The sequence below is a fragment of the Carcharhinus amblyrhynchos genome, chromosome 5 (assembly GCF_965287045.1).
Source record: "Carcharhinus amblyrhynchos chromosome 5, sCarAmb.v2.hapA, whole genome shotgun sequence".
Taxonomy (NCBI): Eukaryota; Metazoa; Chordata; class Chondrichthyes; order Carcharhiniformes; family Carcharhinidae; genus Carcharhinus; species Carcharhinus amblyrhynchos.
In genome coordinates, this window is record NC_137328.1 from 34,144,902 (window position 1) to 34,289,080 (window position 144,179).

The 144,179-nt window shown below is 42.5% G+C and overlaps 1 protein-coding gene across 4 annotated transcripts; it reads left to right on the plus strand.

Moving 5' to 3' along the window:
* Window positions 1-32,084: 32,084 nt before the first annotated feature.
* LOC145342956 (sodium-dependent phosphate transporter 2-like) lies at window positions 32,085-112,134 on the plus strand. 4 transcript variants are annotated; one of them, XM_080188607.1, is made up of 11 exons: window positions 32,085-32,202; window positions 76,438-77,024; window positions 81,049-81,189; window positions 84,739-84,824; window positions 84,936-85,032; window positions 90,429-90,548; window positions 90,635-90,856; window positions 93,048-93,636; window positions 101,641-101,826; window positions 104,190-104,274; window positions 109,175-112,134. In XM_080188607.1, exons 2-11 carry the CDS (start codon window positions 76,736-76,738, stop codon window positions 109,337-109,339), a joined length of 1,980 nt encoding a protein of 659 aa, XP_080044733.1. In that variant the 5' UTR covers window positions 32,085-32,202; window positions 76,438-76,735; the 3' UTR covers window positions 109,340-112,134. The 4 variants fall into 4 exon arrangements, with proteins under 4 accessions (XP_080044733.1, XP_080044731.1, XP_080044734.1 ...); XM_080188605.1 differs by lacking the exon at window positions 32,085-32,202 and adding an exon at window positions 68,826-68,962; XM_080188608.1 differs by lacking the exon at window positions 32,085-32,202 and adding an exon at window positions 68,826-68,962 and having other exon boundaries at window positions 90,635-90,838.
* The last annotated feature ends 32,045 nt before the right edge of the window (window positions 112,135-144,179 follow it).

Sequence of the window (144,179 nt, forward strand, 5' to 3'; positions counted from 1 at the left end):
TCAATATTGATGAATTACATAAAGGAATCAAATGTAATCTACCCAGCTTTGTTCATGATAAACTGTTATGAGGCACAGAGACCTTGATTTTCACCCCCAGGTCAGGAGTGTAGAAGCAAGACAATTCCTGGCTCCCGGAGAAAGTGGTCCAGAAGGATGGATCTTCATTCCAGAGTGACAGGGTTCTCTGGGAGTTGGATCAGGCAACCCAAAATGGGTGCAGAGGCAGCTGGGTAGTGCAGGCAAGCTGGGCAGAAGGCCTGCCTTGATGCACCAGCACTGTATCAAGGCTTTAAAAAAAAATAGTCCCCACCACTCCATATACATATTCACCATGCCCCGTTCATGCCAACCCATGCCACCTCATGCACCCTTGCCTCCCTGGGACGCAGCCAGGTTCTAAAGTTGGGGGGAGCAAGCACATAAAAAAGGTGCCACGATGCATATCAAATAATTTTTAATTCATTATACATTTTTATTTTGTATTTAAAATCAAAACATAATAAAAACACGTGTATTATTTAATTATTTTACATTTAAACATAAAATGAAAACAAAACGAAGCAATATGAAAAAGGTATGAAACAACTACAACAGCCTATTTTGTCTAGGCTTTATTCTAGCAGTTATCTATTACTTTATTATAATCTACCTCAGTAGCCAACTGTCTTCCAATGAAGACCAAAGCTAACCCAGACAATCTATTCTTGCCCATTGTGGAACGAAGGTAAGACTTTATGTGTTTGAGCCGGCTAAAGGATGGTTCCACAACAGTGCTAGTTATTGATGAGGTCAGAAAAATGTGACACAATGTGGACAGGTTAGGATAAATTGACGATCATGAATTTTAGTACATTGTTGATGGTCAGTTTCTTGACACTTGAATTTGCCTTACTGCTAGTGCTCATTATCTCTTTGTACACGTCTTTGAATGAAAGAAACTCTTGTATGATTTCAGTTTGACTGTTGATGACGTCTGAGTACGTGTCTGCTAAAAATTCTAATTTGTTCACATTATCTGCATTGTCAAAATGTTTTGGGTCAAAACCACTAAATTTGGAAGCCACATTTTTAAAATGCTCAAATCTTTTACTTGTGCTATTTATAACAGAGCCTAAGGACACTAAGTAGGATTCAACTATGAATTTCTTTCAGGCATCAAATGTTCCTTTATCCTCTGCAATTTCTTCACGGAATCTTTTTCTTTTACCTTCTCCGTGCTGCTTGTGTTCCGTATTAATATCACATTATCGAGCCAACTCCGTGGCTTCATTCTCAATCTGTTTGAATTGAGATTCATACTTCGAATTAAGTGAATCAAATGAGAAGCCGTTACCAGATCTAGACTACTTTTCTGTAAATATGGATAAATTGAAAGCCTTGTCTAGCACTTTACTCCAGAATATAAGAAAAACTAAGAATTGGTAAGTACTGAGCATTTCCAGTATACCCTTTGCCTCAGCAAGGTTTAAATTCTTCAAGTGAAAATCACCAAATCTCACCCAATATCGGCTGGTGATGTCCGTCAGCGAGGGATGCTTGGGCTCGACTGCCCGATCATCGTGGTGGCTGCATATTTATGTCCTTCGCGGCCTCTACAATTATCCTCGTGATTGTTTGCCCTCTCAGGAGATTGCATGCCTTCCTCGCTGCCTGAAGTCCCCGCGTCCATATCGCATCCCGTGATTGCAGTACACAAATCGAGGACTTCAGACCTCGGGAAGAGATCTGAGGGGCCCGTGAGGAACAGCCCGTTGAAAAGGTGCCACTTTTGAAGAATGTGCTCAATAGTAGCGATGCTCCCCCTGCTTCCCCTCTAGCTACGCCACTGCTGCCTCCCACCCCATGGCCCCAAATAGCCTCCAGGCCAACTGATACCCCCACTCAACACTCTTGTCCCCTAATACCCTCCATGTGAACTTATGCCTTCCTGTCCACTCACTGTGGTTCCTCGCACCCTCCATGCTAACCTATATCCGCCACCAACCATCCTGTGCTCTTACACCTCCCATGTCAGTAACCCAGTATCCTTGATGGACAGATCCCAGGGCCCATGCTGAAACAAAATAAAGTTTCAAATGTATTTTGCACTCTTTACAAAAAACAATATCATTCATAAAAATTAATTTATTACATTTACATTCTTTCTATACATTATCTCTTATGACAGCAAACAGTTTGTTTGATTATATAATCCCTGATTTGATTTATTATTGTCACATGTATTAACATTCAGTGAAAAGTATTGTTTCTTGAGCACTATACAGACAAAACATACCGTTCATAGAGAAGGAAACAAGAGAGTGCAGAATGTAGTGTTAGAGTCATAGCTAGTGTGTAGACAAAGATCAGCTTAATTCAAGGTAGGTCCATTGAAAAGTCTGATGGCAGCAGGGAAGAAGCTGTTCTTGAGTCGGTTGATATGTGACCTCAAACTTTTGTATCTTTTTCCCAACGGAAGAAGGTGGAAGGGAGTATGTCTGGGGTGCATATGTCCTTGTCTCCCCAAATGGAGACTAATTCTGTCCCTCATAATTTTTTCCAATAGTCTCCCTACCACTGAAGTTAGACTCACTGGCCTGTAATTTCCTGGTTTTCCTACTTCCCTTTTTGAACAATGGCACCACATTAGCTGAACTCCAGTCATGTTCTTGAGTCTGTTGGCCCGTGACCTCAGACTTTTGTATTTTTTTCCTGACGGAAGAAGGTGGAAGAGAGAATGTCCGGGGTCCGTGGGATTCTTAATTATGCTGGCTGCTTTGTTGAGGCAGTGGGAAGTGTAGGCAGAATCAATAGATGGGAGGCTGGTTTGCATGATGGATTGGGCTACAATTCATGGCCTTTTGTAGTTCCTTATGGTCTTGGTCAGAGCAGGAGCCATACCAAGCTGTGATACAACCAGAAAGAATGCTTTTTATGGTACATCTGTTAAAGTTGCTGAGAGTCATAGATGACATAAGAACATAAGAACATAAGAAATAGGAGCAGGAGTAGGCCATCTAGCCCCTCAAGCCTGCCCCGCCATTCAATAAGATCATGGCTGATCTGTCGCTGCTCAGTTCCACTTTCCCGCCCTCTCCCCATAACCCTTAATCCCCTCTCTTATCAAAAACCCATCAACCCGCGACATGTCAAATTTCCTTAGGCTTCTGAGAAAGTAGAGGCATTGGTGGGTTTTCTTAACTATAGTGTCAGCACTGGGGGACCAGATCAGGTTGTTAGTAATCTGGACACCTAAAGACTTGAAGCTCTTGATCCTTTCTACTTCATCCCTGTTGATGTAGCTAGGGGCATGTTCTCCTTTAAACTTCCTGAAGTCAATGACAATCTCCTTTGTTTTGTTGACATTGTGGGAGAGATTATTGTTGCTGCACCAGACCATCAGATTCTCTATCTCATTCCTGTATTCTGTCTCATCATTGTTTAAGATCCGACTCAGTCCGGTGGTGTCATCAGCAAACTTGAAAATCAAATTAGAGGGGAATTTGGCCACGCAGTCATAGGTGTATCAGGACTATAGCAGGGAGCTGAAAACATGGGTGTTGAGGATGATCGTGGAGGAGGTGTTGTTGCTTATCCTTACTGATTGTGATCTGTGGGTTAGGAAGTTCAGAATCCAGTCACAGAGGGAGGTGCTGAGGCCCAGGACATAGAGTTTGGAGATGAATTTCATGGGAATAATAGTGTTGAAGGCTGAGCTATAGTCAATAAATAGGAGTCTGACATAGGTGTCCATGTTATCTAGGTGTCCCAGGGTTGAGTGCAGGGACAGGGAGATGGCATCCGCTGTGGACCTGTTGCGGTGATAGGCAAACTGTAGTGGATCCTGCAACAATGGAGAGCTCTCTATCATCATGTAAATCCAGGCTAAAGAGTCTGAAAAGAGATAACATAGGTTACGGATTGGATTGCTGCCCTCACAGTGCCGGGATCCAGGTTCAATTCTGGCCTTGGGTAATTGTCTGTGTGGTTTGCACGTTGTCCCCATATCTGTATAGGTTTCCACCAGGTGCTCCAGTTTCCTCCCACACTCCAATGATGTGCCGGTTGGGTTGATTGGCCATGCTAAATTGCCCCTTAATATCAGGGAGATTAGCCGGGTAAATATGTGGGGTCACACGAATAGGGCTTGGGTGGGATTCTTATCGATGCAGACTCGATAGGCTGAATGGTGGGAAATCTTTGGATTCTATGAAGGTGACAGATGCAATATAATGTGGAGAAATATAATGTTATTCACTTTGTTTGGAAGAACAGAACAACAGAATATTTTTTTAAATGATCAGAGTATGAAATATTTGTTTTAAGAGGATTTTAAGTGTCTCTGTATCTCTCTATCAGTAAGAGTCAGTCCATTTGGTCATTCAGCTAAATTATGTGCGAAGATAAATTTCACCAATGACTGCTCCCAGTGAGAAATCTCACCCAGCTAAGATCAGGGAGGCAGTGGCGTAGTGGTATTATTACTGGACTAATTTTCCAGAGACCCAGAGTAAGATCTGGAGACCTGGGTTCAAATTCTACCACGGCAGATAGCGAAATTTGAATTCAATTCTAAAAAATCTGGAATTAAAAGTCTAATGGTGACTTGTTGAATGTTGTAAAAAATCCATCTGGTTCTCTAACGCCCTTTGGGGAAGGAAATCTGCTGTCCTTAGTTGGTCTGCCTGATATGTGACTCCAGACTCAGCAATGTGGTTTGACACTCAAATGCCTTCTGAAATGGAGGATAGTTAGAGATGGGCAATAAATGCAGGCCCAGTCAGTGATGTTCACATTCTGTAAAAATAATTTTTAAAAAATTCACGTTTGTGATTTAGTTCAGTTGAAAGAAACCACAGAAGGGACTGCAAAGTCCTGAAATCTGCCTCTGGAAGGCAAAGTTCTTGCAGTGTGAATGTACATTTGTAATATTACATTACAGCAATATCTTCTCAGCAACCAGAAGTGGAAAGATTATGAACTTCGGAACTTATGAAAAATCTGAACATGTGATCCCTCTACACATGCATTTTGACTTGACAGGCCTATCTTTTCTGGAAAATGTATCTTATATTATTGCTCCATTTTCCAGTGTTAGCTTCCTGCAAGACTCCATTATGAAAGAAACTAGGTATGGTGGGTCACAGAATGAAATATGTTATGCCACCCTTGCTCATAACTGTGTTTAGCTTGAACTTAATCCAACATTCTGCAGATCACAGTGTAATCGCCTCCATTACTTTAGATTGGGGTTCCATTTCTGTTAGATAATTAATAGAACATTGATAACAGAGTTATTTTCCTGCCCACTTGCACTTCTGGAAGTAGGGATTAAACTGTAGTAAAAGCATGATTGATTCAGCCTGTATTGATGTGTGCATATTGCACTATTTACAACACATGAGATTATGTAGTGCTCCTGAATAGCTCTGTTTAAATAACGGTACCAGCTGATTATTTGGCCATTATGATTATTTCAAACAGAGGCGGTTGCCAAAAATCCATCAGCTTATCAGCAATTTTTCTAAATATTCTGGTAAGATTTAAAGGAACAGTGCTTTAAATTAAGGTCCATTAATTTTAAAGTGAATAAATGAAAGTGACATTAATGTCTTTCAGTTGTTTCTTGCTGTTCTAAATGTTTGCACTGTTGGCTAAAGTTGCCATCTTTTTCTGAAGCCCCACCTCCTATGACATCATGTAGTGCCAATATAGTGACATCACAAATCAGAATGATTCCCACAATTCCTTGTCTTAAGACATGATTGGATGGAAGTTTGCTGTGTCACAATCTGCTACCATGTAACCTCTAACCAATGGTTCTAAAACACAAACACAGTCAGCAAGAAAAGACTAAGCAGAGCAGGTATGGCTACAAGTGCCCTATTTACTTCTGTGTCAGCTAGACTATACTCCATTCTTAAAGCACAAGGAAGAACAGCTAGTGTTGTTCATTATATAATGAAAGTATAAAAGTGTTGCAAAGATCTTGCCCCATTTCCTCCACTTGACCTTATGAGATTTTTCCTCTATACCCAACTTTCCTCCATCTTTATTCACAAATGGAATGGGAAGCAAAGTGCAGAAGTGATAACATCAGCTTTCTCAAAGAATCCTCACGACACGCAGTGAATGTATTTAATGCAGAGATCAACCAACAGCCTCCCCCACCCCCACCCCACTCACCCCCAACCTTCTCCAAAACCATGAAGCTAAACTTTTATTCAGTTGAATGTTTGATACACACAGGAAACAATTGCAGTATTTAAGTTATTAAAAAATTGTACAATTTGTTTGCTTAATTCACAGTGAATAATGACTTACACTTATGTAGTGCTGGCATTTCATTGAAATATTAATCAGACAAAAATGGCAAATGAGGCAAAAAATATATTAGTTGGGTGCAATACAATTTAATTGTACTTTTTTGGCTAGAAAAACATCTATAAACCTGGTGTTCTATTATTTGAAATGTAGTGACCAGAGAATAAGAAAGATCTAGGTTTCATCAATCTAACTTGGGTGAAATTACCCAAAAATGCTGCAAGCAAAACTTTATTAATTGCATACAGTGAACATAAAAGTGACTTTCAAAAAGATACACATTTGTTGCAATGGTATCCTGTTGTGTGTTTGGGCAGTTTATCACGTAAACTTTTAGCCCTCTATCGTAATGATTACGAACTCTATCCCAATCAACCTTGGTAAGGGGTCTGAATACCCTTATGGGCCTGAGATCAGGGGTATTATTGTCACTGTATATTTACCTCTGGATTCTTCTTTATTGGTCAGTCTGTTTTTTTTTGAATATCGTAAAAAGTCTGATAACACCAGGTTTTAGTCCAACCGATTTATTTGATAGTAAACTCACTAGCTTTCGAGGGGATTCCCTCTTCTTCAGGTGAATGGAGAGTTCTGGCCTCAGACAGAGCATATAAAGCACAGACAGTATGGGTTCATGTCGCACTATCTGTAACCCCCGTGACTTGGTTACAGATAGTGCGACATGAACCCATACTGTCTGTGCTTTATATGCTCTGTCTGAGGCCAGAACTCTCCATTCACCTGAAGAAGAGGGAATCCCCTCGAAAGCTAGTGAGTTTACTATCAAATAAATCGGTTGGACTAAAACCTGGTGTTGTCAGACTTTTTACTGTGTTTACCCCAGTCCAACGCCGGCACATCCACATCATGACTTTTTTGAATATCAACAGCTGTCCCATGATGTCAGTCATAGTGACCTATTTAATAGCAACTGGGGTAATAGTGCTGTGTAAGGTATGACTGACTACAGGCAGATGGGGGAATGGGGGTCTCTTCAGCAGGAACCTGATAGTATAGATTGGTCACTGTGCACTCCACTCATTACAGTTTGGCAACCTGAAAATCCTGACTCTGTTTCCTGTTAGTTAGTCAATCCTCTGTCTATGCTAACCGCACCACCACCCCCCCGCAACCAACATCCTGAGCTCTCGCCTTGTGTAGTATCTTATTGAATGCCTTTTAGAAATCCAAATACACTGTATCTACTGGTTCCCTTTTATCCACCCTGTTGGGCTACATCCTCACAGAATTCCAATACATTTGTCAAACACAATTTTCCATTAATTTATTAGGTTTTGTTTTAAAAGTCCTGTTCCACCTTCCTTAATAATGGATTATAGTGTTGTCCCAAATGATAGGTGTTAGACTAATGATCCGTAGTTTCAGAGGATGATTGGCCAATCTTGAAATTTCTAATTCCCTGAAGACATTTCTTGAAGAAGTTGCAATTACCACATGAAAATGGCAAGTGGGCCTGGGAAAATGCTCTTTTGGACAGTTGGGGCAGACTCAATGGGCTCCACTGTAGGGATTCTATTGTTTTATTGTTCTTACCTGGATTATCAGCTGAACATGTCAAATATGCCCTTTCCAGGGAGCTCTGGCTCTGCTTGCCCAATCTTTCCCTCCTTGACTGTACTTCCATTGTCTCCTCTTTAAAATCAGGCCATTATGCTCTTAGTTTCCCTGTCAGCCTTTGATTTCAATTTACCTGGGGCAGAGCTGTTCTGGCCCTTCACCAATTAAATATTTTAATCCAGATTTCTCTTTGTCCTTTTCCATCACCAACGTGAACTTTATGAAATTGTGGTCACCATCTCTTAAATTTTCCCTTACTGTCACTTCACCTCAGAACCAGATCCAGCAGTGCTTCTTTCCTTGTCAGTCTGGAAACATGTTGATCAAGAAAATTCTCCTGAACACCTTTCAGGAACTCCTCCCTCTCAACCTTTTACGCTATTAATATCCAGTTAATATGAAGAGAATTAAAGTCCTTCATTCTCACCATACTATAATTTTTGTACCTCTCTGCAATTTCCCTATAAATTTGTTCCTCTATATTTTTCCCAACTAATTGATGGTCAATTGGATACACCTTGATTTTTTAAAAATTCTAACCAAATAGATTTTGGTGTTGATTCCTCCAGAACACCCTTTCTTTGTCACTATAATATTGAGGGATAGCATAGTGTTACCAGATTCAATCCTCCTACTGTATTCACATATGTAATCATGATGGTGATCTAGATGATTAGTTTAATGATCATATTTGCTAATTGCATGTTTGTGTTTTACTGTTTTACTGTATTACGGACAGAACTTTTGCCCTTTGCAGCATCATGATATATGACAAATTTCATTTGCTTATTAGTAAGAACAATATTTTATTCACTCCAGTCAATGCCTGTTGAGTATTGATCTGCATCAGAAACTCTGGAGTATATGGAGATATACAAACCCTCTTTTACACAGTGACAAAGGGTTTCTAGTTGCATTTTTTAAAAAACATTGTTTTTTTCACATAGTTACAAGTTCCATAATCTAACAGCTGTAGGAGGGCAGAATGATCTTCTATTTTCATGACTTGCCATTAAGACAGCCAACACCCGCAATAAGAATTCGTATTCATAAGGTGCATTGAATATATTAGAACATCCCATAGCAATTCATCGGAATGTTATGAAATAAGACAAGGCACTGAACCACATTAGATGATTTTATGGCAGATATCCAAGAACTTGGTCAGATAGGTCAGTTTTAAAGCATCTTAAATGTGAAAGGCGATGTAGAGAGGTCTAGGGGGAAATTAAAGAGCTTGGGGCCCAGGGAACTAAAGGTACAGCCATCAGTGGTGGAGAAATTAAAATAGCAAATAAATGTACAAAATTTACAAGGAGAAGAGATAGAATGGACAGGATAAAATATTTCTCATGGCAGAGAATTCCAGAACCAGGGGACCTAGATTCAAGAGAAATGGCAAAAGGTATAGAGGGGACATGAAGAAGAACTTTTTTATGCAGGATTCTGGAATTTGCTGCCTGAGTTGGGTTGAAAGCAGAGACTCTAAACTCTTTTAAGAGTACCTGGATCTGCAACTTAAGCGCTGTAAGATACAGAGCTAGGGGTCAGGTGCAGAAAGGTGGAATTAGAAAGGGCATCTTGATTTCTTCAGGTTGGCATGAACAAGATGGGCTGAATGGCCTCCTCCATGCTGTAACATTTTTCTATCCTACATTCAAGAGGTCAGAATTAGAGGAGTGTGGATATCTCTGAGGGCTGTGGAGATGGAGGAGATTATCGAGATGGAATTGCAAGTAGGAGTGAGCAGGACTGTGAAGAGATTTGAAAATAAAGGTGAGGATTTTAGAGGCTTTGCTTAATTAGGAACCAATGTAGCTCAGCGAGCACATGGGGTCAAGGCTGTCTAGGGCTTGCCACGAATAAGGATATGAGCAGCAGAGTTTTGGATAACATCAAGTTGACAGAGGATAGAATGTGGACAGCCAGTGAAGAGTGCATTGGAATAGTCAAGTCTAGAGGTAACAGGCATGGATGTAAGCTGCAGCAGCAGAACTGAAAAATGTTGCATGGGTGAAGCTGGGCAGTTTTGAGACTGGTGTGGATTATGTGGTTAGAAGCTCATCGTGGGATCAGTTTTGGCAGCAAGGTTATTACCAGTACAATACTGGTTGGATAAGTATTTTAATAATTTATATAATGATCTAATCCAGAAAGGAAAAAGGAGTTAGTAAACATAGAACTATTAGGGACAGCAGTAGATAATTTAATTGCTTCAGCTCACTCTGCCATCCAACCAGATTATGGCTGATCACTGCCTCAGCTCCATTTATCCACCATTGCCCAACACCCCTAATATTTTTATCCAACAAAAATACATTCCTCTCTGTCTTGAAAGTACCATTTTCTCCATTAGTCACAGCCTTTTAAGCACAAGTCCCAGATTCTTGTTATTATTTGTGTGGAAAAAGTACTTCCTGTTTTCACTCCTAAGTGGCCCAGCTTTCACTTGCAGATTTGCTGTCTTCAGTTTCCCTTGCCTGATGAAATAGGTGGGCTGTAACTTCCTTGGAGTGGCAATCAGTTTTGGTTTGCTACTTGGTAACCCTTATGTGCGCCAAATTTCCTCCATCTCTCAGACTCCGACCTTCCTGACTCAGGCTGGGTGAGATCCAGGCATCACAGCTGCTCAAGGTCCAGTGGTGAAGTCTGAGGGTCAGAGCAAAGAAGGAGATGCCCCGTTTTTTACTGCACTAGCTGCCATAGAGCCAGCAAGAGTAAAGGGCAGATTGGTAATAACAGGCCAGGGAGACAGTTAATGGGTAGGATTTAGGGGGTGTGAGGATCAGGTGGCTGGGGTAGGGAAGTCAGAAATTTTGTGGGGGCAGGGTGGAGCGGAGGTCAGATTGAGTTGGGTGGGGATCCAGCCTGGTCAATGGGTTAGGGCAGTTGGGTATTATCCAGTGGAGTTGGTGAGGCGGGTGGGGGGAGAATCTGAGGGAGATCAGACAGCTACGGGAAGGGATCCAGCCATGTTGGAGGATCGGGCGGGTTGGATGTTGGCATCCAGCTGGGTCTGCTTGGGGATGAGTCAGGAGCAGAGGTTTTGTGGGAAGTTGGGTAGTTGGGGATGGTGGATGAGGGAAGCTCCCAAGGGAGTCAAGGTTGTGGGCAAAATCTTATGGGGATCAGTCTGGGTATTTAAAATAGTTATGCAGAACTTAAAAGAGGTTTTATTTCTTCTAACTTTTTCTGAGTAACTATTAATGTGGAATAATCCAAAGTTAGTGATTTTAAACTGCTTTTTGGATGGTTCACAGTACAGTACAATTGTCCAGGGAAAGTCAGAACGTCAGGACAATTGCCATGCAAATGTTTACCTGCAAAGTTCCAATTTCCCCAGTGAATCTCTGGGCTATCCCACAATCCGCTGAGAAGCCCAGCAGTTATGACCTGGTATTTCTGTATATACCGTATCAAAGTTTTAAAAAATCATTAAATACTTCACTCAGGCCGTCCTTCAAACAACTGTGCTCAAGTTAACATATGCAAAGTCTATAATTCACAATTCTAGTGAATCTGTACTGTATCCCTTTCAAGGGAAATATATCCTTCTTGAAGTGTGGTGTTCCGAATTGACTACTGTAGCCAGATGGGATCTCATCAAGGCTTTATATAACTTGCACCAACTTTGAAATAAAAGCCAATGTTCAATAGCCTGGCTGATTAATTTTTGTAACTATCTACTGACCTTTAAATTATTTGTGCACTAGGACCACATTTCCTACATTACAACAATGACCACACTTTGAAAAATTTCTTACTGTCTGTAGAGTATTTTGGGGTGCCTGCAGTTGTTGTATAAATTCAAATTCTCCCCTTGTTTAGAAAATATTCAAAGGATCCAAAATCGATGACTTTAGGTGCAAACAGGAATTAAATAAGTTTTAGTTACGTTAGTTGGGAGATAAACATTGGCCAGCACCCTACAGGATGTCCACTGCCCTTCTTTAAATTGGATCATCTTCTATCCATTAGCTGGGCAGAAAGGAATATTTAATTTCTCATTTGAAATTACAGTGCCTCTGACAGTGCAGCACTTCCGCAGTATTGCGCTGAAGTACCAGCCCAAAGTATATCTTAAATCCTGGAATAAGGCTTGAACTCATGACCCATGATTTAGAGATGGGAATACTTATCATTGATCCAGTACTGATTCCAATGCTAAGTGGTCACACTGCTGGTAGAACTGTGAGTGGCACAGTGAAGAAAAATGACAACTGTGAGCACACATTTTACTCTGCCATAGAGATGGTTTAACAGTTCTAAATTTATCCACAATTTAGGAAGTTTGGCTGAAATAAATTAGAATAGGCACATTTTGGCCAATTTTCTTTTGTAGGAAATTTAATTTGAGTTGTTAATCTATTGGATTTGATTTATTATTGTCACATGTTAACATAGTGAAAAGTATTGTTTCTTGCATGCTATACAGACAAAACATACCGTTCATAGAGAAAGAAACAAGTGCAGAATGTAGTGTTAAAGTCATAACTAGGGTGTAGAAAAAGATCAATTTAGTACGAGATAGATCCATTCTAGAATCTGATGGCTGCAGAGAAGTTGCTCCTGGGTCAGTTGGTATCTTTTTCCCGGTGGAAGAAGGTGGAAGAGAGAATGTCCAGGGTGAGTGGGGTATTTAATTATGCTGGCTGCTTTTCTAAGGCAGAGGCAAGTGTAGACAATGTCAATGGGTGGGAGGCTGGTTTGAGTGATGAGTGGTGCTTCGATCATGACCCTTTGTAGTTTCTTGTGATCTTGGACAGAGGAGGAGCATACCAAGCTATGATACAACCAAAAAGAATGCTTTCTATGGTGCATTTGTAAAAGTTGATAAGAGTCATAACAGACATGCCAAAATTGCTTAGCCTCTGAGAATGTAGAGGCATTGGGTGGGCTTTCTTAACTATAGTATCGGCATGGAGGGACCAAAAAGGTTGTTGGTGATCTGGACATCAAAAAACTTGAAGCTCTTAACCGTTTCCACTTTGTCCCAATTGATGTTGACAGGGGCACGTTCTTCACAACACTACCTGAAGCAGATTACTATCTCCTTCATTTTGTTGACAGCGAGGGAGAAATTATTGTCGCTGCACCAGTTTCTCTATTTCTTTCCTGTACTCTGCTCATCATTGTTTGAGATCTGACCCACTATGGTGCTGACATCAACAAACATGAAAATCGGGTTGAAGGGAAATTTGGCCACACAGTTATTGGTGTATAAGGAGTATGTTAAGGGGCTGAGGACACAGCCTTGTGGGCACGGTGTTGAGGATGATCGTGGAGAAGGTGTTGTTGCCTGTCCTTACTGATTGCGATTCTGTCCCTCAATATTATAAATTATGGAATATACAGATTTTTTTGAAGCTTAGTAAAGAAAGAACTTACATTTAAATAGCACCTCCAGTTCACAGAATGCTCAAATTAATACTTGGAAGTATAACAACAGTAGTTATACATGTAAATTCAGCAGCTAATTTGTACACAGCAATGTCCCACAACAGCAATGTAATAAATGACCCAATAATTGTATTTGGTGGTGTTAGCTGAAGGACATCCTAGTCTTTTTCAAATAAATCCATGGTATCTTTAATATTCACCTGAATTGGTAAATGAGTCCCTAGTATAAGCAAAATAAGCTCGTTTCAAGTTACATTACAGCTTGTTGGATCAGAAAACACCACTACTTTGCAAATGGTTTTGCACATTGAAAGGAACAGGACTACAATCATTAACAGTAAATTGTTGTGAAAATTTCCCTAGATTGTTCATTGGAAATCTTGTGTTCACACTGACGGAGGTGAGTGTGAACTCACTAAAAAAATTCTGATTGCTATCCAGCTGTTGTTGCCTGTGTATTCTATGTTGCAATGATCAAACTAGATGTATAGACAGATGTTAAGGGGTAAAATGTATTTGAAGTTGCACTAAATCACAATGTCAGGAACAAAGTTTTGATTTAACATTTAATTAATCAAACATGTACAGTGTGTAGTTAGCATACATTGTCCAATTCACTTGCGTTAATGCAGAATTATAATTTGGGGCAGTACGATAGCACAGTGGTTAACGTCGCTGCCTCTCAGCATCAGGGACCCGGGTTCAATTCCAGCCTCGGGTCACTGTCTGTGTGAAGTTTGCACATTCTCCCCGTATCTGCATGGTTTTCTCTCACACTTCAAAGGTGTGCGGGTTAGGTTGGTTGACCATGGTAAAATGCCCTTTAATGTCAGGGGGATTAACAGTGAAAATACATGGGGTTATGGGGATAGGCCTGGGTGGAATTGTGGTCGGTACAGACTGGATGGGCCACATGGCTTCCTTCTGCACTGGAGGGATTCAATGATTCTTCATAATCGGTCTGGAAAGTCAAAATTACTTTTATGATTAGAGTAGATGAATACAACATGTTTGAATGATATTTTTCTAAGGCAGTTATTTTAAACTGCTTAACATTTCTTTTAGAAAGGGAGCAGAGAGAGGAATGTTATGCAAACACTTTAAGACTTTGTTTATCCTGCTATTTTTGGAGACAGAAATTTCCAGCCTTAAATGTGATCATACAAGGAAAAACATGTTCTGTCAAAATGCTGATCACGTGATGAGTTATTCTTGTCTCTGAATCAGAAGGTTATAGTTTCTGGGGCTGGAGTTCTAATCCAGACTGTTACTTCACTGCAGTATTAAGAGAGTACTGCACTGACAGAGATGTCATCTTTAAAATGAGATGTTAAACTGAAGCTTGTTTTGCTTGCTCGGGTGGACTTGACAGATCTTGAGTGTCTATTTGAATAGGAACATGGTGGTGCAGCAGGAATGTGGGGAGGGGGAATGGTCTTCCATTTTCCTGATCAATATTTATTCATTCACAAACATTGGCAGAAACAGATTACCTGGTCATTTACCTCATTTGAAGTTGTTTGCTGCATTTGCTTACATAGCAGTAACTCAAAGTAATTGCATTGGTTTGCAAAGGATGCATGTTCTCTTCAGCCCAACCAATCCATGCTGACATTTATGGTCCACTCAAGCCTCCCTCATCTTTTGACTGCTAAATCTATTATCATAATTCTCTATTCACTTCTCCTTCATATGATTATCAAGCTTCTCCTTTAATGCACCATATTATTTGAATCAATTAGTCCCTTTAAAAATGTGGATTATTGCATAATGTGTGGATGTCATTCAACCAGACCAACTGCTTTATTCTCTTTGAGCTTGGTTATTTTATTTAATATGTCCTCTTTCTTATTTTAAATGCTTTTCCCTCATCATCCTATATCATCTCTACCCATCCTATCTCCCTGGTAAATACCAAAGTGAAATAATTATTTAATACTTCTGCCATTTTTAGCATTGTTACTCTGCGTATTCCTCTTGCCATCCTAGCCTTCCTATTTTTAATTGTGCCTCTGAAATATTCTATTATTTTGTGTTCCTTCATAATTTAATTTCCTCAAAGTAAAATACTGTGGATACTTGAAATATGAAATTTTAAAATAGTGCTGAAAATATTCCAGGTCTGCCAGAATCTATGGAGAGAAAAATAAGTTAACATTTTGAGTTTGAATATGATTTATTTTTTCTCTTCTGTAGAAGAATCATATTTGACTCAGAAAGCTAACTCAATTTAATTTCACAGTTACTCTTTGCCTTTTTTAACATCTGTCTTAAGCTCCACGTTCTCTCTCTTGTTATGAACTTCTATGCTGTCCATGTACTTAATATATGTCTCTTTTTTAACTCTTAGTTGTTTCCTTATGTCTTTATTCATCCATGGAGTCTCACCAATGTTTAGTTTGTTTTTTCATCTTAGTGAAATATATTTTTATTATATTCTGACCACTTTTCAATGTTTCCCATTGTTGATCTACATTGTTTACTAACATTATTGCAAGCTCTGTTCTCAGCTCCTCGATTCATTTTTTTTCCAATCTACTACCTTAGTTTTCATCATACTAATGCCCTTCTCAATTGTCATCTTGAAGCATATTCTGTTCTGGTCACCATTGCCTAGATGTTGCCCTACTTCTCTTTGGTTCATTTTCCAGTACTATATCCAATTGCAAATCTTCTATTGGGATTTTTACATTTTTGGGTTAGAAAGGAATCCTGTACAGGTTGTATGAATTCCATTCCCTTATCCCCTTTACCTATCTCCTCTGTCCAACTGCTATCAGGGTAGTTGAAATCCCCCATGATGATTATTCTGTTCTTACTCAGTTTTCTAATTTGTCTGCATTTTTCTTCTTCCATCTCTCTCCCACTATTTTGGGTCTGATAACTATACCCATTAGTATGATGGATCCTTTATAATCCCTAATCTCTGTCCATTTGGATTCTTTTTTTTCTGGCTGATAGCTGCATCCTTTTGTTTTTATTGAAGCTAATGGGGTCAAGAGATTTAAGAGGAAGGCGGGATCAAGATATTGAATTTCATAATTAGCCATATTCAAAATGAATGGTGGAGCAGGCTTGAAGGGCTGAATGGCCTAGTGCTTCTATTTTCTGAGTTTCCATGTTTTTTTCTACTGCTATTGCTATACTGAATAAGTACAGTTACTCCACCTCCCCCTTTGGTCTCTCTATCTTTTCTAAGTACTTTATATCCTGCAATGTTTAATTTCCAGTACTGAGTTTTCCGCATTAATTGCTTGTGAAACACTTTGTGACTTTAAGGTACCCGACAAGATGCTGTATAGCTCTCTGAACCTCTTTGTGATGTCCCTGGTCTTCTCAATGAGATATTCCTTAACCAGGCTTTCTACTATCCTTCACCTCCGTTTTCTCCTTTAATCCAGACACCCTACCCTTATTCTTTAGCTGGTTCCCCACACTAAGGTTTGGATGGTAATTTTTTTTAAAAGCACTTATGATGTTATCTATTTGTAATGTGGCAAATGCTTTCAGATTGATAGGCTTTTAATGTGGTACTCAGAGCTGGATGTGGTTGGGGACTATGAGGGAATGGGTGGATGATGTTTAACAACAGGATGGCTTGATGAGATATTGTGGTATCTTACAATCCCTACTGATCTCAAAGATGCTAGTTCACTTTCTCCTGGTTCTGTTTACTCTTCTGTCCACTCTTGTGCTAACAATATTCTCTGTCTTCTTTGTGATCCTAACCAGTACCATCCTGTAGCTTCAATCCTGCTAGATTCTGGATACCACCTATTGTTGTAATCTTGGCCAGAGGCTACAGCCTAGTACGTAAATCTATACCCAACCTCTGCTGCATTCTTGCTTTCTTTCTCCTTCCACTTGATGTTATAGTTTCAACCTTGCCTGACCTTTAAATTGCATCCATGTCACTTCTGCTTGCTGTCTGTTTAACTTTTAAGACATCATCATCTCCTAGCCACAACGGACTTTCCTTGTTAGTTCCCAACACTGAAATGGAAAGTAGGGGGCATAGCCTCCAAATAAGGGGGAGCAGATTTAGGATTGAGTTGAGGAGGAACTTCTTCACACAAAGGACTGTGAATCTGTGGAATTCCCTGTCCAGTGAAGCAGTTGAGGCTACATTATTGAACATTTTTAAGGCAAGGATAGATACATTTTTGAGCAGTAAAAGAAACATCAAAGCAACATAAGATGAATACAGAAAATACTGGAAACAGACTATCTGGCTGATGAATAATGCCAAGGGAGGTCTACTAAAATACTTGGAACAATCCATACCTTTACAAATTTTTTTTTAACCCTGCCAAACTTCTCTTTGCAGCTCTGAGTCACACCACTTCCATGGATGTTAGCTATTCTCTGCTGCATCACCCAAGCAATTATGCTCTGTACATTTGCCCAAACATGCTGATCCTGATTTTAATCTGATAACTTGGTCAGGAATGGGCTAGGTTGGGTTTGGATGCCTGTCTTGCATCCCAGCTTCAATGGAATGTAAAATTGGATGAGGTGCAATATGGATACCGAAGACACATCTACCCTATCCGTCAGGTTAAAATCAGGACCAAGAGTGTTGACAATAATAGTGGTTTCAGCAGATCTGTGAATGCCATACACTTGTATATGTGTACATGCACTTGCATTTGTGCTCACACACATACACTCTTCCCAGTCAGTCATGCCAAATTGTCCCTTTGTGTTCCAAAGATGTGCAGGTTTGAGTGGATTGGCCATGTTAAACTGCTCCTCAGTGTCAGGGGATTAGCAGGGTAAATACATGGGGTTACACGGAAAGGGCCTGGGTGGGATTACTGTTGGTGCAGGCTCAATGGGCCGAATGGCCTATTTCTGCATTGAGGGATTCTATGATTCTGTGATCAGGAACATTGACAATACCACTCCCTTACTTCTACCAAATTATGATGGAGGTTAATTGTGGAACCCCTTTCCTGGGCTGTTCATCTCATCACACAATAGGGATCAAGTCTTTCTCAGTCTTCGTGGCTCAGACTCGCATCAAATAATGCATTTAAATATATAGATCAGTGCATCATTCTCATTTTGTCCCTCTCCAAATGCCTTGTTATTAGCACTAGGAACTCATTGCTTTCCACAACCCTCTCTTTTTTAAAAAAAAGTTCTATTAATTTTATTTGACACAAGTTATCAAATCATGCCTCGATATGAATGTCATGTGGTTCAAAGCTTTGTGATACTTGCAGGTAAATGCAGCAAGGTGTCATACTTACTTATATTTCTATGATCAGGGTGTAAGTGGTGTAATGCTGCCAAGATCTTCTTTTGGTTGGGAGTGCTATGGGTGGCTGAGTGCAAAGTAACTCATCCAAAGGGAGTGGGGTGCTATCTTACACATGCTAATCAAAGTCCAATGACATCATCAGGTCTCTATGTTGTGATTTTAAGTTTGGTCTGAGTGTGGAAACCAGTTTGTCGGTCAATGAACTGAAGAGGCCTCCACATAAATTTTTCACTTCTCCTTCTGACTCCACAAGGAAAAATTAGGCCTCTTCCCACCTCCTTCACTTCACCAAATCCCCTATGCCACACTTGAGTGCCGGTGAATAGTCAAGGACTGTCTGATTTTTTTTTTGAAGACCTGCAGCCACTTCCCAATCACTTGCCACCATAAAGTGGGGCATGGCAGTCAAGTTCAATGCCATCTTTGTCTGAAATGCACATTCTGCTATTTCTGACAACGAATTACCAATTCACATAGCACATTTTAAAGGAAACAAACATCACAAGTAGGTGTAAGTAGTAGAGAAGGATATAGTGCGGGTGGTCACTGAAAACTTAGGTGGAGATGAGTTTTGATGAGAAATTTTAAAGAAAGAAGGCAGAAGGGCTTGGGAAATGCAATTAGAAGCTAGATAGGATCCAGGTAGCTGCCAGCTTTTCTGTCTATGGGGTCACCAGATGATGGCCAAAACTCACGCAGCAGCTGTGAATGAGACAACTTTAACGGTAATGATTAGTCCAGTGTCAGATCATATACTGCGTTTCCCCTGAAAGCTGAAGGTGGTATCAGCTTTGTTATGTGGCTAATGCTTTACAGAAGTTCATGGAGAAAAATATATTATTTGAAGACATTTGTGGAATAGGACAGCAAGAGAAAGAGACCATGCTGAATGGGGGTGGGGAGGGAGGTGTGGAAACAGGGTGATGAAGAAAACAAAATCCTATAGGAACAGTGACATGAAAGATCCTATTTAGGAGTGAGAGTGGGTGTGCTGAAAAGAATGAATAATAAATGAGAGAGAGACATTTGGTACTCAAAGGTGTCACTGGAAATTGACCACTAAAACGCATGCCTTACAAATTTTCAAACACTAAATATCTGTTGAGAGAATGATATGTTATAGCCAGGCACAGGCAGAAGAGATACCTTGGAAGAGGTGATGAGAGATCTCAACAATTCTCTTCTCTTATTTGCACAAGGTACCAACTTTGACCCTACCGATCACTAAATACCTGAGGAAGGTTCAGATTGCCCAGCAGGATCATGGGTGGTTGAAATAATGAGAATTAAAACAAATAGTAATGACAAAGTCTCAATGACGTTGTTATCTGACCTCAAAGGAAAGGTTACACCTAGGGCCAAAACAATAGCTTACAAGAAACAGTGACGCACAATTTACTCAGTTTTAATTCTGGTGTACTTCTCAAAATAGCACATAGTTTAAAAAATGTCCAATTCTACTGAATGACCAAACTGTTGCTGTAGGACACTAGTGTATTTGGAGTTTTTGGTCAGCCTGATGAGTTATCACAAAGACCGCAAGGTACCATTACATTTGGATCACATAGTGTTTGTCATGCCCACAAAACTGAGTGACCAATCCAAGGCTAAATAAACAAAAACATCAGTTCTCCATGATTGTAGCTCAGTAATGAAATGCAATTAGAAGCTAGATTTTTTTTTTGCGTTTGGGCTATTTTGGAAAGGACTGCAGAATTAAATAAAGATAGCCATGGGATTATGTGGCTTCCCATTTTAAACTTAAATCAGATCTTAGCAAAGTGCCCAAAAACATCAGCAAACAGCAGCACATAACATCAGGCAGGGAAGATGCTAACCACCATCGTCACAAATGTATTTTAAAGCTGTAATCTGTCTCTGGAAAGTTGGTAAGCAAAAGTAGAATTAAGATTCACACTTTCCCTAACTCACTGCTAACTGCTTATCACACAATGGATCAGGGACCATAAACCATGCTCCAAAAAGCAGTGGGGTAAATTCTTCGCTTTGTGTCCCAGCTCAATTGTCTCATTTTAAAACCCACATTGTGCATCAGGGTATGTACTAAATTCAATATGTGGATGAAAAATTATATTTGAACACTAACTGATGCATAGAGCTGATTACCCTTCACTTCTTTCCTTGGTTACACATATCCTAGTCTCCTTATGCTGAACATTTGCTTCTATTGGTTTCCAAGGGTGGGTGAAGGCATGGCATCTGCAGCAAGAAAGAAGAAACTTTCATTTGTACAGTATCTTTGCATCCTTAAGACATCTCAAATTGCTTTCCCATCAATTCAATACTTTTGAAAATGTAGTCACTGTAGTAATGTAGGCAAACATGGCAGCTAAGTCATTGACTGAAATCTCCCACAAACAATAATGAAATAAATGACCAGTTAATCTGTGTTGGCAATGTTCATTAATGATAAATATTGATAAGCACACCAGGCAAATACTGTTATGGGATCTTTCATATTCAACAGTGATCAATACATAACACACCCTTGATATTACACTGAAGTGTCAACTTACACCTTGCCTGCTCAAATTTCTCAAATGGAGCTTGAAATTACCCTTAGCCACAGGCAACACTTGACTGAAGTGAAATAGTGACAATGTATGAATGATGCACGATACCATCCACTTCATTTTCCTACCTCCCTGCTTGGCAAATGGAGGAGCACAGACAGCACTTGGGCTGGCTGGTGTGCTCAGCTTTCTCAGAGAGATATAGAGCTGTAACTTCCTCGGTGTGGCAATCTGGGTTTCAGATTGCCACTTCATACCCACTTAATCTGCATCAAATTTCTTCCATGCCTGTCTCGCTTGACGTTCCTGATTCAGGTTGGGTGAGATCCAGATAATGCAGCTGACCAGGGAGTCCAGTGTCAAAGTCCAACAGAGATAGAGCAAAGGAGGACATGCCTCTTTACTGCAGTGATTGCCGAAAAACAGATAAGGTCAAAGGTTCATTTGAAGCTTGAATCAGATGCTTAGCAAAGTGCCCAAAAACATCAGCAAACAGCAGCACATAACATCAGGACAGGGAGAAAGTAAGTGAATAGGATTTGGGGGGATTTGGTGGTGTTGTCAGACATTGGGAGTTGTGGGGAGTTCCAGCTGGGTCAGGGAAGAAGGTGCGGGGGTCAGATTGGGCTGGGTTTGGGGCCCAGTCAGGATGAGAGTTGTGCACCCAGGTTCAGGGGGAATCCTGTGGGAGTCAGGGATTGGAGAATATCATGGGGTTTGGGGGGCAGGGTGGTTGCTGTCTAATTTGGGTGGTGGGGGTGGGAGTGCCCTTGAGGGATGGGGTGTAGGGGGGATTCCCTTGAAGGAATCTGGGTTATGCAGAACTTAGAAGAGGTTTTACTACTTACTTTTTCTGAGTATCTCGTAGTGTTACCCTGGTGGAACCATCTGAAGTTAGTGATCTAAGCCAGCATGGTTCAATTCCCCAGGGCAAATTAGTGCTACTGGAATGCTTACCTGGGAAGTTTTGAGAGGGATTCTCCAGTGCATCTTTGGGGTACGCCCTCCCCCATTTCCGACATTGGGGAACCCAGGCGTTTTGGCCCATCGAAGAGGTAAAAACTATTTTTGATCTGATGTAGCAACTCAGGGATGGGGGTGAAACTGGGATAGTAGAGTATGTTTGTTTGGACCCCTTACAGATGCAAAAATAATGTCTATGGCACATGTGCATACCTGTGCCAGATGCTATATTGGTAAAGGTGTCAATGCACTCACTTGTCCCCGCAGGAAATATACAGAGCAGGCATATCACAATGTCAGTCGGTATGTAATGCTGAAGTGACAACAATGCTACCATTTTGGAGTTCCATGCTCCAATCCACACAGCTGAACGTGATGTTAAGCAGCATGAAGGGGCAATGCTCTTTAAAGAGATTGTCAACTTGCGGGCCAGTTGCTGATTTTCACTTCTTCAATGGGAAACTGCTATATGACCATAAGTAACACATCATGCAGATAAATGCCCAGTATCCTGAGATCAAACAAGTTACACCCATTTCACTATGGTCTTCTTATTTAATTCAGCCACTGTAGCAAACCAAAGGGTGGCTACTGGGCAATAAGGGCTGTCCACTGATGACACGGCTTATAAATCAGATTCACGTGTGCAGCATGCATACACAGTGCAAGCCAAGTTACCACAAGGAATCTGACTGAGTAGACCATTAGTTTCCTGAAGCAACAATTTCATTGCTGAAGGAGTCAAGCAGTGTTTGGCTCAGCAGGCCTCAGGATTTGTGGTGGTGTGCTGCTTGCTGTATAAAGTTGCCTTCATAGGGAAACAACTCTTGCCAACCTTTATCAGTTGACAAGCCGAGGAACAGGAAGGGAGGTTACAAACTAAGCAACTCCTTTCAGTCTTAATTGTACTTGAAGTAATTCAAGTGTGGTGCCAGTAACTTCAACACCAATTCCCCACTGATGAACTGCCTTCACTGATCATCATTGTGTTCTCTTGGCCATAATGCAAAATTAAAAGCCAACACAGCTCTTGACCATAATGCAAAAGGCCAATGCAATATACACAATTCAACTCAAATTCACAAATGAAATATGCCATATTGCATATAAAAATAAACTAATCATCCCTGTTCATTCCCTTAGAGCCTTTCTTCCATTTGCCTTTACCTGTTCTAATGTTCCTACTGGCACTACCCCAACTGCAACATGGCTGGTAGAAAGCTGCTGACTTTCAGTGACGTGAACATGGTGTTAAGCGGCATGAAGCGGGCAATGGTCTTTAAAGGGAGCATGTTTGTACCTTCTTTGCACAGATGACAGCAATGTGGCCTGGCTGGCTAGCAGGTAACAGCAAGGGCAGTGGCCAAGTGGCATGGATGGGAGCAAAAATGAATTATCTCGAGAGAGGATAAGTACGTCTCTGCTCAGTGGAGTCACTGTCACTCCCCAGGAGCAGTGCTTTGAGGATTCTAGTAAATTGCTGCAAGTCAGGGTGACGGATGACTAAGACACCTTGGAAGCCCCTCTGAACATTGTATCCAGTCATGATTGCAGTAGTCTGAATTTCTTCTAAAGCACCCCAATCTCGAGTGACTATTGCTTGTGCTGTAATGGAAGCTCAAACATTGACTATTGACCATAGTTGGTTCCATAAGTGTAACAGAGTTTGAAAGGCTAGGTTCGATACTCTTCTGAAAACCCTGTATAAGTTGGTGATGGAGGCCTCCCAATGTACCAAACATTTCGGTGTATATATATTCAATTAACCTTTTCTTCACTCTGTTCCATCAAAGTCCTCAGCTGAATCTTCTGCTAATCTTCTGCAGCCCTCTGCTGAGTTGACACCTAGACTTTTCTTACCTCATAACTTTGCTGCTGTAAGAATGTCCAACATCTTGATACATGCAGATTCTGCCTTGATTCATAGCATCTGAGGTAGTCAGGATCACAGCTGTAGCTGCCATTGTGAAGTTGAGTACCATTTATGTTTTCCTTATCTCTGTCTTCCTGATCTTCACTGCCTGGGAAGGTTACAGTTCTTGAATAGCTGAAGTGTAAAATGAACAAGGGTTGGATTGTGGTGCAGGTCGAGGAAAAAGTAGATACCACATGCTTACATCATCTGCAGCTAGTAAGTCAGAAGTGAGTTATGAATGAAGGGATTAGGTATGAAGATACCTGACCTCTTCAATTGATTCAGCCTTTTTTGGCATTTGTGGCCTCAGCAAGATACTTCCTGTAATGGTAGGCGCCATCTCTTCCACAGGATGCCTTAGTGTGCCTTTCTCCCTGCAGTTAATTCCCATTGCCTTTGGTTATGCACAACCTTCTCCCTGAAGAGAGAGGGATGTGACTCAGAGTGCTATGTAATTTGTTTTGGATATATGTCCACTAAGCATGAGTCGCAAAAACCCAGCTTGCAGGTGCAGCAGGTGGTCAGGAAGGCGAATGGGATGCTGGCCTTCATAGCGAGGGGGATTGAATATAAAAGTAGGGAGGTCTTGCTGCAGCTGTATAGGGCATTGGTGAGGCCGCAGCTGGAGTACTGTGTGCAGTTTTGGGCGCCGCACCTGCGCAAGGATATTTTGGCCCTGGAGGGAGTGCAGAGGAGGTTTACTAGGCTGATACCGGAGTTGAGGGGATTGAGCTATGAGGAGAGGCTGAATAAACTAGGCTTGTACTCGTTAGAGTTTAGAAGAATGAGGGGAGATCTCATTGAGACGTATAAGATGATGAATGGGATGGATAGGATAGAGGTGGAGAGACTCTTCCCGCTCAAAAAAGACAGTAGGACTAGGGGGCACAGCCTCAAGATAAAGGGGAGGCGGTTTAGAACGGAGTTGAGGAGGAACTTCTTCACTCAAAGGGTGGTGAATCTCTGGAAGTCTCTGCCCGTTGAAGTGGTGGAGGCTGCCTCGCTAAATATTTTTAAGAAGCGGGTTGATGGGTTCTTGATAAGAGAGGGGATTAAGGGTTATGGGGAGAGGGTGGGAAAGTGGAACTGAGCCACAACAGATCAGCCATGATCTTATTGAATGGCGGGGCAGGCTCGAAGGGCTAGATGGCCTACTCCTGCTCCTATTTCTTATGTTCTTATGTTCTTATCTTCTTATGAATATCTGGCAATGCGGGTGTATGGCTTGCAAAAGTGATGTAAAGGTGAAGCACATGAATGTTACCCCAACTTGGCTGCTGGCTGGAAACCTCACAATACAAATAAATGATCCTGAACCTGGAAACATTGATACATTTGGCTCAGCACGTGGGTGAGTGGGGGCACTTTTGGGTGTTGTCTGGTTACCTGCTCAGGCAAGGGGATGGGGATAACAAAGTGATCCTAGGTATTTTCTACAATAGGCTTTTAGGTTGAAGATGTCTAGTTAGGAGCTCCTTCATTTGTGCTATCAGAATTATGGAATTATTGCTGGTTTGTGCAGTTTTGATATTTTTGCTGTTAATTGCAAATAAATTAGCAAGAAATTCAATGTTGGCTGCTGTTGGCAGACAAATATTGACAAGAAAAGTCTGATAGTGGGGTGACAGAGACAAGGGTCTAAATGAAGAGGACTGTAGACAACGTTTAATCGAGTCTTTTTAATGATGAGAATCAGATACTTTTCTAGTTACACAATCCAGCATAATAATGGGATAGATGAAGTAAAAATGTATTTAAATAGAGATTATGGGGAGAATCTCTTTAGAGGATTGAAGATTATAAATCTTAAGTATAGATGCAGATGGTCAAACGTTCGATGCAGTATGATATTTCCTGTGTTGTTGGAACCACAAACTCCATATGTGAATGCAAATGGTTGAATATTGCAGACTACAACGTTTGAATGACATGAAACATTGAACCTGTTTTGTTAAAACGAAGGAGTTTGAGATTGATAGAAACATTGTATCTGCGTGGGTCTACTCTGCGTGCTCCAGTTTCTTGCCAGAGTGCAAATATGTGCTAGGTTGCCCCTTAGTGTCCTGGAATGTGTCAGTTAGATAGATTGGTCATATGTGGGTAAATATGTGGGTTTAAAGGGATAGGGTTGGGGAAAGGGCCTGGGTAAGGTACTCTGTCAGAAAGCGTCGGTGCGGACTTGATGGGCCAAATGGCTTGTTTCTGCACTGTAGGGATGCTATGATTCTATGAAGGATTGGGACATGCTGCCGTCGGTGGTGGTAGAGGTGAACTCGCTGCGGTCTTTTAAAAGACTTCTGGATGAGTACATGGGATTTAATGGAATTGGGAGTTACAGATAGTTCTATGGCCTGGTAGGTACGGATATGATCGGCGCAACTGAGGGCCGAAGGGCCTGTTTGTGCTGTAGCGTTCTATGTTCTATATACTGGTTAGAGACAGACTATTTCTAGTCATTGAAGGGCCTAGCATAAGGACACATAGATTTAAGATCAATAGATCTGGGAGAGAGATCAGAAGAAACTTTTTTAAGGCAGTTGAATCCACTACCAGAGTTAGTGATTGAAGAGGAGGCCAGGTCAAGATATGACAATTGGTTATATGTTGTCAAAGAGAAATTTCACAGCTTTATCTTCCTAGAACTGTTAACCTTTTTGAAGAGTTTATTTAAATTGAACAGAATCCTTGACCAGAGAAAGTGTTGACGCTAGTTTGTGGAAGGGACATGGTTTCAGTGTTTTTTTACTGGGTTCGTAAATCATGTTTGTGACTGAAATTTGCACTTCGGTATATCTGGGGGAATGGTCAATAAATATAAGATATTAGGAGACACCATAGTGTATTTTGGAGCACTTGTAGCCAAAGCTTCAGATGTAGATCCTTCACGATGGACTTAGTTCAGGCTCTAAACTAATAGTAACTGGTTTGTTCTCTCAACAGACCCCGACTGACTGGTCAGTGTTTCTGTTCTTCTCTCATCTATGTTCCTATATGGCATGGTATTTATGGTAAATTTGGAGTGCATGATTTTTGCTTTGGTACTGATCCTGGTAGCTGGATGGAATATATTTGGCACTGATAATGGAATGGTTGGAGCTTGGCTGATTGTGGCACAGTTAGAAGTGGTTTATGGTGCAGGTGGCAAATGAATGGTTGGAGCTGATACTTGGGGTATAGTAACATGCATTTTTAATAACACATTCCCAGTGGCTGTTGGAGTTGGTGTTTGTGTTCTGGATGATCCTAGTGCTGAATATATGATTTGGCTGATGCTAGTGCAGCACGTAATGCTATAACCTAGAAAGACAACAGGGCCAGTTGCTGGAATGTGGGATTAAAATGAATGGTTCAGTTCTGTTTTTTTTGGCCAACACAGAAAATGATGTCCTGAATCATCTCTGTAGTGTAAATTTGTGGTGAGGATTGTGTTTAGAGTACAACAATATTTGTATTTCTACATTGAATTGTCCAAGGATACTGTTTGAGAGTTGATGTTTGTGGTTACAGATAGAGTGAGCGTGGATATTGATGTTTCGGCTGGTGCGATTACTGTATATGTTATATGTGTGCATGTTATATATGTGCATGTTATTGATGTTTTTCTTTTAATCCACAGGTGCTTCGATCCGCCTTGTTGTCCAACAAGGGGCATACACGCGGTGAGTCATACGAGGGCTGCTCTTGGATGTTTCGAGAGTAGCCTAGTGCTTCATGTCGTTAGTATGTGCTTAAACGGGACCAGATGCTGGGCAACACGACAGCTCAGTGACTATCACTGTTTGCTGTGCAGATACATGGATTTGGGCCAGTGTCTGTGGGAGTTTGCGCATTCTCCCCGTGCTTATGTGGGTTTTCTCCGGGTGCTCCGGTTTCCTCCCACACCCCAAAGATGTGCTCTTAGGCTGATTGGTGTAACAAATTGTCCCTAAATTAGTCTCCCCTCAATCTGGTTTCCAATGTGGAGTGCCATAAGCATAGACAAGAGTCATGGGTGGAGAGGGGACTCAATGTTGAAATGGCGGCACGGGCTCGTTGGGCCAAAGGGCCTGTTTCCCGTGCTGTGTTATTCTTTGTATTAATAGGTCAGCTGGAGTCAATGTTTATTACCTGTTGGCTTGAATAGTAGTAATTCAGCCGATGATGCATTTATTACAACGGTCAGTTGATGTGTGTGGTTTATACTCTGGCTGTTACACCAGCATTGCCTCAAACAGCAGTTTGATATAGCTGGTTTGCTCAGTATGTCTGACAGGAGTCTGGTTTTCGTTTCTCTCAGTAATAAGCAGTGTGTGTGCGTAAGTGAGTGAGAGCCAGTGTCTGTGTGCGTGTGTGAGAGAGAGATTCGGGGACAGGAATCTGTGTCCACCCGCGCTCACTCCAAAACCGGAAAATCCCACCTGAGGTCAACGGACCTTTGCATAGTCTACCCCCGCCTGATACGATTCCTTTGGTTGGCAGGATGGGAAAATTTCCCCCTGCCCCAGTATTCCTGTGAGTGTGACGGGGGGAATGTGGGGATGCGTGTCCCTGTGTGTGAGGGTGTGTGTGACACTGTGGGGGTGGGGGGTGTGTGTGACACTGTTGTGGGGGGGAAAGTGTCTGTGTGTGTGTGTGTGTGTCGGGGGGGGGGGGGAGGAAGTGTCCCTGTGTGTGTGTGTCTGTGTCTGTGTGGGGGGGCAGGGGCAGTGTCCCTGTGTGTGTGGGGCAGGGGGGGTAGTGTACCTGTGTTTGGGGGGGGGTGGGAGTGCCCCGTGTGTGTGTGTGTGTGTGGTTGGGGCAGTGTCCCCGTGTGTGTGTGTGTGTGGGGTGGGGGGGGGGGACTGTCCCCATGTGTGTGTGGGGGGTGGGAGTGTCCCTGTGTGTGTGTGTGTGTGGGGGGGGGGGGGGTGGGGGGTGGGAGTGTGTGTGTGTGCGTGTGTGTGTGAGAGGTTTGGCGGGGGGGAGTGTCTGTGTGTGTGTGGTGGGGGGGGAGTGTCCCTGTGTGTGTGTGTGTTGGGGGGGGGAGTGTCCCTGTGTGTGTGTGTTGGGGGGGGGAGTGTCCCTGTGTGTGTGTGTGTTGGGGGGGGGAGTGTCCCTGTGTGTGTGTGTGGTGGGGGGGGAGTGTCCCTGTGTGTGTGTGTGTATTGGGGGGGAGTGTCCCTGTGTGTGTGTTGGGGGGGGGAGTGTCCCTGTGTGTGTGTTGGGGGGGGGAGTGTCCCTGTGTGTGTGTGTGTTGGGGGGGGAGTGTCCCTGTGTGTGTGTGTTGGGGGGGGGAGTGTCCCTGTGTGTGTGTTGGGGGGGGAGTGTCCCTGTGTGTGTAGTAGGGGGGGAGTGTCCCTGTGTGTGTGTTGGGGGGGGAGTGTCCCTGTGTGTGTGTTGGGGGGGGAGTGTCCCTGTGTGTGTAGTAGGGGGGGAGTGTCCCTGTGTGTGTGTGTTGGGGGGGGGAGTGTCCCTGTGTGTGTGTGTTGGGGGGGGAGTGTCCCTGTGTGTGTGTGTTGGGGGGGGGAGTGTCCCTGTGTGTGTGTGTTGGGGGGGGAGTGTCCCTGTGTGTGTGTGTTGGGGGGGGAGTGTCCCTGTGTGTGTGTGTTGGGGGGGGGAGTGTCCCTGTGTGTGTGTGTTGGGGGGGGGAGTGTCCCTGTGTGTGTGTGTTGGGGGGGGGAGTGTCCCTGTGTGTGTGTGTTGTGGGGGGGAGTGTCCCTGTGTGTGTGTGTTGGGGGGGGGAGTGTCCCTGTGTGTGTGTGTTGGGGGGGGGAGTGTCCCTGTGTGTGTGTGTTGGGGGGGGGAGTGTCCCTGTGTGTGTGTGTTGGGGGGGGGAGTGTCCCTGTGTGTGTGTTGGGGGGGGGAGTGTCCCTGTGTGTGTGTGTTGGGGGGGGGAGTGTCCCTGTGTGTGTGTGTTGGGGGGGGGAGTGTCCCTGTGTGTGTGTGTTGGGGGGGGGAGTGTCCCTGTGTGTGTGTGTTGGGGGGGGGGGTGGGGAGTGTCCGTGTGTGTGTGTGGGGGGGGGTGGCGTGGGGAGTGTCCGTGTGTGTGTGTGTGTGGGGGGGGGGGGGGGGGTGGCGTCCCTGTGTGTGTGTGTGTGAGTGTGGGGGTGGCGTCCCTGTGTGTGTGTGTGGGGGGGGTGGCGTCCCTGTGTGTGTGTGTGGGGGTGGTGTCCCTGTGTGTATGTGTGCGTGGGGGTGGTGTCCGTGTGTGTGTGTGTGTGTGTGTGTGTGTGTGGGGGGGGTGATGTTCCTGTGTGTGTGTGAGTGTGGGGGGGGTGGATGTGTGTGGAGAGGGGGCCTGTGTGCATGTGGAGGGGGATTTGTTCCTGTTTGTGAGGGGTGGGAGATGTGTGGTTGTGTGTGGGGGGGGAGCGGTTATGTGTCCCTGTGTGAGTGGGTGTGTTTGTGTGTCCGTGTGTGTGTATGGGCGGGGTTGTATGTCCCTTTGCGTATGGGGTGGGGGTTTGTGTGTCCCTGTGTGTGTGTGTGTGTGGTGTTGTTGTGTCCCTGTGTGTTGGGGGGAGTGGGGGTTTGTGTGTGTGTGTGTGTGTGTTGGGGGGTTGTGTGTCCCTGTGTGTGTTGGGGGGTTGTGTGTCCCTGTGTGTGTGCGTTAGGGGGTTGTGTGTCCCTGTGTGTGTGCGTTAGGGGGTTGTGTGTCCCTGTGTGTGTGTCTTGGGGGGTTGTGTGTCCCTATGAGTGTGTGTGTTGGGGGGGGTTGTGTGTCCCTGTGTGTGTGTGTGTGTGTGTGTGTGTGTGTGTGGGGGGGGTTGTGTGTCCCTGTGTGTGTTGGGGGGTTGTGTGTCCCTGTGTGTGTCCCTGTGTGGGGGGGGTTGTGTGTCCCTGTGTGTGTGGGGTTGTGTGTCCCTGTGTGTGTGTGTGTGTGTTGGGGGGTTGTGTGTCCCTGTGTGTGGGGGGTTGTGTGTCCCTGTGTTGGGGGGTTGTGTGTCCCTGTGTTGGGGGGTTGTGTGTCCCTGTGTGTGTGGGGGTTGTGTGTCCCTGTGTGTGCGTGTGTGTGGGGGGGGGGGGTTGTGTGTCCCTGTGTGTGTGTGTTGGGGGGTTGTGTGTCCCTGTGTGTGTGGGGGGTTGTGTGTCCCTGTGTGTGTCCCTGTGTGTTGGGGGGTTGTGTGTCCCTGTGTGTGTCCCTGTGTGTGGGGGGTTGTGTGTCCCTGTGTGTTGGGGGGTTGTGTGTCCCTGTGTTGGGGGGTTGTGTGTCCCTGTGTGTGGGGGGTTGTGTGTCCCTGTGTGTGTGTGTGGGGGGGGGTTGTGTGTCCCTGTGTGTGTCCCTGTGTGTGGGGGGTTGTGTGTCCCTGTGTGTGTGTGGGGGGGGGGGGTTGTGTGTCCCTGTGTGTGGGGGTTGTGTGTCCCTGTGTGTGTGTGGGGGGGGGGTTGTGTGTCCCTGTGTGTGTCCCTGTGTGTGGGGGTTGTGTGTCCCTGTGTGTGGGGGGTTGTGTGTCCCTGTGTGTGTGTGGGGGGGGGTTGTGTGTCCCTGTGTGTGTTGGGGGGTTGTGTGTCCCTGTGTGTGTGTGTGTGTGTTGGGGGGTTGTGTGTCCCTGTGTGTGGGGGGTTGTGTGTCCCTGTGTGTGGGGGTTGTGTGTCCCTGTGTGTGTGTGGGGGTTGTGTGTCCCTGTGTGTGGGGGGTTGTGTGTCCCTGTGTGTGGGGGGTTGTGTGTCCCTGTGTGTGGGGGGTTGTGTGTCCCTGTGTGTTGGGGGGTTGTGTGTCCCTGTGTGTGTGTGGGGGGGGTTGTGTGTCCCTGTGTGTCTGTGGGGGGGGTTGTGTGTCCCTGTGTGTCTGTGGGGGGGTTGTGTGTCCCTGTGTGTGTGGGGGGGGTTGTGTGTCCCTGTGTGTTGGGGGGTTGTGTGTCCCTGTGTGTGTGTCCCTGTGTGTGGGGGGGTTGTGTGTCCCTGTGTGTGTGGGGGGTTGTGTGTCCCTGTGTGTGTGTCCCTGTGTGTGGGGGGTTGTGTGTCCCTGTGTGTGTGGGGGGGGTGGCCCCGGGCCCGGGCTCCCTCCCAGGGGGCGGGCTGTGCCGGTGTCGCTCTCCGCCCCGCCCCCCCTCTCTCTCTGTCTATAAGAGGCGGGGGAGCCGCTCTTTCCGCCCGCACTCGGGTTAACATGGCGGTTTAGACTGAGTCCAGAGCCGGCATCCTGACCGCGGACCCGCCGATACCAGCAGCAGCCCCCACCCCCTGGCCGGCCGGCCTCTCGGTGCCCCGGCTCCGGGACAGGAGACTCTGAGCGGGAGGCCCGGCGCCTCCACCTGCCTGAGAACCGAGCGACCATCCCGGTGAGTGAGCGAGCGAGGCCCCGGCAACTTTCCCCCAACTTGGTCTTCTCTTTCTGGCGGGTTCAGATCTCCTCATGGCGGCGGCCACTCTGGGCCGGCCCGGGGTGAAACCCGGCTCCTGGGGAGAGGCGGCCGGGGGTCCCGCATCCTCCCCGGGTGGGAGCGGGGAGCGGGCTGTCCGCCTCCTGCCGGAGCCACACGCGGACAGAGAGATTCACCTGCCCCATGTGCTCAGAGCCCGCGCTGCCGAACACACAAGCGGCAGCATTGGCACTGATTAACCTGGTGTTATGAGACTTATTGTGTTTACCCCAGTCCAACGCCGGCATCTCACATCATGATTGATTCACCGCCCAGTGTGTGTGCCTCTGTGTGTGTGTATGCGCGCCCCTGTGTGTGTGTGCCCCTGTGTCTGCTTCTGTGTGTGTGTGTGTCCCTGTATCTGTGTCTGCCTCTGCCCCTGTGTGTGCCCGCGCGTGCCCCTGTGTATGTGTGCGCCCCTATGTCTGCCTCTGTGTGTCTGCCTGTGTCAGTTTTACAGCAAAGCAAGAGTCTCTATCTGTCTGCACCAGCCATCGAGCACCTTTCTATTCTACACCATTTTGCAGCACTTGATCCAAAGGTGTTTCAAATGCTCGTCTAAATGCTTCTTAAATGTTCCTACTTCAACTACCCTTTCAGGCAGTGAGTTCCAGATTCATCCTGAGTGAAAAGGTTTTTTCTCAAATCCCCTCTAAATCTCCAGTTCCTGACCTTTAATCTATGCCTCCAGTTAGTGACCCATTCACTAAGGGGAGAAGTTGCTTCCTATCCACTTTGTTTATGTCCCTCATAATTTTATATACCTCAATCAGGTTCTTCCACCCACCAGCCTTCTCTGATCTAATGAAAACAACCCTCTGTGTGTATGTGAGAACGCAAGCGTTCTCTTGTGGCTGTGGAATCCTGTGTGTTTAGATTATGCTATTTTCTTGGAACTAGTCTGGTACCTGTTCGCTGGCCACCTGTAATGATTTACATAGTGGTATTTACATCCCTGCCCTACCCATGGGGATAAAGGCACCATCAATGAGAACGTGGCACGAGTTTGTCTATTCTGCACTTAAAGCAAAATACTACAGATGTTTGAGATCTAAAATTATATAAAATATACTGGAAATAGTCTGGTTTGGCAGCCTCTATGAAGAGGTAAACAAATGTTTCAAGTTGAATATGACCTTCTACTATTCAGTTCTGAAGAAGTCATATTTGACTTTACAGCTTGTTCTTTCTACAAATGCTGCCAGAGCTGAGTGCTTCCATCACTTTCTGTTTTAATTTGTAGTCTGCAGTTGTCTGGATTTCTCTTGACTGTACATGGAGGTGTTTGATATACAACTGTGCTGTTAAAATTCCATCCGGTTGATCTGTAAAGATCAGATTAGTTGTCTGACTGGTGCTGTGATTAAGTGCTTCTTTGAATACATCCCACTGCATGCTTATCAATTTTGTGCTGCCTATTTTGTTGTGGTCATTTCATCTAAGTTTGCTACGCCCAGCTTAAAAACCTCAATTTGTGGTTCTCCCATCTCATTCTGATTTCACATGCAGTCAATTTCTGATCACTATTTGCTGATGTTCTCTTACCATTAGATCAACAAATTCTGGTTTGCTACTCTACCAAATCCAGTTTGTCTTGTTCCTTCATCAACTGTAAAATATATTGTTCCAGAGAACTATATTAGGGTGGCACAATGGTTAGCACTACTGCCTCACAGTGCCAGGGGTCTGGGTTCGATTTTGGCGTTGGGTGACTGTGTGTGGAATTTGCACATTCTTCCCGTGTCTGTGTGGGTTTCCTCCAGATGCTCTGGTTTCCTCCCACACTGCAAAGATGTGCATGTTAGGTGGATTGGCCATACTAAATTGCTCCTTAGTATATATGGCTTAGGGGGATTAGTGGAGTAAATAAAGTCAGGGGTTTACAGCATGGAAACAGGCCCTTTGGCCCAACTTGTCCATGCTGTCCAGTTCTTGCCACTAAGCTAGTCCCAATTGCCTGCCTTTAGCCCATGTCCCTCTATACCCATCTTACCTGTGTAACTGTCTAAATGCTTTTTAAAAGACAAAATTGTACCGCCTCTACTACTACCTTTGGCAGCTTGTTCCAGACACTTGCCACCCTCTGGGGAAAAAAATGTCCCTCTAGACCCTTTTGTATCTCTTCCCCACCCCCCTCACCATAAAACTATGCCCTCTAGTTTTAGACACCCCCACCTTGGGGAAAAAATGTTGACTATCTAGCTGATCTATGCCCCTCATCATTTTATAGACCTCTATAACATTACCTCTAAGCCTCCTACACACCAGAGAAACAAAATCCCAATCTATCCAGCTTCTCATAACTCAAACTGTCAAGTCCTGAAAGCATCCTAATGCCTTTTCTGCACTCTTTCTCATTTAATTCCTTCCCATAATAGGGTGACCAGAACTGCACACAATATTCCAAGCGTGGCCATACCAATGTCTTGTACAACTTGAACAAGACATTCCAACTCCTGTATTCAAAGTTCTGACCAATGAAACCAAGCATGCCAAATGCCTTCTTCACCACTCTGTCCACCTGTGACTCCACTTTCAAGAAGCTATGAACCTTGCCCCTAGATCTCCTTGTACCACAACTCTCCCCTACCATTAACTGAATAAGTCCTGCCCTGGTTCAATCTACCAAAGTGCACCACTTCGCATTTATCTAAATTAAACTCCATCTGTCATTCATCGGCCCATTGGCCCAATTGATCAAGATCCCCTTGCAATCTTAGATAATCTTCACTGTCCACTTTGCCACCAATCTTGGTATTGTCTGCAAATTTACTAACCGTACCTCCTAAATTCTCATCCAAATCATAAATATAAATGACAAAATACATGGAGTTACGGAGATGGGGCCTGGGTGAGTTGCTCTGTCAGAGGATTGATGCAGACACAATGGGTTGAATGGCCTCCTGCACTGTAGGGATTCTGTATTGAAATGCATTAACCTTACCATTTGTGCTATGAATTCTGACTTCTTCCATTGTAACCATTTTGTCCTTGTCACACAAGCTTTTTTGTCATCTGTGCTGGTATCTCCATGTGTGGCTTGGTGCCAGATTTTTTGTTTGGTAACATTTCTCTGAAGGACCATGGGATGTTTTGCTATGTTTAAATAAATGAAATGTGAATGTTGTTGTAGTTAGTACATGGTTCATTGCTCTGTTTTTACACCTCACCATTATGTCACATCTCATCAAATCAGTGGATAATTGCAACTGGAGTCTTGCACTTAATCCTGTTTCTTAACTCTAACCAAGTGTTTCCATGATCTGATCACCCATGCTGAAATCCTGTCTTTTTACTCTGATAAGAAAATAGACAGTTATCAATATTGATGCAGCTCCTTTTCCAATTTCCTGTCTTTTAAAAATCATGTGACATGGAATATTTAGCTCCCTGTTTCATCTCCTAGCTGCATCAGGCTGTAATTGTTCGTCTTTGTTTTGTGGTGCTTTTGTACATAAAGATAGGTAACTGACCTTGTATGTTCTGTAGGTCATTACTACCCAGGAGGTTTTTGCTTCTTTCTTCTGATGAACTGTTTTTCTGCTCACCTTCTGATTCCAGCACTTCTTTGTCCTAAGCCCTGGCACATAGGAAGCAACAAACAACAGGGGACTTGGGATCAAATCTGATCAATCCCCCACAATCATTTGCAAAATACTGCAGGTTCTGCAAATCTGAAATAACAAAGGGGAATGCTGGAAATACTGAGGTCTGGCAGCTTCTAGTGGAAAGGAAAAGAACAGTTAAGATCAATGTCCTTCCATCAGAACTGAGAAAAGTTGAGAGATGTGAAGGATTTTATGGGCGGGGGGAGCAAAAGGAATGTTTGTGATGGGGTCAGAAGATGGGAGCAATGTCCACATCATTGGACTCTAAATATTTGTGACACAAATCCAGTGTTGAATATTCCTTGTCAGCCCTCACTTGTTCCTTCCTACTCTCATCTGTGGTGGTCACCTAGTCTCCCTCACCAACTTCTGCAAAAACTGAGGAGTAAGCACTCTGGAAGGCCTGCTTCAATATTCTCCCATCTGAATGTTGTGAAGTGATGTCCAATTGACTCTTGCTGTGTAACTTCCTGTTGGTGTACAGTGACCACAATTTGTATTCGCCCTGCATGCCACTTCAGTCTAGGTAGGGTCACATCATTCGTAGCCCACATCACTCCAGAGACTAATCTTGGCAATTTATATCTTTATACAAAAAGATATTTAAGCTATGAAATTATTTCTATTTAGTCAGATTTATTATTTTCACTAATTTAAAATTCTGTATCCTAACCTCAAGATCTATTGTATGGAAGTTAATTTTCTGAAATAAATACCTGGCCTTTTCCTTTCTCTAGACTTCTCAGTAATAAATTGTTTTGTGAATGGAAGGAGTGGATAGAAAAGAATCCATTAACAAATTGGAGCTTGTATCATGAAAAAGAGAGGGTGGGGATGTGCTGACTCACCTAACATTCCCAAACAGTAAATGCAGACAATAGGGGAAAGCTTCCGAATTCTCTGCTTACATATCATTGTCATGCTGGCACAATCCCAGTATACAATTGCTGTGGTTTTTAGAATCTTAGCCTTGTGTTCTCATGGCTTGTTACATCCTAACTTTTTCTGGGGCACATTTTATGGATCTGTTTTTTTTTCTGCCTATCAGTTTTGTATGTTTTCTTTAACCTGTTCCAGCCCTACAACTCCTGATCTCTTGCACATCCCCCACTTTCTTGATGCTCCCTGCCATTAATGACCAGGCTTAGACAGCTGAAGGCACAAAGCTACAGTACTGTCTCCCAAACCTCACTATCTTTCTCTCATCCCTTCTAACATGCACGTTTTGATTTGGTTTTGGTCATCTGACCTAATGTTGTCTCCTTGCTAATATGCAGTTGAAGCCATTACAATGTTAAAGGTCCTATATCAATACAAATTGTTGGGATCTGCATTTGGGTACACTACTGATGTGATCCACTTTGTAAGGTAGCAATATAAATGTTGAAAGGTTGCTGACCTGAAATGTGAACTGTTTCTCCATTCATAGATGTTACCTAATATGCTGCATATTTCCAGTGTTTTTTGTTAGTTGTTCAGATTTACAGCATTTTCATTTTCTATTTTAAAATGTACACTATCTGGGATTTTTTTTTTGCAGCTTTTTAAAATGAGTTCTGTTTGTTATCTGTGAAGTTGGAGCAGCAAGAATTCTTTGAGGAGGAGGTGTTTTCTGGCACCGAATCCTAAACTCGTGCTGACTCTGACAATGGCATTGCTGTGTATTTTGAAGTATCTTGTTGCACTATTGCAGAGCTTACATAGAATGTGTTTTTGAGCTGGTAGTGGAAATGTGTTACTGCCAGCTTCACTTTTTGGTAGTTGAAAGTTAGTGATTTAGGAATGAAATTGTAGCTTGCATTACTCAGGATGCTATCACTTCTTTATGTTTTGACGCTTTGTGCCTATTATATGTAAAGACTGAATTTTGGGATATTGACTTGAACGATATCAAATTTGTACCTATTATAGAATGGGAAGTGTACTTAATAGATATAGTACCAACTAATTGAACCTACTTAGTCAAATATTTGATCCCTTAATTGTCAGTATAATGTATACATTAGATTCTTTCAGACTTTTCGTGGGGGGCTGGAGGGAAGAGAGAAAGAGAAGAACCTGAAACTATTTTTCTACATGCATTAGGAAAGGGCTCAACAAAACATGGAGTTCAGCTCAGTATCCATGGGGGTGATAGACTAAGCCGATTGTGGAACTGACATGCCTTTGCAGACAGCTTTGAGATCTATGCATGCAAAGACAGTATAGTGACGCATGCAGGTGTGTTATGTTTATTTCTGGATGGTGGCATTGCTGGAATATTGCCCATCGCTGGACATTCTGGACTGGTAGTGGTTTGATGTAACTTAATGACTTATTGGTTACTTCAAGGGATAGATGAATTAACCATGCCTGAATCACATTTATACCAGACATGTAAAGGATGGTAGGTTTCCTCCCCCCAAAAGGTTGGTGAACAAGATGTAATTTTATTCAGATAAAATCCAATTCTTAAATTGCCATTGTAGATTTGAAATTGGATTTTCTGCTGTATTATTTTAAAGCCTCTGGATTACTGGTCCAGTTATAAAACTGTCATTTTAAGCAAACTTTTCTGGGATGTGCAAAAGTTTTTTTTCAGATGGGGTGTGTAGAAGGTTTATCACTGCACTGCATCCAGTCTTGTGCCTCAATGGCTTGCTTTACTGTGATGTTAACATAGGCAGGACCTTTTTTTGTAACCTGCGTAGTCAGAACCTCTAAATTGCCAGCTTTAATTTTATTCACAATGCTGCAGTTCCAAAGAAATGCTTCTGAGGTGCTTACAAAATCTACCAGCTGGAAGCATGAATTGTATAACAATACTGTCTTGTAAATTTATGTGTAGCACAGAGCTACACAAATGATTTTTATGAACATGCAGTTGTATTGCATTTTGAAGGAAAGACATGGTTGGAGAGCCCATGACTGTGGCAGAATGGCCCCCAGCGTAGTGGTTAGAAGGGAAATAGTGGCTAAAAATACTTGAAACATTTGCTGCTTGTTTCTGCCCCTTGTATCCCAATGGCTCAACTGGGCAGTGGCTTTTTGTTGAATACAAATCATTGGAGGAAAAATGGACTTTGCAAGAAATTGATTTATAAAGGAGAGGGAGGTGAGAAGGGCCGACAGATCATCAGAAGTCGGTATCCAGCCCCTTGAGTCTATTCTGCCATTCTGTCAACTCAGACTGATCTGCATCTCTCAGAAGTTTTGACTGGCCCAGCCATAGTCTGGGGAAAAGGGCTGTGAATTTTCACTATTTGTGTGGGAATGGTGTTTCCTGGGTTTTTTTTCTGGATTTTCCTTACCAGAGCGAAATCAGATCAAACTGATTAAATTTAATTTTGTTGTTGATTGTTCCACTTATATATTGTAGCAGAACTTGATTAATCTGGTTGGTGGGAATTTTGAGGATACTTGGCAATGTTGCAATAGAACTAGATCCCCAAATGGAAGATTAAGCACAGCAGTTAGAGCTGAAGATTGGAAAAGCTGAGTTGGGAGATTTGCCTCAAAGAAGCACAGGCAACTGAGGGGAGCCTGGAAGGTGAGATCATGAGGGAATTACATAATTGGCTTAGGCGGCTTATTCATTAAAGGCTACTCTAATCTTCACTGATGATGGAAGTTCTAGTGCCACATAATGCTGCTGTTCAGTGTGATATGTTTGTGGTGTTTTTGCAATGAGTGACTGCCACTGCTGCTAGTATAGGGAGCAGTGCAAGTGTTGGGGCAATTGGGTTTAATTTTAGCTAATGTCACGGACTTACTTTTTTAAGTGGGATTTGGGATGTCTTTGCAGTGTCACATGAAGACAGAATTGTGCGCACACCTTGCCGTTGTAAAGTGAAGTTCTGTTTATGTTAGCCTGGAGTGAAACCTATTTGAACTCCTGAGTGCAGGTTTGATCAAGAGTTTCTTCTATGCAGCCCTTGGACGATTACAAGTCCAGATGCACAAGTACATTAACTGGATTACTATGGAGGAGTCATGTGGTGTATCCTATCACCTAGGGATTACCTGAAAAACTTTAAAGAATTATTTGGTTGAATTATTTTGCAAGATGCTTAAGGTAGCTTGAGAGAATTTCTGTTGGCTGGAGAGTGTGACAATTAGATCTGCACCTTTCAGAAGAGAGACACTTCTAAGTTTGGAACTCTATTTTGCAAATGGCAATTCATGCTATATCAATTGTTAAATTTAAAACTGAGATTGATAGATTATTGTTAGCCAAAGGTGAATTAAGGGAGATGAGATAAGCTAGGTATGGCAAGTTCTCTGTGATCTTCTTGAATAGTGAAACAAGTGGTTAAATGATCTATTGTTCCTTTGCTTCGACCTAATGGCAAGGTACAGACATTGAATCAGAATAAGACATCATCTTTGCAAATCATTTCTTGCCAAATGAAATTAATGGAAAGATGCCCTTATTGTGCTCTGGCATATCTCTCAACTTAAATTCATCACCATCTTTTGGTAAGTCCAATCCCTCACGCTAGACCCAAAAGAAATGAGATCATTGGATGAGCAAAACCCTGCTAGTCTTCAGTAGAAACTGCATGTTCCGTGAGGCCTCATTTTACCCCATCAAGCAATTAAACTTCCTTCTGATAACCACCTTCTGCAATAAATGTTTACTTAAAAGTTGTGGTTGCGTTCCTGAAATGTGCAGTTTGAAGTGGATACATGGAACAAAACATCGCATTTTCCCATTAGTCAGTGCGAAACTGTAATGGGGTTCTGTAGGAATTTGCAACAAAATCGCCATTAAAACATTATACCTAATGTTGAAATAGTTCATGTTGTTAAGTTCCTATTTTGGTAAAAATACTACATGAAAGAAAAATGCTGTCTTGTCCCTTGCAGCATACCACGTGTCCTACTCCCTGACCGCCTCGGTCACTACTGACCTCCCTCTGGCCCCTTTCCCTTCCCAAACCCTCGTTGTGAAGTTCTTGAGATGAGCAGCTTCTATTTGTGAGAGGTAAAATGGTGAGAGATGTTTGGCAGGGAGCGAAGAGATGGTGACTGGGAGGATCAGTGGGGGAGTGTCAGCAGCAACCTGGAAGGTGGGTGGTAAGATGAGGGTCAGCAAATGAGGGCAATTGGGGCATGCAAAACTCTTGAATGCAAATATGGGCCCCATTAACTGACTGACATTAAAGCAGGACTTTCTGTACTCCTATCCCACTGTTCTCATAAATCCATGCTTGACTGTACTGCACATCACTTGGGAAACTTTAATGTCCAGCAGCAAGAGAGGCTTAGCCTGAGGAGTTACCATTAATGAGTTAGTTGGACACCGTCTGAACAACTCATCAGTCAGATCCACTGATGATGTAATGAACAGGAAGAACTATTTGACATTGTCCTCCCAACACCCTTCTTCCAAATAGAGAAACCAAACATTCCAGATTTTCTGGGATTTGTCCTGCATCAGGCCTTCCAAGGACACAGTTTATCCCAGATCTCTACTTTAACTTTGTCAGGCCCCAAATATCGTTTGCTCATCACTGCGTTGGAACTGGCACACTACTGTTCGTGTGTGTGTCATGTCCTGCATATTCTTCTGTTGATACTGTGCACATGTTGGGCTCTGCTGCCATGTCAAAGTATCCTTTGAATATATTTTCATGAATTGGGCACTCTGGTTAACAACATTGGGACCACTCACAGCTTAATCCTTATGAAAATGATCTCCATAGTGAGGAAATTCTGTAGTGTGGAAGTACCATCTTGCAAGGTGGTGAGGACCAAACTGAGATCTTTTAACCTAAAACTGGGCATCTGCATTTTGCTACCTGGACGGTTAGGCTGATTTGGGAAGTGTTTGCATGTACTGCATGTGGTGGAAGTCCCTGGTGACGTCCTGGCTGTACTGCTGAAAATCTATGTGCAAGAGCTAGTTGCTTCTCTAACCAAGATACTCCAGTATGGCAAAGCTGTTGGCATCTACCCAACAGTGTGTGGAATGGCTGACTCGGTTAAGTTTCTTTTGGCATTAGGTATTCTGAGCCAATGACTGCTTTCAGCCTGCTCACACTTGGAATGTCATCAAGTGATGATTACTCAAAATACTTGACCTGGATTCTGCCATCTCCCATTCTCCTCCCCTTAAATCTGACGTGAGTGCAAGAGCTGACATCAGAGAAAAGGGAGAGAGAGTTTCCTTTGTCATCATGATAAACTGTGTGTGACTCCAAGCAGCACCAACAAACCTGAGGTCAGTTTAATGGCGAGGAAACCGTGGTCACTGAAGTATTAGTATACTGACTGGAAGACAGAATTTGGTTGTTGGGTACCATACCCCTGGATAGTGTTTCTGTAGGAGCTTCCCAGGTTGTCATCTAGCACCTTTGGCCAAACTATCTTCAGCTACTTCATCAGTTGCCTTCTCCTGTCGTTAAGGCCAGAACTGGGGCTGTTCTGTATTCAGCTGCATTCAAAACATCTTCAGCAATTGAGCAGCTTCTTCTGGGCTACAGCTATCCATGCCTGTGCTGACATGGAATAAAGTTTTTCCAGACACTGTTTCCAAATGAAGGCCCAACATCCTTTCATCTTCAGTCGTCCCAGCAACAGTTGATGCAAAATGGGGATACTCCGGGATCAGTGGGATACAATGTTCACCTGGAGGGTGCAGCTGTAACAACAGTCAAGATACAAAGAACAACACAGCACAGGAAACAGGCCCTTCGGCCCTACAAGCCCGCTCTGCCCATTTTACCATCCAGAGAAAAACTATTTTTCTTAATTGAACTTTCCCATCGCTGAATTCCTTATCCAGCACGTTGGTTGCCAGCCTGTCTACAGGATGCATTGCAGCAATTCAGTTGACAACTCCCAGCCTAGTGAGCCTCTACTAGTAACAGAGCGAAGGCAGGAATGTCTGAAGAGCAGTTTCATCTTCAAGTTCTCTCTTGGGTATGAACATGTATTGTTATTTCTCCTCCATTGGAAGTCAATTTCCTGGAATTCCCTGTACAGTTATATTGCCTATGTAGGAGCTGAAGGTCCAGCATCACAGGGAAATGGCATGAATTTGCCTGCCTCCGTGTGCCATGTCTACGTTCACTGTCATAGACTGTGCACCCTTTCTGGTTTACTCAAAATCCTTTTATTGATGTTTTGTTTGCTCTTCAGTCCCACACTCCTGATCTACGGCCACTTGGGGCGGAGGGGAGCAGAGAAGGCAGAGGATCTCCTGGGCCTGGCAAAATTTGCCATCAACAGGTCCAGGCAGCGGGCGACTAAGGGGTTGGGGGGGGTCATTGTCTGCCCCCTCTACCATGGCTACGTTTGTGGCCGGGTGTCCCTGGAGAGAGAGCATGCAGTGTCTGGGGACACTGTTGATGCCTTCCATGTCTGCAGGGCACCGCTGGGCATGGAGTGATTATCAACCCCTTTAATCACATTTTGGTTTGGTATTTTAAGTTTCCTTTCAACTTTGCCTTTTGTTTTGAGCAGTTCCCTTGTTGGGAGCTGCCCCTTTTTAATTTGTTCCTCAGTTAATTTGATTTAGTCTAATTGGATAAAAAATTAATTGCTAGATCGGCAAACGTTTTGTGTAGATTATACCCTGAGAGGTGAGAAGTGGACTAATCAGGTTGCATATTCACAACTATCCATTTGCTTTCATGGTTACTTTTCATGAGATTGCTCCATGTTACTATATTACTTGATTCTTCTATCCATTACTGTTTCAAATCTTTCATTTGGTTACCTATTCTTCTGCCATGGGAGAAACTGTTTCTCCTTCAGAAAATACTTTTCAAGTCTCTCTTAACTTGCCCTGAACTAATGAGAACAGCCTCAATTTCACTAGTCTTTTTATAAAACTGAAGCTTCTTGGCTCTAATGCCATTCCATTCTAGTAAACCTATCCGTGCCCTCTGTAAGACCTTCACATCCTTCCTAAAAGTGTGGTGTGAGGTATTGGCCAACTGGGGCCTAACAACTGCTTTATATAGGTTCACCCTGACTTGCTTTCGTACTCTGCCTCTATTTATAAAACCAGGATTTGTGCATTCTTTTTTAATGACTTCCCATCTTGTCCCATCTTCAAAGATTTTTGTAGGTACACCCCATGATGTCTCTATTCTTGAACCCCCTTTGAAATGATGTCTTTAACTTGTATGTTTATTGATCTTGTACACAAATGAATCGTTTCATAATTGTCTATTCATTTCACAAGTTTACATCCTACTGAATTGCTATCCTTGTCCTGTTGTGTCATTTGCAACTTTTAACTTATGCCCTGTATACCCAAGTCCAGGTTATGTGTGTCAAAGAGCAGCATTTTCCCATTTAACCAAGGTTTTGTGTATGTCAGTTGTTGGAGTTGACCATATAGAGTTAGTACTTGGTGTTACTACCTGAATGGATTGTGATCTAGATTTGAGCTTTACCAAGCAAAAATGAGGAGTGGATTCTAGTTTCACATGGGAAAGGGTGGACCCAGATTTGCTTCTGAGTGAGTCCCACCAGGCAAGAAGCACCACGTTACCCAAGTTTGTTTGGTCTTTGCGTTTGTTTCTTCTGCTCCCATCCATTCCCCAAAAGTCTACGACTTGGCACTTTCGACAGCTTAGTACTACATTGCCATGGTCTAATGGCTGATTATTCTCATTCCGCAGGTCAATGTGCAGGAAGGCTTTACTAAGTAAAAGTATCCTTCTTCTATATCTGACCTGGACTGAGGCTCCTTTTGTACATTAATGGTTAGTTAGATATATCTAAAACATAGATAGTTTTCACTTCCCTTTTTAAGGATAGGGAATGTTAGGTAGCATGAATCCTTCAGGCCAGACTTCTGCACCAACAGGTAAGCAACTATGCACGTAAATTCTGACTTGAACATGTTGCAGCAGAATCTGCTCTGTAAATGTTTTGCGTGCTTGGGACCATGTCTGGATCTTGACCCTGCTTGGTTCAGTGCTGTGTCAGCAGAGGAGATCTGGGAGGCAGTCAATTAACTCTGCTCATCATCCAATTAAGGTTGGCAGGTGGAATAGGGAGTCAGGAGTCTCTGGTTGGTTGACAGCCTCTCTGGGTCAGGAGGTTGCTATCATTGTGGGTGACAGATTGCAAGGGTACCTGAAACTGTAGGTGCTCTGAAGACTACAGTTAACCAAGGCTACTGTTCCAGGCCATTATTATGGGGAATAAATACCCATCCGTATGATGGCCTATGCGTGACCTTCTGGTACCCTTGGCTCCAGTGGGTGAGGCTTAGATGAGGCATCCCCCACTCCCTCTGCAACTGGTGCAATGTAACTGCGTGGTATATCATCTACAACATATACCACAACTAGAGTAACGTGCCAAGGTTTCTTTTGACAACGCGTTACATATCTGCAAAGTCTGTTTAGAAGAGTATCAGCACAAGCGAACATTCCCTTGCAAGTTTCTCTTGGAAAGACATATTTTTCCATCACCAGGTTACATTCCTGGAACTCCCTCCCTAACAACACTATGGGTGTACCTCCACCACATGGAATGTAGCAGCTCTAGAAGGTGCTTATTGCCACTTTGATGGAAATTAGGGATATCGTGCCAGTGCCTCCCAAAAGAGAGAAGTTTAAAAAAAACTATAAAATGAAACTGGCAACTCTATAAAACTTAAACAACTGTTCCATGCACCAGGTGATTTAATTTGAGGGCTAAAGTCAAATTGCACCTTGCTGCCTTGACGATGAAGATGCATTTTGGCTGTATAGTTGGAATCAGAGGGTTCAGAATTTTCTTGTCTAAATTAAACTCCCTCAAGAGGGAGTAATGCGAACTGCAATTGCCAGCAAGAGTCGCTGTCTTCTGAAGTTTACCAAACTATCCAAATTGCCTTTATATGAACAGTGAAGTAGTCCAATAATCCCCGGTCAGGAAATGCTTTCTCAACCTAGTGGAGATTAAACCAGATGGTTCCTGCTATCTGAAGTGACCATATCGATCAGCTTGCTAGGTGATTGTAGTTATCAGGTGGTTCATATTCACATTCTGGATTTTATATAGTCTTTGACTTGATATCTCTATTAATTGGCAAGGTGAATAAATGTCATCTTTATTGTAAATACATGACTTATCCGTCAGCATATGAACATTTGTGGATCATGACTGTTCATTAGGGGTGTCCTGACATAGATTTACACTCTAGCTGTTAACCTCTTGTTTCTGTACAGATGCTTATTGTCTTGTATATTTCCAGCAATTTCTGATTTTCATGCATTTTCCACAAAGATCCCACTTCTACCTCAGTGCAATCAACTTCGTTCCAGCCTTCCTCACCACCTCTGCTGCTGGAACCATTGCATTGCTTTTGATGCCCTCCCCATTGTGTTCCAGAACTGCCTTCCTAGCCAGGCTTTCATCATCTCTCATCTTCTACCCAATATGAATTTGAACTGGCTGAGATCCTTCTACTAGTATCCCAATTCTGTGACCCATCACTCTTTTTCACACTGATGAACATTGGCTATTGGTCCATAAGTACCTAATTTTAATTTTTTTAATCTTTATGGTCTAATCAATCCCTTCATTGTCACCGCCCTTGTTTATCTCGATAACCTCCAGGTCTACAACCCTCCAAGAATTCTTTCCAATTTTGACCTCTCTTTTTTAACATCCTCTATTTCCTTTGCTCCACATTGATGGCTACATCTTCAGCTATCTCAGTCCTGAGCTCTGGAATTTTCTCGCTAAAGCTTGCTGATTCTTTATCTTCTTTGATCAGTGTTAAAATTCAGTACTTGCCAAATGTTTTGGTATACTTCTTGTGGTACTGCTTATTTTAACACTCAGTTGAATGATTTTAAGCTAGCAGAAAACTCGAGCACGTAAATCCCTGCACAAAATGTTCCTCTGGCACTGAATTTGCAAAGCCACATACCAGCTTTGGGCTATGTTGCACTAATATTGGCAGCCAATACCCACGGTAGACTTATACCCCATTTACCTCAAAGTGGGTAAAAATTGAATGAAGTTTACAAATTAAGTGGCTTGATAAACCAGGTAAGAGACGGTGCTTTTTGTTGTGTGTAATTAGAGTAGATTCAAATTGTCATTTATTGAGCAACCTGTTTGTATTTGCATAGTGTATCTACATTTCCTATTTCTCATCTATATGCTACCTACTCCCTTTTCACAGTTTACGTGTGTATCCATGATGTCCAGCTCCGCCTCCCCACTGCTGCTTATCTGACAGCCAATACCAGATGAACAGAAATATCTTCTAATTAAATAATGAGAGGATTCAAGATTTATCTTTGATCCCTGCAACAAATTCTGCTCCATGGGTATCAACTCCATTCCCCTCTCACTGTCTGAGGTGGATCTGGATGGATCACAATGTTGATGTGACCCTGAGATGAATTTCCAACTGCATAATTGGTGCCACTGCTAAGCCCATTTATTTTCAAGTAACATTGACCAAGTCCGCTGTTACCTCTGACCTGTTATTGAAACCCTCGTCCATGCCTGTGTTGCATCGGTTTGATGCGGATGTATGAGAACACTTAGTTGCAAGTTCCCCTCCAAACTGCACACCATCCTGACTTGGAAATGTATTGCCATTTCCTTCACTGTCGCTGGGTCAAAACCCTGGAACTCCCTCTCTAACAACGTGGGTGTACTTGCAACACATGGACTGCAACTAAGGTCTTTAGGATAGGTGGTTTATTGTTTGGTCAAAATTAAAGATTTGGTGAGGGAATTTGCAGAAGTGCCAGTGCTCCACCACAGGATGGTGCTATTAGCTACTCTTTTTCAGGTTTCCTGTATTGCAGCATTGACCTGGACTGGTTTAAAGCTTTTTTTCCAAGCCTTCATTTGTCACAAGAGCACTTTGTGGGCTGCAGCTGTCAAACTGAGGAAGATATTTTAGTTTCAGCTTTCTATCTTTGACGCTATACCAGCGCCACACTTGCTTGTCCAGTCAACCGACATATATTAATGAACATATGCCTGGTATGATGGCCAGTTAGGGTAGAGCATGGGTGATTCACATGAGTCTGTTTGTATCGCCACGGTTTACCTTTGGGGAGTGGTGGTGCTGAAGAGGAGAAAGGTATAAAATCTTAAGTCGGCTGTTCAGCATTTTCTACTTTGTTCCACTGTTTAGTTGTTTCCTGGCAAACTGTTTCCATGTGTGTGCGCTCTGTCAGGTACAGGCAAGTAACAGGGTTTTATAAGTTTTAGAGATGTTTATTGTTCAATAGCCACATATATGCAACTACACACTGGACAAGAGCTATTTTTCCCCGGGTGAAGATTTGAAATGGTGTAGGCCTGTAAACTCCTGTAATCCTTTATATCCACTGAACAAAAAAAAATTCTGGTCGTTTAGAAGGATAGATTCACTCTTGTTTTATGTTCTCAATAGCAAATCCAATCGAGGTGTTATAGTGGAGATCTGGTAAGGTTTCTCAGTTAGAGAGCTTAAGGCCAACTCAAATACAGGAAGGATGTGGAAGCTATTGAGAGGGTGCAGAGGAGAATTACAAGGATGTTGCCTGGATTGGGAGGCATACCTTATGAAGATAGGTTGAGGGAGCTAGGTCTCTTCTCCCTGGAGAGACGAAGGTTGAGAGGCGACCTGATAGAGGTTTATAAAATGTTGAGAGGAATAGATAGGGTGGATTTTCGGAGGCTATTTCCCAGGGCTGAAATGGTCGCTATGAGAGGACACAGGTTTAAGGAGCTGGGAAGCAAGTACAGAGGAGATGTTAGGGGTAAGTTTTTCACTCAGAGGGTGGTGAGTGAGTGGAATCGGCTGCCGTTGATGGTGCTAGACGTGAACTCGCTGGGGTCTTTTAAAAGACCTCTGGATGAGTATATGGGATCTAATGGCATTGGAAGTTACAGATAGTTCTATGGCTTGGTAGGTATAGATGTGATTGGCGCAACTTGTGGGCTGAAGGGCCTGTTTGTGCTGAAATATTCTATGTTCAAATCTTTGCCAACATGTTGTTTAAGAGCACAAGTCCTTAGGCTGGGTATTCCCACTTTGTTGGCAAAGATATTTCAGCCTTTCTGATCAGAATGTGCCTTATTAAAACCCTAGTCCGTCATGTGACTAGAGCGTCTCTTACCATTGTCCCATAAATAGTTTTTGATGGTTGGGCTGTTAGGCAATGGAAGTATAGATGTTACTCATCTACTAACTGTCTTGATAAAATACGAGCTGTTGTTTCGCATAGTTTTTGGATTTCAAGTTTGGAGTTAGAGGCTGCATTAGTACTGTTGAACCCAGTCTTTTTAATTATTTAGAAAAATGCAGCCATTTTTACAGAAAGGATCATTTGCACCTTAATGACTTTCCCCAAGACTTGTCCAGATGTGAATGTTAGCTTTTGCATTCCAGCGGTTCCATGTGTTGACAAAAAAAAGGTACTTGACCTCTTGACTCCATACAGGAGTATGTACAGGAAAGTGTCCATTTTGCTTTGTATATAAATTTGTATTGTGTGAGTGTGCCACAGCATACTGTATTCTGGAGTGATTATTGTTCTGTTAACTGGATTGTTGGTTTGTATAATGACAGTTCTCTGTTATAGTACATAACTCCTCTGCATCACTGATTCATTAGAAAGGAAATGTAATCTTTTTGTCTTTTTTCTTGGTGCAAATATTCAATTCTAACCATGGGGGTCACCTTTTGTGACTTTTCTTCATTCCCTTAACAAGTTTGGAACACATTATCAAGCAGAGCTTGTACTCTATTGGCAATAACTTTGACATTCCTTTGAATGATCTGATTCAGCAATATGCTTTGAACTTTACAACTGGAATGTACCTGACCAATCATAATAGTGATTGTTTCTCTGTTAATAAAATCCAATTTTAATTAGAAATCTAACATATTGGATAATCCTGGAGTGCTATCCTGAAAGGTGCCATCTTTTGGCTCATCAGGTAGATGTCCAAAATCTCATGGCACTATTTGGAATTGTAAGGGTGTGAGTTCTCCCTGTCCCTCAACTAACATCACAAAAGTGGATACCTCAATGCTGCTACTTAACTGCAAGTTTGTTGCTGTGTTTCTTGTAATGCAAAAGTGATTTATGTTTTAAAAATAGCTTCTTGAAACTTTAGCGTATCCTGACTATTGTTGACTTTTTGCTCCGGTTCACCAACTGGACAAGACTCTGCCTTTTTCTTTCCTTCACCCTTGAACCTGAACTCTTCTGTGGAATTGCCTTGAACATGACGTTTATGAGTTGTGAAATCTGCCCACCAATGATCTAAACTACCCAGCTAGTTTAACGTGTAACTTGACCCGGGAACTAAAACTATAATTGTCTTCATAATTTACAGCACAAATGATTGCCAATCTTTTATTAGGATAACATTCATAGAATGTCCTCCTGTGCTTCAGTCCATCGAGCTTGTGCCAGCCGTCTTCAAAAGCAGTTTAACTAGCTCCTTTTGCATATCCTACTCTTGTAGCCCCACATTTATTTTTTACCTTTTTGTTGCTTCTCCAGTTTCCTTTTTGAACACCTTGATTGCCTGATGAGCAAGCACGGGCAGATTCTATATATTCCAAATCCCAATACTAATCCCCTTAAATGTGTGACCTCTGGTTCTCAACCCATCTGCCAATGGGAAGAGTTTCTATCCACTTTCTCTACGAAATCCTCATGGTTTGGAACACCTATAAAATGGTCTGTTGACTTCCTCTTAAAGTGAATGCTCCTAGCTTCTACAGTATATCCATGTCAGGGGTGGCCAGCCTGTGAGCCATGCACAGCTTTAAAGTGCAGTTCCCCACTTTCACAGAAAATTAACTGGATCATTGTGAAGAATAAGGCAGTGTACTGGCTGTCGGTGTGGAGCTGTCATGTCCACTGGTCTAGATCCAATTCTGTGATTTGGCAATGCAGAGGCCATATCCTTAGTAGCTACTGCTCCCACTTGCAGTCTGCAGAGTATCATCTTGCACTGGCTTGTCAGTCAGGTGCTGCCTTGGCTGCAGGAGTCAATGCTGCCAGACTAGGGTGAGAACGTGAAGGGATGAGGTGGTGGAGGCTGAGAATCTGACCCTGACAGCATTTGAATTCTCCAACATCTGGGAAAGATGAAGAAATCCATGGGGGAAGGGTAGAGGGCGAGGAGGGAATGAGTGTGTGTGCCTGAATGATGTGGAAAGGATTGGGTGGGGGGGAAGGAGATGAGTAAGAAGGGCATGTGTGGGAGGGAAGGCATGAAGAATGAATGGGCGGGGAGGGTGTGAGTGGAAAGGGAGGGCATTGAGGGTGTGCAAAATGTGCGTAAAGGTAACTTTAGTTGTACCTCAGTTACGTCCTCTCTCTCTGCATCGGCCTATTTAATCAGCCCCACCTCCCCCAGACTCTTTATATTGCAATAGAAGACTTTTAGCTGCCAATCTCTTGTACTTTGTTTACCTTTCTTATTTCCTATTTCATTTTTCTTTTGACCATATCGTTTTCAACCTCCTATTGTATTATGTAGGTATACTTTTATGTTTCGTCTTACCCTCTATTACCTTCATCGTCCAAAGGTTCTAGCTTTGTTTATCCTACCTGTGACTGTTCTGAATATGTTCAGACTGCACCCTAACCATCTCTTTAAAAATAGCCGTATTGTTTCTTTATAGTTTGGGGTGCCAATCTTTGATTTCAATTACCTGTATCCAGTTTGTTGTTCTCCACTGGAACAGGCTTCCTACCAATTAAATATTTTTACTCAACTTGTCTTTTTGCTCCTTGTCTTTTTTCACAATTTAATTTAAATCTTAATGATGATCACTATTCCCTACTGGTATTTAAGCACTTTGGTCCCCAGATCCAGCAATGCCTCCTTCTGCATTGGGCAGGAAACATACTAATCAAGAAAGTTGAGTCCATTCAGAGATTCTTTGCTCACTGTCACGGTGAAGCCTTCCATTGTTTGCTGGAGGAGACGAGTGAAGGAGCAGAGAGACAGATAAGAAATTACCTGTTTAAAACCTGTTTAAATAAGTTTAAAGCACTTTCGTAGTAAGAACTTACCTTGTAGAACTGTTTAAATCATTTAAAAGCATTTTTGCGGGCTTTTTGTATTTACCGCTTTAAGAATTCTAAGGGAGTGGATTGCAGGGAGTTGTGGGGGAGCAGGCTTTAAAACAGCGCCAGGTTTAAAAGGAGGCCTGGTGTAGACAGCGGGCAGCGGAGTGAGTGGGAAGCAGAGTGAGCTATTAGGGCTTAGGATCAAAAGGGCTGGGGAGAAAAAGGGCCAGATAAGTTCGTGTGGAAATTTTCAATATTACTACAGTGAATAATGGAGGGGCATGTGATGTGTTGTTTCTGCATGATGTGGGAACTGGTGGACCCCAGGGTCCTTCCCAGTGACCATGTCTGCAGTAAGTGCAGGTTGCTGGAGGAGCTCCAGCTCAAGGTAGATGAGCTGGCCTCTGAGCTACAGACACTGAGGCTTATCAGGGGGAGAGAGGGTGCCATTGTCAATGGAGTGCAAGTGACATCCACCCCCCCCTAGACTGGCTAACTCTAACGGTCAGGAACAAGAGGGGGCTGCTGAGCGGAGGAAGGGGGGTGGGGAGTGGAGGAAGGGGGGTGGGGAGCGGATGCCTCAGCCTCTCAATCTGCATAACAGGTTTGAGGTTCTTGCTTCCAGTGTGGATGAGAACGAGGGAGGTGAGGTTGGTGAGCAAACTGCACACAGTACAGTGATGCAGCAGGACATAGGCAAAGAGAAGGTGAAAAGGAACGTAGTAGTAATTGGGGATAGTGGGGTTAAGGGTATTGACACTGTCTTTTGTCACAATGACAAAGTGCACAGAAGGGTGTGTTGTCTGCCTGGTGCTCGGGTCCGGGATGTCACATCTGGGCTGCAGAGGAACCTGGAGTGGGAGGGTGAGAATCTGGTCGTTGTGGTACATGTGGGTGCCAACGACGTAGGCAAAATGCGAACTGAGGATCTGGGGAGGGAGTATGAAAAGCTGGGAATGGAATTAAAAAGTAGAACCGACAAGGTGGTTATCTCTGGGCTACTGCCTGAACCGAGTGCAGACGGGCGTAAGGCTGATAAGATTAAGGAAGTGAATGGGTGGCTCAGGAATTGATGTGGGAGGAATGGGTTTGAATTTATGGGGCATTGGCACCAGTATTGGGGTAGGTGGGACCTGTTCGGGCGGGATGGGGTTGGTCTGAACCGTGCTGGGACCAGAGTCCTGGCGAATCGTGTAAATAGGACTGTAGACAGGGCTGGGGGGGGGGGGGGGGGGGGCGGTGAGGGTAGGTGACATTACGGGGTCTAAAGTTAAGGAGAGGGTACAGGTAAGGGAAGAGGCCGAGGATGTCCCAATAATTAAGGGAGTAGGGGGCGTAAGTATGGTTGGTGGCGTTCTGGCAAATAGGGTACAGGTGAAGGCTGGGATGAAGGCACTTTATCTGAGTGCACGAAGCATTCGGAATAAAGTGGATGAGCTGGTGGTGCAGATCAGCACAAATGGATATGTTCTGGTGGCCATTACAGAGACGTGGCTGCAAGGTGACAGGGACTGGGAGATGAATGTACAGGGCTATCAAGTGTTTAGGAAGGATAGGCGAGAGGAGAAAGTGGGGGGGCGTTGCTCTGCTGATTAAGGATAGCATCAGGGTGGTAGCAAGGGATGATATAGGAACCAAAGAGCAGAAAGTGGAATCGTTGTGGGTGGAGATTAGGAACAGCAAAGGGAGGAAGACGCTGGTGGGTGTCGTCTATAGGCCCCCGAATAATGATCTGGAGGTGGGGCGGGCTGTTAACGCGCAAATAAGTGCGGCGTGCAGGAATGGAATGGCCATAATTATAGGAGATTTCAATCTACATGTTGATTGGTCGACCCATGTTGGACGCGGTGGGCTCGAGGAGGTGTTCTTGGAATGCTGCCAGGATAGTTTCCTTGAACAGTGTGTGTTGGAGCCGACGAGGGAGCGAGCTATCTTGGATCTGGTGTTATGTAATGAGGCGGGTAGAATTAGGGACCTTGTGGTGAAGGATCCTCTTGGGGAGAGTGATCATTGTATGGTGGAGTTTCTGGTGCAGATGGAGGAGGAGAAAGTGGGTTCCCGGACGCGCGTCCTTTGTTTGAACAGAGGGGAGTACGGTAGGATGAAAGAAGAATTGGCGAATGTTGACTGGGGGAGCGCGTTGGAAGGTAGGTCTGCTGAGGAGCAGTGGAGGATCTTTAAGGAGATCTTTCTTGGTGCTCAGCAGAAATTTATTCCGATGGTCAAAAAGGACCGTAGGAGGAGAGGTAATAAGCCGTGGATAACGAAGGAGGTGAAGGAAAGTGTTAAATTAAAAGCGGAGGCGTTTAGAGTAGCTAAGAGTAGTGGGCGAGAAGAGGATTGGGAGAGGTTTAAATGTCAACAAAGATTGACAAAGAAATTGATAAAGAAGGGCAGGAGAAACTATGAAGCTGGGCTAGCGCTTAATATAAAAAAGGATAGCAAGAGTTTTTATAAATATATAAAAAGGAAGAGGCTGGCTAGGGTGAACGTTGGACCCTTAGAGGATGAGAGGGGGGACTTAGTGGTAGGGGATGGGGAAATGGCTGAGGTCTCGAATAACTTTTTTGTTTCGGTCTTCACGGAGGAGGACGTGAATAATTTGCTGGGTGTGAGCGATGGAAAGGTGGTAGGACTGGAGGGTCTCAATGACATTATTGTTACTAGAGAGACGGTGCTCGACAGACTGGAGGGACTGATTGTGGACAAGTCACCAGGACCGGATGGAATGCGTCCGAGGGTTCTGAAAGAAATGGCGGAGGTGATAGTGGATGCCTTGGTGGTTATTTTCCAGACGTCGCTGGATTCCGGGGAAGTGCCGGAAGATTGGAAAGTGGCTAATGTTACGCCGTTGTTTAAGAAGGGTGCCAGGCAAAAGGCGGGGAATTATAGGCCAGTTAGTTTAACGTTTGTTGTGGGTAAAATGTTAGAATCCGTCATCAAGGAGGAAATAGCGAGGCATCTTGAGGGGAATTGCTTGATAGAGCAGACGCAGCACGGTTTCGTTAAGGGGAAGTCGTGTCTGACAAATTTATTGGAGTTCTATGAGGATGTGTGTAGGGCGGTGGATAGAGGAGAGCCGGTGGATGTGGTCTTTCTTGATTTTCAGAAGGTGTTTGACAAGGTACCTCACAAGAGGTTATTGCAGAAGGTAAGGGGGCATGGAGTTGGGGGTAGGGTGTTAGCGTGGATAGAGGATTGGTTGTCAAATAGGAGGCAGAGAGTGGGGGTCAATGGGTGCTATTCGGATTGGCGGTTGGTGACTAGTGGAGTGCCCCAGGGGTCGGTGCTGGGGCCTCAGCTATTTACCATTTATATTAGATGATCTGGAGGAGGGAACCGAGTGTATGGTGTCGAAATTTGCTGATGACACCGAGATTGGTGGAACGGCAAATTGTGCGGAGGGCGTGGAGAGTCTGCAGAAGGATCTAGATAGGCTGGGTGAATGGGCCAGGAACTGGCAAATGGAATTTAATGTTGGCAAGTGCGAGGTGGTCCACTTTGGTAGGAATAATGGTAGGAAGGACTATTACTTACGGGGCGAAAAACTGCAGCAGGCGACGGTGCAGAGGGACCTCGGGGTCCTTGTGCATGTGTCGCAAAAACCCAGCCTGCAGGTGCAGAGGTGGTCAGGAAGGCTAATGGGATGCTGGCCTTCATAGCGAGGGGGATTGAATATAAAAGTAGGGAGGTCTTGCTGCGGCTATATAGGGCATTGGTGAGGCCGCAGCTGGAGTACTGTGTGCAGTTTTGGGCGCTGTACTTGCGCAAGGATATTTTGGCCTTGGAGGGAGTGCAGAGGAGGTTTACTAGGCTGATACCGGAGTTGAAGCGGTTGAGCTATGAGGAGAGGCTGAATAAACTAGGCTTGTACTCGTTAGAGTTTAGAAGAATGAGGGGAGATCTCATTGAGACGTATAAGATGATGAATGGGATGGATAGGATAGAGGTGGAGAGACTCTTCCTGCTCAAATGACAGTAGGACTAGGGGGCACAGCCTCAAGATAAAGGGGGTGCGGTTTAGAACGGAGTTGAGGAGGAACTTCTTCACTCAAAGGGTGGTGAATCTCTGGAATTCTCTGCCCGTTGAGGTGGTGGAGGCTGCCTCGCTAAATATTTTTAAGACGCGGGTTGATGGATTTTTGATAAGCGAGGGGATTAAGGGTTATGGGGAGAGGGCGGGAATGTGGAACTGAGCCATGACAGATCAGCCATGATCTTATTGAATGGCGGGGCAGGCTCGAAGGGCTAGATGGCCTACTCCTGCTCCTATTTCTTATGTTCTTATGTCCTTTTATGCTAATACTGTCCCAGTGCACATTCAGATAATTAGGGTGTTAACACTTTTTTATGTCCAAGAATATGTGATACCCAATCTTGTCTTTTTGAGTTTGGTCGCTTATCAGACATTAGGGGAAAATATGGAAATAGGACTCTTTAAACCTTTAGGAATTCCAGGGTTTTCAGACAGATGGGATTATTTTAACCTTTTTTGGGCCATGACTGCCAGTTACTTTTTGAACCCATTGGGAGCTGTGAGATTACCTTTGAGCTAGAGTACAAAAGATGAAATCTGCTGGAGTAACTTCGTCGAGGTAGGAAGAAACAACCAAAGATGTGAAATCTGCTGTTTCCTTATCCATATATTTAAAAGTTTATTTATTAGTCACAAGTAAGGCTTACATTAACACTGCAACAAAGTTTACTGTGAAATTCTTTTGGTCGCCACAGTCTGGCACCTGTTCAGGCCAATGCACCTAACCAGCCTGTTTTTCAGATTGTGGACGAAACCCATGCAGACACAGGGAGAATGTGCAAACTCCACACACAGTGACCCAAGGCTGGAATCGATATGTACTCATCAAGCATGTTTACTTCCATTGGGCATCATGCAGCATTCAGTGCCAGCGCTCTATATTTTACAAATCAGGATCCTCTGGAGAGGGACTTGGAATCCTTGCCTCTGTCTCATAGGGTGTGCCGCTGAGCTAAAAGTTCACTCCTTTTTATGGATAGTTATTTTAAATTCTGATATCAATGGTTGGGATAGAAGTAGGAACACATGTAAAGGACTGTTCCAAAATAAGTTGTTTTAGTGTACTAAGGGAATAGCTTGGAAACTCATGTCCCTCAGCAGCTGTAGGTATCGGATGCACCCATTTTATTTTGCCAATCACACACAGTGCAGTGATTTGAGAAAAGACGTGGGACCAGAAGGGACAAAGTTTAGTAGTGTGTCATTGAATAAGATCAAATCAGGGCAGTTGTAAAATATTATGACTGAATGGATGACTCGCTCTTAAAATAGATGAATTACTGGTGCAAATAGGGAAATAGATTGGATGTAATGGTAATTAGAGATAAGGTCGAATGGCTGTCAAGATTGGGAACTAAATATTCCAAGGTACCTGATGTTTGGAAAAGGCAAATAAAATGAAAATGATTGGGGTGGGTAGGCCATAGAATAAAGGGTGGCATTAGCACGGTAGTGAGGAAATAGCAAATAGTTGAATCAGTATAGGTGAAAGTGAGAAATAATAAGGGTTGTAAAATGCTGGTGGGTATTGTTTATCGTGTCTCTTCTCTATTGTAATTAAAGCAGGATTAATTAGTTATAGAATCCCTACAGTGCAGAAGGAAGCCGGTCAACCCATAAAGCTTGTGCTGACCACAATCCCACCCAGATCCTATCCCCTAACCCCATGAAGTTACCCTCCTAGTCCCCCTGACACTAAAGGATAATTTAGCATGGCCAATTAAACACGCACATCTTTGGACTGTGGGAGGAAACCCAAGCAGACACTGGGAGAATTTGCAGACTCCACACAGTCACTTAAGGCCAAGGACCCAGGTTTAGTTCTGGCCTTGGGTCCTGTCTGTATAGAGTCTGCACAGTCTTCCTGTGTCTGCATGGATTTCTTGTAAGGCATTCTTTTGGGGAAAGAGTGATTGATATCTGAACCTAGAGTCTTGAACTTAAAGCCAATTAAATAGACATGACCAAGATAAATTGGGTTAAAAGATATGGCTTTACAAAGCGTAGCTTTACAAATCTGTCATGATCTAGTTAAATGGTGGAGCAGGCTTGAGGGGGTATATGCCTTCTGCATGCTCTACTTTTGCTCAGTTTTTTTCTTGTGATTAGTCAACAACTCTCATCATCTTGTGTCATTTGACTCCATGATGGTAGCATGCCAAACAAGATGACCTTTTTCCTCATCTTGCGATTCCTATATTCCCATAGTAGAGAAAGATATACTTGCTGTGCTGGGCTGGACAGTCAAATTATCTTATTTACAAATATAAAAATTTATGGAACACATTCTTGCATCCTCTTGTCTCTGGCCCTTCCCAGGCTATGACAGTTTTTCTCTTTGTCTAAATTTAGACAAGGGTAATGGGTTCCTCCAAAAACAGCAGTCAGTAACAATGCAGCTATGATACTAATCATCTAGCAACCTTTTCATCTATGAACCAACCAATCAATGTAAGACATTCATCTACCTGTGGTGTGGTGAATCAGCCCATGGAAACAAGAATAGTTGGGATTGTCCTTGGGAATTCTGAACATTCATTTTAGACGTAGTCTTGTGGTTTTAGATTAAATTTTCTGATCACCATCTGCTGTTTTTGCCTAAGCTGATGAACCTGTACCCCTCTATGTTGAACATCTCTTGGAAGTTATGAGGGACGCAGAATATGCTCAGCCCCGGATGGGTGAGGTGTCGTGAGGTAGAGTGCCTCTTGGACACTAGCTCTAAGCTGGAAGGCCTGTAGGATATAGCTGTTGGTTGAACCTCAAAATAACTAATTGATCTTGTCCTCAATCTACCTATTGCAAAACAGTTATTATGGCATAAGTAGAAGTGGCCAGTACAAAATCCTTGTCACTTTTTGCCCAGTCAAGAATTGTGATGGCTAACCAGGTAATGATGACGACTCTCAACTTTTGTATTTAAGTGCTGGATTCCTCCATTGTGAGTATTGGTAAGTGCTGTTAGCTATAAATGTGGAATAGATGATGCTACTCTTGCCACCTTCTAAGATCCCCAATGTCCTGCCAGTGTGTTTTATGTCTGTGATATTAAAAGATTTGCACAATACCCTTGATACAACCAAAAACTTCATTTCATGATGACTGTAGTACTAAAACACTTTGGCCACAACATAGCAAATTGTCCAGGTGTGCTATCCGTTTTAAAGAAAAAGAATAAAATTAGTAAGCCAGTTACTGCCATTTTCAGCCTACACCCGATAATCAGTGAAGTGATGAAAGGAGTTATGATGGAATCAAATATTTATTCCCCTATAATCTGCCTTCTGTGCAATTTTGGATCTGCTAATATTATTTGACTCTAAACCTCATCATCTCCTTGATGGATAAAGAGCGTTGGGGATTAGTAACTGCCCTCCTCATCAAGGCAGCATTCAACCAAATACCTCAACTGATCAAAACGGAACATTCCTCTCCATATTTAGTGCAAGGGAAGGTAGTTGTCACAGTCGCGGGACATCACTCAGAGAAGCTCCCCTAAGAAGCATCCTTGACTGGCCATTTTCAGCTGCTTTGTCAGTGACCTTCGTACCATCTGCAGATAGAATGGAACTGTTTTGCTGCTGATTTCAGCGTCAGCTCCATGATAATGAAGCAGCTCATGGGAGTCTATAGTAAGCCTGGATAACTACTGTTTGTGCTGGCAGCTAACATTCATGCCACCAAGTGCAGATTTTCCAGTCCCATTCATTGGCTTGGCCTCTGCCCGTCAGTCCTCTCAAAATGAGATTGAGAGCAGCAGTAACTTCATTGAACCATAATTCGGATTAATCATATTGACAGTGACTACGAAAGCAGAGAAATGGCTGAATACTCTGACAAGTGGCTCATCTCCTGATTCCTCATAAAGGACATTCACAAGTTCCAAGTCTCAAATATGACATTCACCATCTCTTGGTGGCCTAACTGCAACAACACTCAGCTTGACACCATCCAGAGTTATATTGTTATCTTGGCATTCCTGTCAGCATGTTCAAATCCACCATTGACACACTACCTGTTGGATTTACTGGAGCAAATGATCAAGCTTACTCAAATTATACCTCAATCCCCAGTGACGTCTCCCACCAAACAGGATGGCAATGTCATGGAAACACCACCAGCTCCAGATTTCCCTATATGCCTTGCACCATTCTGAATTAGGCATTAAAGCATCACCCCTTTTATATTTGCTGGATTGATATCCTGGAATTAGATGTCCAGATATCCTGTTTGGCAGCATCTTCATCATAAGGAAAGGGAGGTGGGGTCACTCCTGAGCAACAAGTGATTGGGCCTGTCCTTGCTACTGATGTCTTTGGCCAAGAACAAAAGAATATTTGCAATAGCAAGTATGTGAGATTGTACTGCAAGGCAGCAAAGTTGAGAGATCTGGAAAGCTTTGCTCCATAACGGCAGAACAACTGAAGCCAATTGAGGAAGGAAAAATTGATATCCTGTTTCTGATCACTTCCCTAAGCGGGAATTGACTTTCCTTGGTGCAGGGCAAAAAACCACAATGGATACCTCTCATCATGAAATTCGTGTGTTTATGCACCCAGAACATGTTGGAGGATGTTCGCTATCCTGGCAGTAGTTGCAATGTTTTCATTCTGCGTCTGTTCCAGGTTTCCCATCTCCATGTTACAGGGCCCATCACTGCAGCCCTTTATCAGCTCTGAAATTAAAAAAAAAAGCATTATGTAACAATCATTCTGTGCCAACTATCTAATATTCCATCCATGATTCCTGCAAGTAGACTTGTGCAGTCCCTTTAGTGTTTGGCTTGTGGATGCCTTTGTCAGGCTGATGTTGCTTACAGTGCTTGCAGAAGAGTTGATGAAAAACTGCTGAGTGTCTGTGACTGCTGATGGACTTGCAGCATACCTTTGAACAGCTCTGGCCTTGAAGACCCATCAAGAGACTGCAACAATGGCAGCAGTCTGGACTGGCTGATGGATAACAGCATGGAGGAGCAGTAGTGATAGAATGTCAGCATCTGTGCACAAACCTGCTGTCCACTCAATGAGCCACTGTCGCTGGGACTTGCCAGCCATCCTGGTAATGTGCTGGAACATAGATTGCTGGACTGAGGGATCAGCCATGAATGGGTCCAAAAAAGATTTGAGAATATGTCAGCGAACAAGAATCCAACATGGAAATCAAAAGAATCGTCTTTACTCAAAGAGTGCAACTTACTAGCACACAGACTGGCTGAAGCAATCAGAATAGATGTAGTCAGAGAGGGCAGATAAGCATAAGAGGTAGAAGGGATTGGAGGGTTATACTAATAAATTTGGGTGATGGAAGGAGACTTGAGTGGAGCACAGAAAATGACATGTTGGCTCAAATAACCTGTTTGTTTTATCCTATGTAAAACTGCAGCTAATATGGCAACAGTCTGAGCTTACAGATAACCAAACAGCTATGACCTCAGTCTGAGCATAGATTGTAACATTTGGACATTCCATGGCCTCTGCACTATACTGGAAGCTGAGGAATCAGAAGCCATGTCACTTTTGGGCCCGTGAGTATCCCTATGCAGTTGGCCGCCACCACTCCCACACTAGAAATGATGGACTCCAAGTTCTTGTGTATAAAGTTGGTGGCAAAAGACGTTATAACAAGCTTACCAATACATCCTAATCTTCCCTGTCTGCCTGGTCATTTAGCATTTTCCTGTATAAGAACGTAAGAAATAGGAGCAGGAGTAGGCCATCTAGCCCCTCGAGCCTGCCCCTCCATTCAATAAGATCATGGCTGATCTGTCGTGGCTCAGTTCCACATTCCCGCCCTCTCCCCATAACCCTTAATCCCCTTGCCTGTCAAAAACCTATCAACCCGCGTCTTAAAAATATTTAGCGAGGCAGCCTCCACCACTTCAACGGGCAGAGAATTCCAGAGATTCACCACCCTTTGAGTGAAGAAGTTCCTCCTCAACTCCGCTCTAAACCGCACCCCCCCCCTTTATCTTGAGGCTGTGCCCTCTAGTCCTACTGGCCTTTCTAAGCGGGAAGAGCCTCTCCACCTCTATCCTATCCATCCCATTCATCATCTTATATGTCTCAATGAGATCTTCCCTCATTCTTCTAAACTCTAACGAGTATAAGCCTAGTTTGTTCAGCCTCTCCTCATAGCTCAACCCCCTCAACTCTGGAATCAGCCTAGTGAACCTCCTCTGCACTCCCTCCAAGGCCAAAATATCCTTGCGTAAGTGCGGCGACCAAAACTGCACACAGTACTCCAGCTGCGGCCTCACCAGTGCCCTATACAGCTGCAGCAAGACCTCCCTACTTTTATATTCAATCCCCCTCGCTATGAAGGCCAGCATCCCATTCGCCTTCCTGACCACCTCTGCACCTGCAGGCTGGGTTTTTGCGACATATGCACAAGGACCCCGAGGTCCCTCTGCACCCTCGCATGCTGCAGTTTTTCGCCATGTAAGTATTAGTCCTTCCTACCATTATTCCTACCAAAGTGGACAACCTCACATTTGCCAACATTAAATTCCATTTGCCAGTTCCTGGCCCATTCACCCAGCCTATCTAGATCCTTCTGCAGACTCTCCACACCCTCCGCACAATTTGCCGTTCCACCAATCTCGGTGTCATCAGCAAATTTCGACACCATACACTCGGTTCCCTCCTCCAGATCATCTAATATAAATGGTAAATAGCTGAGGCCCCAGCACCGACCCCTGGGGCACTCTACTAGTCACCAACCGCCAATCCGAATAGCACCCATTGACCCCCACTCTCTGCCTCCTATTTGACAACCAATCCTCTATCCACGCTAACACCCTACCCCCAACTCCATGCCCCCTTACCTTCTGCAATAACCTCTTGTGAGGTACCTTGTCAAACACCTTCTGAAAATCAAGAAAGACCACATCTACCGGCTCTCCTCTATCCACCGCTCTAGACACATCCTCATAGAACTCCAATAAATTCGTCAGACACGACTTCCCCTTAACGAAACCATGCTGCGTCTGCTCTACCAAACAATTCTCCTCAAGATGCCTGGCTATTTTCTCCTTGATCACGGATTCTAACATTTTTCCTACAACAGACGTTAAACTAACCGGCCTGTAATTCCCCGCCTTTTGCCTGCCACCCTTCTTAAACAACAGTGTAACATTAGCCGTTTTCCAATCTTCCGGCACTTCCCCGGAATCCAGCGACGTTTGGAAAATAATCACCAAGGCATCCGCAATCACCTCTGTCATTTCTTTCAGAACCCTTGGATGCATTCCATCCGGTCCTGGGGACTTGTCCACAATCAGTCCCTCCAGTCTGTCGAGCACCGCCTCTCTAGTAACAATAATGTCATTCAGGCCCTCCACTCCTACCATCTTTCCATCGCTAACACCCTGTATGCTGCCTTACTGGACCCTTCATCTGAGTCCCCTACTGAGTTGGCACAGACACAATATTTGACAGCAGCCTAATTGTGCCAATAACTCGTCATCGTAGATCCTATCTGTAAGGTGTGTGCAATACTAGTGTGAACAGTGGCTGCAAATGACTACTGTTGTGAGACCTGCTCCTCTTGGACTTCAACCTCTGGCACCACTAGCTGGTCAGGTCACAGTTCTTAGTATCTGAAAACATATATGCACAAGGGGAGGGTTGGGATGAGTAAAGGGAATGGGGAAAAGGCAACAGAAACATGGGTGAATCATCTGCAGGATCAATGCCGTACCTAGATTGCAAAGTAAGGATGAAGTGAGTTTAAGAAGATGCATCAACCCAAGAACCTACCATCATCCTGGATTTTTCGATGGCACTGCTGCTGTGGCCTCAATGACGTCAGTTCCATTTGTCCAACTTCATTGGGGTCAGTGCATAAAGCAGAGCCTGCCTGCAGTTGGTTTGCTGCTGCTCTTGTTCATGTGGGCTTACTAAAGAGAGGGAAGTGTCAGTGAGTATGATGCAGTGTTTTTGGATGATGTGCCTGTAGCAGCTGATATTTTGTGGAAATGGGGATGTCAGGCTTGCACAATGATAATTGTCAGTGGGGTGGAGCATATGAATGTTAATCATTAGCCCTTATTGCTGGAAATTGCAGAGTGAGTGATGAGCAGCATGAGCTTGATGACATGGCAGTTGGTTGACATTCAATACGCATTACTAAGTGAGATCATTGCAATTCTTCTGGATGTTCCCAGGTCCTCCACCAGATTCTTAGCATTGACCCCAATGGCTATGTATATTAGTGCTGTATTAGTACCCATGGGAGGTAGACAGAGCTTGTTACCAATAGAATGGACATTGTTGAGGCTGTGGTCAGCAGCAGGGCTTAAATGATAGAAAGTGACAATATCCTCGTCCTTTTTGCATCTCATTTCCTCTCGTCCCACAATCTCTGATATAGCAGCTGTAGCTTGTGTAAGTTTGCACCTTTTTCACCTCCAGTGTAGCATGGTTTTGTACCTGCCTGCGTTTTATGTCCATAAGAGCTGCAGCCTGACTAGGCAATAGCAGAAGATAAAGAGAACCTGAAAACCACTTGATCTCAGATACAGACACTGTAATTTAGAGGGTGGTTTGGAGATGGAATATGCAATGGTGGATATCAGGCATGAGTAATCTGCAGCCAGGACAAGGTCCAACATTCGGTGTATTTTTAAAAACTGGACTATCATCAACTGGGAAGTTCTGTGGATTTGGTTGAAGGTCAAAGGTTCGAGCCACACTTCAGAGATTTGAGTGAACAATCCAGACTGACGCTCTTGAGCAATACTGAAGAAGCATTGCTCTATTGAAGATGGCATCTGCAAATGAGACACTAAACTACAGTTCTGTCTCCTGCCAGGTGGTTGGAGAAGATTTTGTGGCGCTATTTAAAGAGCTGGGTAATTCTGTCTGCTGACCTGAGCAAAAGCATGTTTTCTAATCATGTTGCTCAATATGATTGCGACCTTGCTGTGTGCAAATCGATGGCTACATTTCCTGCATTACTACAAGAATCCTTCATTGGCTGTGAAGGTCTCTGGACCATCATGAAAGGCGCTATATAAATGCAAGTGCTTCCCTATCAAAGGCTGTGCACATGTTATGGAATAAGCTATCACTAAGTCTTTATGAATTTCTATGCACCAGCTAAATCTTGGCACCAGGCAATTTTTTTCAATAGTATGTCAATTTATTCCACAACAAAGATTGAGTTATGTTGATTGGCCATGCTAAAAATTGCCCTTAGTGTCCTTAGAAGGATTAGTGGGTAAATATGTAGGAATATGGCCTTGTGTTGTGGTAGGTGCAGACTCGATGGGCCGAATGGCCTCTTTCTGTGCTGTAGGGTTTCTATGATTCTATGAATTATGAAATGCCTGAACTGCGCGAAGGAATATTTTTAACGTGCAGCACACACCACTTGACCTGTCCCAGAAAACCTCTTGCCACTGCCCCTTTGTAAGAATAGAGTAGATTTCAGTCAGCAAACTGGTTCGCAGGATTACGTTTTGGGATGCTTGATATGATGTGATTTCCTTTTAGCTTTTAATTTTTTAAGCTACAGGTTCATGCTCTGCTTTTTTAAACTAATCTAGTCTTGATGAATAAACACTGGTGTTTCACTTTGGAGTAATCCTGTCTGAGGCTTTTAGGGATGACAATTAATAAGCACAAACTCTTTCTCCCTCTGTTCCTGTTTCTTAGAATTTATATTACATCTTTACACCTTTCATCTGTAAGTACTTGGCTATATATTTCTTTTGAAGTGCATAGGGGATGTAGCAAAAGCTTGCAAACAGCAATGAGAAAAATTCCTAATCTAGTTGAATTTGAAGGAGGAATGTTTCCCAAGATAATGGAGATACTCCCTAGTTGCTGCTGGTTACCCTGGGGTTTTTTTTAAACCCATCCTGAATGGACAAGGATGAAAATTAAATTTCACCCTAAAAGATGGCAACTCTAACAATGTAACAGACTGCAATCTTCTAACTCAGACAAATAAAATAGGAGACAGGTAGGCCATTTTGCACCAGGAGCCTGCTTTACCATTTGATTTATGCTAATCTTTACTTCCGATGCACCTTCCCATAGAATCCCTATAATCCAGAAGGAGGCCATTCAGCCCATAAAGTCTGAACTGACTCTGACAGAGCAATCCACTCGAGCCCTATTTTGTAACCCTGGATATATTTTCCCTTCTAACCTCCCTAACCTATAAATCTTGGTACACCAAGGATGGCCAATCCACATAACCTGCACATCTAATACCGGACGTACCTGGAGGAAACCCATGCAGACACAACGTGCAAACTCCAAACAGTCACCCAAGGTTGGAATTGAACCCAGGTCCTTGGTGCTATGAGGTAGAAGTGCTAACCACTGTGCCACCCCGTGGACTTGCAATAATACAATGGGATCTTTTGCATCCATCTGAGATGTCTGAAGGGGCACAGTGGTTAGCGCTGGTGCTTCTCAGCACCAGGAGCCTGGGTTCAATTCCAGCCTTGGGTAACTGTGTGGAGTTTGCATATTCTCCCCTTGTTTGGTTTCCTCCCATGATCCAAAGATCTCTGCGTTAGGTGGTTTGGCCATGGTAAATTACACCTTGGTGTCACAGAAATTAGCAGGATAAATATGGGGGAGTTACAGGGATAGGGCCTGGCTGGGATTACTGTCAGTACAGACTTGATGGGCCAAAAGGTCTCTCCCTGCACTGAGCAAAATGACCAGAAAACATGGTTTTGGTCAAGTCAGTAGACAGAACTCCCCAGCTCTTTTTGAATAGTGCCATAAAATCTTCTCCAACCACCTGACAGGAGACCAGAGCTGCAGGTTGGGTGGATTGGTCATGATAAATTGCCTGTTAGTGTCCCAGGATGTCTAGGTCAAGTGGATTAGCCTCTGTAAACATTTAGGTGAGGGAGGGGGAAGGGGAGTGTGGTGGATACTCTTAGAGTTGGTGTAGATTCCATGGGCTGAATGGACTTCTGTATTGTGGGGAACTCTATGGGGAATGTTTGAAATTTATTTTCCTCCTGCCTTCTTGTAGGGAATCGTAAATCTTCTGAGATGCGGTCAGTCATTCAGCCAATTGTGCTGGTACCTGTTCTTTGAAAGAGCTTTCTAATTATCCCCACTTCCCCTGGTCTAACCTCACAGCTCTCCAGATTTTCTTGTTTCAACTAGATATCCAATTCCTTATTAAAAGTTACTACTGAATCTGATTGCACCACCTTTTTGAGCAATGCATTCCAGATCATTGTAGCATGTTGTTTTTCCTTAAAAAAAACTCCTAACATTTTCTCCTTTTGTTAGTCAATTGCTTTCAATAATCCTCCTGCTTTTTATGATTTGTGTGTTAAACAGTAATGTAATATAGTTAAAAATGTGTACTTCACTTCAGATGTAATAGAGAAAAAAATAAATGCTATATTTGTCTATTGGTTTATATAGAAATTTGAACCATGCCACTTGCTGATGTTGCAAAGGGAAATGCTATTAATTCAGAAGTTTGTTCACTGTTAGACTCCTATTTATTGACTATAGCTCAGCTTTTGACATCATTATTCCTGTGAAACTCATCTCCAAATTCTGTGGCCTGGGCCTCGGCTTCTCACTCTGTGACTGGATCCTAGACTTCCTAGCCCACAGACAGCAATCAGCAAGAATAGGCAACAACACCACCTCCAGGATCATCTTCAATACCGGTGTCCCATAAGGCTGTGTCCTCAGTCCCTACTATACTCCTTATGCACCCATGGCTGCGTGGTCAACTTCTTCTGTCGGGAAAAAGATACAAAAGTCTGAGGTCACATGCCAACTGACTCGAGAACAGCGTCTGTCCTGTTGCCATCAGACTTTTGAATTGACCTACCTTGCACTAAGTTGATCTTTCTCTACACTCAGCAATGTGTAACACTTTCCTTTCTTTCTCTATGAAATGCTTTGTCTGTACAGCACACAAGAAACAATACTTTTCACTGTATACTAATGTGACAAATCAAATCATTTCTTGTTTAAACTGGCTGATGACCCAAGGACATCAGACTTGCGGTGTTAAGACCTGGCTGCAGAGCAAATTCCTGCAGTACTAAGGTGTGACGTGAAAAGCCACAGCACTTGAGGGTAAATAATTGTATAAGATTTTTCTGGAGTAGTGAATGTGTAACAGCTGTTGCAGGTCATTGCACAGCCATTCCAGCAAATTCTTCGGGTCTTTGACAGTTAAAAAAGGTACCAGAATTAATGTTCTCAAAGCTTTCTCTGTGACCATTTTGTTCGCCGGGGGCGGGGGGGGGGGGGTGCGCGCCTTACGAGTTACTTCCAGGAATAAGCTAGCCTTCAATGTAATGTTCCAGATATGGACACACCAGTTCCCCCAGTCCAATTTTTGTCTTTTTTCTATATGGCTATTTCTCTGTTCAGTTTGTCCTCCAGTCTGTACCTCGGTCCTCCTATGCTCACTCTCCCTCTCTGTGTGTCCCCCACCCCCCGCAACATTTTTGTGCAGCGTGCTTGTGGAGACGGGATCTATACCTGAGATGGAATAGATCAGTGGGATGCCGATAATTGCTGCCTGGACTCTATAATTTACAAGTTTTACAATGGCATTGCTGGAGTCCCTAGAAATCATTCTAATTTGGGTAAATGGGTTGTTTGAAATCTGAAGGGGTGAAAATGGTTTTATTTTCCGGATTTAAAAGTTGCAAAATCTTGGGTATACAAAACATGACTCACTTGCTCCTTGTGTCTAATCCGCAAATCTGGACCAGTGCCCTCCCTGCCTAGGCGAGTGGCATTTGCATGTGCAACCCATGCGTGTTGGGGAAATGCCAAGGACCTCCCACTATCTATCTCTCTCTCTCTCTCTCTCTCCCTCCCTCCCGTTTTACTGTCATGTGCCCCGGCACCAGGTGACACTCCCCAGTCTTCAGATTATAAAAAGTGCAGAGCTGTACTTTTGGTCTTTACCAGCAGCCGTGCCGAGAGGTACAGGAATTCTGTGCCTGTGTAGGAGTGTTGTGAGTGCGGTGAACTCCGGGCTGCTGTAACTTTGAGTTGGACCCAACAGACTGCGTTAGCCCCGAGAGCCAGAAGGTAAGGAGAGTTACACTGGATTAGTCTCAGACTCCTTCCCTGGAGGTATGTTTACTTCTCCCAGTGCAAAACTTTTAAAGTAAATATAAAAGCTCAACTCGCTTTGAAATACGATCTTTTAAAGTTTTCTCCATCGAGGTTTCTTGTCAACTCATTGATATTTTTCAATCGATTGTAGTTTGCGTTGTTTAGAAATTCAGCCGTGAACCCAAATAAAATTATGGTCAATCTAATATTTTTGCTTATTTTTAAATTGTTTTTTGCGAGGTGTTGTATGACACATTTTAAATTTTAAAAAATCACCGCTTTACTGCTTTGGGGATTCAAAACGAACATGCAGAATTTTGAACAGGAGAGAACAGGCTTAGTGTGGAAATGCACAGCTCAGCCTGGCCCCCAGTTCAGGGCATTGAACTGACTCGCGTTAACACTAATGGAGGGACATCCCGCAGGAAGGTGGAGAGGGGATCTGCTTGTGCATGGACCCAGTGACTGCTGGAGTACTCCTTGCACCATCAATCTATTTAGGGATTAAAGGCTGCAGGTATGAACTGTCACAATTTATAGATTTGTTTGTGCGGCTCAATGCAAGAAGTCATTTCTTTTGCACATAAGTGTTTGGATGTGACAATATTGATCAAATGCAAAAGAATATGGGAGGAAGTCACAAATTCATCACAAGTTTTTCAGCACTCCCCAGCTTGTTTATTTCAAACTGAATGTTGGCTAAATCTGAAAGTAGCTGGTGTTTTGGCTCTGTGTGCTATGTTGGTTTTAATGTGATTTATGAATTCTTGGCTCCTGGGCACTTCTACTGAATTCCTTCAATCTGATGGCACTTAAACATGCAGTAAAACACCAGAAAGAAATAGACCTGTAGAAAACTGTTATTGAATCATAACACCACATGCTCCCCTTGAATGAAACCAATCCAGCAGCTGTAGCCTGTTTATGGTGAGTTTAAGCCAGAGCTTGTGTCGTGTGGTGGCACCCATGTATTCACCCACCTCTGGCATAGGGTGCTAAATAAATGATCAAAATATGACAGTGGAATTTACATGGCTTGGGCTATGGAATTAATACCCTTCTGTTAGTATTAAGCTGTACCATTCCTGCAAAAAGAACAAACACCTAGAATTTGCAAAGATTGTTTCCTGTATCTGTAATCTTTCTCTGCCTTGTACTCGAAGCTGGAGCAAGTGTCTGAAACATCTACCTTTGCTTTTATCTCCATTAAGAAAACCCCTGGTTATAAGTTTTATTTACCTTGTATGATTACTATTGTTTGAGGATATTTGAAACATGCGGACCACCACTGTGTTTGTAACTGTGGCTCATTGGTAGTTCTTTTATGTACCCAACAAGTAAACAAACTCAAATTAACTTAGGGACAAATTAAGAGGGGCAGCTCCCCCCAGAAGGAAGGGGGGACGGCATGAACAGAAATCAAAATCCAAAGGAAACTTAAAACATTAAATCAAAATGTGATTATCAGGGTCTATAACACGCCCCAACCCCTGTGGTGCCCAGCGGGCACGGAAGGCGTCAACTGCGCCCATGGACACAGCATGCTGCCTCTCCAGGGACACCTGGCTGCGAACGTAGCCGCAGTAGAGGGGCAGGCAGTCGGGGTGGATGATCCTGTCGATCGCCCGTTGTCTGGACCTATTGACGGCGCATCTCGCCAGGCCCAAGAGCAGCTTCATGAGGTTGGCATCCCGACCCCCCCCCCTCTCCGCACCAGGTCTGTGGCTCATTGGTAACACTTATGCTTCTGAGCTAAGAGCTTTTTAAAGAGGATGTTGGTGTCACTTGGTTGACCAGCATTTTCTGCATATTTGGACTTGGGAAGATGCTGGTGATTTGCCACCTTGAGCTTTTACAGTTCGTGTGGTGCAGGCACTTGCTTTCATATTGAGAAGTTCCAAGATTTTGATCCAGTGACCATGCTGGAATGGTGATTATTTCCAATTTGGAATGACACGTGACTTGGAACTTGCAGGAGTTAATAACACCCTGCTGCCTTTGTAGGTTATAGGCTTGGGAAGGAATTAATGAATTACTGCAGTGCATCCTGTAATACCATATTGGAAGGAATGAATGTTTCGGGTAGTGGATTGGGTGCCAGTCAAGAAGATCTCCTTCTCCAGACACTTCAACATATTCATGCTGATACTGTCAAGATAGTAATGAAGGAGTGCTGCTTCATCTTTCAAACAAGCTCCTAGTCTGCAGCTCAATCTTCCCTCATGTCGATGTAAAAGACCCCATGGCAATAAATGCCGTAGGAGAACGGCAGAGTTCTCCCAACTTCCCATTTCAGGGAGTCACTAAAAATTAGATCATCTGAATGTTATCTAATGGCTGTTTGAGATTTTCAGGTATGCAGTTGGCTGCCACATTTTCCTGTGTTGTGTTTAGTGACTTCAGTTTAAAGTACTTGATTAGCTGTAAGCATTTGAGATGCCTGAAGTCATGAAAGATACCATGAAAATGAAAATTTATCAAGAGTTCTTTCTTTTTGGCAACTGTATTGTGTCAGCTCATATTAAATAGCTGTTGTGTATTGAGATTAAAACACTCTTAAAACCGGTGACCAATTTGTGCAGGGTAATCCAGGACCACCTTTCCCTCTTGCTCTCTTTAACCCTGAGTGAAGCTGGATGTAGGGTAACAAAGTTAGCTGATGACATGAAGATGAGTGGAAAAGTGAAATGCGTGGAGGATGTGGGAAGTCTGCAGAGAGATTTGGAGAGGCTGAGTGAGTGGGCGAGGATCTGGCAAATGGAGTATAACATTGGCAAATGTGAGGTTATCCACTTTGGAAGAAATAGTATTAGGATGGAATATTATTTAAATGGTGGAATCTTGCAGCATGCTACAGTACAGAGGGATCTCGGCGTCCTTGTGCACGAATCGCAAAATCTCAGTCTGCAGGTGATCAAGAAGGCGAATGGAATGTTGGCCTTTATCGCGAGGGGGATAGAATATAAAGACAGGGAGGTCTTGCTGCAACTGTACAAGGCACTGGTGAGGCCGCAACTGGAGTACTGTGTGCAGTTTTGGTCCCCTTATTTGTGAAAGGATATATTGGCCTTGGAGGGAATACAGAGAACGTTCACCAGGTTGATACTGGAGATGAGGGGGTTAGCTTATGAGGAGGGATTGAGTAGATTAGGCCTGTACTTGTTGGAGTTTAGAAAGCTGAGGGGGGATCTTACAAGATAATGAAGGAGCTAGATAGGGTAGAGGTAGAGAGATTCTTTCCACTTAGAAAGGAAACCAGAACTAGAGGGCACAGCCTCAAAATAAGGGGGGGGGGTGCAGTTTAGAACAGAGTTGAGGAGGAACTTCTTTTCTCAGAGGGTGGTGAATCTCTGGAATTCTCTGCCCATTGAAGTGGTGGAGGCTACCTTGTTGAATATGTTTAAGTCACAGGTAGATAGATTTCTGATCATTAAGGGTTATGGGTAGCAGGCAGGTAAGTGGAACTGATCCACTTCAGATCAGCCATGATCTTATTGAATGGTGGGGCAGGCCCAAAGGGCTAGATGGCCTACTCCTGCTCCTATTTTTTTTTAATATTCTTATGTAACCCATCTGTGTCCCAAACAGTTGAATAGAGCTAGATTATTCATGGAAACAGGTAATTAGACTAGTAGATCAATCTCTCTTGTCATTCCTTCAGAGACGATGTTACCAAATGATCTTGGCATCTCTATGTACGGTAACTTTTGTCTTTCTGTTTTCTTCATAAATGCTCCTTTTTTATAACTTTTTAATATATGTCTCTCCCTGGCTCAATTTGTGTGCGCATACACATACCTCTCTTTCTTTCAGAACTTTGCATCATCCTTATCTGAAGTGCTTGGACAATTGTGAATGATCAGTTGAAAGTAGCATATAATCTGTGACTTGGGGTTCTTCCCAATTTTAAAGTGATTACAAATCACTTTTCCTGAAAATTAGTGTTGTTTACAGCGAATGCTGCAGCAGATGTGCATTAGAAAATCAACAACTTCTAAAACCAATTGTTCAGTCTTTAGTAAAATCATTTGCAATCCCTAGCTCATTTTACTGACTGCTCTGCTGGATTCTTTTGTTTCTGAGCCTTTGCTCCTTCATTTTTGGTAGCTTTTATTGACATTTATTTGCTAACCATGGGCTCATGTGAAAGGTGCTGATGAAATGGCCATCAGCTCTATAGTTATCTACTATGTTGTCCACAGCTGGGTTTCATAACAACAATGTATAGTTAATGCCAGTGCTCCACAGGAGCAAAAATTAGACAGCAAATCCACTTCAGCATACTACAGGACAGACTGGTCAGAGGTATCTTAGAGGGATGAGACAGGTTGAGAAGCTCAAAGGAGGGAATTGGAGAGCTTTATCTTGAGGCATTGGGACATTTAAATTGGGAAAACTCTGGAGGCTGGAATTGGAGGAGCACTGAGGGGTGGACAGAGGGCTTAGATCATGAAAGGACTTAGAAAAATAGGATAAAAATCTTTAAAACTGAGACGTTGCTACACTTGCAGCCAAACTGCAAGTGTTGGGTGGGCGAATGGGCCAGGAAATGGCAAATGGAATTTAATGTTGGCAAGTGTGAGGTGGTCCACTTTGGTAGGAAGAATGGTAGGAAGGACTATTATTTATGTGGCGAAAAACTGCAGCAGGCGATGGTGCAGAGGGACCTCGGGGTCCTTGTGCATGAGTCGCAAAAACCCAGCTTGCAGGTGCAGCAGGTGGTCAGGAAGGCAAATGGGATGCTGGCCTTCATAGCGAAGGGGATTGAATATAAAAGTAGGGAGGTCTTGCTGCAGCTGTATAGGGCATTGGTGAGGCCGCAGCTGGAGTACTGTGTGCAGTTTTGGGCGCCGCACCTGCGCAAGGATATTTTGGCCCTGGAGGGAGTGCAGAGGAGGTTTACTAGGCTGATACCGGAGTTGAAGCGGTTGAGCTATGAGGAGAGGCTGAATAAACTAGGCTTGTACTCGTTGGAGTTCAGAAGAATGAGGGAAGATCTCATTGAGACGTATAAGATGATGAATGGGATGGATAGGATAGAAGTGGAGAGACTCTTCCCGCTCAAAAAAGACAGTAGGACTAGGGGGCACAGCCTCAAGATAAAGGGGGGGCGTTTTAGAACGGAGTTGAGGAGGAACTTCTTCACTCAAAGGGTGGTGAATCTCTGGAATTCTCTACCCGTTGAAGTGGTGGAGGCTGCCTCGCTAAATATTTTCAAGAAGCGGGTTGATGGGTTTTTGATAAGAGAGGGGATTAAGGGTTATGGGGAGAGGGCCGGAAAGTGGAACTGAGCCATGACAGATCAGCCATGATCTTATTGAATGGCGGGGCAGGCTCGAAGGGCCAGATGGCCTACTCCTGCTCCTGTTTCTTATGTTCTTATACGTAGGTCAATGAATACAGTGATTTTGGTTGATCAGGACTTGATGCAAGTTAGGATATGGGCTATATAGTTTTGGATGAGTTCGGTTTTATGGAAGATGTGTGGTGTCATGTGCCTGGTTGTTTAGATCTGTGTTATAGTGCGCATGGGTTCCTTTTAGTTCAGAAGTGCCAATTAGATAGGGACTTCTGCTGTTAGCTAGTGCCTTCCCTTCCTTTCCATTATTCTCTTCAGATGTTGGCAACACAAAACCTGTATACAAATGCTTCCTTTTTGCCCCGCTTTGATCTTTTTGCAAGCTGTTTGAGCAAAGTCTGTAGACTTCTGCTTTGCCATTCAAGGAACAGCAGCTCAGCTCTGCCGTATAGTGTCAGTCAAATGGCCAAATGGCTGACACTACAGGGCAGTTTCATGGTAAGTGCTCCTCAGTAGCTTCTGGAACAATTCCTCGTAGTAACTGCACACTAAGGCACACAGCAAGACACACCAGCATGGGGGAGCATACCCTGCTATTCTTTCAAGGGCTTTTTTCTTTATCCTGCTGCACAGCAGAAATATGCAAGGCATGGAAGTTGCAGGAAGTACCACTTGTGTCATGTCAAATCCAAAAATGGATGTTTTAAAGTTTATTAGTGTTACAAGTAGGCTTATATTAACACTGCAATGAAGTTATTGTGAAAATCCCCTAGTTACCACATTCTGGCACCTGCTCAGGTACAATGAGGGAGAGTTTTAAAGTGGCCAATGCACCTAACGAACTGAAATGAATGTGAGTCAGAGTAACAGTTTTGCGATGTGAAAAATATCCAGAACAAATTAATATCCAAGCGCAAAGACAGAATACATCTGAGGTTTGGCAATCTGAAAATATCTGAAGTTGTTTCTGTCTTGAGCACTGATGTGGAAATATGGTTGTTTGTCATCCTGAATTTTGAACCTCTGTCAAAAGTTGAGAGATTAAATGACTACTGTTCTCCGCATTCACAACACCTGTATTCTAAGCTAGGTTAAAAGTGCAGTTTAATTTTGTTATCAAACTTTCGGTAGAATATTAAAAAGCTTGCTTATTAATTTGGAGCTTTTTTTGGAAGTACCTATTCCTGATAAAACTATTGCAAAAGTGGTCTACTGAAAGGTTAAAAATTAGTAGCAAGTGAGAATCAAGTGATGAAATGTTTAGAATTATTAATTTTTAAGCAAATGATGGAAGAATAGATTGCAAATATTGCCTTTTTTGTGGATCATTTATTTATTAAAGCCTGAATTACTGAAATCTGCAAATGGTTTTCTGGAATGTTATTTGCTCTTCGTGTGAATGTAGTTTCAATTCAGGTGGCATTCATTGGCTAGATTTCACCAGCAGTTTATAGAAGTCCTGAATCAGCTGTCATTGCTTACTCACAATCTACTAATTGGACAGAAGTCTCAGCTTTAGCATAGCTTAGTTTTGAATCTGAAACACTACACCCCTTTTTTTTCTCATTGTGATTTACTTCTGGTTTTACTGGGATTGGATTTTTGCAGTGTCTTTTTATCTTGCTGGTTGTGGGATTTTTGCTTTGTGCAAATGGTTGTTGCATTACATTACAATAGGACCTGGACTTTGAAAAGGCTGAGATATTTTGGGACATTATGAAAGGCACAGAGGGAATACAAGCTCATTATTTTCTGTTCATTTTTCTTTCTATATGAATTGATTATATTCAAAGCTTATAATTTTGCTTATTGTGCACAGGCCATGACTACTAGTTCTCTTGATACAATTGCAATATCCAGTTGGGTTATTTAGTAGGAATTGCTATAGCTTTTAATGCTTTGAAACATCTTTCAGGAAACTGAATCACCTAACCCCATTGGGCTATCCCAAAAGATTAAATAATGGAAGTGGGAATGTGAGATTGGTAGTAGAGATGAAACTGTTTACCTAAGCTGTTTTTATTGTGGGTGCGTGTTCACCGCGTAGCTCACTGTTTTAATTGCACAATATGTAAATTTGCTTATCTTTTGAACCCCAACTGTATAAAAGATTTTGCTGAATCTTTCCTTTTTGTTAATGTTTTCACAGGAGGTGACAATCTCTGCCTGCCAAGCTGGACGTTTAACTATGGAATGCATTCACCTTTTGACAACCTTAAGCTTAAGAAACTGTGTTAACACTACCCAGAGAAGCATTAGTTAGCAGTGAAACATCTCCGAGTATTACAAAGCACTTTCCCAGAAGAAAACTACAGTTTACAGAAGCTCAACCCAGTGTGCGTGTTAGTTTGTGAGTGTATGTATGTGTGTGAGAGAGTGTCTGTCTGTCTGTCAGTGATTCTTCCAGTTCCCTTTTCTGTGCACATACTTGAAAAAATCCAAAAAAAATGATGCTGGAGAATTATGTGTGGATGGTGATAGTGGGCTTTATAATAGCCTTTATCCTTGCTTTCTCTGTGGGTGCAAATGATGTGGCCAATTCTTTCGGTACTGCAGTGGGCTCAGGTGTCGTGACACTACGCCAGGCCTGCATCCTGGCTTCCATCTTTGAAACAACCGGATCTGTGCTGCTGGGAGCAAAGGTTGGGGAAACTATCCGGAAGGGGATCATTGATGTTAACCTGTACAATGGGAGTGAAAGTGTGCTTATGGCTGGTGAAGTCAGTGCAATGGTTGGTAAGTAACCTACTTTTTGAGATTATAGACTTTTTTTGTTGGATTTATTTTGGGAAGTTTGTAAAGACTTTATATTTCTTTCTATTAGAATTAACATCAAAATTCATTTAAAAAGTAGTTTGAATGAACACTGCAGCGAACCTGACAAACTTTATTTAGGGATCACTGTTGTCAGCTCGAATGAGAACTGCATAATTTTGTTTCTGCTTTTGTCTGTTCTAATTAATGGGATAAGGACAATGCAGTTCAGTGCCTACAACTTGCTCTCTCTGAGGGGCAATTAACAATTGCAGTGTTACCAACTCGACTCCATGCTTTTCCCATTGCAAAGAAACAAAGTGCTGCAGTTAAAACTGTCAAAGATAAAACACTGAAAATGTTTCCTAGCTCCATGAAGCAAATAAGTGCTAACTGCCCAAGGATATCAACAATTTTCTATTGTTGACCTCTGTCTAGCCTTTCTTTAGATGGTATAGTAGGATGTGGAAAATTAGGTACCTCACTTGCACTTTATGTAGGAAAAATTGCAGGGAAAGAACCTGCAATTTTCATATATCTGGCACTCATTTAACAAGGTGCTAACCCTTTTTTAAAAGAGTTAATGGATATTTCATTCAAACCCACATTGTTTCCACCTATAGGAGCAATTTCTAATGTAAGGGGTTGATTATTCAGAAGGTTCAACTGCACAATTCATGTCTAGCAGCATTTAAGCCTAACTCTTTTCTGTCTCCAGTTGAAATCATCCAATGAAAATTGATCTAGGCTTCACTCTTGCTGTTAACTGGACCTTCAGTGTGTTGATAGTAAAGTCTGGCACTTACGTTGCTCGATTAGAAACCAAAGATTTGAGTTCAAATCCCAGTATGGCAAATTATGAAGCTGAATTCCGATGTGCTGGCTGCCACCACCAGAGTAATGTTTAACAGTTCACTGAATAGCCTGTCAGCCCTTATTTGGTCTGCACTCCATGTGGATTCACTTCCATACTGCTGTTAACCCTGAAGTGGCCTGTCGATTGTAAAAAGGTATTCCATAAGCTTGCAGCAATTAGAGTTGGGCTAATAAAAGCAAAAAGGTTGCATCCAAAGTACAAAACATTGTTTTGAAGGGAGGGCCATAAAATAACACTTTTTTTGGATACAGTGAGTAATTTGAGATCTGACATGGCAGGTGTAGGCATTGGGAAGAATTGGTAACTTGGGTTTTCAAACACTCCACCACAGGGACTTTCCTCACACTTTTATGTCTAGGGTTTATTGATATAGTTAGTTAACTCCCAACTATCAGGTTGCAATAAAAGCTTATGATTTAGAGGGTACTGTTAGCACGGAAAGAATATTGGCTTATTGGCAGAAAACATGATGCATAAATGGCAAGATATTGCAAACAGCTACTTTCTAGCCATTCTGCCTTTATCTTCTGTCCTTTTCTGTAACAATTTCTGTTTTATAAGACTCTTTTGACTTGCAGGCACACATTTTCTTTCTCTTGACTTGCCAATTCAAATCATCACTGCATTCGGTTGTTGTTGTAACTGTTTAGTTATGTTTTTAATGCTCCTATTTTCTAAAGTTACCCTTTTTTTAATGCATTTTTTCAATAAGTTTTTGAAGATATGAGGCTGGAATTTGGTCAGCCCTGTTTTTTTCGTGTGCAGGGTAGTGATTTGCAACTGGCCATTCCCATTCAGATTAAGGTGAACAGCATTACTGTATGAGTGAATACAGTAAAGGCTGCAATTCTGTGTCACTAAATTTGAATGCATTTAAATATTGTTTTTTGCTTTGTTACCTTGGGTAATGGGTTAGAAACGCTTGCAAGTAATTCCATTGTCTGACTAATTATACTTGAACTGGTTCATTGCTGATGATTATCTGTCCAACCAATAGACGCTTGGTATGTGGAGATGGTTAGTGTTAGAGAACAGCATCAGTGAGCATCAGGTCTCTCATTTGGTCACACTGACCTGGGTCAATGTTTGACCAAGCTACATTGATTCACTCAAACTATCTCATTCACAATCTGTTACGTGTTCTTCACTTGGTCATGAACCATGAGGTAGCTGTTTCATGAGAGACTGAAGTTAGTCTCTATTGCACGAGTTTACAATTTTACTTCAAATAGTAAGAAATCCTGTGCCTTTTTATTGAAGCATCATGACCGTTTAATGTTCTGTTTAATTTCTGTTGCATAATTTGATAAACTGCAATCAAAAAGCAATTTTTAAACTAAATTTCTTGCATTTTATGAGGTGTTGATTCAATCTGTGGAGGAGCAGATTAACAAGAGGAAAGAGTTTGGTTTTTAAACATTGGCAGAGGAGGAATTGTCTGATCTTGGACAGCAGTAACACAATTTTGAGACGTGAATTAACAATTTTAGTATGTTTTGAATCCTGATAGTCCTGTGCTGGTATCTGAGAATTCTATGCTGGCTTTTGTACGTTTTTTGCTATGACTGTCGATGACGTACTTTTGCCAGACTAACTATTTGAGGCAGCACAAGCCAAGCATGACCATTTCTCCACCTCTGCATTTTCAATAGGAATAGTTGTGTAAGAATGAAGAATGGGACTCTGTTCCCTTGGGTACTCTCGTGTGTTCTTCCTCCCACACAATCATCGTGGCTGAGGTGAACAAACACCAGAAGATCCAGGATCAAATTTGTGCATGTGCTTCTGACTGTATGAGTAATGGTAGCCCCTTGCTTAAAACAGATCTTTAAAAAAAAACCTGCCATTAACTTTCTGCTGATGCCCTTTTAAATGTGGGTGGACCTGGAAAACTGTCACTGTCGTCCTGTCATCTTACACCAGAGGCACTTAGTTCCTTTTCTCCAGAAGGAGAGGGGGAGCCCCTAGCATTGTCATACCAACTGATGGAGATCTATCTGAGGAGAGTCCTGCACCAGCTAAACATGCCCTACGGACACAGAGAGAGATCCATCGACAGAGAGAGACAGATCCAGAGATCCACAGAAACAGACAAAGTTTTCACCAATTCAGTTTTTATCTGAGAGCTGTTCTGCAGTATTGTTTTTATTCTCTCTGGCCACAAGTATAGTGTTTCATTCTTCTAACCCAGAAGTGACTTTTAGACACATGAAACCAAAGTATGTCAAATTGACCATTATGACATTTTGCTTATATTCACAAGCCTTGTACTTGTACTTGTGAGTATAATCAATCTGTTTTATCCATCTATCACTTTGCCGTAGGCCTTTAATTTCATCTGGAGATGAGAATTTGACAGATGATGTTTCATATCCAATCAGAAACTGCCTGCTCCAGGGGTGACAAGAAGGAGAGTCTTGGCATTTTAATTCCCAGGTGTTGTTTAAATGCTGTTAGTCCCGAGACCACCTTTTAGAACTGTTGAGGTTTGTGAGACTGTCTATTCCTTGTTTTCAAAATTCTTTGTTAGATTGAAATTTGAAACTTAAAATCTGCCCTGTCAGCACTTGGCAGCTCAAGGGCAAAGTAAAGTAATGAGTGACCAGCGAGATTTTAACAGTCCGGTTTCCGATTCAGTTTCAGTCTGTTGAAAGAAGTGTGCGTGTATTTAGATATGTGCTGAGGTCTTTGCTGGCTAGGACAGTTCATGTTCTAGACAGCTCAGCAGCTAAATCATGTAAGCCACCTTTTTTCTGGAATTAGAAACCCAATTCCTTTGACTGTGTTTATTTTCGTATCTGAGTGTAACCTCTCATTACGTAATGGACAAAGGGAGAAAGAAATTGCATTCATACAGTGGATTTATATGGCAACTTTCATGACATCAGGGCATTTATAGCCAATAAAGGATTTTCTGGAAGTGTAGTCACTGTTCAGTGTAGGAAGCATGGAGCAGATTTATGCATACCTGTGTTTGACAAATAGTAATGCGATAATGATCAGATAATCTGGCCTAGTGATGGTGGTTGCGGGACCAGTATTAGCCATGGTATGTTGAAATTAAATACAATTTAATGGTGTGCATTAATTCTTCAAATTTGTGAGTGTTTGTTCTTGTTTTTTTTCTAGGTTCTGCTATCTGGCAACTCATTGCTTCATTCCTGAAGCTTCCAATATCAGGCACACATTGCATAGTTGGAGCCACCATTGGTTTCTCGCTCGTTTCATTTGGTGCTCACAGTGTGCGATGGATTGAGCTCATCAAGATTGGTATTTTACCCTTTTCTGTTATGTGAGGATATTTGCAAATGAGCAATTCACTAACACTACCAACCACTTTTGCTTCGTAAGCATCTTCATTCTTGGTGTAGTTTGGCGCATATGTGAAGCGTAGCTGATGCTCTTTTCATCTCTGCTTCTCAGTAGACTTCAATATTCACAGTATGGCCAACACATTTTAAAATGTTTTTCACACTTTGCTAATATTATGCAAAATTTCACAACATACAAATGCACTGAAACAGGCCATTTTAACCCAGCATGACAATGCAGGTGGTTAATGCTCCATACAAAGTCTTGTCATGCTTTGCATCATCTCAGCTTATCAACAATTCTTTTGCTTTCTTTCTTTCTCATACACAGAATTATGTAGCTGCCAACGTTTCTTGTGTGTTCAGGAAGCAGTTGTAGTTTAATGTCAAGGTTAACCTCAGCAGCTTTAGCTGAAGCAGTGTGAATGATTATGATATCACCAAGAATGGGTCTGTCAGTGCAGAAGTTCAGTATAAGGGGGGGTGAAATCTGCCTTGGATAGCCACTATCACAATTTGATGTGTTCCTCGTTCCATTTGTGGAACCAGTGGTCAGATCTTCAAGTAACGGTTGTGCACACCTTCTGTGGAAGGTTAAAACCTGGGATCTCCTTGCTCAGGTCGGACTTCAGGAAGTATGCAATAGAGAAATGGAGCTGTCATCAGTTTGTAGGGTGCAGAGTGTGGTTTCTTAGGATTTCAGACAATTAAGCGTTTTTATTTGACATCCTGTGACAGTAGCGAAGCTTTGTTAGCTTTTAGTTGGTGGTGGTCTTTAGAAGAGGATGTTTTCCTTGCAGGAAATTCAATATGTGCTAATGCAGGAAACCACTGTTGGTTTTAAAGTCCCAGAAATAATCCTCATGACATCCCAAGGGTGGTTCCCTGGGGCTTTTCATCTTTTGCTGGACCCTGGAAAGAGAACGGAAAATGAAATCCCCAATTTTGGAACATCACTCTTAGATTCCCTCAGTGAAGGACACTTGAAAGATGGCAAGAAACATAGGAGTTCCACACCTTGAATGCCTTCTCCAATGCTGCCTGGGAGCAACACACCAGTGACCCAAATCAATGCTGATGCTGTCACTTCACAGCTCCAATTTAGACACGTCAATGTTATATGCCTGAAATACTCCATATAGATGCAAATTGCCACTCTGAGCAAAGAAATTTCTCTGGAATTAGTAACTACTAATTTGTATTTGTGAGCTCTGGTTTTGGAAAGCCCCTAAAGTAGAAACAGTTCAAGTCTATCTTATTGAACAACTTAATTTTAAAGACCTCCATCAGGTCACCCATCTGCTCTCCTAGAGAAAAGATCCTCAGCCACTTAACTCTTTTTCAGACCTGGCAGTTCATTAATGAGTTTCATAATATTCATATACAATAATGTGGTGATGATCCAAGTTCATGAAAACCAGCGAGACCTTTATTTAACTCAATAACAATGGGAGATGGTGAGGTGAGAGCCTGAGAGAGAACAGTGTCAGATTTTCTTCAGAACAAAAATTCTGAAATTGACCTCAACGTGATGAACGTGTTACATTTTGCATGGTGTCCTGAATGTCACCAATATTGCTTTGTGTGAGTCTGAGCCGAGCTTTAATCATATCCTATTGTAATCTTCCGAATGGAAATGGTATTAAAAGGATGACCAGATAATTTGCTTAAAAGGGAAATAAGTGGAACAATCAAGAATTCACTTTTTAATTTCTAGCTAACCCTGATAACGATTGTTATGCTTTAGGATCCAGCCATCAACAGTTACCATGGTTTTACTAGTCTTGATGAGAAGATGCCAGCATTGGACTGAGGTAAACACAGTAAGAAGTCTCACAACACCAGGTTAAAGTCCAACAGGTTTATTTGGTAGTTTATTTACTACCAAATAAACCTGTTGGACTTTAACCTGGTGTGAGATTTCTTACTGTGTTTGCCAGTCCCTTGTGATATATTTTTTTTCAGGCTTGTTCTCTGTTCGCATTATCATGTTTTTGACTTGCCTTCTAATGGATTATCTTAATTGCATTGAAGTTCATTTTTAAATGTCATATTTGAAAAGTAAAGTATAACTGTATCATCACAAAGAGAATATTGTTTTGTGCACAATATATATATTCTATCAAATGATAAACAATTCCTTTACTCCAAAATTCATAAGGACAATTTGAAACTTAAAACTAAAATCTCTCCAGGATGGAAAATTACTTGTGTCCTGTAATTCCACTTAACATTTCTGTCACTTTTTTGCACACAAGGATTTGAGTCTTTAATTTGAGATTCCTGAGCATTTAATTATCTTTTTGTTTAAAAAGTGAATATTTTCATGAGCACTGTCGGCATTTTTGGAAGTGTTCAGCACAGGAAGAGATGAGGCAGGGAATTCCTGAATGTAGGTAGAAACCCTACAGTGCAGGAGGAGGCCATTCGGTCCATCAAGTCTGCACGGATGACAATCCCACCCCAGCCCCAATCCCACAACTCCATACATTTTACCCAACTAATCCCTCTAACCTATACATCCTGGGACACTATGGCCATGCTAAATTGTCTAATCAACCTAATCTGAACATTTCTGGACTTGGATAGCTGAAGACGTGTCTGCTGAAGATGCCCTGAAAAGGGATATACCTCGTCAAAATTGGAATGATGCAGAGGTGGGAGAGGGGTGGTTGTTTGTAGGGCTGGAGGAGGTTAGAGATAAGTAAGGAGAGATTTTAAACTATATCTGAGACATTTCCCAATGGTAATTATTATGGAGCAGTGAGACCAATGAGAATGTGTGAAACTATAGGATAAGGTAAGATTTGAAGAGGGGAGGATGGATTGGTAACTAGGCGAGCATTGCCAGATGGCACCTGGAGGTGACAGATAGTGGAATGAGATGGTACTGCAAGCACCTATAGCAATTTGCATTACTGAACCACTTCTGGTAACAGATGCTGATTTCCTTCGTGCTGTTCCATTGAGCGAGTGTATTGCAAGGCTTATTTACAGATGCACTGAATTTGTGATTGTATTCAAAGAGCCCAACCAAAACTGTGCCCAAAGTGTAAAGATCCCTCCCTGCCCCTACCAGACTATTTGGATTTGGTTCATATGATTAGTGTCAGGCAGGGTTTTTTGGTAGTTTCTCTTTGGAGGCAGCCTTATGTGAACAGGGCCTCATGTACCTGTTACACATCTTTCCTTTTTATAACAGAGGAATCACCTTTTGGAATGGTTTGTCCTGCTGACATTTAACTTCACCTGTGCCCTGACCCTATTTTGGCGAATATTACATGTTCACATGTTTTGTTTCTTGTTTACCTTTTCCAAGTCGGAAGCAAATAATTTTGTTTTCAAGTTTTTTTAGTTTTGCTTATGGATAGCTTCCCAAAAGCTGGCTTGAATTACACTGAAATGGCAAACCAGGCTGTTTGATTCAACTAGTTCCTTTATGTTTGTTGCTTCTTAAGCATTTCTAACACTTCCTTTCCATCTTGCCTTGTGGGCTTTGTCTTTGCAGTTGCTTCCTGGTTCATTTCTCCACTTCTGTCTGGCGCCATGTCTGGCATACTCTTCGTCCTAATTCGATTTTTCATCTTGAAAAAGGTAAGTGTTTTAAAAAAATTAATCCTGAAAATTGCGACCCCCATCTCCCACCATACTCTTCTCCTCCACTCCCTGATTTTCTACACACTAATTGCATTGTCATTTCTGTAGGAAAATCCAGTGCCAAATGGTCTGCGGGCACTCCCACTCTTTTATGCTGCTACTATTGGGATCAATACCTTCTCAATTTTATACACAGGGGCTCCAAGTAAGTACCTCTTAGAAACTGGTATAGGCCTGTAGTGGCTGAAGTCAGTCTTCGGTGATAGTGAATTGGCAGATCCATTTTACACTCTGCCCCTAGGAAAAGAAAATGGGCTTTGAAATGAGCTAGCAGCAACAGCAAGATCAATTTCCCCCGCATCCACGTTTAACCATTGTTGGCGAACTGGTAGAAGAAATTAATCAAAGGCGACCTCCCAAGCTATAATCAGCAGATGTTTTATCCTCATCAGTCCTGTTGTGTTTGTAATAACTGGCTATTAAAAATAGGAACTAAAGTTTTAAGCCTTGCTTCATTCTGGCTGTGATCTACGTTCTAATTCCAGGATAGCTTTGTAACTAAGCAACACTTGTCAACAGAGAAAGATTGTATAAATTAATGACCTTGAATCTATCAGAAGTAATGAGTCTGGTGTTTGAAACCAAGTCTGTAACTCTTAAATTATAACTGGGGAATGATGCATATTTAAGCTAATTCAAATAAAATTTGCACCTCTTGGAGAGGCAGTAGCTATAAGTTATTCGGCCATGAATTCTTCCCAACTGTGATATGCTACTTTTTTTAATGCAACAGCTGAACACTGATTTAGGTTAGTAACGCACTGCCCTGTCACTTGCTGATGGGGAAGTGGTGAGTATTCCAGAGGTTTAGATTAACGCATTGGCGACATGGGTTCAAACCTCACCACGGCAGCTGGTGGAATTTAAACTCAATTAATCTGCAATTAAAAAGGCTACTGTCAATAATGTTGACTGCAAAATCATTATTGAGTTGTTGTACAAATCTATTAATTAATGCCCTTGAGGGAAGGAAATCTACCATTCTTATCTGGTCTGGCCAGTGTGTGACTCCAGACCCACAGCAATGCGATTGACTCTTAACTGTCATCTGAAATGGTATACAAACCCACTACAAAATCTTAAATGGAATGTCTCTGAATGGACCAGCTGGCATCAACCTCTGTAGCATTGATGGGCTGGGTTTGCTGTTGCCATTTCCAATGCCAAATCTTCCTTATTAACATCTGGAAACTTGTGCCAAAATTGAGAGAGCTGTCTCATAGACTAGTCAAGCCTAATGTGGCCATATTCACTTAATTGTTCTTTTACAATTTCCCAGACAATACCATTCCTGGGCATGTTTCTCCTGTTGGGAGGACAGACCCCTCCAAGATGGCAAAGAGTGGTATACAGTCAGCAGGAAGTCATCTGGCAGTCTTCAGTATTGATTACAGACCTCATGAAATCTCATGGCATCAGGTCAAACACAGGCAAAAAAAAACCTTGTGCTGATTACTACCTACCCTCAGTCAGCTGATGAATCAGAACTCCTCCATGTTTGACACTACCGAGGCATAATGTACTCTGGGTGGAGAATTTCTAACATCCATGACCAAGACTGACTGACTCGAAAGCAACACTACTGACCATACTATCTGAGTCCTGAAGGACTTGGCTACTAGACTGGGCCTGTAGCAGATGGTGAAGGGAAAACCCTACTTTACCACCACCTTGCCAATCTATTTGTTGCAAATGCATCTGTCCATGACAGTATTGGTTGGAATGACCAACCTGGTGGAGATAAAGTTCCATCTTTGCATTGACAATATCCTGCATCATTTACCACTACTACTGTGCTAAATGGATTTAGCAATTTGAAACTGGGCATCAGCAGAAACAATATTCGACCACAATCTGGAACCTCCTGGTCTGGCATATCAGATATGAACATGCAAATTAGAAATGGGTCATTGGGGCCCTTAAGACTGCTCCACCATCCATTCAGATCATGGCTGATCTGATTGAGGCCTCAGTGCCACATTCTACATATCCCTGATAACCTTAGATTCTTGACCAATGAGAGTCAATCTAACTTCTTCCTTAAAAACACCCGATAACTCTGCCTCCAGAATTCGAGTCTCATGACTTGAGAGAAGAAAATTTTTTTTCTACTCCATCTTGCATGAAAATCCCTTATCTCATTTCCTCTAAATCATTTTTGGTAGAGATGAGAAATAGCAATGCTAAGAGGTCACTTGTGGGAGTACTTTACAGGGCCCTCAATAGTAGTTACATTGTTGGGCGGAGCATATAGGAAGTCATCAATGAAGCATGTAACAGAGGTATAAAAAATAGTTGTGGGTGACTTTAATAGCGAGAATCAATTTGACAAAGATAGCCTGACAAACCAGTTCATAAAGATTTTTGGAACAGTTTCTTAGAGCAGTGTGTTCGAGAGCCAACCAGGGAACAGCCTAATCACAACCTAGTAATGTGGATTGGTTAGCTGACAGGATGCAGTGAGTAGGGATAAAGAGATTGGTAATATGTAACTATGGAGTGAAACAGGGATCAGTGTTGAGTTCTCAATTGTTTACAATCTACAATAATGATTTGGATGAAGGAACTGAATATGTGGATACAAAATTTGCTGATGACGCCAAGATAGGTAGGAAAGTAATGTCAATAAGAGTTTGCAAAGAAGGTGAGTTGACAAAAAATTGGCAAATGAGTATAACACGAATGTTTCTATTCTTCCTTCCAACATGACAAGCAGAGTGAAATTGTGGAATTCAGTCATACAGAAAGATCTGGGTGTCCTGCTACAAAGTTCACATACAAGTTCAACAAGTGATTAGGAAGGCAAATGGAATGTTGACATTTATTACTAGAGGAAAGGAATATATAAGGGTGGGGAGGTTTTATTTTTCATTAATTAGATATGTGCGTTGTTGGCTTCAGATATGGGTGCCATTGATTGGGCCAGCATAATTGCCCACTGAAATGCTTGATAGGCCATTTCAGAGGACATTTTGTTAAGAATCAATCTCATTGCTGTGGATCTGGAGTCGCATGGAGGCCAGATTAGATAACATTAATCAACCAGTGGGTTTTTAAAAATGATGATCATGATCATTATTAGACTGGGGTGGTACAGTGATTAGCATTGTTGCCTCATAGTGCTAGGGACCTGGGTTTAATCCCTAGTGTGGGTCACTGTCTGCATGTTCTCCCCATGTCTGTGTGGATTTCCTCCCACAGTCCAAAAAACATGCTGGTTAGGCTTATTGGCCATGCTGTGTTCTTCCTCATGTACCTGAAGAGGTGCTGCCGGAGTGTGGCAACTAGGGGATTTTCACAGTAACTTCATTGTAGTGTCAATGTAAGCCTACTTGTGACTAATAAATCAACTTTAATTCCAGACTTTTATTAAATTCAAATTTCACCATCAGAGTAATCTCTGGATTACTAGTTCACTACACCACAGCTATACAAGGCCTTGCTGAATCCATATCTGGAGTACTGTGTACAAGCCTGATCTCCTTATTTGAAAAATATAATTCAGAAACAATTCAGAAGAGGTTTATTCCTGAGATGAAAGCTTGTCTTGTGAAAAAAAACAAAGCAGGCCTACACCCATTGGAATTTAGTAGAATGAGAGCTAATCTAATTGAAACATACAAGATCTTGAGGGGACTGAATAGGGTGGATAACAGGAAAATGTTTCCTCTTGTGAAGGAATCTAGAACTCTGGGATGTACTTTATCAGTAAGTTTATTTTCTCATTGAAAGTCATTAAATTTATTCAGGACTTTTTGTTGGACAAGACAGACAGAAAAGTGGAGCTGGGACAAGGACTAGTAGCAGTCCTCTTGATGAATAGTGGAGCATGCTTGAAAGGCCAAATAGCCTACTCCTAAGTCCTATGTTCCTAGCTGTAGTCTCTCCCAAGAGAGGAAACACGATTATGGCACCCACCTTGTCTAGTCCCTCAAGTCTTGTATATTTCAGTAAGATCACCTCTTGATCTTCACTCCAGTGGATGCAGGGCCAGCTTGTTTAACCTCCGACTACCCCAGGTATCAGTTAAGTGAACCTTCTCTGAGCTGCTTCTAATGTACTTTGATATCAATAATCAATATGCTTTCAGATGAGGTCTCACCAAAACCTATACAATTGTAGCAAAACATCCCTACTTTTATATTCCATTACCCTTGCAATAAAAGCCAAAATTCCTTTTGCCTTTCTAATCACTTGCTATACATGTACACTAACCTTTTGTGATTCACATACTAGGACACTCAGATTCCTCTGTAATTCAGAGTTCCTCAATCGCATATTATTGTCACTCTACCATTTAAGCAAGGGAACCAATCCTGGTTCAATGAAATGTGCAGAAGGGTATGCCAGGAACAGTACCAGACATATCTAAAAATGAGGTGTCATGCTGGTGAAGCTACAATACAGAACACCTAGCGTGCCAAACAGCAACACAGCATGTGATAAGAATGAGCTAAACAATCCCACAACATGTGGTTGGATCTAAGCTCTACAGTCCTGTCCTATTCAGTGATGGATACTGATAGACAATTAAACCACTAACGGGAGGAGCAGACTCCATGAATATTCCCATCCTTGATGATGAGCCCAACACATTAGTGCACAAGACGAGGCTTGTGTTTGCAACCACCTTCAACCAGAAATGCCATGTGGATGATCCATCTCTGCATCCTCCTGAGGTCCCCAACGTCTCTGATGCCAGAGTTCACCGATTTGATTCACTCCCACTTGATAGTAGGAAATGCCGGAAGGCCACTGGACACTGCAAAGGCTGATGACCTTGACAATGGTACTGAAGATTGTGTGCCCCTGAACATGCCGCACCTGAGCAAGCTGTTCTATTACATCTACAAAATGGCATTTACCCAGTAATGTGAGTTGCCTAGGTATGTGTTATCCACAAAAAGCAGCACAACTCCAATCTGACCAGTTAACAGCCTATCCTCCTCCTTTCATTCTGTGCAAAGTGGAAGCTGTCAAGAGTACTGTCAACTAACGTCAGTTTGGGTTGCGCCAGGCCACTCAACTCCTGACCCCATTTACAGCCTTGGTCCAAGCATGGACAAAAGAGCTGTATATCAGAGGTGAGGTGTGAGTAATTGCCTTTTGACATCTAGTCAGCATTTTGACCTCATGACATCAAGGAATCCTAGCAAAATGAAGCCAGTGGGAATTGGAAAGAGATAATTGTCGCAAAGGAGAATAGTTGTGGATGGTTGAGGCCAACATTTAAAAACTCCAGAACATTGCTATAGGAGTTCCTGAAGGTGCTGTCCTTGGCCCAATCATTCTCTACTGCCTCAATGACCTTCCCTTCAATGAAAAGCATTAAGGATGTAGATTAAAAGTGGGTAAATGGAGTGGAGATGCAGATCAACCCTAATTTTAATAGAGTAACAGAATTGACAAAAGTTCTGACTGGCTTACTCCTGTTGCTGCACACTAAAATGCAATTTGTATGCTTTGGGGTTTTGAAGTTAAGTTGCTAAGTACGGAGGCTCAAATAACTCACTAACAGGGTTGCATTCTTTCCTCTTGTAGTGCTAGGATTGGACATACTCCCCTTATGGGCAATAGTACTGATCACCCTTGGTGGAGCACTGGTGTGTGCAGTTGTTGTGTGGCTGTTGGTGTGTCCTTGGATGAAGAAGAAAATAGAAAGTAAGTTGCCACCAGTAAATAAGCTGTGAGTGCTGTAGCTATTGGAAACTTCACCCTGAGTTGGAACTGACCCAACTATCTTGCAGGTAAACTGAAGAAAAGTGTGCTGTCCAGAATATCAGATGAAAGCCTGGATAAAAGCCAAGATGAAGAGACACCGGTATTTAAAGAGCTGCCAGGTGCAAAGGTGGCAGATGAATCTGTGCTGCCTGTCACTCATGAAACCTCTGAGGAAGCTGGTGGAATCCCAGAAAGCCACGTTGTCACTGGATCAACCGGAGTTTCAAATGGTGCGTCACATGTCACTGGTAAGCTTTGGCACCTATAGCCAACTGGTGACAGCAACCTGACATTTGCATTTAATGTACTGTTTTTGACATTGCTGGTTAGAACGGCCTATTTTGGTTTTAGGTATTGCCTCTATTGTTTGTCTTGGCATTTGTGGTAAATTGAAAAGCTGTAATTGATAATGTCATGGCCCATGGTGCATTTACACTTCAGCTTTGAAATGATGACCTTGCTGTGCTTTCATTTTTCTTTGTGTGCTGGATTATGCCCTTCCCGCCCCCAACATACTGAACTATTGCAAAAATTAAATCTTCCCACAGCTTCGCCTCACAGTTTTTAGCTACTTGGACCCCTAGAATTGTTCCCTCCTGTTGCCTACAAACTCTGCTGTTGACATTTCTGTGCAATTCCCTCTCCAAAATTTGCAGGCATGCTTTCAATTACCTTGGTCCTATGCTCTGGAATTCCCTCCTATTCTTATCCCTTACCCTCTTTCATCTTTTAAGACCATCCTTAAAACCAGGCTTTTGGTAACTCGCGGTTCCCCAACTCCCCTTTTTGCTTGACATCCATTTTCCTCACTTAGCTGATGACTCTTGGTGACTCCATTGTGCAGCACTGAAAACCTCCCATATGTCCTGATGCACAATGTATCAGACAGGAGAAATGCCTTTCTCATTTCAACAAGGAGGTCAGAATCTTGTGTATGCTTGAATAATCTGGCATGCATTTTGGAAACTAAAGCTGTGCAAAAACCCAATTCCTGATCGGCCCACATTGACCTCAGAACTGAACTGTCAATTTCTTCCCCCGCCTTACCCCTCCAAAACCAATTGAGTCTTCCGGCAGATAATTGAGCACTGTTTTTATTCAAATAAGAGTCACAGTCCAGCTGTGTGGAGGTTTATCATTCCCAGATTTCCTGACTGCTGTACAGAGTATCAAGAGATTCCATGTATGTGAGTTAAAATAGAGTACAGCTTATTAAAACTATGGGCCAAAATGATGCATGTTGTTGTTTATAAATACACTCTTCCAGTTGTCCACCAGCCAAAGTAATTGTGGAGGAAACCACAGCATGGAAAGGTGGAACTAGCCAGACTGGCAGTGACTAATTTTACTTCCCCTTCCTTCTGGCTCAAAACAAGGTGGTTTCATGAGCTTGTTGGGTTGGCTGTGGAGCAGCTGCTGCTTTTGGTTCATGCCAAAGTGAAACTCGCTGATGATGACATGCATACCTCCATATGGAGACAGTGCTGAAAAGCTGCTGTTTAGCTCATGCTATGAATTCAATGATTGCATGTGGAATTGATCCCTCTTATCTGAATGGAAACCCTCTTGAGAACCAATTTCATATTTGGAGGACAGTATTAAGATTTGATATTAAGGATGAAATTGTGTACCAGTTACTTATTTATTTGACAAAAGAATCATCTGGGCTCAATATCAGCTCTTTTCTGTCCTTACAGATGCTGTCAGACCTGCTGAGATTTTCCAACATTTTTCTTTTGGTTTCAGACTCCAGCATCCGCAGTAAATTTGCTTTTGTTTATTTATCCTTGGATCACCAGTCTTCTTACTATCTAAACCCTGTCCTGCTCACTTCCGCACCCTTTAATGCTGCTTTTGAGGAATTAGTTGATTTCCTTTTACAAACAGATTTGCATTCTTCAACGAGAGTCTGTGGCAGAAATTCTACATCAGCGGTCCATGTAATTAATTATTTTTCAAACCCTCCTGGGATGTATCTTAAATATACATCCTTTTGTTACTATCTCACCAAAACATTCTTCTTCATTACTATGTTGGATTCTTCAATAACTTTGAAGGCTTCCGTTGGATCAAGCTTTCAACTTCTCTGCTCGTGTATGGGATTAGAAACTGTTCTGATTCAACAGTTTGGACTATTAATTTGCAATGCTGATTTGGTTGAACTGGGATCCACTACTACTTGACTGGTGTTGACATCTTTTCCTTCCTGTTTCTGAGAGTGTAGCTCTTGCAGGCCAACTGGGAAAGAACAATAAATGAACAACTTTGCAGGAGAGAGTGTCTTGAACCCTGGCAGGTTTTATTATGTGGGGGAGTTTGGAGCTGCACCTTCATCACTTGGGAAAGGTTGTGTTTGTGGCATTGCTGAATTTTGTGATTTTTTTTTGGAGCAAGATCCTGTTCCAAAATTGAAACCTAAACTTTGATTTATTTCTGTAGGTAGAGCTGCATCTCTCACAAATGGCAGCCTGAAATCTCCATTTTCAAACGGTGCATTTAGTTTTGAAGGGCACACGAGGAGTGACGGTCATGTATACCATACAGTCCACAAAGACTCTGGCCTGTACAAAGATCTCTTGCACCGAATACATTTGGACAAGGTCACTGATGATCGGACACAGCCTGAGAATTCCTACAGATTTCTCCGTCGCAACAACAGCTACACGTGTTACACTGCTGCCATCTGTGGCATGCCTGTCCAACCGGCCTTCAAGTCGACAGACTTTGTGGGGACGGAGGACAGTGAGAAGCTTGTGGGCGAAATGGCATCCTACTCCAAGAAACGGCTTCGCTACGACAGCTATTCCAGCTACTGCAATGCGGTGGCTGAGGCGGAGATCGAGGCAGAGGAAGGAGGAGTGGAATTGAAGCTCGCTAGTGAGTTGGGTGACCCCCTCCCACCACCAGAAACTGCCCTGGATGAAGACAAAGAGGAAGACGAGAAGCCCCAGGTCCATCTGCTCTTTCACTTCTTGCAGATCCTCACTGCTTGCTTTGGGTCATTTGCACATGGTGGAAATGATGTTAGGTAAGCTCTCGCTTAAAATAGTGGTTTTGAATTGCTTCTGCTGAATAGTATGGTCCTGAAACACCTGCACATGTCTGGGTAACACCTTGCATGTCACCTGTATCTCAATCAGTAGCACTTTGCTTCCTGAGTCAGAAGGTCATGGGTTAAGGGCAACTCTAGAGACTTAAACATATGATTATGCGCCGGTGCAGCATTGAGGGAGAGAAGATGTAGAAGTCACCCTGTTGCATCTCTGATACCATTGTTTGTTTTAAACATGCTAAACATTCTTAATGGTGTCTGACCATGAACTGCCTGATGCAGCTATATCCAGTCTGCCAACTTGCCCTTACAACAGTCCATTTTGTGCATGCCTTCGTTTAATCAATAAGGTTGCCCCAGTGTCATCAAACACATAGCCCATTAAAGGAGCAAAATCAACTGGGAAGAGCAACCCAAATCCCTTAAATAACCCAAGCCTGTGGCACCCATTGGGTATGCAAGGTTTCAGGTACCTAGGACTAATTCTCCAGGTGGTGTTTGGTACAGTTTGAGATTGGACATTTGGCAGAGTATCACCAAAGAAGTGTCCTGTTAACCATTTGTAGTTCTTCAAAGTTTAACTTTCCATGATGCTCCTGGAAAAGAGCTACAAGAATGAACCAAATTTGTTTTTACATTACTTTGCCCATGGACTGGCTGTGCATGTTGAGTTAAACTGAATAGATTTAAAGGACCACAAACCTTTTGGCTGCAAGTACGTTTCGATTTAATAAATAATCTTTGGGTAAAACCAAGTGCCAAACCATATGAAATGTCAAAGGTTTGCTGAGAATCAGCCAATTGTGAAATCTCCAGATTGCTGAGCAAAATGGTGGCTTACCTTTTTAAATCTTGGTTTGGCTTAAAAGCTAGAAGCTTCATAAATCATTGACTCATCTTTCCTGGTAAGAACCCATCTAACGAAGGCAATCTTGTTTATATATCAAATTACATTGGACTGTATCCATTGGCCCAATGAGCATATGTTGGTGTTTAGACTCCATTAGTCTGTCCCATTCTGATAATCTCTTCCCACCCTGACCCAAATCCTTCTCTCCCCTTCCCACATCAATACTTCAGAAAATGAATTTTAAAATATAGTCCGCGTTGTAGTGTAGGAAATTGCAGGAGTCAGTTTCCATGCTGTGATATACCACAGACAGGAATGAAGTAAATGACCAGATCATCTTGCTAGTGAGAGATTAATGTTGGTCAGGTTGTCAGGAAATCTCCCCTAATTCTGTTTTGAATAGAATCTCAGGATGTTTTACATCACCTGAGAGGATAGCTGCGAATTAGGCAATTAATTAGTTATCAACAGAGATGTAAGACAATGGAGGGCTATTTGAAAGCAGTCAGGGATGGACCCCGGATTTGTTTATATGCTGCTGGTGCTCTTCTGGGTTCAAGAACCCTCTGATTATAGACTGGAGCACATAATCTAGGTTTTTACTCCAGTAAAGGGTGCTGCACTGTCAAAAGTATTCTTTATCCAGAGTTTCTCTATTTTGTTTTTATCCTTCAACTAACATCACTATTATTAGATTGTCTGTCCGTTTGTGGGAACTTGCTGCGTCCAAATTGATTGCGATGTGACAGTGACCAAGTTTCAGAAGAATTTAATTGGCTGTGAAGAACTTTGAGAAGATCACAACAATGACTTTAATATAAATGCAATTCTTTTTTCTCTGCTTTTTCCATCCTCAAACTGTTGTATTTCAGGGGCTTGGCATTTATCAAAATGTAGAAGGACTATTTTAATAAGGTGCATGTTGATTCTCTAGATTTTTCAAATGTATGTCCATAAATGTAACAAATGTTCATTATGTATGTCCGTAAATATAACATTGCTGGGTCAGTACATTCCTTTGGAACAGCAGGACACTATGCTACAATAGTGGCTTGATGGCAGGTAACCTTTGAGGGGGGAGAAAAATTCTGAAGAGAGAGTGTATAAAAAGTAACTGATGGCAAATTAGAAATACTAATTATGGATTGATTGGACATTTCAGCTCCCATTATTCACATTCAAGCATTCTTCCTCAAGGTCATCAAGGGCGATTGATTATTTAAAAATAGTAAATGTGTGTGTGTGTGTGCCTGGCAGAGTTCAACGCTGATTATCATTGGACACAGCCTCCATAAATGTTTTATTTACTTTACTTCCACAATCCCCCAAGATGACCATGCATTTCTGACTTATTCAGATGGAGTTGTAGAGACTTCTGGTCATACTCTCATTTATTAGTTCTTCATAAATGCCCTTGTTTTTGCTTTTGAGTTAGAAGTTCAGCAGTTCTGTGCGCAGTACGAAATAAAATGCTTTTAAAACTAACTGTGCTCATTGTAGAATTACAGAGTCCATTCCACAAGAACAGGCCAATTGGTCCAACTGGTTAATGTTTATATCCCAGATGAACCCATTAACTTCTTCCCAGAGTCCATGTTCCTGTATTCTCCTCCCCTTCACCTATGCATCATTTTTTTTTTACATGAAATGTGAGTGCTTTCTGCTTACTGCATGTAGCACTGACTTCTACACCTTTCACCACTCTGTAACAACATTCCTCTGAAATTCTTTATTTGTTAGTTTTTTTAAATTTCTGCCCACTTTTTGTATTTATTGAATCCAGAAGTAACTCCGTCCACATGCACAGTATTAAACTCTTTCAATATTTTGAAGACCTCTGTCAGATCGTCTTCTTCCCATCCACTGTTTACCCCTACCCCTTCAGTGCTGCAGCCTGCCAAATTAGTTATACAAGTTCTGATAGATCCTTGTTTACTGCTGTTTCAATATCCTTTAGATACTAGTACTGCACGCAGTAATCCTTGGCATTTAATTCACACGAGGGTGGACGCTGCCTGCTCTGAATCCATTCTGAATCCTTCATTGCTGACTTTCTGAATTTGGAGGCTTGTTGCTGTAAAAGTATTTATTTACTTTTTAAGTTTGTAATGCTGGTACTGCTCTATGTAGACATGTCCAGAAACCTGATCAGAGGGTGAAATTGGATCTGCAAACAGTTGAGTAAATACAGCAAGGGCATGATGACTTTATACGTTTCCCCACAGTTCGCTGGGTGTAGTTTTGAGACAAATGCATAGCATGTTAGTCAGCATCTGTTAATGTTTGGGGTTAATGGCCCATTGTTCGAACTGAAGCCTGAGCAGTGTAGAAATTTAGAGTCACTTGTCTATGCTCTGAACTCTCCAAGATGGAGCACAGTTGTTTTGTATATGGCCCCCTAGGTTTCTAATGCTTCTCACTGTTTTATACATAAATGGATTCTCGCAATGTGAGGTGGGGGAGGTGTGGATGGAGAAGTGGAATCAAATTGCTCTGAATCAGCAGCCACCTGACACACACATTTTGAGAATAGAAAGGGGAGATAAACAACAGCTACTCTTGATCATAATCAGTTGGCAGGTCAGAATGATTGCAACCTACTTAACAGGAAATTATTAAACGATACCAAAGATAATCTGATTGAGGCAATATACTCAGTGCTGTCACCTGAGTAAGATGATTATGGGTTTTAAGTCTCTCTCTTTGAGACCCAAGTACGCAGTTATGTGGATGCTGGAAATCTGAAATAAAAACAAAAAAAAGCTGGAAAAAAATTCAGCAGGTCTGGCAACATCTGTGGAGACTGGAACAGCTGAAATTTTGTCTGTATGATAAACGGGTGCTTGCTGTGCTGTTGGAAGTATTGCCTAACAGACGAGGATAGGACTTGAATCCACAGCTTTGTGCCTCGGAGAAAATCAGCCCCATTTGCAGTTCTATGATTTTGCAAGTTTGGTAAGTATAAGCACTTTGTAGTCTCTTTTAAAAAACCTGTGCCCTGATGACTGCTGAGACTGAACTGAATCTGCTGCTGCATTTCTAGGAAAGGCAGGATGTGAGAAGTGCTGTGGTTAAATTTAAAAGTGAACGTAGTCCATTTGGAGTATCTGTTGTCAACTAATACTATAGTTCCTTTACTGGTATAATGTGACTGTTGTGAAATGTCTGGAATAGTTTTTTTGTCACTGTGACTCTCTTGCTCACACGTGCTCTCCCTCTTGTCCACTTGCTCTCCCCTTCCCATCTCACCAATTACTCTCAAATATTCTCCTACCCCTCTGGATTATTAAAAATAATCCCACAAAATTATTTGAAGGAAAGTTCTCCCCAACTTTTGGGCAACATTTATCCCTCAATCCCTGTCATTTAGAAGCAGATTGACTGGTTATTTACCACTTTGTTACTTGTGGGACTTGCCATGGGTAAAACTGGCTGCCCTTTTTTCTTGCACAGTGCGCTTCCAAAAATACTGCATTGGCTGCAGAGTGCCTTGGAACATCCTGGGGTTGTGAAAGCCCCTATTTAAATACAACTTCATTCTTTGGCTATATAGCTAACATAGCTTCCTGCTGCATGTGCTGGCACCTTGGCAACTGCAAAAGGCTACATGGGCCTGTAGCTGTACATATGACACCACTTTTGTTGTTGTCACCTTTTTGGAGAGTCACTTGACATTCTGCTCCCTGGCCTGAGCTCCCCCCAGCTGCTTACCATCACAGTGAAATGAGAGCTGCCATCTGGCTCTCTCTTCCAAATGTAGTCAGCTCTTAGTTCCAAGTTGCTTTATTCTGGTGGTCTGGGATATTATATTGCATTGTGATTATGTTACTAGACTAGAAATCTAGAGAATGGCCATGCAAGTTTGAGAATGAGTTGTTTCATTTTCAATTTTTTTTTAAATGTGGATATAGAAAGCTAGTTATCAGCGATGAAGAAATTGTGGGATTGTCAGTTTTTTTTTAAAGAACCCAAATGGTTTACTAATGTCAGACAGGGAAGGAACCTGCCATTCTTGGACTGTTTGGCTTATTTTGTGATTCGGCTCTCAGACCAAAGTGGTTGACTTCTGACTAGCTTCTGAAGTGCCCTGGCAAGTTGCTCAGTTGTAAGGATAACTAGGGGTGGACAGCAAATGGTGGCCTTACCATTGCATGACGCCCACATCCTGAGAGTAAGTAGATAAATTTCATTGCTGAATTTGTACTTTGCTGTTGGTTATTGTATAATTGATTTGCTTTTTGAATAACTATAAAGTATGAGCAACAGACTAATCACTTATCCACTATTATTGTAACATGTTCAGGCTGTAGAAAGTCAATCATTGGTAAAATTGCAGAATTATAAAATTGTTATGACTATTCAGCCCATCATGCAAATACCAGCTCGCTGCAAGAGCAGTTCAGCTAAAATGTTTCTCAGCCATCCTTTCCCTGTTAATAGAGAGACTGGGCTCATTAGTATTGTTTCCTCCTCTGCAGGATTCTTTAACAATCTAAATGATGGAGTACCTCCTTCATTTTTAGTGTTGTTGTTGCAATGCTTAAATTCCCATTGAAAAGGGAGTCAGCTTTTGATGACCTTATCTTAGATTTGTTTCTTGCTGAGTTTAAAGTGTTAAGAGTCCACAAGATTATTATTTAAGATAGTTGCACATTTCTCCATTACCTGATGTCAGAATTTCTTTCAATTCTTCTGTTTTGTGTATAGGAGGATCTTTTTATTGCAGTTCCATTAAACCCAGTGCATCCGAGTATCAGGCTAGAAAAATTATTTTTGACTCCTTTTTTTAAAAAAAAAGCAAGGTGGGATCAGAGTTTATAGGAGGGAGGGATCATGTCAAGAATGTATTAGCGCGGAGTTTGCTGATCAGTGCTGTTGACCTGTTCAGGAGGTCTGAACACGTTTGGCAGCTGCACTAAGCCATTCTGTTGATGGTGTACAGGCCTCGTTGGTAACAGTAAAAGCTCAGGCTCTAGGGAAGCGCTCATTAACTACTGTACATCATGGTGCCTGCTGCAGTCACAGTTCAGTTTAAAAATAGCTTGTATCACTGCACTGACTTAAATGATCTGGTTTCGCACTGTGGCTTAACAAATACCAACTGTCACCCTCTCGAGCCCCTGCCCTTAATGGCGAGGTTTACCATTCAGTAAGTCTGAAATAATTTCGCTGCCCAGTCTGGAATAGTGGATTTAACACCAAAATATTGCACATCTCCGAGACTTGCATTATAATGCACTAACATGGTTTCTAAACTGACATTATAGAAACTGATCAGAACCTGGCCGTGCTTAAGTCAGCAGCGATTTGTTTTGCCACATGCATTTGTGGCTTGTGGTGGTGTGAGCACTGAAACAGCAACAATTATACTGATGTTTCTGAGTTTAACATGGTATAGAAAAGCATTCCTAATCTCTAGACAGTAACTTCATGTTGCTCATCAAATACATTGAAGGAAATGTTTGCTTTTGGAACACATGTTTAACCATTTTAGAACAGGTTTGGCAGTAAGCTACACTACAGAACGAGTAATGCGGATTATGTTACTGGACTAATAATCCAGAGAATGAGTGTTCAAATCTGGAAATGAAACATTGGTTTTGATATCAGTTTGGTTCACCTGAGGCCTTTTAGGGAAGGAATCCTGTTACCAATGCCTGGTTTGGCTTAAATAAGACTTCGGTCCCACAACAACATGGCTGCCTGTTAACTGCCCACCCCAGAATTGCCCCAGCAAGACACTCCATTTAGAGATGGGCAGTGCTTCCCTACCCAGCAATGCTGCCATGTCTTAAGACTGATATTGGCCTAGAACTGTCAAAGTAACAGGGTGGCACTGCCTCTCAGTGCTGGGGACCCGGGTTCAATTCCTGGCTTGGGTCGCTATATGTGTGGAGTTTGCACATTTTCCCCTGTGTCTCCATGGGTTTCCTCCAGGTGCTCTAGTTTTCCCCACAGTCCAAATATGTGTGAGTTAGGTTGATTGGCCATGCTAAATTGCCCTTTAGTGTCAGGGGACTAGCAGGATTAATACATAGGGCTATGGGGATAGGGACTAAATGGCCTCCTTCTGCACTGTAGTAATCCTACTCTATGATTCTAACGGAGGTGAATAGTGCCCATCATTATTTACACGTAATTGATACAGCAACGTCAAGTGAGGTACTAATGCAAGATTACGCTCCAATATCCAAATGTTTGTCTGACATGCAGCATTCCATCACAAGTATTTGCAAATACCCTCTTCAAATGTGTTAATTTTGGTTAATCATCCTGTCTGGCATTGAAAATGAATGTTACAAGTATGGAGTCTTATTCCTTCAGCTTATGAATTTTTCTTTGGGTTGGGGGGGGGGGGGGTAGCGGAATCTAATTTTCAATTGTCTCTCTCTCTCCCCCTCCCCCCACAATCCCCCCCAACCTTCCTTCATTATTTCTCTCTGTTCCCGATTTGACACTGAATTCATTTGCTCTACTTAGTCTTTCCAGTCAAGGTCCCACTGTTTCCCTTACTGCAGCTTTATTGGTTAATAGTTCCAGCAGCTTTGTGGATAAATCTTTTTTGAGAAACGGTAATGAAGTGAATAATCAGGTAACTGTGTTTTTGAGTAGTGTGTCTTGACCAGGACACTAGAAGATTCCCCTCCATATGTTTCAATATGCATCTTTTAATGTCCCCGTGATTAGCACCTCCAACAATGCAGCACTCCCTTAATATTGCTGTGCGCTGTTACCTAGATATGTGCTTCAGTCTCTTGATTGGACTTGGACCTACTGATTCTGAGATGAGTGTGCAACCACTCTCCTAAACTAACACAAGTAAACTATTAAGCCTGTGACAATGGCAGTGTGTGTGTGTGTACCTTTCTGTGCCTAATTCTGTTTCTTGCTCCAAGTTCCCTAACTCAGGAGAGACTCTGGAAAGAACAGAGACTGTGACTCCCTCCATTCTGTCTCTGGAGGATGGAGCAGTAAGAACAGGGCCTCTCTTTGCAGTGTGTGCCTTGTAAAGGCTTTTCTTGCTAGGAAACATGGGTTTTCTGAATTGCTTAAGTACAAGAGAAATTATTATTGTCTTAATGGAGATGTTTCATCCTATGTTTCTCTGATCTTGAGATTCCTTTTTTCAGCAATGCAATTGGCCCCCTTGTTGCCCTTTGGTTGATCTACCGGGAAGGGGCTGTGCTGCAAAATGCCTCCACACCAATCTGGTTGCTGCTATATGGTGGCCTGGGCATCTGTGCTGGTCTCTGGGTCTGGGGAAGGCGAGTCATTCAGACGCTGGGCAAAGATCTCACTCCAATCACTCCATCTAGGTAAGTACGGTCCAACAGCATCTAAAACACTTGCATCATATGTCACATTTAATGTTGCACTGACTAACATAATAGGTGATTGAGCAGTGGGGTAAGCCGCCTTCACACAGTGTAGGTGGAATTATTTGATTAGCTGTCTTGCTCTTGATTTTCTCTCAAACATCCATAACCCACAAAAAGTTAATTTCTGCCCTTCCAAATTGAAACAATGACTACGTTTTCTATTTTTTATTGGTCGTCATCTTCCTTTTATTTCCTCACCTCATTCTGTGCATCAAATGAGGTGTATGAATAACCAATGGATGGGCAACACACAAATATTGGCAAGCTAGTTATTGCATGTATGGATGGTTCAACATGTAATTGAACACACTTGTATCCAAAACTCCTCCCAGCATGTGGTGGTGCTGATGAGAGTAACTCCCAGATATGGTTCAGATTGGTGAATCTAATGCTAGTTGCCACTTAAAGGCACCTCGAGTACTATTTCTGACCAGGTCTGTGCAAGAGCATAACCTCAAACACTCCCCCTTAAGTAGCAAGCCAGTACAAAGAATATTTACAGCTACTATGTTGGCTGCAGTGGTCCTAGAAGACCCGCCTCCACTTTGAGACAACTGAGGATAGACGGTGAATGCCGACCTTGCCCAAATTTTGGTAATGGAGGAGGAACCAACTGCCTAGCACCAGTGCACAAGTCTGACAGACTGCCCCAGTTTGGGTCACACAAATGCCGGGCAATGACTATCTCCAATGAGAAAGAATCTAACTGCCTCTCCTTGATGTTCGATGGCATTCCCATCACTGAATCTACTGCTATCAAAAGCCTGGGAATTATTATTCATTAGAAACTGAACTGACCAGCCAAATGCTATGGCTACAAGATTAGGTCAGAGGCTGAAAATTCTGCAGTAAGTAACAAAGACTGTCCATCTACAAAGCTCAAGTCAGGAGTGTGAATGGATACTCTCTCTTGGCTGGATGAGTGCAGCTCCAACAAGACCCAAACCTCGACACCATCCAGGACAAAGCAGCCCACTTGACTGCCACCGTATCCATCACCGTAAACGTTTATTCCTTCCACCACTGATGCACAGTGGCAGCAGTGCGTACTATATACAAGATGTCCTGCAAAATCTCACCAAGGCTCCTTCAACAGCGCTTTCCAAACCCATGATCTCTGCCACCTAAATGGAAAAGGACAGAAGATGCACGGCAACACCACCACCTGCAAGGTCCTCTCCACAAGTTTCACACCATCTTAACATGGAATTGTATCACTGTTCCTTCAGTGTTGCTAGATCCAAGTCCTAGAACTCCCTTCCTAACAGCACTGTGGGTACACCTGCAGTGGTCACCACCACCTTGAAGGATAATTTGGATTAGGCAGTAAATGTTGGCTTAATCAGTGACACCCAAATTTCACTAAAAAAAAAATTTGTACATACCTTCAAAGGCAAGTGCCTGTGGACAGGCTGACCAGATCTTTGTGCTTCTTGGTGACTCCAAACAGTCAGTTGCTGAAAAATATACTGGCTGAGATCCCAAGATCACTCTCTTTTATACCCTCCAATGTAAATCTATTCCCTCTTCCCACCACCACCATCATACACTTTTAAGGGGCTTATTGTCAACATGAAAGGCCTCTATCTGAATACCAGTCCTTTCTCTGCCTCCTCTTTATTTTTACTGCAAAATTTTAAAAAATTATTAGATTCTTCTGATGTGCTCAAGTAAAGCTGTCAACATTGAAACATTGTAACCATGGTAATGAGTAGCAGTAGACATTCATTAACCGGGATAATGGTTTGGGGTGGTGGAGAATGCAAGTGGTAGTGATTTACCACATTAAAACAATGCAGTGCTTTGGGTTTGTTGCACCATGTGCACAGGTGTACTAATATTTTGTATGCAGTGGCTGTTTGAATTTTGTTGTATGTGTTGGGGATGATGATCACATTGTATGATGTGAGTCACATTCACAGCCTGGTGGATGTTGCATGTTATCAGCTTGGTGCTAATTTTATACATAATGCTAATAACTTGGGCTATTATACTGAACCTGTTCCACTTCCTCTGAGCTAAACCTCATACATGCAGTGAATTTGCTCAGTTGATGCCAGCAATAATGATTTCATAACAAACGTGAATGTGTTATGCCATGATTTTGTAATGACTTGGTCTTTTTTTTTGAAAAGGATCTTTTTTTTAAAAAAAAAGATCCACACGAGCACTGGATATAGCAAAATGCTTCTTGGATATTTGTCCAGAACTGTGGTAAGATTCTTGCATGCTGCCTGAACTTCATGGTATTAATCATGAGACTCGAATGACTGTGAAGTGTTGTTTTGTGCTTCCTGCAGTGGATTCACTATTGAGTTGGCTTCGGCGTTCACAGTTGTGGTTGCTTCCAATGTTGGACTTCCTATCAGTACCACACACTGCAAGGTATGCGTATGCCCTGTGACTGCGACACAAGCAGTTCAGTCTGTACTACTGTGAGGTTTGGCTCACCTCAGTTCTGGTGGCATGACTCATCCTGAGGCAGGAAAACTGAGGAAAACCGATTACCGTTAAGCACCCAATAAGGTGCCAGGCCTGATTTGCAAAAAGCATTTTTGCGGTAAAACACAATATGGACTTGGACCCAAATGGAATGGACAGGTATTCTACAGCTAACTCATCCTGACTGAACTGAACAAAGTAAATCCTACCTAAGTTTTTGCCAGCTTGAAATAGAGAGTTAGATGAGGAGGTTGCAATAAATGTTGCTGTTCCTGTTCTCTTCACTCCCACAGCAGAGTGGAGGAAAAGTAGGAAACACTTAAAATAGGGAATTGGAAGCTAGAGATGAGAGGCATGTCATCTCTCAGACAGTGACTATTTGCTTGCTTTCTTGAGTGCAAGAGATTTGGTATACAGCAGATCTCCTGAGCCCACTAATTCTGGCCTCCTGTCCATTGTCAATTCAGTTATTCACCATTGGTGCTAAGTGAACTAAAACCTTTCCACTTTCTTAAAAATCTATCTATTTGTCGAGGTTTTTGATTTCCTTGTAAGGATAACTAATTGGGATGGGGGGGCAAGACCATGGATGAATTTGAACACATTTGATCAGAATTTGGGCATTGGTAAATCTTTTAATGTAAAAAGACTGGCCCATTCCTAATTGCCTATCTCCTCTTTCATCCTGCACCAGAGAGGGAAGATGTTTAGCTAGGTTAGTCTTGCTGATTAGAGCACTCTAGTAATCTCTGCTAGATAGTGTGAATGAGGACCTGCTTGGACTCACCTATGATGCTCTTTTTATAACAACCTCTTTATCACACAGGAAGAAAAACGATGTGAATGGTACCAGCAGGTAGTTGTAGCCTGCTGAACTGTTTTCAGCATAATAAGTAGAAGTTTTGCATAGTTTTTTTTAAATTGCAGGAATATGGAGACAGCGAAGGAGTAGGACTAGCTGGATTACTCTTTGAAATAATTACTACAGACTTGATGGGCTGAAGGGCTGCCTCCTGTATAATACTGTATATATTGCATAACTTGCATTAATATCCTACCTGTCATGATTAGGGCGGCACAATGGTTAGCACTGCTGCTTCACAGCTCCAGGGACCTGGGTTCAATTCCTGGCTCGGGTCACTGTCTGTGAGGAGTCTGCACATTCTCCCTGTCTGCATGGATTTCATCCAGGTGCTCAGTTTCCTCCCACAGTCCAAAGATGTGCAGGTTAGGTTGATTGGCCATGCTAAAATTGCCCCTTAATGTCCTGAGATGCATAGGTTAGAGGGAGTAGCGGGTAAAATATGTAGGGATATGGAGTAGAGCCTGGGTGGGATTGTGGTCTGTGCAGACTCGATGGGCTGAATGGCCTCTTTCTGCACTGTAGGATTCTATGATTTCAGGTTGTCTCAAAGTGCTTGACAACCAGTGAAGTTCAAATTAACTTCAAAGCTCAGTCACACTAGTAATGTAGGAAAGGCAAACTGTCAGTCTTTTTCAGGTTGTTCCTACAAACTGCTATGTGATAAAGATCAGGTCTTCTGTTGTGGTGAATGCTATATCTCAAATTGGTTTTAAAACTTAACAAGCCACGTCCTGACTGAAACAAATTGACTTGACTTTTGCACTGTATCTTGTGGGATGTAAGCCAAACTGCACTAAATTGACAAAGGTTCCAAAGCTCAAAACCTTTATACTTGTCAATCACCCAAAAATGCTTTTTGTAGCACTTGGCCTTAAAGTTCTTGTTTACCTGATGGTTATTGCACAGTTTCAGCTCAAGATGAGTTCCTTGTGCCACTGTGTACTGATCTGCAGTACCTTCTTTAGGGCAGGAGTTGGTGTTTAGTGGAACCCTCATCACTCACTCAATTCCACATTGCATGTTTGTGATGGGATGTCTTTCACCTGCTTTTCCTACTACAAACTATATTTTCTGTTTCTTCACAGTGGATTTTGCATTGAAGTAATGAGTGCGCTAACTGTACTTGTAGCCTCAAATGTGGGCATTCCAATAAGTTCCACTCATTGCAAGGTATTCACGTGTCGTGTTAATGCAGTGATCGTGTCGCTACCACCTTAGCAAACCAAACAAATAAACTAAAATCATTCTGACTGCTGCAGTCTGCCTTCATTTGTGTAGTACACAAAGGGCTTCCTCCATACTAGAAATCAACTAGTGAAAGTGATGTTGAGTTTTGATAGTTGAGTATTTTTATTAGTAAGAGTTATTGGTTTTCCAAATGCTGAGTGTGGACCAGGTGAAGTGGCGGTTGATTGGACGTGGGCACAGATTATTCAGGCCAAATTATATTCTGTCCGTTTGTAAATGGTGAAATCTCATGTCCATACTTGGGTTTGTTACCTAATTATGTCCTCCTGTCAGCAGTTATGTGATAGTACTAAAAACAAAGAACAAAGAACAAAGAACAACCCAGCACGGGAAACAGGCCCTTCGGCCCAACGAGCCCGCGCCGCCGCATCGCCCTACACCTATCCTACCCTGCATGTCTACGAATGGGACCCTACTCAGTCAGATTCAGGGAAGAAATAGTGTCAATTTGGTGGAAACCAATTAGCCTAAGAGCACATCTTTGGGGTGTGGGAGGAAACCGGAGCGCCCGGAGGAAACCCACGCAGCCACAGGGAGAATGCGCAAACTCCCACAGACACAGGCCCAAATCCATGTATCTGCACAGCTAGCAGTGCTAGTCACTGAGCTGTTGTGGAGCCCGTCTATCGGTCCAGGATCAAGCACACACACCGACATGAAGTACTAGGCCACTCCTGGACTTCCAAGAGCAGCCCACGCACAACCCGCCGTGTGCATGCCCCTCGCTTGACACGAGGTGGACCTCCACCTGTGGAATAAAGACAAAACATATTAGTTATACAGCCTGCCCTTCCGGTGTCTCCCGAGGTTTACCCTATTTAATAGCCCCTACCATATCCCTCCATTCCCGTTTCACTCATATGCCTATCTAACTGCATCTTAAACGAGTCCAACGTGCCTGCCTCCGGAGCATTGAACCTGGTGGCTGTGGCTGTGGTGAGTGGCTGATTTAAAGTGAAAACCGCTTTTTTACTCTGATAGCAGGAGAGTGTTACTGCATTGTGAAATGTTCAGCTGGACAGTTTTCACCATTATTTATCATGGGAATGTCGAAGGAAAATAATTTTTGTGTTTTACATTAGGTCTATAGCAAGCTCTTCAGATATTGTCTGTTGTCCACTACTACTACACTTGCAAACTTGTGGTTGTTTCCTGCGATTTTACAATATTCCCAGATTAGGCAAAATTCCTTGCAGCCAGTGCTGACTCAAAAAAACACCCTAGGTTTGAGATCTCATTAAATGATGAGTGTAGGCTATTTAGTTGTGGCCAGCATTCTGTGAGCAGGCTGAGGAAGGGTGGCAAGTGTGGGAGAGAAAAAGAGGCTGCATAAGGGTCTTGATCTCTATCGTTCAAATCATACACAAGTTAGTTGAGAATAAACAAATATAGATTTTTTTTTTTGCAAAGACCATCATTTTTCCATAAAGCCTTCATTTCATTTTGGGCTGGAATAATTTATTTTCTGGTCCTGTACATTTCTGCTTTCCCCAAGATGAATGCTATTTCGGATCACAAGTAGCAAATCATTTATGAGGCTTAGCACATTAAATTTTCTCTGGTCTACATTTTGAAGGTATCATCACAAATATGAATGCAATCCCTCCCCAACTATCTGCAGGAATTCCCATCAGAGTCAAGCTTGGGGAAGGGGAAGTGCTGGGGCAGGGGCCAGACCTTGGAAGGAGGTGGGAGCAAGAACCCTTGGTTCTTGTGTGAGTGGTGCAAGTGTCTAGGCCTTGGAAAGCAGGGGTGCAGACACCTGAGTCTTGGGTGGTGGGGAGGAGATGTGAGCAACGGCCAAGACACAGGCAAGAAACCTAATTCAAGATGGCACCCTGTCTGCACTTGCCTGGGAATTGGAAATATGTCTGTATAGTGTCTTGGTAGATATTGGCTTGTATTTGGTCTGTGTAGAGGAACTCGTGTTTTCAGCATAGTCATTTTCTACATCTTCTGTCAGGGAGAGAGGAGTGACCTATTCAGCATAGAGTCAGGATTCTATGGTGTTTTGAAGGCAAACTGCATTCAGTAAATTCATTTTGCTAAAAGTCTTTAACTTGCTCGCTCTCCAACCATCTTAACTATTTTCTCTACCTTTAATGCATCACAAAATAAGTTTTAGTTTATTAACTAACTGTTTTATGTTTCTTTTTAAGAGTAGACCAATAACTTCTCCAAACATGAGATACTAATGAAGTTCAAATGGATAACTTCACTGATCTTACACTCCTGGGGCAGACAAAGCTTACTCAAAGGAAGCATTTGCACATTCTTAATGAGGAACCATATTTTACGTGACTGTGGGTCTGAGCATCAGGATTACAATGCTTTACTCATCTGACTTGTACCCTTTCTGAACCCAACTTCACTGTAAGGAGTGCAGCATTGGTGATCTTACAGTGTACTGTAATGCCTTTTGAAAATTCCGGAGTTAGCACAATTTAAGAATTTTGATTTTAAGATGTAACAGTACTCCTGGTTGGGTGAGAACCAAGCTGAGCTGTCGGGGTGCAGTCTCTGTAAACTGCAATATGTGAAATGCAAGCCCTGCATTGTTGTATGTGTATCTGTTAAATCTGCATGGTTTGCTAATTGACAAGCTCCTGGTAACTTAGTATTGGTCTACTCTTTGTTCATGTTTTTTTCTATTATTTCCTTTCCACAAAACACCTGCTACTATCACCGTTTGATCTGTACTAATATGTTTGCTATTATTTGCCTCCCCAGGTTGGATCTGTGGTGGCAGTGGGGTGGATCCGATCACGCAAAGCTGTGGACTGGCACTTATTTCGTAATATCTTCCTAGCCTGGTTTGTGACTGTCCCAGTCTCTGGTCTCTTCAGTGCAGCTTTTATGGCACTGTTTGTATATGGAATACTGCCTTATGTTTAAATTTTATTGTGATTTTTTTTTTTAAAAAAAGATGTTTTAACCAGCAGTGTGAGGTGTCCTTTTTTTCTTTCTGATTCCGCCCCTTTTCCTTTTCTCACAGCATCCCGCACACCCTCTTGAGAGCTCATTTATTCCTTTTTCTTTCCTCCTGCTGTTTCAAGAGGAATTGAACAGCTACAAATTAACTTACATTGCCACCTCCATTTTCTCGCATGCTGTAAATAACACTACATTTGCTCATTTGGTGACTTGATAGCATGTAACAGCAAAGCCCTGTTACATAGTGCAGCTGTGTACTAGTGAGTGATGCTGCCCAAATCATGGTGTTTGTGGAATGGATGGTACTGTTTGGAAGACTTGCCCGCTTTGTAGTACTGAAGTGTGTGAAGATGCTGTATATATTGTATTATTGCTCACTAGAAAGTTTTTTTAGTATGAATCTGGGGGATATGGGGAATTTTTTAAAAAATATGTATATTATGCCATGGTTTACCAAAATCGTCCTTCTGTTGCAAAACAAGGTACAAAAACCCCTGCTGTCAGTCATTCAGCACTTTTTTTGCAAGGCAAAGTTACTTGTAACTGGGCCTGATCCCATTCTACCCTGCATGCTACAAACACCAGAACTGGGAGAGATTCAATGTTTCATAGAGCCTTGATGTCATATTATAAGTTTAACACTTGTATTATATTGTAATTTCTATTGTAAATACTTTCTAAAGAAGAGATCTAGGTTTGTGTGTTTCTTTTTAAATTGGGACACATCTCACTCATTTTAGACTTAAAAAAAAAATTGAATGTACCAAAGATTCAAAAATAAAGATTTGACAGTATTTCCACTTTGGCTTACTGAAATGCCTGTTTAATTCAGGGTCCCTTTGCAGTTCTTTGCTATTTAACTGACAATTGGACCATTCTCACTAGAAACAGATTTCTTGGATTCCTTTCAAGCAAAATGAAAAGTATTCTGTAGAAGCTGACAGCGAGCTGTCAACAAACCAAATATCAAGGTCGTTTTGGGATAGGATAATTGGCAGCCCCGCTGGGAGATAACTTTTCATCATGTTGTTAAATGTGGTTTTTTGGTCTACAGTATTGTGTACACCATGTGGGGTTTGGGATTTTCCTAACTATTGCCAAACCTGTTGGGATGATTGGCAGGAACACTGGAGAAATGGCGCTGTTGATTCCCATGTAGCCTCTGCCCAAGTCACATTTTGATGACTGAAAACCCCCTCCAAAAATTCAGCCCCTCAAACTGAGTAATCAAATCCTTGTTTATGATGAACTCCAAAATAAAGGATTAGTGATTTCTTTTTTTGAGAATGAACTAACTTTATTTTGCATGTCATTACATCGTAGTTCTTTTTATTGTTTTATATTTCAAGAAGGCTATCAATTTAAGAACTCTCTTGAGGTAGGGGTATGGGAAAGAGGGAAATAAGATCAGTTTTTTAATTACATAATTCATATGTGAAACAAGTGAGATTCTTTTTCATTTTAATGACCTGCACCATTTGACATCATTGCTTGCTAATTACAAATCAATCCATTCCTGGGATATATGTTGTAAATCTTCTGTTTTGAAGTGTTTTACATATTCAAGATTAGTCCATCTCCAGCAATTACTTGCTTGCAAGATGAGAGGTATTCCTTGACTTACATTAACCTTGGATGTGTAAATTTTATTAGAATGAGGAAGCAGTTTCAAAGAGGTTTTTGTGTGAAATTTGCCCTTTGGAACTAACCTCTTAAGTTCTAATTCATTTAAGTTCACGTATTGGCACTCAGCACCACTGTGCTCCTATGTGGGCTGCTAATTGATTAATCCCATAACTATTAAATCCATATCTTTTAAATGTCTATTGTTAAGATTTAGTGCAATGAAAATGTATTACCTGGTGTGTTAAATGTTTGTAAGTGAACTTTTGCAAATTGCAATCTCTTCCCTGGCAATTTTCCAGAAGTGTTTAGTTAATGAGTTATAAAAATGGCAGAATTCCTGTCCATGGCTAAACTTGTTTTTCCTCTCATTCCTCCAAGATTATCTGTACTAAAGTTGCTTTATTTGTCTTGATAGAAAACCTAACCCTCAAACTACCCATTTAAGGAGAGCTGTGTGCTGTCCTTAGTTTTGACTTGGCTTAGTTGTAGAGCTTTCACCTCTGACTCAAAACATTGTGGGCTAAGTACTGAGGAAGTATAGCACCGTCAAGAGGATGAGACATTAAACAGGCTCCGTATCGCTCAAGTGGATGTAAATACATAATGCCATGGTATCTATTTGAAGAAGCATGGAGTTCTACAGTACATCTTGGCCAATATTTATCCCTCCAGTCAACCATACACAAACCAATTATCGAATGATTATCCCATTGCTATTTGTGGGATCTTGTGTGCAAAATGGCTGCTGAATCTCCCTTCATTACAACAGTAACTACACTTCAAAAAATGCTTTGTCCTGAGGTAGTGATAAGCACTGTGTCAATGCAAATTAGCTCTTTGTACAATAGTTTATCATTTGCTTTCCAAACATTAAATGGTTAGCTTGACTAGTGTATTAAGATGCCATTTGGTTCCTCATGCTGCAGGTTGAAATCCCTCCATTGTGATGCAACTTGGTGTCTTCCAGGAATCTATCCATTGTAAATGTATTATTTTTGATTACTTGTATCATATTGGCAATAATTATTTTGTTTTCTCCCTGCCAGTAGGAGAAAATCATTCATTTGTACTAAAGTGATGGGAAATTTTAAATCTTTTTAATGAACTTTATTAAAATAGTCTTACTATTGCATTCTGACTAATTATTTACAAGACATTAACAGCCTGTACCACCTTGTTAAGTGTTAGGTGATTACACTACAAACCAGGTGCTCATTAGGTAAATTAATGTGAATGGGGGTCATAGCTGCTATATCACAATACCAACTGACAAAACGGGCTGATGTACAGAAGACCTTCTAGGGCTTCCATCCTAATCTTGCTCTCATCCAGAAAGTACTTGATCCAAAAAGTTGCAGTCCAGATCTTTGTTTAGACTAGAACTGGACATTGTACCCATGTCCATTTTCTTTTCTGTATAATGAGCAGGTTACTGAAACAGAGTTTGAATTTGAATATTCAATTGCATTCAGCTCAACCAGTCCAGGCTCATTAATGCTCCACTTGAGCCTCCTCGCATCCTTCCTAATCTAACTCTTAGTAGTATAACTCTGTCTTTCATTCTGCTTCATGTGTCTAGCTTCCCCTTTTAATACATGTTATTTACCTCAGCTACTCCTGTCATAGGGAGATTCCCATTCTCACCAGTTTCTAGGTATATCAATTGCTTCCAAACAATGACCATCTTATATTGATGTGCTCTAGGTTGTCCCTCACAAAAATACTTTATTTCTGCCCATTCTCTCAAAAGTCTTCTGTGTTTGTCCTTTTGCTGATGTATCTGGTCTAAGAGTTTTATGCTTTCAATTTGATTTTAAGTGCAGTACATCATTTTCAACTTCATCGTATATGGGATTTAGTGAGATTAGGGGTTATAGATAGGTCTATGGATTAGTAGGTGTTGATGTGATTGGCGCAACTCGTGGGCCGAAGGGCCTGTTTGTGCTGTAGTGTTCTATGTTCCATCTTCTGACTGACCTGATGGGTCTGCCTGGTGCATACTCTAGAATGGACACAATTGAAGCACAGCCTGTTTTTAGATTATCCATCATTTTAAATTGTAGAACAATGATCATCATCTCAACTCCATGCTTGGTAACCAACATTTCCATGTATACAGTAAGCATTTTAGCAATGAATTCATGGAAAGAGAACACTAAGTTGTATATGCTGATGTTTTGTACAGCAATGTCAAATAGGGGTCCTCAGCTAGAGGAGACAATCATGAAAGCTTACATCCTGTTATAGTGGGCAGCCAAATGCACGAGACTATGACTTCGCCATTCCACCTCAACACCCATGAAGAAAACCAAGCCACATAAGCCTCTCAGAGCTAAAACATGTCAAAAACACCTACCATGGAACGTGAAGGATCAAATGGACAACCACCTCAGAACTGATTGTAACAGGCACTGCCACCTTCTCCATTGATGGAAGACAAAACATCTTCACCATGTGACTTTGCAGCCCCTAATTAGATCCTGGAACATATCAATCATTGCCCTCTAAAGAAGGCACCCCACAAGATATCCACATTATTACAGTGGAAGCTTTAGCCTGACTATCTAACTTAGCTATTAACATTGTTTTTTGTTGCTACCATCCAAAACAATAAGAATACTGAAGGAAAATATTTCTGCATCTCACTATCAACAGTTTTGTCCAGTCTGTTAGTGGCTCTATTCCCATCCGGATATCTTTAATTCATATCCCTGTAGAATATTTTACACTTTATATTACTTGATAATTTAATTTCATAGTTTTTGTTTGCCTTCCTAATTGATTTTTGACCTAGGCTTGAGCTTGTATCTTTCATTTCTCTGCTATCTCCCCGATTTCCCCCTCAAGCTCATCTGTGAGGCCCACCTGCTGCTCCTTTGACCTGATTTCCACTAATCTGCTCACTGCCTGACTTCCAGTCCTCATCCCATTTAGCTGATATTATTAATAGTAAATCCCTCTTCAAATCTATCCTCAAATCTTCAGAACAAAAAAACCCTTAATCTGGCAAACTCATCCCATCTCCAACTTTTCATTTCCAAAGTCACTGAATGCTTCCCAAGTCTGCCTATCTTTCCTGAAACTCTGGATGTGAGTTTCTGACCGCACTTGCCCCAAAGCTAGAAAATCCTGGCCAAGGTCAACGGACTGTTGCACCCTTTGTGTCCCTCCTGCTTTGGTACCTGTGGTGAGTGGAACAGGAAAATTCCACCCCATGTTTGAATCATTCAATTAGGTTTCCAGTCGTACCACTGCATCAAAGTGATTCTCACTGAAACTGTAACTGAGTAACTGTGATCATAATTAACTATCCCTTCTCGTTCTTCTCAACATCCTCTGTTGTCCAGCTATATGGGATTTTGTTTTTTTTTTACTGATCCCATTATAGAGAATCACCCTCAACTGAAAGTCAGAACTAGGGATATATTTCCTCTTGATGGTCAACGGCATTAACATTACTGAATCCCCTACCTTTAACGTTCTGAGGGTTAACAATGACTGAAAATGTACTGGTTTGTTAAGCCATATAAATAATGTGACTACTAAAGCAACTCAGGTGCTGACAATTTTGAAGTGAGTAACTCACTTCCTAAAGCCTGTACATTATCTATAAGGCATAATGCAGGAAAGTGACGGTTTGATGAAATACTCCTCACTTCCCTGAATGAGTGCAGCTTAAATAAAAATTGAGAAGCTTGACATCAACCCAGACAAAGCTGCCTGCATGATTCATATGCAATGAATCTTAAACATTTACTTCCTCCACCACCAACATATTATTGTAGCAATGTGTACAATGCACAAGATGCACTGCAGCAATTTGTTAAGGCTTCTTAAGGTATTTCCAAACCTCCAACTACTACCAAATAGGTCAAGGGCAGCTGATGCATGGGAACACCACCACCAGTTCCTCTCCAAGTCACTCACCAAGGTGACTTGGAACTATATCGCCAATCCTTCAGTGCTGTTGGGCTAAATCCTGGAATTCTTATTGACATTCAGTGTACTCTCACAAGCATCCTGCTTTTTCACAAAAGCTTTGTTCCTCCACACAGCTTTCTCCCACTCCTACTTCTCACAAAACTGCTTTTCTGTGAGATGCTGTGGAAGTGGCACAGTAGTTAGCATTGCTGCCTCGTAGTGCCAGGGACCTGAGTTTGAATTCTCGGTTGGATCTGTGTGGAGTTTGCATGGGTTTCTTCCAGGTGCTCCGATTTCCTCCGACAGTCTGAAAGACTGGTTAGGTGCCAGAATGTGGCGACGGGATTTTCATAGTAACTTCATTGCAATGTTAATGTAAGCCTTACTTGTGATTAATAAAATAAACTAACTTTAAAGGTGTGAAAACTTGATTTCAATAGATTTCATTCCCCTAACAACCACATCACGTGACCATATTGCTGTGTTAGGGTGCTTCTGAAATTCCAAATTTTACCTGAAGTTAAAAAAAAATTTAAAACAACCATCTTGAAAAGTCTAATGTTTGGAACATTCGTATCTTGCATACTTGTCATATACCGATTGTCGCTTTGTAATAAAAGTTAATGGACCATTTGTCGTATTAATTGCTTGCGTGTTAGATAGCTGTGATTTGTGTACATGAACGCTAGGCTCAATTTGAATACTAACATTTCTCAGTCTTTGATCACCTAGAAATTATTCTGCGTTCCAATTATCCTTTCAAATTGGTAACTTCACATTGCTCCACAATGTATTCCATTGACCATATACTTGTATACACACTTGCATCTCTGTATCACTTTGCAACCTCTTTGCCTAATCTATACATCTTATTTTCCACCTAACTTTGCATCATGACAAAAGCTGGATGCATTACACTTGCTCCCATCATCTAAAATCATTATTATCAATTGCAAATAGCTGAGGCCCAAGTACTTTTATTCATGGTGCCCCAGTAATTAAAACTCACCAAGCTGACAATGACCTATCTATCCTACTTTGTTTTCTGTTCATCAACCAATGCTCAATCCACACCAGTATATTAAGCCAGTCCCATGAACCCTAAGTTTCAGTAATAGCCTCTTGTGTGGCAACTTATTAAATGCACTTTAAAGATCCGTTGAATTTCCCCTTAGCTACCCTGCTTAGTTAGAAGCTCATTTGTCAGACACTTCCCTTTTCATAAAACCATGCTGACTGCCTCACAATTTAGTAATGCTCTAAATGCCTTGTTACCATGTGTTGATAATAGAATCTGGCATTTTCCCTACTGTTGGTGTCAGGCTAATTCACCTATAATTCCCTGTACTTCTCCCCACACTTGAATGGATGGGCAGAATCGTGTTTCTCTTCCAAGAACTGGGTGACAGCAGTTCCTGTCCTAAAAACGTCTCTTACAGCAAAAATGATGCTCTTGGCATTTAGGCAATGAATACCTGTGCAGGTGCCCTTTTTAAATATGGTGCTCAGATCTTCAATCCTGTGTTATGATGGCAGAGGGATTGACTTCCTGCTACAAGATTTGCAATGCTCCTTGACTGAATACTAATTTCCTGGCCATTGCATGATGGCATCTGGTCAGAGAGCCTGCCTTTCAGTATAAGTGTTATACACTTCTGATAACCTTGGCACTATTGGAAGATTCTGTCTAATGGATTCTGTTTGCTATCTTCCGATCGATGGCTGCTGCACCTGAATCTAAGTCAAAGTTAATACATCCATTATTTTTGTAGCTATGTCTTTTAAAAACTGTAGGTTGGAGAATTCAGGGAATTTACTAAAAGCAAAATGCTGTAGCTGCTGGAGATCTAAAATAAAAAGTGCTGAACAAAGTTTGGCAGCATTTGTGAGGAGAGACATCTTTGATAATTAATTTCCGTTGGCCGCTAATGTGTCTCTGATATCTGTGTTCTACCTAATCCTTCCCTCCTTTTTCAATAACATAAAACCAATCACATTTTTATTTCACAGTTTTCCTCTCCATAGATTCTGCTAGTGCTGCTGTGTTCTGTTATGCCAAAGATTTTATTGGCTGTAGGCCTATGAATTTATCCACAACAAATTTCCCTTTATTCATTATTCTTGCTGGGAGACTTGTTTCTCCAGTATTTCTGGAATGATTTTTGCATCTTCAGCTACAATAACGGACATGAAGAATTTACTTAATATTTCAACTATTTCCAATGGTTCCCCACTTCATTGGCTATAAAACATATTGAGATGTCTGGTGGTTAATATAAGTGCAAGTCTTTTTTTAATCCATGTAAAATTTTAATCTATTATGATCACTCTTTCCTGCTCTTTTACTGCAAGGTTATTAATGAACCCTTTCTCATTACACAATATTAGATCTAAAATAGCCTGTACCCACGTTGGTTTCTCAATATATTAACCTCAAAAGCTATCCTGCATATACTTTTTACTTTGCACTATTATTGCAAATGTGATTTGCTCAATCTACATGAAGATTAACATTCCCCATCATTTTCTATTACCTTACCTCTAATTTTTGATTTATACAATGCTCAATGATTGCTAGAGTGTCTATAAATTACTCCCACTAGTGTTTTCTGCTCTTTATTTTGAGAGTTAAGGTCCTTTTGCTCCACTGTCTTTATCTCATTCTTTTATGAGAAGGGCTATCCCTTTTCATGGCACAGTGGTTAACATTGCTGCCTCACAGTGCCAGGGACCTGGGTTTGATTCCCAGCTTGGAATGTGCAGAGTCTGCACATTCTCCCCATGTTTTCATGGGTTTCCTCTGGGTGCTCCAGTTCCCCTCCCTCACTCTGAAAGATGTACTAGTTAGGTGCATTGGCCATGCTAAATTCTCCCACATGTAACTAACAGGCGCCGGAGTATGGTGACTAGGGGATTTTCACGGTAACTTCATAACAGTGTTACTGTCAGCCTACTTGTGACACTAATAAATAAACTTCCAAAAAAAAATTCTAAACTTCTATCCCAATCTCCAGCTCCCAACCTTTTTCATCTACTTCTCTCTCCGAAAGTCAGGTATCCTGGAATACATAGTTTCTAACCTTAAATATCAAACACATTAATTTCCACCTTTGCAATTAATTCATCTATTTTGTTACATGTTTCACACATTGGGATATGGTGCTTTTAGCTATAGCTTTTTCTATATTTCACTTATGGCATAGTCTACAATGCCTAATTACTAACATTAAACTCGTTGATCCATCCTACTTATTTTAATCCAAATCACTAATCTGCTCTACAACCTTGGCATTTCTTTTACTGATTTTGAATTTGCCTTTTCCAGAATCTTCCCCCCTTAATTAACTTAAAACTTCATCCATAGGTCTAGTTATTCAATTTGACATGACACTGGGTCCCGGCATGTTTTAAGTGGAGCTCGTCCCAATGACACAGCTACCTTTCTCCAGTTGCCCCCAATGAGGTAAAATCCTTGTTTCCACACAGAACTTGCAGCCAGGAATTTAGCCTTCTAATCTATTTATCCCTATGCCAATTGGCATGTTATCTAAAGTTTATTAACTGAAATTTTGACACTTCTCAAACTTTCCCCGTGGAGCTTGTTCGACCTATGTTATTGATCCCTATGTGGGTATGACAAGGTCTACAAGCCATAACAGGCTACAAACTGATGGTATGTAGAATCAGCAGCACCAATGCATTCCTCTCTGATGAGCTCAATGCATTCTATGCCTGTTTTGAGCAAGAGGTCAGCAAGAACACGCCTCCTGCCCCGGAAGCCTTGGCCAAACCAGTATCTGTGGTACCCAATGCAAATGTCAGATCAGCCTTCTTGAAAGCCAACCCATAGAAAGCATAAGAACATAAGAAATAGGAGCAGGAGTAGGCCATCCAGCCCCTCGAGCCTGCTCCACCATTCAATAAGATCATGGCTGATCTATCGTGGCTCAGTTCCACTTTCCCGCCCTCTCCCCATAACCCTTAATCCCCTCTCTTACCAAAAACCCATCAACCCGCGTCTTAAAAATATTTAGCGAGGCAGCCTCCACCACTTCAACGGGCAGAGAATTCCAGAGATTCACCACCCTTTGAGTGAAGAAGTTCCTCCTCAACTCCGTTCTAAACCGCCCCCCCCCCCCCTTTATCTTGAGGCTGTGCCCTCTAGTCCTACTATCTTTTTTGAGCAGGAAGAGTCTCTCCACCTCTATCCTATCCATCCCATTCATCATCTTATCATCTTATAAAGCAACTGGCCTAGATGGAGATTCTGAACGAGCACTCAGATCCTGCGTGGACCAACTGGTGGGGTACTTGCATATATCATTAACCTCTCCTTACACTGATCTGAAATCCTGAACCACTTTAAGAAGATCATCATCGCTCTACCAAAGAAAAGCCAGGTAGCATGTCTTAATGACTATCACCCAGTGGCTCTGACATACATCATTACGAAGTGCTTCAAAAGGTTATTCATGGCATGAATTCCATCCTCCCAGATTACCTGGATCTACTACTGTTTCCCAGTGCCACAATAGATCCCAGTAGATGCCATCTCCCTGGCCCTATACGCAACCTGGAACACCTGGATAACAAAGCCACTTACGTTAGACTCCTTTTTATTGACTATAGCTCAGCCTTCAACACCATTATTCCTACAAAACTCATCTCCAATCTCTGTGGCCTAGGGCTCAGCGCCTCCGTCTGTGACTTTGCTGTGGTCACAAAACGCTTGGATATTATTTGAGTGGAAGGGTATTCAGCGAACAATAAAGTTGGCCAGATGTTGAGTTGGAGCCTTTATGGAAACGTGGGTGGAATTGCTAACATCCTACACCTGAGGGAAGCCTGCTAATTGGGCAAAGGTCGTGGATCCCTGCATTTGAGATGCCAAATCTACAGGGAAATGTACGCACTCCCCACATAAGCAAACACAGCATTGGTTATAACCTTAATGCAGCTGCCTGCTGCTGACTGGGCTGTACCAGACAGGTCTCCTGGATATCTCTGGTAATGTCCTGAGGCATGAAAGTTGTTAGTGAAGTTACCTTCATAGCCACTGGCAGGGCAATGGAAGGGGTCAATGGATTATAGCTCACATTGCTGCTGAACCACATATGTATCTGCCACCAGCTCACTTCTTAGTCTCAGTCAGCTTTCTTCTAGACTTTCTAACTCACAGACTGCAATCAGTATGGATAGGCAACAATACCTCTTCCACAATTATCCTCAAGACCAGTGCCCCACAAGGCTTTGTCCTCAGACCCTTAAAATAATCCTTATACACCTATACTGTGTGGCCAAATCTCCCTCCAACTCAATTTTCAAATGTACTGATGACACCATCATAGTGGATACAGTCTCAAACAATGACAAGATAGAGTACAAAAAACATAGAGGGTGGGAGTTTATGGCCTCGCTCGAGCGAAACAGGGAATTCCTGACTGAGGTCAATGGACATTTCCATTGTCTGCCCCTCACCCACTCTGATTCTGTGGCAGGTGGGGCGGTAGAATTCTGGGGACAGAATCTGGTGAATTGGTGTGGTGACAATAATCTCTCCCTTAATGTCAACAAAATGGAGATAGTGGAAACATAGTGGAGGGCATGCCCCTGTCTAGATCAATGGGGATGAAGTGGAAATGATCGAGAACTTCAAGTTTCTAGGTGTCCAGATCACCAATAACCTGTCCTGGTCCCTCCATATTTTAGTTAAGAAACCCCCTCAAAGCCTCTACTTTCTCAGGAGGCCAAGAAAATTCAGCATGTCCGCTATGACTCTTACCAACTTTTACAGATGCACTATAGAAGGCATTTTTCTGGATGTATCACAGATGTATGGCTCCTGCTCTGACCAAGACTGCAAGAAACTATAAAGGGTTGTAAACATAGCCCAGTCCATAACACCAACCAGCCTCCCATCCAGTGACTCTGTCTACACTTCTTGCTGCCTCTGAAAAGCAGCCAGCATAATCAAAGACCCCACACCCCAAACATACTCTCTTCCACGGATACAAAAGTCTGAGGTCATATACCAACTAACTCAAGAACAGCTTCTTCCCTGCTGCCGTCAGATTTTCAAATATAATAAATTGACCTTTCTCTGTACGCTAGCTATGACTGTAACACTACATTCTGCACTCTCTATCTACTCTACAAATGGTGTACTTTATCTGTATAGCATGCAAGAAAGGATACTTTTCACTGTATATCAATTCAAGTGACCATTATAAATCAAATCAGCCTGGTCACTCCCTCCAACTCCATGGCCTGAACTTTGCACTTGTCTGGTGTGTGTGATTGGCAAGTCAGGAAGGAGACACAATAAGTGCTTCCAGCCCACGACTGACCCCCAAATGCGATTTCATGCTGGCTGGCCAATTAACAGGCCACCAGTGTGAAATGTACCTGAGAAAGGTTCAACACTGCCAGGGATGGGGGAACTGCAGTTGGGCAGGATGAAGGCCAGTACCAAGAAAAGTGAAGGTACAGATGGGTGCTTCTCACGAACTGCTTAAAACTGACAGCCACTGTGAAGCTGCCTCAGGGAGATGCAGACTTGTACAAATTAAATGAGATGGAAAAAATGCAGCACATTCAAGCACCTGACAGCAAAACTCAGAAAATCCCAGTTCCCAGACATTTTTTTCAACCTGGACATTTCTCCTGCCTTGGATCAAGGTTAACATAGATCCTTGGGTAGAAACATAAAAGCTGTCTGGCAGTTAACCATAAAAGTGGATGGGCCATGTAAAATCACTAACAATCGCCTTCTTAATGGGCTTAAATTGCCTGTTTGCTTGTTGGCTGGTGCGCTTCTGATTCCCGCACATGCCCTCTGACATGGGTGGCATGGTAGCACAGTGGTTAGCACTGCTGCTTCACAGCTCCAGGGTCCTGGGTTCAATTCCTGGCTCGGGTCACTGTCTGTGTGGAGTTTGCACATTCTCCTTGTGTCTGCGTGGGTTTCCTCCGGGTACTTCAGTTTCTTCCCAGTCCAAAGATGTGCGGGTTAGGTTGATTGGCCATGCTAAGAAATTGCCTCTTAGTGTCCAGGGATGCGTAGGTTAGAGGGATTAATGAGTATAATATGTAGGGATATGGGGGTAAGGCCTGGGTGGGATTGTGTTTGGTGCAGACTCGATGGGCCAAAGGGCCTCTTTCTGCACTGTAGGGTTCTATGATTCTATGTGCCCTATGGCTTCTTGTGGTATTTCACACAATTTTGGATCAGGCAAATGCCTGCACACTCCATATAAGATTCTGACTGAAGTTTTTGTCCAGCTGTGATATATCTTTAATCCTTGTACCAAACATGCTTGGTACAAGAATTAAAGATATATCACAGCTGAACAAATTCTTGATTATGAATTTGTCACCCTCTAATTATATGATCACTTATCATTACCACATTTCCTTTCATTCCTGCAGATTGAATGGCCTCCTATATCCTCTATCATTGTGAGTTTGCTCATCCACTCTGTAGACTTTTCCCTCATCCACAAAGGTAGCAGGAACCCATACCTGTTGGATAATGGCAAAGGCCAGGATTCTCTAGCACTGCACCTGATGTCCCCTTACCTGCCTGACTCAATCACATCCTCCTGTCCCCGACCATTAACTAAACAGATACCACTATCTAATGATAAGGCATGTGACTGCCTCTTGGTTCAAAGTGTTCAGATAATGCTTCCTTTCCTGGTGTTCTGCAATACCTGCATCTCAAACTTCAACTTAACAACTCTGGGCTGAAGCTCCTCAAGATTCTTCCCAACCACCAATATACTAGAAAAGCATAAGGCATTTAGTGCACCTTCACTGATGTGTCTCTGATACACCAAGCACAAGAGTCATATGTAAGTATGTCCAATACATTTGCATAAACATTTTTCCCCTACCAACGGCCTCAGCCCTACATGAACACCCTTGACTAGGACAGTTAGTTCAGATCATCCTAAAATTGTATGTTCTGGCTCAATCGAACTTTTGACTCTGCCAATTTGTGAGGCAAATGTGCTCAGTTTTATGCTATTGCTCCCCTTTTGCAAAACTATGTAGCATGTGCCAAATTTTCAATTGACCTACTGTTTTTGGAGAACTGAGATGCAGATTTCCACTACTCTTTATGTGAAAAATATTTCCTGACACCATTCTTGCATTATCGAGCTCTAGTTTTGAGGCTACATCCTGTTGTACGGGATTCTTCCTGCCAGCAGAGGTAATTCCACTCTCTCCAATTTATCAACTCCTTTAATCATATTCAACACTTCACATCACCCCTTAATCTGCTGTACTCAAGGGAATGCAATCCTAGTCTATGTTTCTGCCTTCATAATTGAACCCTTTTAGCTTAGATATCTTTCCAGTGAAATCCATCCCCTACGTTGCAACCCCACCAAAGCTAATACATTCTTGATGAGAGATGGTGTCCAGAACTGAACTCAGTAGTTTAAACAGCATGCTGTTAGAGTTTTAGATAACTTGATCATCATTCCTAGTGCCTGCATACCAGCCGCTCTGGAATTAAGACCAATATTTCATTAGCCATTTTAATTATTTTTTGTAACTGCTGACTGACTTAGTGATTTTTGGATTTGGACCCAAAAACTCCCTGCTCCTCCACAGTTCCTAAAATTTTTAAAGTTTATTTATTAGTGTCACAAGTAGGCTTACAGTAATGTGAGGCAACAGTGTTAATCACTCCATTTAGAAAATCCTCTGATATGTCTTTCTTAAATACAAAATGGTTGACTTCATGCTTTTCCATGTTGAACTGCACCTGCCACAATTTTGCCCACTCACAATCTAACAATGTTCCTTTACAACTTTCTGCTCCCACTATACTATTTACTGTACTACCTAAATTGGTGTCATCAGCAAATGCAGATGTATGTATGAGTGAGCTTTTCTGACTGGAAAGTGTGTTCAGTGGAGTCCTGTAGGGATCAGTGTTGGAGCCCCTTCGCCTTTTGTGGATTTATATAAATGATTTTGATTTGAATGCAGGAGGGTCGATCAGTAAGTTTGCGGATAATACGAAAATTGGTAGGGTGGTAAATAGTGAGGAGGATTGCCTTAGATTACAGGAGGATATAGACAAGCTGGTCAGATGGGCTGGACAGGGGCAAATGTAACTAAATCCAGACAAGTGTTAAGTGATGCACTTGGTCAGGACAAACAAGGCAATGGAACGGATGATAAATGACTTTGGTGTGCCTGTACACCAGTCCCTTAACATAGCAGGACAGGTGGATAAAGTGGTTAAGAAGTTATATGGTATACTTCCCTTTATTAGCCAAGGCATAGAGTTTAAGAACAGGGAGGTTATGCTGGAACTATATAAAACAACCCATAGGGTGGTGAGAGTCTGAAACTCACTGCCTGAGAGAGTGGTGGAGGCAGAGACCCTCACAACATTTAAAAAATATTTAGATATGCACTTTTGATGCAAAAGCATACAAAGCTATGAATCAAGTGCTGGAAAATGGGATTAGAATAGTTAGGTAGTTTGTCTTTGACCAGCACAGATGCAATGGGCTGAAAGGTCTTTATCTGTGCTGTAGACCTCCATGACTATGATTCCTTATTCCTTTACTCAAGTATTGATGAACATGGTGAAAAGCTGAGGTCCCAGTACAGATCCCTGGGGATACCATTAGTCCATCATGTCTACAACTGTCTAACCAATTCCTACCCTTGTCAGCAGGTGACCTCCAAATTCATCATTTCATCTTTGTTCACCATCTTTTGTGTGGAAACCTATCAAATGCTTTCTCCATAGATAACTAAGTGAGGCAACTCAGTGTTACAAAGGTGCCATTCTGGGCCTGATTTTGCCATCATGTTGCGTCTGTTTTCGGGTGTGAAAACTTAGTAAAGTCGGGAATGAGGCAAGTAGCGCTATCCGTGCCCACCTCCGTGCCGGCCCCTCCTTTATCAAGGCCCAAAAATGGCCGCGATGGGATCGGGACCGCATCCAAAATGGGCGTGATGGCTAGTTAAATGCATTTACATGCATTTAAATTGACTTAATGGGCTGCACACCCAACCTCCCCGGCATTTCCCCATTTACCAGCGCATTTGCCCATCTGAAATAGGTGCTCCGTTAGTGAAGAGGTAAGTGCCTAGCATCCGATGGCTCTCTGCTTGAGATTGGTGTGGCGGGGTAGAGATGGATCCGCTACTACTCTGCTTGAGATTGGTGAGGGGGAAGAAAGTCGGGGGTGGGGGGGTGGGGGGGCGGTGGTTCCGCTGCCACTCTGCCTGAGATCAGTGGGAGTGAAAAGGGGTCAGCTGCCATTTTGTACGAGATCAGTGGGGAGGAAGTGGGGTCTGCTGCCACTCTGCTGGAGGGTGGGCAATGTCTGTGGGGGCCGGAGGAGGCATTATCTGGCCCAGAAGAGATGTGGCTGGGGAGCGTTATTCTATCATTATTTTCTGCGCAATGTGCAATTGATGGCTCCGATCGGAGCAGCAGGGTTTCGGGTGCAATAAGCCTCGCCCATAGGCTTGTGCAGCACGACTTGGACTTGCTGATATTTTTGCAGGCAGAATGAGTATGGAAACGCCTCAGAACAGGTCTAAAATTGGATTTAAAACACTTCCAGTTTCAAGTCCAGTACTTAGAATCAAAATGGTAAAATAGGGCCCTCCGTGAGACATTTCCATATTTCTCCCGATGCCGGATATTCCCTAATGACTAAACAGAAATTCACTAGCAGCAGCAGCAAAGTTATTTCCATGAAATGGTTGATCTAGAACAAGACAAGCTGTGGATCAGAAACAAGGTACTCTACAACCCACAAAAACACTGGTGGTCGCACTTAAAAGTTTAACAGGTCCAAGCTCCATTGTGGAGGGTTCTGGTGTGCATGTACTCCTCACTGAGGTCCACAACTCAATTGGGTTTCAGGCCACACAACCTGAATGCCATTTGTGGATTCATCAGTGGATGCGCCCAAAGTACAGGCTATTCGACACATGTGAAGTATGTACCTCTGAGGTTGAGCTACTAAACTGCTTTTTGGTTGGCCTTGTGAGGTCCAAATACTCAGCTCGTCTGCTGAAGGACCCATTGAGCTGACCCTCCTGCCTGCAAGAGGGGGCAGCTCCTCCAGCACTGGCATTTGCTTCAGCCCACAAGTGCACTGTGTTCCTTCCTGAAACTCCTTCCTTCTACTCTAGGTAGATGCAGCAATGTTCTCTACACCAATCTGAAGTGCCTATCTGCTTCAAGAAGATGACCTTCATCCTGGTACCAAAGAAAAGCCAGGCAATGTGTCTTAATGATTACGGTTCTGACAAAGAACAACAAAGTTCCAGCACAGGAACAGGCCCTTCGGCCCTCCAAGCCTGTTCCGACTTTGCTGCCCGACTTAACTAAAACTCCCTACCCTTCCAGGGACCAAACGAACAAAAAAAGCCTCTGTCACCATTGACTCTGTCTACATTTCCCACTGCCTCGGCAAAGTAGTCAGCGTAATCAAGGACTCCACACACACCAGACATTCTCTCTTCTACCTTCTTCTGTGGGGAAAAAGATACAAAAATATGAGGACACGTACCAACCGACACAAGAACAGCCTCTACCCTGCTGCCATCAGACTTTTGAATGGACCTACCTCATATAATGTTGATCTTTCTCAACACCTTAGCCATGACTGTAACATTACATTCTGCACTCTCTGCTTCCCTATGTATGGTATGCTTTGTTGTATAGTGCAGCAAACAATATTTTTCACTGTATACTAATACATGTGACAATAATAGATCAATTCAAATGTGACCTTAGGTCAGATTCTATGAAGCTTTGGACCAGAGATCATATTGAACTCTGGGGTTTCTTACAATAGAAACCAATAGGATCAGATGACTATACTTTGATATGCTGCCAGTAAGATATTATTTCAAACACAGCTGACATGACAAGACACTGTATGTTATGCTACTTGGGCTACAACATACCCATACTTCATTAAATAAGTGAGTGAAAGAATTGGCTTGCCTTCACTTAATGCTTCTTATTTTCTTAGGAAATCCTACATCACTCCAGAAAATTAATTATTTTTGAAGCTCACCACCTTCGTTTCTGTAGGCCACCAAGGCAGCAAGATCTCCACTAAACAATAAATGAGATAAATGACCAGCTAGTCTTCTTTGTTCACATTAGCCAGGACATGGGAGAATTTTCCTGCTCTTTATCAAACCATGAAGAAGTCTCACAACACCAGCTTAAAGTCCAACAGGTTGCTGGTGTTAAGCTGGTGTTGTGAGACTTCTTTCTGTTTTTACCCCAGTCCAACGCCGGCATCTCCACATCATGACTTTATCAAACCATGCCAGGGAATCTTTTATATTGAAGCAAACAGACAAAAGGGATGGATTTATCATTTCATCCCAAAGCCACTTTCTTTTAGTACTATACTGGAATGTCAGCCTAGATAATGTGCTCAAGCAGTGGAACGTGTCTTAAATTTATGGCTTTCTAACTTACAAGCAGTTATATCACCACTGAGCCAAACTGATTGAGCTGAGGGAAGAAACAATAATAAAGAATGGTATTGGCCCTGAGCTAGTTAACCCACCAAGCTTCCTGCCTCCACTCCATCTATTAGGTCTAAACTCAAATCTGCAGGGTTTGCTCATCATATAGAACAAAGAACAACACAGCACGGGAAACAGGCCCTTCCGCCCAATGAGCCTGCACCGCCATTTTAACATTGTGAGTTCCCTCTTCCGCCCGTGGCCCTTGTCTACGCTTATGGCACGCCACATTGGAAATCAGATTGAGGGGAGACTCAATTTAGGGACAATTTGTTACACCAATCAGCCTAAGAGCACAGAATCAAAAGTTGCAGCTTGGAAATTTTTCCTATTAATGTACACTGGCACAATCTACATGCCATTTTTGGCAAACTGCAAACAAAAAAAGATAATTGTAGAGTAAGCAGTATGAGGGAAAATGTGCAGCAGCCCAGCCCAACAGCTGCCATGTGTGAATGTGTGTGAAATGATCTTGAATAGTCAGTGCTTCAATGTTTCTTGAAAAACTTCATGGGCTGTACACTACGTATCTTGTGATTGTAGAAGCAGACTGCTTAGGTAAAAAACGAGCATGCACAGTGACAGAATGAGGTGTTTTCTACCTCTGTAACATTCACCAAGCTGATGTGAAGTATTGTAATATGCCTCATATGGCAACACGGTAAAATTAAATGAAGGACAATTTTTTTAGCATCCTTCTATCTCACTTGCTTCTGACCCCCAGCTAGGCCGGCCTGGACTGACCTTCAGTGGATCTTTGTTTTCAGTACCTAAATATTCAATCCTTTTTGTTGAACTTTCTTGGCCAATGTTCCAAAGTTAGTTTGCTTCTTTGTATATTCGTTAAGGAACATGCATATCATTGGCAATGCCAGCATTTACTGCCCATCTCCAGTTGCTGTTGAGACTATAGTGATGAGTTACCTTCTTGAACTGCTGCAGTAAATGTGATACAGGGAGGGAGTTCCAGAACTTTGACCTTGCAGCAATGTAAGAACAGCAATATACTTCCAAGTCAGGATGGTATGTGGATTTGAAATAGTGAGTTTAAATGCTGACCCTCAATGGATCGGCCAAATGGCCTTTTTCCATGATGTATCTTCTTTGTATTTCTAATGTCTAGATATGTAAACACATTTTGAATGTTTCAAAAATTGCTATTAAACAATGGCACGGATACAGTAATAATCTGTGGTAACTGGCCGCTGGGATTCTTGTTTGGCCAAGGAGCTGATTGTTAACGGAGCAGTGAGTGGGAGTGAATCAGTGGTATGCCCTTGTGCCTGCTGACTTTATACTCTAGGTAGTAATGAATGCAGATTTGCAAGGTGGTTGTCAAAAGAGCCTTGGCAATATGTTGCAGCGCACTTTGTAGACAGTACACACTGTTGCTTCTGTGTGTCAGTGGTGGAAGGAGTGAGCATTTAAGTTTGTGGATAGAGTGCTAATTAAGTAGGCTGTTTTGTCCTGGATGATGGCGAGCCTTTGTTAAAGCTGCACTCACCTAGGCATGTGGGAAATCATAGAGTCATAAAGGGCTATAGAACAGAAAAAGGCTCTTCAACCCATTGCATCTGTGCTGCTCAAAAACAATCACCTAACTATTCTAATCCCATTTTCTAGCACTTTGCCCATAACCTTGTATGTCTTGGCATTGCAAGTGTACTTCTAATACTCCTTAAATATTATGAGGGTCTCTGCCTCCACAACCCTTTCAAACAATGAGTTCCAGACGCCCACCATCCTCTGGGTGAAGATGTTTTTCTTTATATCCGCTTTAAGCCTCCTGCCCCTTACCTTAAATCTACTCCCATAGTCCTTGATTCCTCCAACCTCTCTTCTACCTATGGCCTCATAATTTTATACCATCTCACTCATGTCCTCCTCAGTCTCCTCTGCCCCAAGGTAAACGAAGTAAGAAGTCTCACAACATCAGGTTAAAGTCCAACAGGTTTATTTGGTGGTAAAAGCCACTAGCTTTTGGAGCGTTGCTCCTTCTTCAGGTAACTGGGAGTTCTGTTCACAAACAGGGCATATAAAGACATGGTTGGAATGCTAGTCTTTACAGGTAACCAAGTCTTAAGTCTTAAGTCCAAGTCACAATGTGAGTGGAGAGAGCGTTAAGCACAGGTTAGAGATGTGTATTGTCTCCAGACAGGACAGTTAGTGAGATCAGCGGTCACGGGCATTCAGCCTCTGATCTTCAGGTAAGCATTCTCTAAGGCGACCTTCAAGACACACAACAACACAGTTGCTGAGCAGAGACTGATAGCCAAGTTCTGCACACATGAGGATGGCCTCAGCCGGGATCTTGGGTTCATGTCACACTATCCTGGGCTTGCAAAATCTCACTAACTGTTCTGCCTGGAGACAATACACATCTCTTTAACCTGTGCTTAAATCTCTCTCCACTCACACTGTCTGTACCCTTAAGACTTGATTACCTGTAAAGACTAGCATTCCAACCATTATTTTGTAAATTGAGTTTGTGTCTTTAGATCAGAAACAAGGTACTCTACAACCCACAAAAATGCTGGTGATCGCACTTAAAAGTTTAACAGGTCCAAGCTCCATTGTAGAAGGTTCTGGTGTGCATGTACTCCTCAGTGGGGTCCACAAGTCAATTGGGTTTCAGGCCACACAACCTGAATGCCATTTGTGGATCCATCAGTGGATGCGCCCAAAGTACAGGCTAATTGACACATGTGAAGTATGTACCTCTTGTAAATTGAGTCCTGTTTGTGAACAGAACTCCCACTTACCTGATGAAGGAGCAGTGCGCTGAAAGCTAGTGGCTTTTGATACCAAATAAACCTGTTGGACTTTAAACTGATGTTGTGAGACTTCTTACTGTGTTTACCCAAGTCCAATGCCAGCATCTCCACATCAAGGTAAACAACCCAGTCTATCCAATCTCTCTTCATAACCAAAACTCCCCATTTTCTGCACCCTTTTCAATGCTATCACATCCTCCTATAATGTGAATTCCAGAACAGCATGACTTGTGCCTTGTAGATGGTGAACAGGATTTAGGAGGGCTGGAAGTGAGTTACTCAACACAGAATTCCCAGCTACTAACCTCTCCCTGTAGTCACAATATTTATATGACTGGTCCAGTTCAGTTTCTAGTCAATAGTAATCCTCAAGATGATTATAGGTGGAGGATCCATCAATAATAATGTCATTAAATGTTAAGGGAATTCTCTCTTGTTGGAGGTGATAATTCCTTGGTACTTGTCTAACATAAATGTTGCTTGTCACTTATCAGCTCAAGCCTGAATGTTGTCTGGGTCTTGCTTCATGCAGATATGGAATGGTTCAGCATCTGAGGAATTGTAAATTAAATGGAACATTAAACAATCAATAACAAATATTCCCATTTCTGATCATATGCTGGAGGGATAGTCATTGAAGAAGTAGTTGAATATGGTTGGGCCTGCAACACTGCCCTGAGGAAGCTATGCAATGAAGTATTAACACTTAGAGGATGATTGATTTCCAACAAATACAACGGTATTCCTATGACTCCAGTCAGTGAAGTGATTCCACCTTATTCCTAATCAATTTATTAGTGTTCTTGAAGTAACAATTGGTCAATTGCTGCCTCAATGTTAGGGGCTGTCAATCTCACCTCACCTCCGAAACTCAGAGTAATTAATGATGTTTGGACCAAAGCTGTAATGGCACCTGAAGCCATGTGATCCTGGCGAACCCAAATTGAGAATTGACAAGCAGGTTATTGCTATGTACGTGCCACTCGATCATACTATTGACATCTTTCATCACTTTACTGATGATTGATAGGAGGCTGATAATTGGTCAGATTACATTTGCCCTGCTTTTTATGGACAGGACATATGTAGCCAATTTCCCACATTGCTGGGCAGATGTCAAATCGTAGCTGTACTGAAACAGCTTGGCTAGAGGCTAATTCTAGAGCACACGTCTTCAGTTGGTATTTTGTTGGGGCCCATGCCCTAGCTGTGTCCTTTGCACTCAACCATTTCTGATACCATTTGGAATAATCAAATTGGCTGAAGGCTAGCATCTATGATGCTGGGCATGTCAGGAGGAGGTCAAAAAGGATCATTCACTCAACCGAAAATGGTTGTAAACACTTCAGCCTTATCTTATGCACTGATATGCTGGCTTTCCCATCATTGCAATGGCGATGTTTGTGTGGAACCTCCATCTGCTATTAATTTCATTGGCCACCATCATTCATAACTGGATGTGGTAGGATTGCAGATTTTTGATCAGATCTGCTGGATCACTTAGCTCTGTCTAAAGCTAATATATATCCATTTGTTAAATGAAGCAATTATTCAGGTTGCTCTTGACCCAGCCTTCTTCCGTAGTAGATCAGCTTTAAGGGCAGATAGTAGCCTTTTAAAGACTCCTGTCCTAATCTGTGTAAGTTCCTCTGCTCATTGACTATGCAATTGAAGATCCAATTTATAGAAACTAGTTGATGAAACCCCATAACTAGACAGCATAGTGATTAGCACTGCTGCCTCATAGCACCATAGATCCGGGTTCGATTCCCACTTTGGGTCCCTGTCTGTGCGGAGTCTGCAATGTTCTCCCCATGTCTGTGTGCTCCAGTTTCCTCCCACACTCCAAAGATGTGCTGGTTAGGTGCTAAATTTTCCCTCAATGTACCCGAACAGGTGCTGGACTGTGGCGACTAGGGAATTTTCACAGTAACTTCATTGCAGTGTTAATGTAAGCCTAGTTGTGACACTAATGAATAAACTTTTTAAAAAACTAGCAAGGGCATCATTGTCTGCTATTCCTGCTGCAGAGGCAACGTTAAAGGTGGATACAGACCTGCAAACGGCAAAGGGCAGGAAATGTACTCTGTGTATAGTACCTACATTACATTTCATGAAGGAGATACAGGCAAACACAATGGGGGAGTTTTCACTCACCAGCATAAAATCCTGTTGCAGTTTCCCAATGGCAGGTTAATGATGGGTCACTCCACCCGCTGACAGGTGGCACAAATTCTGCATGAATTTGTATCTCATGAATACTCATTAAAACAGCTGCCTGCCAGGGAAATTAGCATCAATCCCGAGTGACATGCACAAGGCGATCCTCAGTTCTCTAGTGATTTTGGGGTGAGCACAACAACCTTCTGCCATAATGCTGCACTGACCCTAATGCACTGTTCAACACACAGCCGGGGCAGACCGGTTCCTGCCTCCATCTCCAGGCCAAGCTGGTCTTCATGGACAGCATCATGCTGCTGGACTCATGAACCCTCTTGTCAAGGAGTCAGATCAGCACAGAGCCTGGGATTGGGAAATGCAAGGGTCTCCTCCCCCCCTAGTGTCACACACCAGTGTCTATCTGGACATCACAGTGCTGTGGGACTCATGCAACCACCACATCAAAGGTCCAAAATTTGACTGGAAGTAGACTGCGAAATAAAACTGGGGTATGAGGGGGTTGGGCTGACAAAGACGGGGGGCGGGGGTCGATGTGAAAGGAGGTCTGTGCAAGCATGGGGAAGGAGGAGAGAGTGAAGGTTCAGGATGGCAGTAGAGGGGCAAGCAGGTAGATGAAGATGATGAACAATGGAAGGCACAGGGCAGAACAAGGGAAGGGAAGCTGAACCCACCAAGGCCACAGGAAAAGCTCACAAACATGAGGGTCCATGGAATATCACACTGTTTACTAGAAGGAGATGAATGAAGATTCCAGTAGAGGTCCAAGTGGGGCATGGACATCTCGGGGATGAGCACGGGGAGGAGGGTTGTTGAGGCTGCTAGCCTTTTCTCTCTGGGTTGCTGACATCCTGTACAATTGGGTTAAGACAGGCGGGTTACAGGGAGTGAAATGAATTCGCTGGACTGGTATTTAAATATACTGCCAGGACCTTCAAACTTGTCAGCCGAGAGCTGGCAGATGAATCAGCTGTTGGCCCACCAGGAAAGACAGAGGGGGAACTTACCTGCACCTGATTAATGAGATTCCAAGCACAAAATCTGGCGCAGAGATCCACTATTCTGGCCAGTGAGAAAGGCAGGCCTGGAACTGCTGCCATTGCACTTGCAGTGAAATCCTACCAAAAAATGGCAGAGTGTTGGTTCTGAAGAGAAAAATAGCATGCCAGTTTTCTCTCCAGATCTTACCACATTCTGTCACAAAAAAACAGGTGGGTGTGTTTCATCCCGTCATGCAGGAGTAGGGCCTCAACATGGTATAAAAACCCAGCTGTGCTGAGATCCAGGTTCTATTTTTAAAGGGCACCCTAATCAGACCAAATAATGAACACCACCCCCCCTTCCCTGGAGGTTTCAGGGACTCCCCATCACCCGCACCCCCCCCCCAACCTCCAACTCCAGTGCCCGATTGGAGCCAGCATCACACCTGGCAATCAGAGCTAGCAACCCCCTCCCCTCCCACATCACTCCTGGATATCAGACTCATCTGCCCCCAACAGTTAGCTCCCTTGGCCAAACATCAGACACCTTCCCTCTAACTCCCGCCCAAATAGCTATCGCCAGCATCCTCAGCTCCCATGTCCGCTCCTGATCGCCACCACAAAGACATTAACTCCCACCTCCCATGAGGCTCCCACTGGAGTCTGCCCCTAGCAAAGGTTGGCACTGCCAGGGTGTCATGTGCTAACCTGGCTGATGCTACATATGTTTGAAAAATGCAGCAGGGACTCAATATTTGGTGAGGGGGTGCTGTCTTTAATCACATGTAAATCCCATCCATTGTGGGCGTGAACCTGGAGACTGACAGAAATAATCCAAATCTGCGATCTCGCCGGAGAGATTTGTGATTTCCAGGTTTCAGTGGACCTTGAGCCCCACCAGCACTCCAGCAGACAGCAAGAGTTCTCCCCTTAGTGTCAAAATGTGAGAATTCCATCCAATGTAAAATGAAGAATCTGTTTGTAATTTTGGGCAATTGAATGAGTCGTATCAATGTTTACATCATCTTAATAACTTTTGACCCATTTTCTGCTATAGTGCAGCTCCTCAATGGCTTAATTGTGCAATATAGATCATTTTTTTTTAATTCCAGAGATGATGGTGTTGTTGGCAAGACCGACAACTGTTGCCTAACCCTGGTTGCCTGGAACTGAGTCACAATTGAATGACTTGCTTGTCAACTTCAGAGTTGACAAGCAAGCTGAACATCAGAGTTCAGGACAGTTAAGAGTTAATCACAACACAAAACTGAAATACTGTCGATGTTGAAATCTGATGAAAGGCCATCCATATGAATATTTAACGCCGTGCTTTTCTCCCCACAAATACTGGTCAAAATGCCAAGCACTTTCAGAAATTTCTAGTTTTATTCAAATGTCAAGCATGTTAATATGGGCTTGGTCACATGCAGGCCAGACTGGAAAGATGGCAAGTTTGCTGAAGGGAGGACATTAATGACAATCTGACTGCTTCTTGGTTTCTTTTACTGCTAGCAGCTTTATCTTTCCAGATTTAAAAAAAAGAATTCAAATTCTCTAATGCCACTGTCAGACATGAACTCATTTTTAATGGATTATTGGTCCAAGCCCTGGTTACAGGTGCATATCAGTATTTGACTGGAGAAGGTGCTGGGACACTAACTTCTTATATTTTAGGAGCATCTGTTTGAAACAAAATGCACATCCTCGGTCTGTGTCCTATGATATCCTACAAATCCATTGTTTTGGAAGATTCCAGGAGTTACACAGTATCCAAAGGCCCATAATCGCATAGTTGACCTGGCAAGCAACCATTCCATTCCTGAAGCTTGTTGTACTCAGGCCAACATAGTATTTGAAAAATGTATCAGCATTTGATTTCTTGAAATCAAGTTTAAATTAGGAAGGACAAAACGTTTTGAATTTGGTTTTGAGGCAAAGCAAAGAGGGGGTAAAGAATAAAAATGTTCTTTATTGTTAACTGATTGTTTCCCTCCAGTCAATGAAGAGCAATCGCTGCTTGTCACACTCTCCATTTCATTTTTAAAACTAAACACTGCAATTTGTCAACTTCAGAGGGTAGTTAAGAGTTAACCACAACACAAAATTAAAATACTGTTGATTTTGACATGCAACCTGATCCATTCAAATCCATCGATTAAGTTGCTTGGAAATTATAGCAATACCCATTGCAAGGAAAATGTCCAACCAAAATGGAGAGACGTGAATCGAAGTGTCTGCAGAATTTTGTTTTGTCAAACTGAACAAGTAGCATTTAGATATATTCAGTATGCTGCCCCTAATGTGGGCTAGTTGGTTATCTGTCAAAACCAATCTGAGAACACAGTCTTTGAAATCTCCTTTTCCGAATAAGGTAACAGCTGGTAACTCATGAGATACAACCAGCTGGTTACCAATGTGGGGGATTAAAGTCGCTTGATCTTGACTTCTGGGATATTTACATTTATTACTGATGAATATTTATGTTACAACTTCAAACCTGCACATTGGACTCTGAATGCCAAGAATTTGTTCGCTTCCAAGATAAACCTATTTCCTCTCTTGCAGTTCTTCTTCTCTGGGGATTTATTTTGTGGGTACTTCACTGAGTTGCCTCAAGTCACTGAAAATCAGACAGTTCACTAATTGATTGAACTGATTTAGAATTGTTCTTCATCGTGATTCACAGACTGTTTATAAATTATTCACCAAAGTTCTCTTTGCTTTGGCATTTTGTCATAAGAATGTTTCAGCTGATGCGTCTTGCTCGGAACTCAGAAGTTCATAGATTGAAATCCCACTTCAGCAACAATGAACACAAAATCTAGAATAGCACTCCAGTGCTGTACTGAGAGAGTGCTGCACTGCTGTGCTGTCTTTTGGATGAGGCATTAAACCAAGCCCCCATCTGTAAGTTCGATGTAAAGGATATAATGGCACTATTCAGAGAAGAGCAAGAGGGTATTCCCTAATGTCCTGGTCAATATTTATTTGGTTATTATCCCATTGCAGTTTTTCACATTTTGTTATGTGCAAATAGTCTATTACATTTCCTAGGTTACAACATTGAACACACTTTATAAAGTACTTCATTTGCTGCCAAGCACTTTGAGATACTGAGTGACGCATTGCTACGTCCAAAGACTGTCCCTCAAACATTCCCAAATTGCTGCATTTCACACTGGCAACTTAGAGGTAACCAGAACCCTGGGTTCAGTTCTCAGTTCATTTCTGTTTATTTTATTGCATCTCTTCATCTCATCTCTTTGAATTCTGAATCAGCATCCGGCCACCAATGAACAATAGACTTAACATTGTGTGAAGGGAACAAATGGGCTATTGATGCTACAGCAAAGCCTGTACTGTCTATGTGGGTGGGCTTATGTTGTACACCATTCTCTCAGTGTTACAGCACAGGGACAAGCTCTATGCGCTCTTAACTGAGTCAACAATCAGATTCTCAAGAGAACAGTACCTTTTGTAATTTGTGATTTGTACGGTCAAGATTTTGCTCTGAAGTGTGATTGTTGCAGGGACCATGGCGAGAAGACATTCCACATGCCCGATTACCCTGATGCTGGGTCAACTTCCATTACAACAGTACTTGGTGCCTTCGTGGAGCTATTTGTTGGTTTGCAGGTGGGATGAGATTGAAAGTCCCATCCTGCTGCAGCATTTGAATGATGTTGAGATCCACTCACGTTGTCTGTACGTTTAAGACTTGATTACCTTTAAAAGCTCATATTCCAACCATTATTTTGTAAACTGAGTTTGTGTCTTTATATGCCCTGTTTGTGAACAGAACTTCCATTCACCTGATGAAGGAGCAGTGCTCTGAAAGCTTGTGGTTTGTGCTACCAAATAAAACTACTGGACTTTAACCTGGTGCTGTGAGACTTCTTACTGCAGCATTTGAATGCCAGCAGCAGATCAGAGACCTGGGTATCAACAAAACAATCTTTGAACCATGTTTTAACTTTTCCAAAAATGCCAGCCACAGGGGGAGTGGTGCTGTACCAAGTGAAGCAAGGAGATGGGAAATCTTGATGAAGGCCCTAAAAGGTTGTGCTCAGTAACAGTACAGAATTTGTCTTGGGCATTGAAGGTCAACTGCAAAATCCCATGCACAGGAACTCTCTACCAGAAAAAATCTGACTGGATCAGATCAGTAAAGGAGCCACCCAGAATTTGCAGCAATGCACTGCTGTGAGCTCTGTGAGCTTATATGATATCATCACTCTGTCCGTGCATCAATATGTGATCATATAGCATTTTGAATAAAAGTCCCAAAACACCTCACAGGGGCATAATTGGACAAATTTTAACATATTGGGCCACATAAAGAGATATTAGGGGACTAAAAGCTCATTTTTAAGGAATGGTTTGAAGGACAACAGAGGAAGACAAAGATTTTAGAAGCAAAGCTTCTCTTCAGGTGCTTCAGAGAAAAGGTCACCAGACAAAAACTGATTGGCACAAAGAAGGAGCTTTTGAACACAAATGGTGATTATTCCCCTTTATCTTCACCCTTGTCAGGTACTAGGAAAACATTTTGGTGCTTTGGGGGTGACAGGCAATAGAATGAGATAGATGAAGAGCAAACATCAGCTGGAAATTTGCCACTATAATTCTGCACGTGCCCTTACTCAATCTCTTGGAAATCACATTACCTACTCGTGTAAGCCTTGGCTTAATCTCTCACATCTATGAAATAAATGACCAGATAATCTGTTAGTTGGGAGATAAATATTGACCAAGGGCTGAATACTTCTGACGCCCCCTCTCCCAAAAACAAAGTTGACGTGGAGCCAATTCACTCCATGCCGGTCTACACTGCAGCCATAAAACACTGCAGGTCTTGGACTCAACTCTCACACCAGAGGTTTGAGGAGAAAATCCAAGCTGCAGTACTGAGGGAGTGCTGCACTGTTGGAGGTGTTAGCTTTCAGATTGAGATGTTAATTGAAGGTCCCGTCCGCTCTTTTGGTGGATGTAAAAGATCCCATTATTCAAGGAAGAGCAGGACATTCTCCAGTACCTTAGGCTGTTTTTTATTTGCCCCTGCCAGTGGCGATGGGGGGAGGTGGTGGCATGTAAATTAGGGTGGGTGTGGTGCCCACCCACCCCCAAACTCGCCCCCATGATAAGCGGGGGTGGGGGTGGGAAGGCAGCCTACCTGTCAAATTCAAATAGATAATCAAGGGTTAATTAGGCTTTTAATCAAGCCAATTAACACTGATCATACATTGGCCACACCATAAGATGTTTGGTATGGGCAGTCGGGATAGAGTGAGCAGCCTGCTTTTTAAAATAAATTGTTCTTTGTGTGTGTGTGGGGGGGCGGGTTCTGTCTTCCAGGGGTGTCATTTGCAGATGTGGGATGACCCAATCCCCCCTGAGAGAGAACCTCCCTACCCACCTGCAGCCTTAAACTTACTGCCCCCACTCCTCTGCCCCCAACATGCCCAAATCTTCCCTAACCAAAGCCCTTGTTTCCAGGGATCCACTGTTTCCAGGGATTCCTGTTTACTTGTTTCCAGGGATCCACTGCTCCTTCTTGTTCCCCATTACAGTCCTGGCACTGCTCACTCGTGCTCTTGATGATGCCAGGACTGATGAAGCTGCTGGTCAATCAGGTGGCTAACAGCGCCAAAGGATGAGGCTTCTTCCCCGTTGAGGGCCAGAGCTCCCACTCAGTCCTTGTTTAGCTTGTCGGCAGTGCATAATGGTTGCAGGAAGGACTGACATGGAGTGAATTGGCTCCATGTCAAATTTGTTTCTCTGAGTGGCGGGATGTGGGATGTGTAATATTCAGTATTTATTTCCCAACATCATTAAAATATTTATTTCATTGCTATATATATATAAAAGACACTGCAAATTAAACTCTTTTCTCCCTGGCGTGAGGTTGACAGACACTAGGAACTGAATTTGGAAATTAGCCTCATCTGTGATATCAGAGTTAATAAAAGATCCTGTCAGGAATCAATTGACAGCTTCCCAAGGTGACACTGAGCCAAACCTGATGTTAAAGAGAACACTGTGCCCTGTAACAGTGCGTCACATCTCACTCAGCTGCCTCAAGTGTATTTCCAATACTGCCATTAGCTTACTGAAGGTAATCAAAAGATGGACAGCTTTGTCCCACTTTGTTCTTAAACTCCACATCAACAACCAAGTATGTGAATTTTTCTCCAGTTTTCAAATGAGTTTCCTCGCTAGTTTTCAATGTGTTTTCAGCCCATTTGTTGTTGTCTATCTCTAATAGCTCATGCTATTCGAGGAGTTGACTAGAACAGGATATCATTGCAATGAGGTTTACTTGCTTACAGTGTTGAACAGCTGTAACAGGGCGCAATGAAGTCATAAAATCACCCCCCCCCCCCATCTTATTAAACTTACGTACTATACATTGAATGAGGTTTATGTATGTAAAGAAAACTCTTGCATCTGAAGTTTATGGGGCTGAATGAACTCCTTGCGATCACTAAAACAGAGGCATTAGCTGCGAATTAGTGGTAATGCACTTAGTCAAAAGATTGTGGCTTCAAATCTCACTCATGTTACTTGGATGTCTAGACTGACATTTCAGTGCAGTACTGAGGAGTACTGCACTGTTGGAGTGGCATCTTTTGGATGAGATGCCAAAGCAAAGCCACATTTGCCCCTCAGAGGGCATTTTAGCTCCCATGGTGCTATTTGAGAAAAACACTTGCCTAGCTGGCCAATATTATTTTTACAACCCACAGCAATAAATTTGAATATCTGGTCATTATTACACTGCTGTCAGTGGAAACTCACTGCGCACAAATTGTGTTTCTCTATCTTACAAAAGTGAGTACATTTTGAAATTATTTCATTAATTGAAAAACACTTTGGAATGTTCTGATGCCTTTAAAGTGCTGTGGATTTCCTTTCATTTACAAAGCTATTCACCAATGTCCTGAAAGCTATTGACAAGAGTTCTGGTAATATGTCACAACAGAGAAGGAGAAGCAGCCATGTTACAGGTTCCTGTTTTGAACATAAAGCTGTCATGGCAGTGAGCATCTCTCCATTTCTCTCCCAAGCACAGTGAGGGGACTACTAAACGTATCGCCTGGCCAAAGATGAGATTTAGCAGTGGTTTGGTATGCATGTGGCAGAGACTTTACAAGGTATCAACTCTTACTTTCTAATTACTATTTGCTGGTTGCTTTTGGTGTTCAGCCATCACTTGATGGGACTTTTTCCCAAGCATTCATCTGAATATCTTATATGTGTGGCTCACAGCAATGAATGAATATCTACAAGCTCCTTCATCATGTGAGGAAGCACAATTGATCTTTGGAGGAACTTGAGCAGAAATCCAAACGTCTGCATGATGTAGCAAGGGGTCCAGAATGTTACTGTTACTGAAGTAAGACGCTCCAGTGTCTTATATATGGTCCATTTTACAACAACTTACATTTACATACTGCCATTTGCAATGTAAAACATTCCAATTCACGTCTTGGGAGTGTAATTGGACAAATATTGACACCAAACCAAATAAGGAATCATCAACAGCTGATCAAGAAGCAAGTTTTAAGAAGCATCTTAACAAATGAGAGAGAAAGAGGTTTAGGGCCCAGGCATCCAAAGACACTGCTGTCAGTGAGTACAAAAATCCAGAATAGGAGGAACAAGAGTTCTCAAAGGGCAATAAGGCTGGAGAAAATTAGAGAAATAGGGAGAGGAGGGGCCAAGAAAGGATTTGAAAAAACAGATGAGGAAGTTAAAATTGAGAAAATCAAGGCTGAGTTAGTGAGTTGGGAGCCAACATGGGTCACTGAGCACAGGGACAATAGGTAAAAGGACTTGGTGGGAGTTAAGATGCATACTGCAATGTGTTATAAGTGCATAACATGGCCATCTGATTGTGGAAATCACTGGTAAAGTCAATTTTATAAGGCAAGGATTAATCAGGATGTTTTGAAGTCTGTGACTACATAGTACTATTGATTTCTCTTTATATTGTGATAAAGTTAACCTTTACCACAATAACCTTTAGCTCTTGCATTTAAGTAGGAAAATAGAAGTCAATTTAAAATACAATTGGACTGCTGGGCCAGGGTAACAGTGGTCAATTAAAGTAACAGAACTGTAATTAAAGATGCACCATTGCACACTGAATCATTCCATAATAGTTAATTCTGTAAAGGAATACACTTGAGCTTGCATAATATCCATTTTGTTGGTGTAAATGATACAGAAAGACAGCCAGATTTCCAGTTAAAGGTTTGACTTAGCAGAATTGCAATTAGTTGGAACAGGAGCACAACTAAAAAAGTTTATTTATTAATCACAAATAAGACTTACATTAACACTGCAGTGAAGTTACTGTGAAATTCCCCTAGTCACCACCTGTTTGGGCCAATGCATCTAACCAGCACATCTTTCAGAATGTGGGAGGAAACTGGAGCACCTGGAGGAAACCCAAACCAGGAATTAAACCCAGGTCTCTGGCGCTGTGAAGTAGCAGTGCTAACCACTGTGCTGCCCAAGTAGCACAGCTATCAATAAGATAGCAAAAGATGGGAGTTGTAATTGTTATAATTGGAAAAATAGCTTGCAAAGTCAGGAAAACAAATTATTCATAAGGGATAACTCAATTGAAATTTTGATGTTTTAATTTTTACATATTTATGTAATGCAGAATTGTGTGGATTACCAAGTAAAGGGAAATCATTGTTTAAAAACTTGTCATTTGATTGTGTATAACCATCATTAGGTATAGTTCTAAGTATAACTTGTAAGTTTGTGGTTAAATGTATTTAAATGTGCTGTATAATTGATAAATCTGTGATATGTTTTTCAATGTTACATGCCCTTATTATTGACTTAAGGATTAATTATTAATAAGAACTTATTCAAAAGTATGAATCCAATGGTGTCACTATTTTCTTTTCCATTGTAATGTAGACACTAATCAGTTTCCATAACAAAAGCAGAAGGTGATTTCAGCAAGGTAACTGAGCTTACAGGCTGTGGCTCTTGGGAAATTGTAGACACATTCTTGAGATTGTCATTCCCCACTGGGAGTATTGGATCAAACACTCATCCCCACTTTGAGTTCCACACTTACATTTTTAAATAGAGAGATAAATTTGGCATTAACTTTAGCCAAAAATGATTTTAAAAAGAAACATTCAGATAACTGAGAGTATCCTTAACCTAATAGTCAAACACATAGCAGAGGGTGGAATTTTCTCCAAATTTGTCAGAGTATCAGGTTCACACTGAAAACTGGCATGTAGCTGTCCAGATACACAGCGAGTTTTCACTCCAGATTTTCTAGCATTCTGTGCAGAGAATCTGGGGTGTGCTTCTATTGTCACTCTGACAAGGCGGGATCTGATAGAGCCTGAAAGGCTGGCTCCATAGAGATCAGAGCATCATCTTGAAAGTACTCCTTGATCTATGCAAAAAATAAAATAAATCTCATGCCCAGGTAACATACCACGACAAGCACACAACTATCACCCTGCACCCACCCTCTCAGGCATTACAGCACTCCCTGTTTCACAGGCACTGCCCCCCTGACAGGCATTGGCCCCTCTCATAGACATTGGAGGACTGCTCTGCAACATCCCTCACCAGCCAAGGCTATACTTACCTGTGCACCCTCAGCGTAGTCAACGTAACTTGTTTTCACTTTTGAAAACCAGTAGTTAGTTACACCAGTGGGACATCACACCAATTGGGTGGGATGACATGTTCAGGGCAGAGATAATATCATTAAACCCCAGAATGATATTTAAATTTATTATAAAATATGCTAATCAGGCTCATGCACTTCTTGGGTGGAAACCTGATTGCATCATTGGGAGGGTGCTGGGAAGATCACATTTGGAGATTTCCCTAGCACAAATCCTGTTTTTGGCCTTTCACAAGATTTAATGGCATTATGGGATGCATAGCTGCTAAACTGCACCAGTGTCTGAACCATGAGGATTTTAAAGGATTATTTCTTGAAGACATGAAGATTTTCTTGGAATAAATGTGCCATAGGATGTTATGTTCCATAGACAAATGTAGGACAACTACAAAAAAGATTACAGGGAAGACAAGAATAAATGTCTTGACATGGGGCTGGTCAGTATGTAAAATGTTCTGTCACAAACTTCAGTTGATATAATAGTCCACAAATTGTCCGAAGAAGGAATTGGATAATTGTTTGAAAGATATTTCAGGGTGTATCTAGAGTGGGGATTGGTGGGTGTGAGCAGGAGAGTGAAATTAGATTGGGTGATCTGTTTTCATGATATGGGACACAGGAATGCTGACATTGGATATGCGGGGATAGGGTCATAGTGTCATAGAGGTTTACAGCATGGAAACAGGCCCTTCGGTCCAACTTGTCCATGCCGCCCTTTTTTTTTAAAACCCCTAAGCTAGTCCCCATTGCCCATATCCCTCTATACCCATCATACCCATGTAATTATCTATAGAGTTACATGGATATCAAAGGGGAATGAGCAGGAGAGTGGGATTATCTGGCTCATCTGGGGTAAAAGAAAGACTGGCCCAGACTTGAGAATAATTGTCTTTTTCTGTTGTAGAATATTCCATGATTCTATACCTTTCTATTAACATGCCTTACTTTAATATTGTTCACATAATGCACTATATTCAAGCTATTTGAAAGTTAAATCACTTCTATTGGATTCTCCCTTTATCACCCACTCCTTCAGATAAAATTTTTCACTATCTCTTTTCAAGATAAATGATATGGCTTTTAATAAAATCAATAATAAAAGTAAA

Bases quoted from the DNA above. Each gene is read 5' to 3' on its own strand.
- LOC145342956 (XM_080188607.1), top strand. From the start codon at position 76,736: ATGATGCTGGAGAATTATGTGTGGATGGTGATAGTGGGCTTTATAATA. The intron at 90,857-93,047 runs GTAAGCTTTGGC...TTATTTCTGTAG, and splicing joins TGGTGCGTCACATGTCACTG to GTAGAGCTGCATCTCTCACA. The intron at 104,275-109,174 runs GTATGCGTATGC...TTGCCTCCCCAG, and splicing joins TCAGTACCACACACTGCAAG to GTTGGATCTGTGGTGGCAGT.